Consider the following 121896-nt stretch of genomic DNA (forward strand, 5'->3'; position numbering starts at 1 on the left):
CTTGATCTTAGAAAAACTGACAGACTATACGTACATGAAATTAAGTATCCTGGTTTTAGCTACTTTTTTATTTTAATCGTCATTTGATCATTAATCACTTACGATTTAACTGCCGCCACTTTGTACTTTACACAAACAAACCTACAGAACATCTTAATCATTATCCATTTTAACGGATACGGGTACGTCCTTAAACTACGTCTAAAAGAGAAGTATGGGCATTGTGAGTGTCATCTCGCTTAGTGTGGTAGGGACACAGCAGATGTCATTCCAGATCTAGAGCAGTGCCCAACTGGGGAAGTACCTCCACCTTACTCATAGTGTTGTGTTGCCAGAGCTCAACGAGGGTGCGGAGTGTTAGGGTCGGCAACGCGCACGTAACTCCTCTGGAGTTGCAGGCGTACATAGGCTATGGAAACTGCTTACCATCAGGCGGGCCATATGCTTGTTTGCCACCGACGTAGTATAAAAAAATCATCCAGTAGATTAGAAAATTTGAGGAAATAAATAATGCCAAAACCATACCTTGTCTACTTAAAAACAGCGCAGCTAGGTAAAAACTACCGAACACCCTAAAAAACAAATCTTCACAATACATCTTTCTTTCCAACGCGATTTGCCCAACCCATAATAAAGTTTCCAAGTAATCCCACAATACACCTTCATTTTGATCGAGCATATCATCGCTGCGTCGCGCGGTAACTTTTATGAGTGCGAAATTGTGTTTATGCGGGTAGATGTCGCGATTTACCGCCCGCCTACCCGCGTAATCGGAAATATTGCGCTGGAACGAGGTTGGCGCGTGGTATTGAGAGTAAGCGGCAGCGATTAAGTGCGTAAAAAAGTCGATGAGATCACAAAAAACTACTACGTATATTGTTAATGTAAATAAAATTTTTTTTTTAGAGAATTGAAATAATAAATTAAGATACATCGAGTAAAAAAAAACTCTACTTAGCTTTTAATTAATTGTTAAAAAATTTAATTTGCCGAGAAGTGTAAATCGGCTCGATTCGAACTTTAAGATATATCAAGAATTTCCTAAAGATACGATATTAAAATAAAATAAAATAAAAAACAAATCAAAATCAAACATCCACACCACAGTTAACTTGTGGAGCAACTGTGGAGCACCACTGTGAAACTTTAACTAGCGGCCCGATTCAAATTTTATATGGATGGGATATGTCAGTGTCCAAAGTAACGTTTCTTCAAACAAAAACTTGACTTTTGACACTGACATCTAATCCGTGTCAAAAGTGACGTCATGTCTTACAACTTTAGAATAGAATATAATAGAAAAACGTTTATTGCAAAACCATCTACAAACAGCACCACATTAGAAAAAAAAAAGAAGATCTAATACACTAAACAGTTATAACTAATACTTGTATACTAACATGCAATAGTTACAGTGATGATGCTGCAATAGAGGCTACAAATGGACACCACTACTCAGCATATGCTCTAACATATATATGCTACAGCGCTGGTCTTCTGTGGAGCCCAGGGCAAGAAGATAGCTCAGAACAGTAAAGACAGTGTCACACAGTGATTTAGCAAGTATTAATATACTTTTCTCAAACTTGCTAATATGAAATGATGACATGACTTACGTCAAATTAGGTCCGGAAATACTACATATCAGGTGCGATGAGTGAAGATGATATGTAAAGGAATTTCATACTGCCTTACACACCTAGGACTGTAAAGCAACCTTCTTTTGTTTTTTAACGACAAATTGTGACACAACGTCTTGGCATCCAACCATCAACTAGCTTCAGTTAGCTTGGTACGGGGATTTGTTGTGCATATTCGTTGCTAAGCAACGGCGGTGGCGCATCGCGCAGGCGCGCGGACTTACGCACGTAAGGTTGTACACCGCTGGTAGAGTGGCGAGCCGAGTAGGTCGCCAAAAAACAAATTGACTACAATTTTTTGTTTTAATTGCAAGTTTGAGAAAAGCACTATACATATCTCGGCGAGAAACGGGGTTGCCGGCCGCGTATCTCTATCCGTATATATTTCTACTTGGCCTGCAACCCTACGTTTCCCGGCCTCTATAGTAATGTACTATTACAAGGTGCCTTGCTTTCCTTTCAACGCGCACGGTCCATAACGGCACTCGCTCTTGCCTTACACCATCCCCGTGTAGTATTGTGGGTAGTCGGCGCCTCTAACAAACTAGTAATTGGTTTGATATTGCCGCCGTCCGCCGCTGATACTGTTTGCCTATCAATTTCGCATCCCGATACACTAGTTACCGATCTCGATGGGATTTGTTTCGTACGCTCGAGATATTTGGGAAAAGGAGAAATTTTGGAGGACCATATAATCTAATTATGTACCAGTGACGAACCGTTAAAATATCCGCAAGGCAAGACCCAGCTCATTTGGCTGATCTACTTCTTTTTCAAGACCTGGAGGCGTATTCTGAGAGTAATAAGTGTCAAAGTATAAGTATCAAAAGTGATGTTTCTGACTGAAAAATGTCACTTTTGACAGGTCCTAACAGGACATAACAAATCTGGATCAAATTGGTAATCTGTTATTACCTGGAGCGTTATTAATATGTTACTTATTACTCGCAGCGCATCTCACGCACTCCAATATTTGCCTCCAAGTATGAGAGAGATGCACGATTGAGTTTCAAAATGAGATGAGATTGTTGCTTCTTACTGGAAGGTAGTAATTGAATCATATTTAAACCTTGACCTTAGTCTAGGCTCCAAAATGGGTCCATTAATTTCACTGTATTATCAGTGTTTCACATATATGACATATTTCTCTCAGATATTATTAGTTGATTTACCAATCCTTTATATCTTAGGTGGGTTCATTCACCTTAACACCATTAAGTACATTCATATTTCGTTAACATTATCTTTTCAAATTAGTTTAACTATTTACTTTATTCTGATGCAGTCAGCAAGGTTATTGCTCCGAACATTTCAACATTTATATCATAACGCGGTAACGAAATAAATTCCCGTCTTTCTCGCTGAATTCTCACCTGGCGCTCCTAGCTACGAAGCTGCGAGGCTCGCTACGGCACGTAGCACTGCATTGCGTAGACACATGTCTACGAGAAATGAGATTCCACTGCATTCGATTTAAGAATATTGTTATAAAGTATTCTAACGGCCCAATTCGATTCGAACTTTAAAAGGGCCCATTGATTCCTTTCTCTTTCCGCGCAGACTACCTATATCATTCAATAATTTTAAATTATAATCGCACCTACCCTTATAAAACTGACACCAATAGTTTTTTGCCAAACATTTAATATTCAAATTTATTTTGTAATTATTCAAATGGCATAAGAGACAGCAGTTTTACCTACAAAGAAAAATGTTTATTAACCATACCTTAGGCATATAAAGAACCACAGAACCTCAAGCACGCCAGCACGCAGCGCCCGCGGCGTCTGCGTCTACAATTAGTGAAGCCGTCACGCCGATGTCGTTACTCGCGATGTCATTAGTGTCACGTCGTTAGAGTCAAGTTGTTAGCGGCCGCGATTAGTGTCGCGGCGAGTGGTGCTTGGCTGTGAGGTGTGTTGGGAGTTGTTTAGGGTTTTCTTTACCTTTAGCCATAGACTGCTACCCACAGACATCATAAAAAAGGTTTTACGAAGTCCGTGATGTCTTACGCGCTCTTTTAAGTAGTCCAAACACAATTGTCGTAGAAAAAACTTGTTCTTTTGTAGCAATAAAAAAATATATTATATCGTGTTCTGGCATAGACATTTTTAGTCCATTCACATCAACCATCATATTTAGGTTCATCATAAATGTTAATTAAATCATTGTGATATTTCTTGCAGGTACACAAGGATTTCTTCGGGCGCATAGTTCCACTGTCACAGGTGCAAAGATCCGGTAAATCTCTTTATATGTCTCCAATGGATATCCAAATAAATGTTAATAAATGTAATGGTCCGGATCGTACCTGGTCCAATAGATCTCATTGGCCATACAGCGTGGTAACGCTGCATTGTGATGGGGACATTTGAGCCAAGTACGATTCATGATGGTTATTTTATTTAGCTTAAATCGAGCTCGTAAGATTGTCTCTGTTCATTAGTGAACAAAACGCACTTAAAATTGACTTTCAAAAAGTTTTCATTCCTCTAACATTTCATATACCAATATTGTCGTAAAGTTGTAATCCACATAGCAGTCGGTCCCCGCAGCCGTCTTTATCACATAACGTTAATCTCCGTCGCACGTCCGCCTATTATTCTCAATTACGGCAGCGAAAGGGTTGTTAATATTCATTGGCGCGCCGACGCCGACTCGCGCACCTGAGCCCGCCGATTCGCCGATCGGAGCTTTAATAGATTGGGAATTGTTTCTAAGGTATAACGCGGTTACCACACTGTGTGAGGTAGATAGCTAGCTATGCAGGTATATGGGCGAACCAACTTTGACACTTTTCACGTCTCTGGTGTTAACAAAAATGTCTCTGGAGTTATGAAGAAATCACGTTTCCAATTTAATGTTTCTCTAAATTGTACGTCTGTGAGAGAGCAACTCCCTTGTTTTAACGTATAACATAAAATGATATAAAAGTAATATATTATTTATAAGCAAAATTTCCGAAAAAGTGTTGCTTTAAAAATTGATTCGTCCATATAGCGATGTTCCGCGTCGGAGCGGTATGCGCCAACTAAGACCCATTATTGATACGATACAATCAAATTATTTACATCAATACTTTTATTTACTTAATCGTATTGCTTCAAATTGGTCGCTTATATAATATTGGTGAAAGTATAATAATTAATTAATTGCTTATTGAGTAGGTATTATAATTTAAGATCTAGTTTCTTCTCCCATCGGAGTGCGTTCACATCGTGGCACAGCAGGTCCAGGGAAACTCCGGTATATTTTCGCTTGGGGCAGTCATAGATATCAATATTTTTAAGATTATATATTTGGCTAATTAACCAGTTGCTAGATTTATAAACTCAATTTATTTTCAAATTATATTGCTGAGCCTGGCACTTGAAAATAGGCATCCAATGAGTAGTGGGGCTGAGCCACTAGTTCATTTTTAAACGAGCAGTAACTAGTCGCATTTTTTATTTCGTGTGGCAATGCAATGTAATATCCTATGTAGGTCCCACCGTGTGTAGACATTTTCTCGATGTAGCAAGGTGTGTTCGAGGAGGTCACATTATTGCCGTCGGTAATTCTTTTTCAAAAAATATTCTATTTGGAAAGTTTCATAGTTAATAATAAGATAATAGCTATATAAATTTATTCAAGTGCGAAATAAGATGCAGGTTTTATTATAAATAATTTAGATATTCAGTGGTACCCTAAGGGCAAACTACGAAATAGGTGCCCCGCGCAGAGTGGCTCCGTCGGCATTTTTATCTGTTCTGATTATGTAACTTATTTTATGTACAGGGAACAATAACGATTATTCACCATCGTCAAGTCGCCGCTCCAACCACGCCTTTACAATCTACAAACTCCTAGAAGTACATAATCGTATCTACGCCAAGCCTTATTTCCTAACCTTCCCCATTTAAAAACGTCACAAAACCCCCCCAAATTCTCACGAATATAGTCCTATTTAAATTAGCAGGAATACCCCCACCACCCCCCATCGTTAAGGTGACTGGTTAATAATCTCAACGCGATTCGTAATGGGATTGAATGTAAATTCACTCGGCGTCTACATTTATATTGTTTCTGGCGCGTACAGTCGGAATTGATATTTAATATTTAAATCCGATTCGGGAGCTCATTATACTTGGCGGGGAAGCCTAGGAATTGGTGTGTGGTGTAAAATGAAACCTTAATACAATGTCTACATTAACCCCGTTAATAATACTTTACGTTTTTATACTTTCTAACAAAGTCGAAGTGGAAAGAAACATAACGGCTTTTGTTTTAACAGTTTTAAATAACTTTTAGTAATTCGGGACGCAGACTTTTTTAAATATGCAATCCATTGTCCTATAAAAAAGTACCTGAACTGTGCTCATTATCGCACTAGTGCGGTAAAATAGCATTATATGTACTGTAAAATCTATTAGCACATTTAGTGCCAGCGCGAGCTACGTGCTACGAACGAAGCTGATGACATGGAAAACCCGTATGCAGCAAAAAGTGGTAAAAATGATACTGAATGTGTAATTGTGTATATCATACCACCGATTCCTAACAATCGCTTCACGAAGAGAGAGGCTAAAATTTATATTCAGTTACTTCCGTAAATACCTGAATGTTTCCTATGTAAGTAGCCATAAATCGTTGGCAAATCAGCATTTTAAAATCGTATTCATTCTGTTACACAATTGTTTTGTTTATATATCTGTTTTCTTTTGTTTTGGCACAGTACTTTTGTTTTATGACAGTAGACACTTTGAACTCTTATTGATCAGAAAAAACCTTTACGTCGATTTCCAAATAATCATTTGGATTGGATTCCCAGATTTTAATAACTCTAAATTACAATCACTTGTTAACTCTCAAATTATTCTACAATAAAAACAATTGAAGCCCGCTCAACACATTTCAAATTCGGAAATCTCATCGGGCTCCCAGTTGATTAAAAAGTCCCAAATCAAATAGTCTCACTGTACAATGAGACGAAGTTATAACGAGCCGGCGTATAAATTAATTGTTCCGAGCTACGCTCCCCCGCCGCGGGCGGCCGGGAAATCGACTTTGCTGTTTGATTCCACTGTTTATTGTAATGGATGTGTGATGATTAGCGTAGTTTCGTAGATTTAACCGAGTGTTATACTACATTATTATAGAGACAGAGAAATTACGGATTGCCGGCCATGTTTGTAGATATATAATACCTACCGGATACGGGGCTTTTAATCACTTTTCTCGCAAAGGTATGTAAAATGCGTAAAATGTGCAGAAATACCAACAATAGGTCCATGCGGTAGGTGGTGGGCACTCAGGCTTGGCTCGTGCTCATTTTGCCGGCCTAGGCCGCCAATGTACTGTTGCCGGAGCGCCTCAATTAATTTGTCAAAAAATAAATTATTTTAATCTTTTTAAGGGAAATCGGGCGAACGCATTTCAAAAAAGGTATTTTCTGTTGACGATACCATAAAAGTTAACGGCCTGGGTTATAGGTACCTGCATATATCACGGTTTTCATATTTGAGTTTCAAGTCCTGAAAAAGTATCCCACCTGTAAGCTTTCAACTCTCGTAACTTTGCGATGTCTACAGGAAAGACGCGAACGATTTAAGCTTAGAATAAAATGTGTATAACCCAAATAACTCTTTTAATTATTTGTTTACATGCCAAGTAGAGTGAAAAACTCAGTATCTCAAACATTAATAACGGTTTTATCCGATCCTACTACAAATTCGTATTCGTGTCATTTACCTATTTAAACAAAAACTAAGTTAAAATTAACCTATTCTCTATCACCGGGAAGCACTTAAAGCTAACACAGGGAATAATGAAGCGTATGTTAATAAAGAATATGCATTATGTAACGACATCTAGTGCACAATGGAGTAATTAACTAGCGCAAACACTCCGAATGGCGTTTTATATGACTTTATACATAACCATCCATACTGAAAGTGTAATGGGAAATTCAGGCGAATTTGGACTTTATTGTTATTGGTTTTAGTTGAAATTAATTTGCTGTATGAGTCTGCCTTATGTTTTCTGTTTCTGCAGTTTTCTGAGAGGATACCTATGTAGATGATTCATGTTGTTCGTGAGAGGGATAGTTTTCTTATGAACTCTATGTTAAACATTATTAGTCTCACGACCGGATTCGAACTTTCAGATTCGTCATTAATTTCCTAAAGATACGATATGGATATCAATATGACACTGACATACCTAATCCATGTCGTATCCTATTAAGCAAATGTTTGACATATTTTAAAGCTCGAATCGGACCGTATGTTAGACATACAGCTAATATTTTATGTTTTGTAATTAGCTACCTGATTTTTTGCTCTTGTTTCGTAACCATACCTATTACGCGAATTTTTCATTTATGTTACCTCTGTAACTCGAAACCTCTTTAAGATGAACAAAAACCTATTGGGACCTCTCTAACAGACCAATCCAACGTACACTGACATCACAATGATATTTGAATCATATTACTGAGGTATAGCGCATTTCGCTCGTACTAGTCCGTACATGTATTGGCGCGAGTGAGATGCACGATAAGTAAAAAAACATGATTCAAATATCATTCTGATGTCAGTGTTCGTTCGAATTAGCATTAGAATTTTGCTAATAACTGTCAGGCCGATATCTTCCGGCGAACTGGTAATCAGTGGGCCCCTTCAGTCGATAAAACTAAACCTCGATAACACGAACTTTTTGGCGTTTCAAGGTTCCGATGTATATTAATTACAATACATTGTACCGGAATGTTTCCACGCTCATAAAAGCATAAACACCGCACACAGCATTAGTCTCGATTAGCCTGAATTATCACTCACCGTTATTGCAACATTAGTGCAGCTTAGAACCCCGGATAATTGATATAAACGCAGCCGCCCCATCTGCTACACGCTTTACATATGCGTTACACATTACGGGATGGGAAACGTACAATAAATAAAGGTCATTTGAATATTTGATTGGCGATTTAGTAATTAGTGAATATCATTACAATTAGGGAATGCAAACCGGATATAACGGTAACCGAAATAATCGATTATTTTGACAAAATTTCATAATCGATGATTGGAAATTCGAATAACCAGTTACGGTAATTTTTTTATGACTTAAATTTTATGAATTGATCAACCGAAATAATAACAATCTATTATTTTGACAAAATTTCATACCGATTATTGGAAAGTTGAATAACCGGTTACGGTTATTTTCGGTTATTTTTCATGACTTAAATTCTATGAATTGATCTACCGAAATAATTAAAAACCAAATTTTTTACAAAATTTCATAACCGATTATTGGATACTAGAATAAACGGTTACCTTTGTATCCTTTGTTGTTGGTGTTTTGTTTGTTGTAACGGTTATCTTTGGTTATTTATTTATGACTTAAATTCTATGAATTGATCTTCTAATGACTACAAAATCGTGCCCTTTTTGGCTGTGACGCCTGTGACGATTTTTTTTATTTCGTGTACTTTAATAACAAATATATACCAAATTTACTTCCCTTATTTATGAAATATTTTGATAGAATATTGTATCACGTCCAAGGTCATATTTCCACTTTTACTGTATTTTGTTTTATTAAAAAACGAAGACTTATACTCACATTCCCTAAAGTACCTTTATTTTCGTATTTTTTACTTGATTATAAATTTATCATTTACTGTCGAAAATAACCGTAACCGATTATAACCGATTATCCGTTATTTTTCGGGAATAACCGTAACCGAAACCGGTTATGAAATTTGGCCGGTTATTGCATTACCTAATAACAATCGATATTGTTTGAATTTGAAAATTTAGATCATGTTTACCGGCTACAAGAGTTATAATAAGATGCGCACAAATACGTTTACTAAAATCAAAACCGAGCACAACAATCGGGTGTCATGTGAAATGAAAACTTACTTGGAAAGTACAAGTAAAACGCCCTAAGGCCGAAACGTATAGGTATCTTTCATTTCAGACGACCGGTTTGGCCTAGTGGGTAGTGACCCTGCCTACGAAGCTGATGGTCCCGGGTTCAAATCCTGGTAAGGGCATGTATTTGTGTGATGAGCATGGATATTTGTTCCTGAGTCATGGGTGTTTTCTATGTATTTAAGTATTTATAAATATTTATATATTATATATATCGTTGTCTAAGTACCCTCAACACAAGCCTTATTGAGCTTACTGTGGGACTTAGTCAATTTATTATTTATTTTTCAACCCGTTGTATAAACTGATTTATTGATGATTTCAAAAACCTAGATTTCCCTGATTTCTCCATGATTTAAATGTAGTCAAATCGACGTTAGACAATTTTAAATTAAGTGCTTAAGTAAATAAATAACTCGGTACCAAGACTTTTTTTTCATGACGCAGATGCTGTTCCCGACGTGATATCGTCCAGCAGCGTGTTCTACCAGTACCGGGAGGGCTTCAACAACGCCGTGCGACGGAACGTGCGCACCAAGGACTTGTTATAGCGAATGTAGTTTTAAATCAAAATCTATGCACATCGCTTTTCTCAACGCGCCGTCGACGCGTGTTTGTATCGATACACACACGATAGGCAAACTAAATTTCTAAACTGCGCGTCGACGACGCGTTAAACGTAACATTTAACTAAAATCATGTACTTTCGTGTTTTGATATAAATACGCCATATGATGAAAATGCGCGACTTGTCATAAAAAATCTAGCGTAGCGTAGCGTCAGGATAACTAGTTTGGATTTAGTTATCATTTTTTAAATTATGAAACGGCAGTCTTTACATTTTAGTGGTTGTTTTGTAGTCATAATTATTTAACAATACCTACATAAACTATCTACGTTTGAACAAACAATTACTTTTTAATCGTAAGAGTAGTAATTATTTGTACCTATTGTTTTAAGGCAAGGTTTTTGAAGTAAAACATTAAGTTACGCCTGCTTCTTTAATTTGTTAGATAAGTATCAGAGAGTGGCAGGTCCGCTTTGAAAGTATTTATACATTTTTGATAAAAAATATTGTTTACATTAGCCACAATAATGTGCTACCACTGTAAACCTGTATATATCTACAACTCAATGTTCACAACATCATTTTTAAAAGTAAAATAAAACCAATACACAAGATTACGTTGTTTCACGTTACACCCAGCACCCCCGCACACATAAAGTGCAAACTTGCATTGTTATCAATGTTTATTCGGTAGTAAATAGCGAACTTAGCTCGCCACCTGCGCCGCAACTTGGCGCATAAATCTTGGCTAGTTCTGCGGTTTACTGCGATCACCATCTGATACACTCACTCATATGTAATCTTTAAAAACTTTGCTTATATCTGAGAGTCAGGGTTCAAATCGAGTTCCAATTTGAGTTTTTTAAGATTGACAATTAACATTATTACCAATTATGTTTCAATTGTGGTTCCAATTTACTAAATAGTGCTTTGCGAGAAGAAATGCGCGAATTACTAGTAAAATACTTGGAGCACAGGTACTTTTAATTTCAAGATGAAAAAACTTGCACACTGCCATTGCAGTGTAACATTTTACAGGTTAGGTCTATCGAGCAATATTGTTATTAAATCTCAGGTTGAAATGAACTTACTTGTAGCTTCTCGCTTCACGTCTGTTTACACTTAAGGAACTTCTGACAGGAAAAAGATAGGGGACTAGAACCTATAAGATTAAATCGAGTAAGGTCGTCCGCTAGCCGACGCGGGAGCACGAAGCGGGCGCACGCACGCGGGTGCCACTGAAGGTAAGATCCGTCGCACGCGTCTACACCAGTTAGCGGTGCTTATGCTTATTATTTTTCGTTAATCCACTCTGTTACCGCGCCAGCTAGCGGGCGCATAAAGTATGAACTAAGTGAAACAGGCGCCATCTAACTGTCCCACCCTGTGTGACCTAAACTGGATACTTCAGTGTTTTTGCATAATTCTAGCCGTCTTTGAAAAATGGAGGAACTGTTTCTACTTTTTGCATTCGGACAAAATCTTTAGAATATACCCTTCTATTGTTTATAACTTTCCCATCCACAGCATCCACTCTTTCTTTTAATTGACACCTGCTCAAAAAACTCCCGCAAACTAATCAGCACAATTGAGAAAGCATAACCCAAGTTTGCAAGAAACAAACCCTTTATTGCCAAACTTGGTTCATAAATACATCCCATAAAATCTAAGCGTTTTCATTAGTTAATGAAAAATGGCTAAACTCCGAGATATACTGTTGTTCTTGCTGGAACTGCTGCAAAAATGCTGTAAATCATTAGAAATAATGGGTTTTACGAAATGGACGACAGACGCGTAGGTAGTAATGTGCTGTTATAAATTACAAGATGTCTACGTAAAGGCCAGAAGCAATTATATGATAAGTGTTTTTAAACGAGTATTTCTAATTTACCCAATTGTTTTCTTTACTCTGCTATGCTAGACTAAGGGCCTGTTTCACAATGTCCAAGTAAACTATTGTATAGCTAATTAACAAATATATTGACTGCCAGATAAACTTCCTACAAAACTTAGAACTTTTAAGTTCTGTCGTTTGGTAAAACTAAAGACAACATAAGTGTGATATGGTATTTATTGTTTCTCAAAGTAATAACCGTGATACGTAATACACTTTTTCATTCGATCGAACCAGTTTTCGAAACACTTATTAAAGTCCGAAGTCGGGGTTTCCAAAATGGCCGTTTTGTATGCCTCAACCGCTTCTTCCGGCGTTCGGTACCGTTGACCACGAAGGCGTTGCTTGATTTTTGGAAAAGTCAAGAAGTCATTGGGGCTTAAGTCTGGACTGTACGGCGGGTGTTCGAGATTTTCAACGTTTTGCTCTTTTGAAAAACTCAATTGTCTGCCTAGCGGTGTGCGAGCTCGCATTATCGTGGTGCAATACTATACGATGTCTGGGGTTGTTTTTTCGGAACTCGCTGATAACTTCTGGTTCTGGTAAACAAACATTGGTATACCAGTCAGCATTGACCGTTTTACGATCCTCTAGCACGGTGGTGGCAACGTGGCCACGTTTCGCTACAAACGTGGCGACCATTTTTTTCGAAGTGCTCCGTGAGCGTATTACTTTGGTCGGTTTTGACTCATCTTGGAACACCCAAACAGTCGACTGCTGTTTAGAATCCGGATCGTAGGCATATATCCAAGACTCGTCACCACTGATAATGTCGTAAACGTGTTTAGAGTTTCCTCGGCGGAATTTTCGTAGAGTTTTGCGACATCATCTAACGCGAGCCGTTTTTTGGTCTTCACTGAGTAAATGTGGTATCCAGCGTGAGATCAATTTTTTACGCCTAAGTGGTCATGCAAAATATTTTGAACACTGGTCCCTGAAATGCATGCGATCTTGTACGATCAGTTGCCGTACAGCATCAATGTTCTCCTGAGTCATGGTTGTTTTTGGTCGACCTTCAAGATGCCTATCACTAAAACTAGAGCAACCGCGTTGAAATTCTAAATACCAACGTTCCACAGTGCGGAGGCATGGTGGTTCATTATTAAAAACAGTAGTCAACCCTTCAAAGCACTGAAGACGCGGTAAACCTCTTTTGAAGTTGTAAAAAATTATCGCACGTAAATTTTCCTTCGAAATTTCCATTTTCAGAACAGACTTGTCAACTTTGAACTTTGAACCGACGCTGTACTGAAACGAATCGGCCGATCTTAAGTCATTCTTTTGAGTTAAAGTTGTAAATTCAAATATTTTATGATGATATATTTTTTTTTTAAATCGCAGGAGGTTTGCAAACAACACAACTTAAAAGGCAGCCCTCGTATCTACCAGTTAAGCTTATTTGAAGATTCTGCAACGCAACGATGATTTTATTCGTCAGATAAGTGGCAAGTAGTTTATGCAGGACTTTACTTGGACATTGTGAAACCGGCCCTTAATATCACGCTACGACGTAGGCGTTAACATTATTGTCCCAGTATGTCGCGCAAACGGTTTATAGAGGGGTAACGACAAGGTGTCGTGTTAAAAAAAAAAATGGTGTGAACTACCAGAAATTGCGCGTTCATTAGAAAATTTAATTTTTAGGTTAAATTGTGGTAATTTTTGGTAGTAGCGTATTAACGCTACGCTAAAAAAAAATTACGACATATGTTCACATAATAACTGGAGACTTGTTTTTATTGTCTAAGTCCAGTTTTTATACTCGGTGATTAATTAGTTTATTTAAATTACTAATTTTAATATCAAATATTAAAGACTTGTATTGTTCAGCCATTCACCAGAATCCTTTTTCTTTGTTTCTGTCAGAGACATGTCAAACGCTTATGGTTTCTGTACACACCTTTATATCACCAAATCGTGATCGGACGTCATAACTCGCTTCCATCCTATCTCTATCTCTTTTGTAGACAGTTCTACTTCTACCACATTATTAAACCCGAGCAAACCCAAGCCTTGCTGTTGGCCTTACTTCTTCCTCTTTGGCCTTAGACATGTTATGTAATCCATTTATTTTAATTTATTATTATTTTCTCCTTTCTAGTTTTATTTACACGTTTCAGTTCGTTAGTTACTTTAAAATTAAGTTAGATCATTATTCTAAAGGATTAAATAAGTTATAATCTATACGTTTTGTAGTCCACTATACACGGTGCTCACGAGGAAATGAAAATATTTTAACAGTATATTCCGGATCGTATTTAGAGGCAAAAATGTCATATGAACTTTTTATTTTATTTCGCCTAGTTTCAGAGTTAATACAAATTAAAAAAAAAAACTTTTAGATTGTGTTTCAGTGCATAACGCCTTTTTGATGGTGATGTCGCCAATATGGGACCTAGTCTAGACGTGCTTATTGACAGCAGTTATGTTGAAGCAAAACTTAGGAGAAAAAGTTTCCCACTTTAAATACTTTATATACATTTCTTTTGATTTTTTGCAAGGAATTATTATTTTTTTAAATGCATTGCTTGTTTACTGACACTTAACAGGCCTTATACGTCATGTCCGAAAATATCACTCGTCATTGGTGAGCGTTTTCACATTGCCCGATCCGATATCGGATGTCGGATGGAAGTAAAATGTAATGCATATTTGTTTTTCTGTATTTATTTATTCATTTAATAAATAATTATTACTAAAAAACGCAAAAAAGACTTGTTGCCATATGGCACTTTCCTGCAGCTGTTTTCCTCATAAGCGCCTTCCGACATCCGATATCGGAAAGGTGCTTCCGATAATTACAGCCACGTGGGAGCCACCCGTCAGCTGTTGGACCCATAATATTTGTTTGTGTGTGAAAGCATAATGTTTGCTGTAGTGTGCGTGACTGCTTTAGACGGCACCCCGGCGGCCTGACTACGCGGATGTTGGATCATACATCTGATATCAGATCGGACAATACGAAAACGCTCTAAGCTAACAAATATCAATATATATATATAGCAAGAAGGTTACTTTGACAGTGTGTGCTGTAGGTACCTAACACTCGGTGACGGGACAAGACCAAAACTTTATGTGGGCAAGGTACATTTAGCGAGGTCCTCTGGTAGTGCAAGAAATAACGAACATTTTTACGTTGTATCCGAGTTATACTTATTTGAGGCGCGAGGCAGTAGGCAGTGGCCCACGTCGCCCACGCCTAACGCCGCCTCTGCTAACACTGCTAGGGTTAGAGCCGGTGTAGCTTTTTTTGATGTTCATAAGCGCATTGTAATATGCCTACTTGAATAATAAACTATCTTTAACACTTATAAGCATAATGGTCTTTAAGGGTTCTTGGAATTCAAAGGGTTAGATCTGTTGATAATAGAAAACAAACAAAATCTCATGTACATATTAGTTTATTTTGCAATAATTAAAACAACTAGGTATTTAAATGTGCCTAAGGTACGTATATATTAAGTATAATATTTATATTATCATACAAGTACAGTCGTCCCAACAATTCCACGGTTCGTGCATAGTGCAGTGGTCGTCTCTCGGCTCTCTATATACAATATGGGGCGGACTGTACGTCTACTTACAATACTATGTTATATGTATATCGTAACTGTATTAACATTTGTTCCGAGTGGTAAGTATTATTGCAATAAGGACATACGACTATAAGAAAGGTAAAGGAATTTAAACTGACGTGAGTCATACTAACAGTACTATATTTTACGGTTTAACCTTTTCGACACCGTGTCAAACACAAAAGCTGTCATTCGGACGCCACGTCACCGAAGTGACAAAACTGAAATTGAACTTTATGCATATGCACGTAAGTCTATGTTGTTCTGTGGTCTGTGACGGATTAATCCGTCTTTGGCGTTGGACCTACGGTACTGGGTACTGTTATATCAGTCAATGGCGTCCAAAAGGTTTACTCACGTATTTTTAGTCACTCGTGCGACATGTTTCGGAGAGACTGTCTCCATTATCAAGCACTAATAGTGTATGAGTAGAGGGCTGCGCGCGGCTATAGTGACCACAAATCGTGATCGTCGTCACAAATGAAACTAGACTAAAAATATGTGAGTTAAACAGTAAAACGTCCTTAAACTACGTCCAAAAGAGAGGTATGGGCATTGTGAATGTCTTCTCGCTTTGTGTGGTAGGGCACAGCCAGTGGATGTCATTCCAGATCTAGAGCAGAGCCCAACTGGGGAAGTACCTCCACCTTACAGAACAGCAGCCAAATAACACTAGACCCTACTACTCATAGTGTTGTGTTCCTGCCGGTGAGTAAGGTTGCCAGAGCTCAACGAGGGGGAGGTTTAGGGTCGGCAACGCGCAGGCGTACATAGGCTACGGAGACTGCTTACTATCAGGCGGGCCGTATGCTTGTTTGCCGCCGACGTAGTATAAAAAAAAATAGATTAAGAAGATAGACCACGGCTGCCCCGAAACCGCCTTTTCATACAAACATAGTGCTCATTTTCCTTTCTGGGTATTAGGGAGTTTTCAAGAAAATATTAATGTATCCAATTAGCGTGAGTAGTTAAGAAAAGTTAATCGCTGTCAGTTTTGTGACGACGATTAAGCAAAATCTTATAGAAATTAACTTTTTGTATTGTAATATCGCTCATAGTTTAGAAATGAACACCAAAACCAAGTTTTTTTTGAAATTTAATGCTTAAATCGTCACAAAACTGACAGTGATTATCTTTTCTTAACAACTCACGCTAATTGGATACACTATTTTGTGAAAATTCCCGTTAACATTATTAAATATATTTTGACACAGTTACAACAAATATTTGATATTCATATCAACCACAGCTATAAAAATGAAATGAAATGAAAATATTTATTTCAGACACCATATGTATCCATATTTTTGTCTGCAAGACTATATTCGTATTAGGTAACTATAATAAAACTATAAAAATAAACTACCGATGTTATGCTATGCCCCTATGTTAGATATTTTCGAATCTTTAATTAGTATAAAAGTTCCGCGCTCCTAATTTTTACACAAATAAATAAATCGAAAAAAGTCAGACAAAGGGGCATAGATATGGTTAATATACATCAAAATATGTAAAACATTTTCCATTACGTTAATATCCAGAGAGGAAAATGGGGACTACGTTTTTATAGAAAAGCGGCCGAGGCCTATACTCTTAATAAAGAATGACAGTTGCCATCAGGGTGGTCAGGGCGGTCTAAGTTTGTTAAAATATCTGAACATACACTCTAACTCTTTGACAATATTAGGGCCTTGATTACTCGTAATCTGATGGCGATTGAATGTCGATAATTTTTCGTAACATACAAAATAATATATCTCTTTACGAAATTAGCCATCAATAGTACATTGTGTGACGAGGGGGGTACCTAAGTGAAACATTTTACGAGAGTTTATGTATTCACGACAGCCGCAGGCTGGAGTATTATTCTTACCCCCGGAGTTACACACAATGTTTTTCATCATAATCGATGAAAAAAGATGTTCATGTTTGAAAGCGCCAGATACAGCCAAGTAAGTAGTAAGTTATAAACCAAGAAAATGGGATTTTAATGATATTCATTTAAATTAATTAATATTATATGTATATGCAATGCACTTTGTAAGATCGAAGTTTATTCGACAATTTTGAAAACTATCCGTTCGACTTGATCGTCGCGTTCTTGTACCTACATGAGATTGGCAGAAGACCGATTTATCAATGGATAGAACTGTTCTTTTTAGAGAAGTATTAAGTATAATATCAAATATATAATACAATAATTATTATGTTATTTTATTTACAAAACGACTTAACTACAGACACCGTACAAACATCGAATCACTGAACAATAATAATCACTGTTTTCATCAAATAAATATCTTGTCAGGTGAAAATCAAACTAATTACTACATCAAGTTAAAAAAATTTTTTTTGCAATTAATGAGTTTTGTGATCAGGTGACAGTCGGAACGGGACATAGGGCTTATTTCTAGTTATAATTTTTTATCAGAATGTCTTTTTATAATATAATATAATAATATAATTATATCAGAAATAAATGTTTTGATTGTTATCTGACGATCTGTTAGATAATTATATACTTATATACTCAAAGTTTTGTATACGATGAAAACAATGACTAGATACTTAACATTTTTTCCTATATACGTATTTGACATTGAAAAGAAATATGCACAATAGCTTTTGGTCGAATACTGCAATGGTATAAAAATATTTACAATAACTAAATAATAATTCCAAATATGGGTAAGTTTATATTTTGAAAGTTCAATTTTTGTAATAACTATATTTATGGTTAGTTATATATTTATCTTTAGCAGATGCTTGAATAAACATTTTAAAACCTCGTTATTATTGCAATTTGGCACTTACACTTTCAAATCATGGACATAGTTTCATTAAACACAATTACAGTATAAACTTATAAAGGAATGAGCAAGAAATATCCTAAGCTAAGGGTTATGGCACATAGTTTGGCACGACTAATGTATATGGCACAAGAATCCACAGTTTCATCGATTAATAAATGTATACTTAACATAAATCTGAACATAATATTTGTTTTAAATTACTTTCGTGTTGTATCGCAGTTGATATTACGAAATTATTTACAGTCTGTTTAGCTCTAGCGGCCCACAATACAAGAAAAATTGGCAGTCAAATTTGAATCAATGGTTTTAGAAAATAGAATTGAATTTGTTTTGTTTTAAAATCAAACGAAACAAAATCAAAATCAACTGTTTTCAATTTAACAATGAATTCAATTTGTACTATTATTAGGACGGTGGGATGTTAGAGACTATAACATTTATTGAAATCCACACGACAGGTAAAATACAGGTTGTTGATGTGTATTTATGAAAGGAGTAGGTAGGAACCTGCATTAGCTAGGAGATACTCGATAGCCAATGTCTAGGCCTACAACAAGATTGATTACGATTAATCATTTAAGAATCTTCATATGTGACATTGCGGTTTTAAGAAGCCCAAGCGGTATACATCAATCTCTGTATTTTATATAGATATTCGACAATCCATTTTGCGTGCTTTTTTTCAACACTATAAATTAGTTAATATCTTCATACGCTCCCTCAAAATGCGTCTGACCCACTGTTACTACTTTAGTCTATATTTTTCTGTGTCTCTGGCTGGTTCGGCGGCGGCTCGTGCGGGAGCAGCGACATAGGCAGCGGCGGCAGGTGCAGCGGCAGCGGCAGCAGCGCTCGCGACTGGAAGCTGGCCAGGGAGTGCAGTAATGCTGCCGAGTGTTCGTGGGCTTTACGCCTGAGCTCGGCCACGCTGGTTGAACGGGCTTCCTCCTTGGGACAGCAGGGGCAGGGGGCGCCCCAACCTAGGGAAAATAAGAGAGTTTAGAGACAAAACGTCCAGCTTAGACTACCGAGAAAGAGAATCAATACGTATGGTTAAGCCTATATATGTATATACCTATACCTACAGCCAGTGTTGGCCGAACGTTAATTAGAATTGACCATATTGAAAATTAACCATTACAAATTGAACCGTAAACTGTAACCGTCCGTTGCAATGGTTAATTTTCAATATGGTCAATTCTAATTAGGTAACGTTCGGTCAACACTGCCTACAGCCAATACAAAAATATTAAATTTTATGCGATTTTCATGCTATTAAAGAATACTAGTATTAAAGATGATAGCTTTGGAGAAAAAGTATATTCAGCGTAGGTGGAAAGACCGTTGTAATTTTAAAGGTCTCTTTTTGGACACGCCCATGCCGGAGCAACTCCAGCGGAAAGTATCAGGGGTAGGTAGACAAACATTTTCTACTCGACTGCTTTCACAGCTTGATCATTTTCCTCATTCTCGCTAGATGTTCGAGGCTGCAGGTTCGTATTTTATTGATATCGCCGATTATATTCTACTAATATGCATCCAGCTCTGCAAGTTGCCTACTTTGCCTTACGTTAGGAGTACCCAACTGGCGTGAAGTGGCATATCAGGAAAAAAATGTTGTATTAGGTATGTTGGAGACGAAGAATATTTTGAAATAGTGTGTAGCTCTTACCTTTCAAGCTGGGGAAGAATGGTTGCGACAGATGGTTGAGGTGCTGCGAAAGGTGGCTGAGGTGCGGGGGGAGGAACAGCGGCGGCGCGGGGGGCGCGTCTCCCGCCGCCGCAGGCGATGCTCGGTAGGCGCTTGAACTGTAACAATAAAGAAAAACTCAATACAATATGCAAAACAGGATTTAACCATACGTCATGAAATTATACATAATTTGTTTTATTAATTACGGTTTTTGATAGGTTACGGTGTACCCGCTTGTCGAAGACATTGGTACCTACAACGCGAATCCATAGCAAGCAATCTTTGTCTCAATACCCAATCAAAAAGTCTAAGGAACTAAATATATGATCATGTATCCATATCTAATAACCATATAAGTACAGGATCCATACCTTCTAACGGTTTATTTCACAGGTAAACTTTGGCTGAAACCAAGTATACGAGCATGCATGCGTAGTACCTAACCTACCCTTAAGATTGGTTTATTTCAAACTTTGGATGCCTTACTATAATATGTAGCAATTCATGAATAAGGGATTAATAATTATAATGTTGTGAGCTGTATGTCAATTGTTTTTAAATTACCAGAGTAAAAGAGGTGTAAGAGTGTCCGCTTATAGGTAAATTTAAACTGTCCTTAATAGGAACGACAACATTTTAATATTTTCTAAAAGTTTTGTGTAAAGGTATTTAATTTTATTTTAATTTTTCGTTCACGATGTGATCAAGACCGTTGGCCTATGCGTCACAGTCATACTTTCTGCCAATTAAAGTCCAGGTTGTAATAATTGATAAAGTTGGTCCTGAATGAGTTTTTTCATGTTTTCATGGTTTCGTTGTGATATCTTCTAAAGTTTTTACCTGCTTCATAAAGTTAACCAAATCTCTTAATATATGCACCTAGCAACGTCCTCATAGAATATGCAGGCTTCTTTAAATCTGGCCCAATCTGCAGCGATCGATGCAAGGGCTGTTTTCTCGAATCGCGAGGGCGCGACACCCCGTGGGCAGCCAAGCGGGCCGGCCCCGCCTCGTCACGGCAAGGAAAATGCTTCAACTGACAACGTATGTGTCCTTATGGGATTGATATAGGATCTAATTTGGATTGGCCAGGATTACAAAAGGATTTTTAAACAAATCAAAGCTTCTTAAAGTGGTACGATTTTTAGGATTTTGTAATTTGTTTGCTAGATCCCAATGGTGGAAACCAAATCCAAAAATATGTAGTAGTAGGTAACTTGACTGCTTATCACAGTATAAAAAAAAACTTGCTGAATATTTCATTTCAATTTTTTGAATAGGTTTGAAAGCATTTTTTTCCTAAACCGCTGAACAGAATAACCACAAATGTATCCTAATCTAAAATATATTTTTCAATTGTTATTAAACATAGTTTTGTTGAAAAATTATGTGAATGAAGATCTCGGCAAAATTTACATCGAAAAAATAAAATCTGTACTACTTTATTACGTAAGAAACTACGGATATTGTTATATGACGATCTAAGGTTAAAACGTAAAATGTAGATACAGCGTCATGATTCTCAAAAATAATGCCCATATACATAAACAAATTTCATCTACGTAGGTATCCTAATTAACTAATTACGATTAACCAATTACACGAGCTCGCATGCAACTCATTAGCGCGGTGACGCAATTATCGCGCACTAATTGCAAATACCTACCGCGGCATGTAATTACGTCAATATGGGTTTTAACTTTAAACCGATCAACTAATACGGTTTCGGTTAGCTATTCAGTATTCGTACAGTCGATAGGCAGGATATTTACAGCTGTACTACAAATTATATTAGTGATTATCAAATGCCCCAATTTCCGTATAATCTGACCAGTCTTCATTTCTTCACTACTGCACGACCAGCAAAGGTGATGTTTTCTCCATTTCTCCAAATCATAAAGGGGGCTATTACAAAGCGAATAAACACGTGCTACCCAAACTGGGCAAAGGCCAGAGCCATGGTGAAATAATTGGCAAGCAAGCAAGTGATCCGGTTAGCTCGCTGACGCTGCAGACAATGAAATAACGACGAGGTGTCGCGCCGCTCGCCCATTCCCTTAGTGCATACTTGATGAGAGGATAGAGGGTATAAACGAGAGCGGGAGCGTGTGCGTGAGAGTGAGCGGGTTATATAGTTAGTTATATAAAGTGAGAAAAGTCGGATATATTTACATTTGTAGGCCGATAAGAAGATTTAAGTTAGGGTAGTTACATTTTTTGTAGGTATTATTAAAGTAATAAGCACATCAAGTTTACCCGGTTGAGCCGTTGAATTAAAAATCTCATTTTTGAAGTCAGTTCAAAAGTAATGTCAGTAAAAAAGGTAAAAGATCAATACTTTTTTGCTATAGGACAACGTCTAGCTTTCAATCGCCGCTCTTAATTTCAACTTGTATCGTTTAACGGTCTTAAATGGAATCGATGGATTTGAGTTCATTACCCGGGGTAATAATGCATAACCCCGCCAGCCGCTCCTACTATGTAGGCTAAGGGATTGTTCACTTTGATTTTATCGTGCATAGATTTTAAAATAGGTTATACTTTCACATAAACCGTATTTACCTAACCTAGTTGTTAAATCTACGAGAATTAATGATTTAAAATGAATAAACTCGATGAACTACGAGTTTTCTGAGCGAAAGTAAAGTGTATAAATCGTCGTCATCTTAAAAGTATTGTAACAAAAACAAGATCGAAGTCTGGTACATGTATATCTCTACATTTGCGTATAACTAATAAATTCATTAATCGCTCCCACCTCGTAGCTTGGCCACACCGGGCCACGAGCCAAATTAAATGTGTCGCCTTTAAAGCACTTTGATTTTATCTTTCATGCCGGCTTCGATGTTGTTCCATTTATTGCATTTGCTTTTGAGGTAAAGAGCTTGTTAAATGTATCACGTGAAGTGCGAGGGCTTTCATGTCGGAATTTTAAAAGTTGATGTAATTTGGGATTTGTATATTAAGGCTGTTTTTTGTGTATCGTGGCGTGAGTTAAATATAAAATATGGGAATCAAGGAAAATGTAGGTAGGTATAATGTTGGCCTGTTGACTTTTGTTTTGTGTCCAATGATGTTATACTAGCTTCTGCTCGTGACTTCGTCTGATTGGTAAAAACTATCCTATGTTTTTTCTCGAGCCCGAAACTATCTTCATGCTAAAATTCCATCTAAATCGGTTCAGCAGTTTATGCGTAAAGAGGACAAAAGTTACTTTCGCACTTATACTTATGTATACGTTTTAAACTAGTAGGGATAAAGGCTCTAACATACTTTTCTAAGCATGTTTATATGGGTAGTTTATATGTATGCTTTATTTAATACGTCATATATATATATTCTAGTCGAGATAATTGAAAGTTTTAGAAGACATCAGACATGCGTAGCTTGATTAATGAATTATATAATTAAACTACATGTGAAAGATTATATCGATAACTGTCGAAACTATTAGCATCTGTACAATTAAAATAATTTTTGAGCTGTATATAGACGAAAACCAGATTAAGAACAGAACAGCTCCAAGCTACCTGAGTAATTGTAATACCACATTATCAAATCTATTATCTCAAAATTCGCTCTCACAAAACGTCAAAATGCAAATCTCCTGCGTTCATTTATTAATCAAAACTACTAAAGGACATTAAGGACCAAATTGATTCCCTTTGTGAGGCACAATTCAATTCGCTTGAATATTCATATTAGCTCCTCAAGGCGGTAGATGTCGCTGAAACCAATTAGTGCGGACGCTTCGTTACGTTCGCGGCTGGACCTAAGTACCCAGCTGGAATTGCTGTGGATCAATTTACTAACTGTATTTCTTGTAACTTATAGTGCAAATAGATGCAAATAAGCTGCATGGCCAGTAATGCCAAGTCAATATACGTCAACGCCGCCAGTGTCATGGGGTCCATGCCGCAGGTTGATTTATCGGACGGGGTGTTCTCTTTGTGATTGTTTTTTTTTTTGTAGGTAACTATATTTTTATTTTTCCTTTGTTATTTTCTATATTTAGTTTTATGTTTAGTATTATTTATTCTTAGATTCAGGTTTTAAGTTTCTATGGATTACATACCTAAATACTTTCAATTCAGACAACCAGTGGATGTCATTCCAGATCTAGAGCAGAGCCCAACTGGGGAAGTACCTCCATCTTACAGAAAACAGCAGCCAAATAACACTTGACCCTACTCATAGTGTTGTGTTCCTGCCGGTGAGTAAGGTTGCCAGAGCTCAACGGGGGGGGCTTAGGGTCGGCAACGCGCATGTAACTCTGGAGTTGCAGGCGTACATAGGCTACGGAGACTGCTTACCATCAGGCGGGCCGTATGCTTGTTTGCCACCGACGTAGTATAAAAAAAAATTATAGTCAATATCAAATTACGTTTTTTATTGATCTGTTATATATGGATATATGGAGTTATACAGACTGCTTTTGCTATCACTGACCAAACTATGAGGGGTGAATATGTGGGTCACACTGAACAACTTTTACAATGGGGCCAACACCGAAATCGCGAAAAATAATTCTGCCGTCTCATACATTTCGGTGAATCACAGTCAATGTTTTCTATAGAACAGCTGATTAATTTTCGCGATTTCGGGGTTAGCCCCACAGTAAAAGTTGCTCAGTATGACCCACATATTCACTCTCAGAGTTTGGTCAGGATAACAAAAGCATCCTGTATAGTAATAACTCGTAGCGCATTCCGTTATCACCAATCTTATGACGATAGTGGAGGACACGCGCGAAATCATCTTTTCATAGAAACGTAGTCCTCATTTTCCTCAATGGATATTAACATTATTGAAAATATGTTTACAGTATTTGTTGTATACACCGTGTTTTTATTGAATTGGGTTAACTTCGGGGTATCGCTAAGTACGTTTGAGGAAACTAAATGGCATAGTAAGTTTTTTTTTTACTATTTTTATTTTTATAAAAAGTAACTAAATGTTGCATATAGCGTTGTTGTAACACGGGCATTACATTTAACTCAACCAAACAATTGAAAACTGTGACATATCAATGTCATTTCGAACATCGATCGTCCGAGATAGTACTTACGTTTAGTAGCAAATGTATGAACTCGCACTAAACACTAATCGATAAGTAAACAGGCCCTAAGGCAAGTGTACACGCTCGTAAGGGCCTTATAAGATAAAAATTAATGATTGATTATCTCCGAAATGGAGTTAATTAGAATATCAGTGTCTTTGAGAAAGTAACTTAATTTAAGCTCAGGAATGCACCCTCGAAATTAACGCAATTCAAAAAAAACACGGTGTATAAACCATAGCTATAACCCTACGTTTGATTTTTTCGAAATTTTTAATTTTTGTAATATAAATGTTAGGAGTATTTAAAAATTTGTAATAAATCTGTTATTCGCTCCTAATTTTTACAAAAATAATAAAACGAAAATAGTCAAACGTAGGGGCATAGCTATGGTTGATATACAACAAATACTGTAAAAATATTTTCCATAATTTCAATATCCAGAGAGGAAAATGGGGACTACGCTTGTATGGAGAAACGGCCGTCCCCTTCCTCTTAAGTACGAACGAGTTGCTTGCGGACTCTCGCCATCAACAACCTTCGAGCCTACCACACATAATGTCTACGAGCGATTATCGCTACCAAGCGATATGTTGCTACGGCGTAGCACGCGCAGCCACGAATCAACAAGCAGCCGTATTCAGAATCGGCGATTCATTATTGAGAAAAATGATAATTCAATGTTAGTGCGTCTCACTTGCAAACGCATTCATGTAGACTAGAGCGTACGAGAACAAGTTTTTGTTATAAATTAAAACAGTTATTCTGCAAGTGAGGCTCAAGGGCTTGATGACCTGAAATTAAACACGTCAATAGCGCACATTCGAGTGACAGGCCAATTCGAACATAGAATAATATTTACACAGAACACACCAGAATGATATTTGAATCATGTTATTTAGTTATCGTGCGTATCGCTTGCGCTATTACATGTATAGTAGGTTCCAAAAGTGCATGAACAAGTATGAATGAGATCATTCATAAATTACTCATGCAAGTTTGAACCTGATGGTACCTAAATGATGGTACCTGATGGTAGCGGAATGCACGATAACTAAATAATATCATTCAAATATCGTACGTTTGAATTGGCCTGTGTGTTCAGCTCTTCACGGGTACTTTCCATTCAAGTGCTTCAATCTGATCGATTCTAAAAGTTCTCAGCTAGTTGATTGTCGACGATGCTTACTTAATAGCATAGTTTACTTCACACACTATCCCAATCTAATTGGCTGCCTTTGAAGCCCCGTGAATAAATGATCAAATATAGCGTAACGGAATACACACTTGCTACAAATGAAAATTAATTATGTATGGTGATAAATTGACAGTAATTACATGCAGGGGCGCTGCTCTGTCGCTTAATTTGAAAAGGGTGTATGTCATGTCAAGTTTGATCGGTTTATACGTCATGTGGTTAAGGGGATGGAAGATTATGTCGTGACGGCGTCGGTAAAGGGTTTAGGCATGTTTCCTTGGAAGATTATGATTATCTTATTAATATGGAGGCATATTTGACGACGCTTGGTAATTCGGTGAGATAACTACAATCTTATGCAAAATAAAATTACAGCTATAAAGTTAGTCCTAAGTCATGTCATTCAGAAATAGTTGCTCAGTAAGAGAGTAAGTTTAAGTGTAATTTTTATCACACTTGCCCATTGCGTAGTATTTCACGCATGTTTAGCGGTAGGTGAGAATTCAAGGTATAAATGACGACCGGTCTGGTCTAGTGGGTAGTGACCCTGCCTATAAAACCGATGGTCCTGGGTTCGAATCGCAGTAAGGGCATCTATTTGTGTGATGAGCACAGGTATTTTTTCCTGAGTCATGGATGTTTTCCATGTATTTAAGTATTTGTATATAATATATGTATATCGTTAGCTGAGTACCCACACCTCAAGCCTTCTTGAGCTTACCGTAGGACTTAGTCAATTTGTGTAAGAATGTCCCTACAATATTTATTTATTATTCATTTAAATGAGGTTGGCTTTTAAAATCTTATCTTGAATCTCGCTAACAATGTTGCCCCAATGCCCATACCTCCATTATTGCACAATGTAAAAGGTATTATTTTGTTACTTACAGCAATTTATTATGTAACGTCCGTGCCGTTAACGTTCACTTACTCGTATTTAATAAGCTCTAAAACAACATTGTTTCAACTTACGCGGTTACCTAGCAAGGTAACCTTACCCTGCTACACAGTAGTTGTAGTTAGGGGCGGTGTCGCCGGATGTCGCTATAATCAGTTAATTGCATGAATAATTGAGCGAGGCTGCGCTAACACAGCGAATACGTACAGAGCAGGGTGCCGTGCCTATTAGGTGGCTGGTTATAGTTGCGAAACTGTAAAAGCGTATACCTTTGCCACTGTAAAGTTTGTACGCCTTTTAGGTAAAGCGCGGTATACAACATCTGTGCTAGTTTAAAATGGCGTAAAGACCAAAATTGTACTTTACTAACAATAAAGCATCGTTGTTTAATGTTTATTTTTTTTAATATTTTCTATAAAAAAACGCAAACATTTGATAAAATTATCAACAAGATAGCGCAGTAAAAATATCAACGTCTTTTTAGGCCATGTGCTGTATATACCTATTCATGGTCTAAGTGTATTTAAAACACATAACAAAACAGCAAAACAAATAAAAAATTAGAAAAAAGCGTCTAATATATTTTATCCGCTAGAAAACATAATCCATGCCGAATTGAAATACCAAGTAGGTAAATAATTTATTTTCAGTTGCCATCAGGGCAATTATTTAACATCTCGAATATTAAAGAACCATAAAACATTCAGACGTTAAAATCATATCATTCGTTTGCTAAACATCCTAACACTCAGTTTCTACATTCCTTGAGGAGCAAATTCAATTTTAAGCGAAGGTAGGAGGCGGGGAGATCCTAATTGGCAATTTTCTTTTTACGCCATTTTTTCAGCTTTTAAAAAGAAAAATTCGTTAATGAATATTTAATCGTTATAATCGCCTCGCCCAGGCGAATTACGTCGTCTACACTTTAAGAATAGATTCTTTAATATTTATAATGGTTTTAAAAATAACAGCTTTTTATATTTCAAATCTTGCGGCCAGATGGTTGGGGTGTTTTCAGAGTATTTAGTGTGGACTAAATTAAACACTAACTATTCTATCTTACAGCGTTTCTGTTTGTGTACCTATTTTTTTTTTAATGTTACCTGCGGCGGTATCATGGTCGCATTTTTATCACTTGTCATATTATTCGTCACTCTCGCACTTGCATACTTGTTAGAACGTGACAGGCATGATGACATGAGTTATAATTATACTATAACTGTTCTGTGACTAAAGGTAAGGTAGGAAGGCCTGTTAAACGGACGGAGCGAAGGCGGCTAGAAGTGGAATCTAGGCCTATGCCCACTTATAAAAAAAAACTCCAAACTAAGCGCAGAGTGGTGACACCTATCGGCGTAACTTCATGTATATTTCCTTCAGTTATAAATCTCGAGGACGAGGCGCGAAGTATAAATGCAATTTTAGAGCGCTATTTATTCCTTTTGAACGAAAAAGTTCACCTCTATAAAGTAATTATCTTTAGTGATGACCATGAGGATAGCTAAGGTTTTCTAAGAGTGTATATATCAATATTTTAAATTATTCATAATATTTTTAAACCTAGTTCACCAAGCACTACGAATCAGCTCAATGTTATGTACCTAATGATAAACTTCCCTTCCGTCAGTGATGTCTCAAGACAGATCCCCCGCTAGCTGTAATCCCTCATGTATTATGCGCGCATATAAATTTCAATTTTAAACCGGCCCGGCTCGAGTTTCAGCCATTTGGAGAATTACCGCGGGCGCTGGGGGCTGTGGTCGCAGGGCTTAGAAAAGTGATGTAAGTAACGAGAACGACTTGAAAGGTAGTTTGTGTGGCGTAAATTCAATTGCGTTGTCTTTGACAATAACTCTAGATTCAAGATTCAAAATATGCTTCATTAAAATAGGCCTAGCAACGATATCTTTCTAATGTTTAAGAAAATATATGTAGCTTAATTAAATCACCTAGTTCACTCTATTTCAATTTATTATTTCGGGTAAAGGTTATCTGGAAGAGATCGCTTTTTAGCGATAAGACCCCTTATTGTTTACCTCTACTTGTGTTGTATTTCTGTATTATTTCCCTCTATTGAGGTATGCCATGAAGAGTATTTATATTGTGTTTTATTGTAAATGATAAAATGTTAGGTAGGTACTTCTTGTGTTGGTAAAAACTCGAGTCTTTTGAGTCTGAATTTGAAGAACTCGACTCGTTTTTACGAGACTTGCCGCTTAAAAACTTCTGAGTCTTTTAAGTCCCGTGGCGAGTCAAAAGACTGTTTTAAGAGCAACTCAAACGTACTCAAGCCTACTGTACCTAATGGTTTAGATACAGTAGTAGAACCTGATCACTAATTGTGGTGATATTGTAAGTATAAGGTTATCCAACTTAGCGAAACCTGCATAAATAAGAAGGGTTTGTGTCTTTTGGGTTAGATAACGGAATTTTTGCTGACTTGTTGTTTTTTTGCAGTTCCGACAACAGTAACAAGATAAAGGTAACTCACAATACGCAGTCGCCAAACTTATTTCAATATTTTCATAAATCATTGATTAGATGGATTAGATCGATTAATTTCATATGACTTCGCAAAGACTAGGTCTGTAGGGTCAGCTATCCAAATGTAAGCGTTACTTGAAGACATTGTAAGGGACAATTCTACAATTAATTTATAATTTCCTGAATACGTGACAAAGACTGGTACTTTCCGGAGCTAACAATTGGGTAGTTTACCCAACCTCATTTTCCTCACTATGTCGACACCATCGATATGTCCCCAACCCTACGGCGGGTGCCGTACGTAATCAGGTAATGCGTCCGCGCCGGGCGGGAATAAATAAACTAGTCCTTTACGTGAATAGTGTACAACTGTACAGTACACATAGGCATGGGATATATTACGTTACGTACGGGTTATGGGATACAGGAAAGGGTTCGCGGGCAGGGAATTCTAATCAGTTACGGACTTGAGAATTTCTTAAGGGATACAGACGGACTTAAGGAATACAGACGTACAGATGAATGTGGAGAAAAATATCTAAATACGAGATACGGATTCATCAAAGCGTTTAGTGGTACTCAAATGATTTTAGCATTCTCACCCGTTTTGATGCTCTAATTGGGATTTCAAGACCTGCGATAGCATTAACATAATGGGTAAATTATTGACGTAGTTTGCTATGTTTGACGACCGGTCTGGCTTAGTGAGTAGTGACCCTGCCTATGAAGCCGAATGTCAAGGGTTCAAATCCTGGTAAGGGCATTTATTTGTGTGATGAGCACGGATAGTTCCTGAGTCATGGTATGGAGTAGCCACAACACAAGCCTTATTGAGCTTACTGTGGGATTTTTAAGTTTTTGTTTATTTACCTCCAATCCTGTTCGGTTTCGATCAAGAAATGAAATCTAAATCACTTTTAGGGTATATGTGTTTCAGCTTTTGCTTTCTTTTGGTTTAGCTTCTGATTTTCTTGTCTGTACAAACGACTGCACATACATATAAGAGGATATACCATATAATTTAAAAAATTGCCGTGTCTTTATGATGATGATGATGGTCGTTCTTGTCTACGTGACAGCGTGATAAAACGCTACCCGTCACTTTCAATCCCGCGGTGTTAAAAAGTGACAGTTATTTTATCACGTGGATAAAACCATCCATAATACGCCTACTGGTCTCAAACAGAAAATTTAATATAATACAAGTCACATGACAAGAGCGTTAGCCAGCTGTACAAACGTTTTCTCAAATTAACTGTGATTTATAACCAGCCCTTTTAATGATACGAAATTATCTAAAACAACATGTGTCCGACCGCAAGTCAAACAAATCTTAACCAAAATTGCAACAAACCCTCCTCGCGGCACATTAAATATAATAACATAATCCGGACTGACAACGCAAACAGGGCTCATCAACCCCATGCCCGAGGTCGTGACACTCGATGCAGAGGGTTAAGAAAAAATATTTTGGGCGATTTTGTAATTTACGTAGGTACTCGAAAAGTGAGTACTTCATTTATGCATAGTGATGAAGTACATTTATTTATTTTGCATAACATGCAACAATAAGTCCACTGACTTACTGCCCAATGGCATTCTTTATCAGTCAAACACCGAGCTAAACAGAAACATGTAAAAATGATGATGATGACATGGAATAATGAGGTAATAAGTAAGAAGTATATTTTTTAACGATACATGTCAATATGTAAGCGACAATACCCATAGCATCTCAATGCAGCACTGCCTATTAATTACAACGAATGAAAAGATAATAAAATAATGTGCGTCCAGACCACCATCAAAAGCAACCCAACTGGGTAATTTTGCCCATCATATTGTTTTGTGTTAAATTATTGAATTGGCCGTCTAAGTGAGTCATGTGATTTTGTTTGCTCACGTCATTTTTAAAGTAATAAACTAATTATTAATCGCTTGTGGTCACTTACCTCAATCTGAATTATCGACATGAGGTAAGTTCCTACTATCGATTTTACTAGTTTTTTTCTATATTAAAGATAAAGATAGTTTATTATTCAAGTAGGCATATTACAATGCGCTTATGAACGTCAAATAAAGCTACACCGCAAAACTCTTAGCTCCAGATTTTCTTAACAAGCTTTAGTACATATTTTTATTTTTAAGAATTGTAATATATATATGGATTTGAAGTAGGTAAGCAGGTACGGTCACAGACTTTAATTGTTAATCCATTTAGGGTTCAAGCTAATTTGGTTATCTATACTAACGTTATGAAATGTCCAATGTAAAGTAAACCTTAACTTGCTCAACAATTCCGTGACTGTACTCAGCATCAAAAGTAGCGGATCAAATAACGCTTCATAAGTATCTACCAGTCTGTAGCAGCTTAACAAAAAGTGATGTCTTTAATATAAATAGAACAACTACTTAAGACTGTAAAAGATATACTTTTGAATGCGAATTTTAGAAATTTATCTATATTTGAAAAAGTTATCTGAAATATTTTGGCGCGTTGTTTCATCCGCTACTTTTGATGCTGACTGTATTAATGCTGATGACTAAAAATATTATAAACGACCGCCGCAAAATCACTGCCTAGTGACTTTTTTGTTCAAGACGAGTTTTAACCAACAGCGAACCCCAAAAGTCAGTAGATCCGGTAATCCGCTAGAAATAATAACATTTGCGCAAATCCGCGGCCGCTAATGTACCCGGCCCCGCGGGCTTTAAACTGCTTACAGGTTTAAAAACTGCCTGCCGTAAGCCAACGACATTATTTGTACTGCCAGTACTTATATTAGTGCGCACTAAGGAGCTTTTTCTTAAGCTGCTGGAAAGAAACAGTCAAAGAAAAGTATAGCAGCTAGGTAATAATAATAGTAAGCATTAGATAAATTATAATTCATATATTAATTAGAATTAGATATATTCTATTTTTTGGAGAAATCGCGAAACGTCGGGTTGACGTAACTGGCGACCGAAGAGCTGGCGGCTTCCTCGCACAACGTATCAGTATTGCGATACAACGAGGAAATGCCGCCAGTATCCTTGGTACAATGCCACAAGGGCCTATTTTAGACATAAGCTAGTTATAGTAATCATCTGTATATATCCATTCTGTATATTGTTATTGTAAATAAAGAACATATAAATTTATATTAAATTATGAAGTAATATTGAGTATTATTGAATCATTGTTGCAAAGGACCCCCGACTGACACATGTGTTTTAATTGACTTAATACGTCAGAAGAAATGTCACTGTTAACAGCTGACGGGTCATATCGATAACCGTTTAATACCCGGCTACGAACTTTACAAATTTTATCAAAGACTACCGTAACACACAGTACAGTAATACCGTAACGATAATTAAATTTAATGAAAATCATTCATTCTCAACATTCTCCTGAATACCTTAAGTCTTTTTTTCAATACTACGGCGTTACCCGCGACCGTCAACTTCGCTCTTCCGGCAATATGTCTCTATCTATCCCTCTTCAGCGCACAGGCCGAATTATGTTAATGTTATTATGTTAAACAGTCATTTATGTACTTGTACTTATATATCCCTAATGTACGTTTCCCACCGACCGGCAGGAATCGGGCCGCGCCGGAACGCATTTTCAATATACCTAAATATTAAGTAAGACAGAAGTGATGGAGTCCGACCGGAGCCGTCCGCGTCCGCCAGGAGCCGACCGGCTTGCGGCACTACTAATTTGAATTGTTTCATGAATTTTGCAAAAAAAGTACAAGTTAACCACCCGCGAGAGCAAGTCGCGTTCTTAATGTCGCGTAGACTTCGACTCGCGGTTTGACGTAAATACGAGAGAATATTTTGTCTCGAAAATGGCAGTTGTGCTACGGATTTTAGTTCAAAGTCGCGATATTCTGTCATTTCGTGACAGTGACATTCGATCACGAGTTTGTCGCTTCTCTCGCGCGTGAGTTGTGCTGCCACCGCGCGACAAGCCCTCAAGTCGCGCCGATCTGTCTCTTGTCGAGCCTGTCGCGGTAAGTCATGCTAGCAGTGCTGGGTTCATGTCGAACTCGTTTTCCGTGCAGGCCCGTCTTTGGAACGGACTTCCCTATGGCATCAAAAATGCTCAAAATAAATTGTCATTTAAAAAATCTTTACGTGCTTTCTTTGCTAGCAGAATGAAAAAATCATAATATATGTGTAAGCTCTATATGTTTTGTCGTTATTTATGTAGTAGTAGTAGTAAACACTTTCGGCCCGATTCGAAGAATGATTAAGACACGTTTAAGATCTTGGAAAGATCTTTAAAAGATCGGTAACTAAACGACATGTCAAAATTGACGTTTATTTCGATTCCGCTGCGATCCCAATAAGATCTATCTACGATATTTCTAACGTCAAAGTGACATTGGTTGCCCGAATCGAGCTGCTTCTGTCAATTATAAGACATACAAACGATATCAAAATGAGAACTTATCATTATCGTATTTCATTCTTCGAATCGGCCCGTTTATTGCACCAAACAAGTACATACATAGAAAAAGAATACAGTAGATGTGTACAAAGGCGAACTTATCCCCTTAGGGATCTCTTCCAGCTAACCTTATGTATATATATATTATAACCTTATGTAATATAGGTATGTATATTTATATTTATTATCTATGTATCGTATGTTATTGTATTATATTTGATTGTTGTTGTTAAAGTAGCACCGCCCACAATCTCTCTGCTTTGCCTTAAGGTTTACTGGTAGAGAATGCCTCATGGCATTAAGTCCGCCTTTTGTACTAGAAGGTTTTCTTTTGTGCAATAAAGATTAAATTAATAAATTAATAAAATCCTAATTTCAGACAACTAGTAGTAGTATGTATGTATGTATATACTTTATTGTACATAGAAATAAAAACACGAAAAACACAGTTACAGAGTAAATTAAATACAACAAAGGCGAACTTATCCCTGTATGGGATCTCTTCCAGTTAACCTTTGAGGAAATGAGTAAAACAGAAGTAACGGTGAATGAATGACAAACACAAACAGTACCCCTAGTGTAAATAAATTCGATTTCCAAACGTGACGTACGCGTTTGCGTTTAATCTCATTTTGTATTGGATTTCGAAAGAGCGCGCCAAGCGGGACGTTTTGGAACCTCAAAATCCTATACAAAATGAGACTTAACGCAAACGCGTTCGTCACGTTATGATGTCGATCAAAGTTACACTAGGGGTACAGAAGTAGTGGTGGCATTAATTAATAAATGCAGCTCCATTTGCCATGCAAATATCACCTGCTGCAAGTACAATAATTAGAAAGAGAATGATAGAGTCTCTCATGTGTCGCGTCTCGATATGCGTTGTCACTCCACTTTTACTAGCTCCCCTTGACTACCCGAAAGCCCGTGTTATGTTTGTGACTTTGTGTTTTGATCTTTGTGTCAACGGTTCAATGATTTCCTATTTGTACCTTCGTGCGAGTGTAGATAAATAGCCTGGAACTTTCTTTTATTTGTATGTATAAGAATTCAAAGCTCGAATTGAATTTGTATTTGTACAAGTACGCTGTGACTTACGACACGACCATAAAAATATTATGATTGCGGGATCATTTTGAATTTAGTATCATCGTACCATCTGAAGTTATAGACTCTGAAATAGAAGTTTAAAAACGGACAAATCAGTAACATTATTTCACGCACTTCATAATGCGATTCGTTGATCGAGTCAGCGGGTAAATCAAACCTATCACCGATGAGAGACGCCGCCGCGCTCGATTTAAACAAATAAAGATCGTTCTCATAACAACAATTGAAACGCATTTGTTCAAATTATACATTTAAATTGATATTGAGATCTTCCCCCGGACACGTCATAAATTCCAATGAAAACACCACGAGAGTTATCAAATTAGAAAAATTAAAGTGATAAATAAAGTCCAATTAAGCGTTATTGCGTAAAAAAGGCATAAATTAATGCGGATGAAAAAACGGGCAGACAAGCCATTTGAGACGAGACAACTGGACGAGGGAGGGGCGACGCCGATGTCGACAGTTTGTTCGCGGTGCGGATGTCGATATTGAAAGCAATGTACATATGGCAAAAAGTAAGACAAACGCAAAAAAATTGGCTAGGCAGCAGCCGGTAAATTTCATATAACGTGTGTTTTAATCGTTGTTTTGCATGTTTATCGATATATATTCTTTGGGGTTACTTAATTGAATTTAAGAGATAGATAATTGTTTAGTTACAGAAGTATACCTAATACTTATTGGCTGTATAAAATTTCTAAATACTTATATGTTTTCCTTGAGAAACATATTGAATTTCTCATTTAACCAAAGATACAATAGCATAACCCTTAAATGAATCAGCTATCCATATTAATATGATGATTGTGACCAAATTCATTTAACCTCATGCATGAACCCTACGTTACAAACAAAATTAGTCACACAATTTAGGCGAATTACTTACTATAGGTACCTACATGATTCTTTAAACAAAGTCGCGTCCGGGAAGAATCAACAATAGACTATTGCCCATAGAATCGTAAAAAAAAGAGCTACAAAACAGTGTTAATTAAAGATCCCCATAAAATAAAGTAACGAGTGGCTCGTTGTAACTATGAATTCGAAGAAACAGATAAACTAAAAACGTAATTAACAAGAAGGCACATAATACTGGCCACAAGAGACGACTATTTTATTCGACGAATAAATTGCGATTTCAGTCCATTGAGATTGAGTAATTACTTAGAAACAATGACGGCGCTAAAATCTGCCTCTCAGTAATAATCATCAATCAAGACAATAAAGAGCGAATTGGTCACAGCTTCAAGGTTCTCAATAAATTATAAATTTAAAGGTGCTTAGGTATGGGAAAAATATGGTAATTTATTAATATTGATGCCAGTTAAATAAATAAGGTGTGTTTTTGTTTACAAATAAGCATACGCATTACACAGCCTCAATACCTTTATTGGTATTTTTGTTGACTTTAGACCGTAAAAATAGTTGAGATTAATAATATAAATACCAAGATATTATCTAAACAGACTAAACAGTTTTCAATGTCAGTTGGTAGAAAAAAACTGGATCATTTAGCTAAGTAAAACTAACGGCCCGATTCGAACTTTAAGATACGTCAAAAATTTCCTAAAGATACGATATGGATTGGATATGTTAGTCTCAAAAGTGACGTTTTTGTTTGAAGAAACTTCACTTTTGACACTGACACATCTAATATATTATTAGCAAATATTTGACGTATCTCGTTGGAATCGGTTCGTAAGTAATAAGTATAAAGTAGCTTTTAGAGAGTAGAGTTTTACCTGTTAAGCTCTATTATAAATCCTCTGGGCTATCTTCATAAACAATCGATATCGACATATTGTCGCAATGTGCCATCACTAGTCGCATTTCACGTGTGCCCTCTAATTACGCGTTTAAATTGTATTAATTAAGCCGCTGTGGAAGGGTTCCAATTAACTGATCCTGACGAAACACAATCCCACCACGAGCGCGATATGGGGGTCATTTACATAAATTCAACGTACTATTAATTGTAATCATCTGTTATTGTTTAATTACGTTTAATGATCACTGTTTACTTGTAATAGATATGAGTATTGTGTCTGTTAATTATTATAGCGATAGGAAAGATTGTACTTGCTTTATGAGAAAGTTACATAATGAAATTCAGTTGCAAATGTTGCAATATTGCATTTCATTCTTTAGAGACAATTTCAACTCACCAGGGTGAATAAAAGCATGTTTATTTGCTAATTCTAGGAAAAATTGTAACAACATTATATGTCTGTATATATATACTCAAATGTATTGCGAAAACCATTTTAGCGAATATTCCTCAAATCAATTTCATCAATGATAATAAACGATATCTACTGTTCAGCGTCATAACATGAACAAAACAGTCTAATATCCATAAACCGTAAAAGGAATATAAAACTAAATTGCAAAGATACACCAATAGAGGGCGCGTGATAGCAACATCAAAAAGAAGGCATTATGAAAAATCGTAACACATTTAGGAGGCGGACTTTCATACATTATTCAGGAATGAAATTGCTCCCTACCTGAGCAGGAACCTATTATTTATACCCGTTTGTGTAATAACAGTTATCGGGGGTGTGGACTCCGCCCGGGGGCGGAAAGTTAGAGCGTGGCATGATTTATAGTAGGCTGTAGTAAGTTGCCCGTGTAAATGCCTATTTTGATAATAAATTGTGTTTATGTTAGTTTTTATCATGTACGGTTTTGTTTTGTATGATATTTAAATAGCGTACCTAGACGCGCTATGTTCCGCAAACTTGTGACTCTTCTAATTTAATTGTACATTACGATACATGTGTGAAAAGTGGGAAATTCGATCGAAGGGAGTGTTTAAAATTGACTCGAGTTGCGAATTACCGATTCGTACGTGTATCGTACAACGTTTAAAATATTCGACATAGGCATGTATAGTGCTAATTATCGCACTAGGGCGGTAAAGTAGTACCATATGTAAGTACCTACTGTTAATAAATAAATTATTGCATTGGAATAAGCGGTAACTCGTTTATTTCTAGTTGCAGTTTATAGGTTTTTTTTTTTATATAGATACATATTTGGAGACAGTCATTTGTTCATATTAAATTTTCTTCAAAAAAGCGAGCACTGTATGCGATCAAATTTTTTAACGTTTTGTACAAATCTTATACTAGTGCTTATGAACCTATCTTTAAATGGATAAGATTTTTTAACCACCAACGGTCCGATTGCGATTGACATCATAGCGATTGACAGGTATCAAATTCAATTTTCAATTTGCTCCCCAGTTGCAAATTGTATATATTTAAAATGTATTCTAAAAATGTATCTTTATATCTCTTTTTCTTCTATGGTCACATATATTTTCATATTACTTAGATAAATCCATTCACTGAATTATCTCGTTCTCACAACTGCGCATATAACGCCGTGTGCCTGCTACACTGCCACATCTCAAAAAACCGTTTTTTCGAGAAATCGCGTCTCAAAGTTGTGAGAGTATAGTTCAGGGTGTTTAATAGGATCTTACTCCTTTAGTTTAAGGTCTATGAATTTAAAATATAGCTTTTTTTACTCGGGATGATATAACCCTCCTTATGACCACGCCACTTTTTAAAAGAAAATGTATATTTTTAAGATACAAGGCCCGAAAGACAGGTATTTTGAATTGTGGCCGTATAGCAGGCACACGGCGATAACTTTAAATAAACCATCCCTATTCACAATCAGATTCGCAAAAGCTGTCGCATTGCGTCCGCATAAGCAGGCGAGTCACGACTCAGTCGCGACTAACGACTTTACGACAAACGCGTGATTGCGACCGGCCCCAGGCCACGGAAATCGGATTGCGATTTTTCTATTCTGACGATACATTCGATCTTTGATGTCGTAAGTGATGGGGCGGTATGACACTTGCCAATTGATTTTGTTTGTTGTTTGAGTGTTTGATTGAGGTTTAGTTTAGGGAAAATCGATAATGATGTAAGAGATATTGTAAGAATAGGATCTTTCTCTGTTTATAAATTAAGAAAAATCTAATACCGAGGCAAAAGCGATTTATTGTTTGAAGTAGTAATAGTATTTGTGACATTGGGAGATCTAATTACATAAGTGCCTAATTTAGAAGGCAAAGACTTGAATGTTATTCATTTAAAATAATGTACCTAGGAGTACCTAGGTTCATAACTATGGCTCTTATCTAATGCAGTGACTGTGTTGTTAACAAATTTAAAGCTAAATAAAATCCCAACTCAATATATCTAATGAAAATTCACAAATTCTACTACATAGTAATAAGCATGAAAACATCTGAAACAGCATAACCAAACAAGACCGTCTCATTCATTTATGCATTCAGCTCGTCTCGCCCACCGTAGGCAAAAACTCAATTATCATATTTTATACCTCATAATACTTACGAAAGAGATATTCAATTATATAATTTTTCCTCGGAAAAGGGATTCCCTTTTCATTTCTCATTTGGATTTTTCTCTTAAGCAATTACGAGCGCGCCTGAGGGAGCGAGAGATTGGCTCCGCGAATATATTTCCACGTTGGACGCGAATTTTCTAATTTATCTTTTAACAAGGATCTGCGCGACGCTGTTTTTCGTTTAAACAGCTCCAAGTCGCGCATGTTCGCGTTACCGAGTTACTGATTTGTTTGAATAGAAATGAGCTCATTAGTCGTCAGTGTGTTCGAGTAATTACTTTTTTAAATAAACATTATGGAACAATCTTACACAAATTGATCTAGTTTCAAAGTAAGCGCAATTATGGCTTGTGTTGCGTGTACTAAGTAGAGGTGGATAACACATAGAAAATATCCATAACTAAGGAATCTGTGCTTATCACACAAATAAACGCCTATACCGGGACTTGATCCCGGAATTTGATAAGGTTGGTAGAAAGAAGAACCACCCATTGTTGAAAGTTTCTATTGACTTCTACGCGAACGAACTCGCAGATGGAGCCTAGTTAGGCCCTCAGTAGACGGCGCGTAAGCGTAGGAGACGCGTTAGCGTATCGTCAAAACGTTACGAGTACGAGACGCGTAGAGTTCTCGGCACCAAGCGTCGCGTAGGCATCGCGTAAGCGTAATCGCTTTATAAGTGAAACTTAATTAGTTAAAATCATGTAGTCGCTGGACTCACTGGCGTCAGATATCATCGGCGGATGTATCTACGATCTTACTTTCACGTCAGATGAAGATTTTCTTTATTGTTTGATATATATGTCAGAAGTTTTGTTTTTTACGCATGTCGTAATAACGACAAAAATCTCATACGCTACGCTACGACGACGCTTCGTGTGTGGACTTGTTTGAAGTTGTACGTGCTCGTAGTGCTCTCGTTCTACGCGCGTATTACGATACGCTTACGCGCCGTGTGCTGAGGGCCTTAAATATAAATCAGCTCGAATTAGCATCATCAAACTTGGCCGAGTTATCCGGCGATCGCCGCTTGATATTATAATTCGCAAACCAAGTTCGCCAGCGTCGCTGGAGCGGTTGCTCATTCGATTCCTACCATCGGATTCCAGCAACTCGTAATCGCATTGAAGTCGGGAACACAAATTATTCGTGCGCCGAAACTCTCTAACTTCGTCAACCCTATAAAGGAGAACAAAGCTACCACAATTGGCCGAGAATCGATGTACCTGAGTCGATGGAAGTTTTAAAAATGGCGGCTCTTTGAGAGCAAACTCGATAAGGGCGCGCGGGCGCCCGTGGGATGCGAAACGCAATTTGCGAAGAATTGCTTGCCTTTGACTGCTGTGGGACGAGTACACTTGCCTGTTTGCCTTATTCACTACCTACTTGTATTGAGTTTGTTGTATTTTAACTTTACGAATTAGGAAGCATGTGAGCATAGATACCTTGAGATGTTAGCTTGAATTTGCTCGCACTTGTCCGTTTTTTTATTTTTATTTAACAAACTAAACGTAAAACGTAAACGCGCCTACTTTTCAACTTGGAAGGCATTCACATTCGATTCGTAAAATAATATTCCAATTTGGTTTCACTTTGTTTCTGGATGCGCTTCCATAACTTTTCTTCATTACTAAAAACTTAATAAATTAAAACGTCTCACCACATTAAAACAAGTTGTCACGATTACTATTCATTCATATAATAAGTATAATAACCGCCCTCGCTTCGCTCGCGATGCAAATTAAAGGGAGCGATCATCCCCCACAAACTTGGCTAATTTTAATTTGTTATTTGTTCGCAATTTGTCCATAAGTTGGAACGTAATAAACATATTTTTAACAGTATTTTAACTTCGATTATGATTTTTATATCACAGACTATGCAAATGTTATTTTAAACGTCAAACTTCTATGAAATAATGACACTTGGACAGACAGATATCTTGGTCTAACTTTGCATATTTAATAAGAAAGACTTATGTTTGATTAATACGGTAAAATTTAATAAACACAATAGTATGACGAGAGATAAATAGGTAGCAATAGCAAATATTAACATACTTGATTTTATATAAGGCACCAGTAGTAGGTACGGAATGTAAACCGGTTTTTATATGTATGAAATTTCGGTTAATAGTGAATCAGCCCGAACAGTGGCTCAGTTACCCAAATATTGCCTCTGTCGTGTTGAAATTATGTTGAGTGATCCACTGTACCCGGCTTTTTTCTACCGAGCCACTGTTCCCTCCTTGACCACACTTAACTTCAAACTAAAAGGACTGGATATTGCAATACACGGTAGGTATACGTAAATTGATTGGCAACCAAATCACACAGTTATTAGCATCTATTTCACAGCCAGGATTATCCTCACCACAAACGTTATGCCGACGGTCTAGCCAAGATGACAATCTTTTGCGCTACGACAACGAAACGCTTTCGTTTTCTCTATTTCTCTTCCATATTAGTGCGATAGATAGACAGATAGCTTTTCGTTGTCGTAGCGCAAATGTCACCTTGGCTAGGCCCTCTAAACAAAGTCCCGAATACAAGATCCATGTACATCTTGATCACACTTATACATTGGTGCAAGTTAGAATGCTGCTACAAACTTATTAAAATACTGAAGAGAGAACAGTTAAAATACTGTTTTGCAGAGTTTACTGTGATCACCAGCCGTGACTAGTAGTCAAGTTATTGCGGCTTATTGCTTTAGTCATCGTGACAATTTGTTCTCAACTCCTATTGTATTAGCTAAGTTTTTTTTGAAACTGAATTAATTCGTTTTTAAGAAATACGGTTATGATTAAATAAGAAGAAGAAGATTATTCTAAGTAGGTAGTTATGAGATAATAAGCGTTTACTTTAATTATTAGTTTAAGTTTATTTAATAATGATAGTTTCACTTATTATCTGGCCAGAACAACCCATCATCGTGTTACTGAAAAATATGAAAAAAAAAAAACAGTTTTAAATTTTCCTCTTCTTTCTAAGCCACACAATGACTATAGTAAAAAGAATTGTAACAGACAGTAATAAAATACAGAATCAGAATATATTATACAGGGTGATAGTTCGAAAGGGTTATTCCTAAAGTCGCCCGTAACCATGGCAACCGTAACGCAATTCCGACCGCGTCCGGCCCTAACGAAGTCTACGCCCGCCGCGCCAAATCGAATCCTAATCCAACATCTATACGTCTCAAATTGAATTGGCAGCGAACAAAAAGAGTAGGAACACCAACGTCAAACGAAGTGCTCTATTCAACAACAGTCAAATAACAATCATATAGAAAGTTGCAAAACTATACTGAATGAAAAAGGCTATTTTTCTACTTCAGCACTATTATTAGTTAATTAAAGGACTGCTAAGTGAGATTAAAATCAATTTCCGACCCAATTCGAAGAATGAGATACGATAACGGTAAGTTCTGGTTTAGATAAGTTCTCATTTGAAAAGTAGGTATCGGCTATAAACAATATTTTTTGCACCGCTGTACCATTTTAAGCTAAGTTCATAATCATAATCATTTCATAATAATTTACTTTTATATTTGACACTTACCGCCAAACGGGGTGAATAGGGGCATGTTTTAACCTTGAGTAAGATTTTAAAGTAATATATCCAGGAGAGTCATAAGTGTTAAGGTTTAAAAACTTGTTTCTTATGTTTGAGAATCGATACGTGACAAAATATTTCCTATTCTCCCCACCGTCCCTATTCACCCCGTTTGAAGGTACTGTCCGAATTTAGATTAAGCTACTAGCTAGCAGGAGTTTATGCCTTACTTTAAAGCGATATGTCTAAGCGCATAATCGTATGTCAAATCTGTATATAAAAAGCTGAAAACTTACGAATGAAAAATTTAAGTATGCGTGTTAGATTTAATTTATTTTTATTTATTTTATTTTTATTATTCATGCAGATTACACAGTATTACAGTGAGACACTAAGGCACTGTGGAATGTATACAATATTATTACTATCCAAAAACGTGATCATAAAGTTGTGTTATACAATAACAAATAAACTTAAATACTAACCAAAGACGCGTGATCATCCATCGCCTCACATAACCTCTTACATTCGTCACATAGTATCTTCCAACTACTGGCAAAAACATCACAATCAGGTGCTGATTTGAGAAGTGCGTTTAGGTATTGTAAGGCGCGAACTAATGGTGAGTTCCTGTACGCCACAGTGCGCGCTTTAGGAACTGCCAGTAAGTCACGCTTACGTGGCCTAAAATTCGTCTTTGATTGAAACAGAGGGGGCACTAGAAGGCGTAAAAGTTGCGAGACCAGCTTTTCCTTCATTCCTGCATTGATTCCATCTAAAACGCGTAAACAAATGTATTCAGGCACAAAATACCATTAGTAACAATGAAATTAAAGAGGTACTTTATGTATATTATTCAATTAAAAAGCATAATGCAGTGCCAACGCGCAAATTGAACGCTCACACTTTTCTACACTTTCCATGCCCTATGATTTGAGCGCTTGTTGAACAGAGGCCCGTAATGACGTTACCGTTACACTCGTTTCGTTCCCGTTACGTTAGTTTCGTTACGCTAACGAGTTCGGAGTTTATCGGATAAGGCGTAATTATGAGCTCTGGGGATAGTTTGGGGCCGACTGGAGTTTGATTGTAAAGGAAACTTTTAAACTTCGTTCCAATTTACGCAGATGGTAGCTAATGTTTTGGAGGGCTACAGTAGCTAATGCTTGTTTATATCTTGTCATGTTTTCTACTTCTAGTAATCTGCTATTTTACAACCTACCTGTTACATAATTAGAAAATTTGGAAATCATAGTAATTACCACGAGACGACACGCACGCACGACACACGCACGAGAGGAGGCCTGTGCCCAGCAGTGGGACGAATATAGGCTGAATTATTATATTATTATTATTTTAGTAATTCATAGATAAAAATAAACACTTGCACGACAAAGCCATAACGGCGTATGTGTATCGTGTTTTAGGGCTCCTTGGGTGTTTCGTTTCAAAACAGATTGACAGACCTAGTTGCAAATTTCTATAAAGGATTTCTGGTTGAGCAGCGATGGTTGTTAATAGATACGAGATATAACACTACTCACAAGACTGAGCTACTACAATTTAAAGTTGAAAAAAAAAGACAATGGTTCTTTAATGGTATAAAAAAGATTCTAATCACTTTGTAACATTACGCCTAACCCAAGATTACCCATAATTAACCCGTACAAAGTGCACCCGCATGGCCGACGGCCAAAGGGTTACGTAAAAAGACCACTCAATCTTTCCGCGCGGGCGGCCACAGTGTTCGTTTGATTTATTTTTTATCGGTTAAACACCCGATTGTATGCAGGCGTTTCGAATCTGTGGATGGGTGCGGGAAAAGTTACAATATCGTCTATAGCTGAATATTTAAAAAAAAGAGTTAGTAAATTAACAAAACAATTTACGCCCAAAAAAGACATAAACCTCGATTATATTTTTAATGTTACAAGCAAACATAGAGTACGAGTAGGTACTATAAAAAGTTAAAAAGCAATGGAGCATTTACACGAATACCTATGTCGTAAATAGAATGATTCACCCTTTACCATTTCCCCACAACATTTAACACATTAAATATCATTTTTAACCACAAAACGTATGAAAACGATACTCTTTGTGCGCGTCAGTAGCCGTAATGCCGGGTCCACACGCGCGGCACGCGCGCAATTGTTGACGCCCGCGGCGCGCAGCGGGAAGCCCACGGCTTGGCTGAACACATATGGGCCTGAGTCAAGTGACCGGTGGCGTGAAAGTAATAACCATCATTATAGTCAATATTTAGACACCTTTTTAAGTGAAGTAACATCGGGGAATGGAAATAATAAACTGAAAGAAACTGAAATGGAATCAGATTGTCTTTTAAGTATATTTAGTAGTCGGGTAGTTTTTCGTTTGTAAATGCATTCAGCAACACAGCGAACGCGCAAATTTCTGTAAAATAGTATACCGAAAATAAAAACATCTACTTAGTTTATCAAGAAAAGCCTTCAGAAACGAGTCCAGGAAGAAAAGTCCCTCGGCTTGTGTTGCGGGTACTTAGACAACGATATATATAATATACAAATACTTAAATACATAGAAAACATCCTTGACTCAGTAACGAATATCTGTGCTCATCGCACAAATAAATGCCCTTACCGGGATTCGAACCCAGAACCATCGGCTTCATAGGCAGGGTCACTACCTCACTACCCACTAGGCCGAACATTACAACGACAAACGATATATAACACTACCAAAGAAATATAATAAACATCATCTTGATATCACATATAGGTAATTTGGGAGTAATATAGATACTTCAGTAATAAATAGAAAACATTTCGAGACGATCACTGCATCCGGGCTTTAGTTTCGACAATCTTCACTCTCCTGACATATTATACGACAAACGGAAATCAAGATCCAATTACGGTACATTTAGCATCAATGGCGACACTCGAACACGCTTCGCCTAGCACGTGCCATTCGTTTGTTTTGTACCAGATTTGAGTCAATTTAGCGTTAACAATCGCCATGCCCTTTAGCTACGGGGGCGGCACCCCTCGGAGAATTTCGGTGGCGCTCGGAATGACTCGGCTTTTCAACGCAGTGGGAGGTTATACTACCACAAAGTTTTGTATGCTGGTTGGTAAATGTGGAACTGACATACTCTAGTAGAATACATCGATTAATGACTGCATGAATAAGTTTGTGCGTGAGTGTGGACGCAGCCTATTGTCCGTTTTCGTTGATTGAAATCTGTTTCGCTATTAAGATAGTGCTTTTTTATGGTGTTTGGATTTGGGCGTCGATTTATTGACGGCTTGATTTATAAAGTGGTGTGAATTAAGTAATGGCTACTTGAGGGCGGTTTAATGGACGTATGAATAGCATTTAAAGCGCTTTCTTTATTAAATAGCTCTTGTTGCAGTTCTGCTTTTAGCCACTGACAATTGACCATGGAAAATCTATTAAATGATTTGGTTTACAATATATGACGGTAACAGCAGTCGTAGAAAAACTGTGCTGTCAAAAGAAAATTTACTTGTAGCTAAAGTGCAACATAGGTAACTGATTGGCTATATTTCCTTTGAATAAACATATTATTATAATATAGTATAGTACTAGATATAAGATTGTAATTTAAGTATGATCCCTAAAACAAATATTCCATCCATATTCCATCGTACACATTTGATTAAGGAAGAATGTTGAGTGCTACCGTTCGCCGACAAACTGTCATGCAGTTTGGCGAAAAAATATGTATAATGAATATGTGCTGTGTACTTTTTATCGAGTACAAAAAAAAAGTACAAAGTAACGCACCTAAATTCACATATTTTGAGTGTAGATCAAAATAGTTATTTACGATACAAGTGGAGAAAATAGGGAATTCGCAACTCGTGATAAATTAAAACATAACCGAAGGGAGTGTTTTAAATCGACACGAGTTGCGAATTACCTATTTTCTGCACTTATATCGTGCAGAAAATAGGTAAAGGTCTCTTGAAAGTTTCGACATATACACGGAAAGTGCTCATTCCCGCAGGCATGCGGGAAAGTAGCACCATATGCACTGTAAAATTATAAACTTAATAGTCATTCCTGATTACTTATAACGTCTTCCTACCACTTATAATGTCACGATAAAAATAATACAATAAGAACATTCGTCTCTTACATCACTAATAAAAATACATGTACAATGTACAAAGCTTGTTACTTACTTTAAAACTGGTAGTACCACTTTACACGGTACTCAGAAAAAGCGTATCATTATATAAAACAATCATTAGTTCTGTCCTTTTACAAACAAACTTCATAGCTTTCAGAAGCAAAAGGTTATATATCTATACAGAACCCTAGTTGTTCTGGCCTTTTAGGTAGAAAGCAATCATACCATCGAGCGGCTCGGTGTTCATTAGCGGCACTAATTAATGTTTAATTGAGCCAAATAGAGTATCAATTTAGCGGACAATTGGATCATGCATCCGCGCAGTTGGAATATACAGTCGGTGCGGCGAGTGCTGGCTTGCTGGGGTCAGACTATACAGTCTGTTTGACTAAAGTTGGTATTAGTCAGTCAAAGGTATAATCTGCCCAAAACCATTAAAAACAATCTATTTTATTTTATTTTATTTATTAGGAGAACAAACAGAGTAAAATGTACATAAGGTTCTCTTAAAACTAACTTACACATAAAACGTGCATTTTCCTCCACGACAGTCCTCACCGAGACACATAGTCCAATTCAATCTAAATCATATTTATATTTTTCATATTCAAATTATAGTTGCAAAGGCAAGACCGATTTTTTTTTAATTAATATCTAATGGGTTACCTGCACTACTTGCGCTTCAAATTAAGCAAAATTGGTAATGACATAGGGTAAAGGCACCAGTAGTCAGCCTTATAACGCATTTTTAAAGTTTGTACTCTCGACGTTTCTACAGGATTAGTCGGATAAATAAACGCATAACATGGTTAGATCAATTGTTTATTATAGTTTTAAAACAAAGTATGTCAAAAAATAACAATCCTCTTTATAATATCTATAATTAAGATTAAACAAAAAATGGCACTTTTCTCCAGTAGTCAGCCTCTAAAATCCAGTAAGCAGCCTTTGTGTACCCAGTACTCAGCCTTTATAAACTATTAATAACAATGAAATAAAAAACACTATTATTTGTATTAAAGTTAACGATATTATAATATTTATCATTCCTAGGTAGGAAGCTAGAGTATAGGTAGTACCTATACTCTTATAAGTACAATTCTCATGCGAAATTTGTAGGCCATAGGTGCTTAAAATTATTCTTGCAAACTAATTTTTTTTTTTTTTTTTTTTAATAGCCTATTTGTGTGTCCCACTGCTGGGCAAAGGCCTCCCCTCTAGCTTTCCAATCCTCCCTGTGCTGAGCAAGGTCCCGCCAGTCCCGCTGAAACGCATCCAAGTCGTCCCGCCATCTCTTTCTCGGTCTGCCTCTGCCACGACTACACCGGGGATGCCAGCTAGTGGCAATTTTAGCCCATCTGTCATCATTCATCCGGCAGACATGTCCAGCCCAGTCCCACTTAAGCCTGGCGGTCTTCATCCCAACATCGACGACACGGGTTTTGGAGCGAAGCTCTGTGTTCCTCACCCTGTCTGATCTTCGGATACCCAGGATACTCCGCTCCATTGCTCTTTGACAAACCTTGAGCCGTGATTTTTGCGCCTCAGTTAATGACCAGGTTTGGGCACCATAGGTGAGGATGGGTAAGATGCACATGTCGACGAGCTTGCGCTTTAGTGCAATTGGGAGTTTACCTTTCATGAGTTCCTTCATAGACCAAAAGCTCCGCCAGGCGTTTTCGATCCTTCTATCAATCTCCTTGTCCTGGCGATCTGTGAAGGAGACTATCTGGCCTAGATAAGTATACTCGTCGACATATTGCAAAATGTTCCCATCCACCGTCACCCCGTGCTTCTTGCTGTTGGTCATTAACTGGGTTTTAGATTGGTTCATCGTCAGACCAACCTCAAGGCTTGCGTCGCTAAGTTCTTGTAGCATACTCTGCAGTTCAATTGCCGATGTTGAGAAGAGTACGATGTCGTCCGCGAATCGAAGGTTTGTCAACCTCCTATCACCGACCTCGATACCCTTTGTCTCCCAAGAGGCCGCCAGTTTTTTGAAAACTTCCTCCAAGCAGCTGGTGAACAATTTAGGAGAGAGCGGGTCACCCTGCTTTACTCCCTTAAGGATTTTAAATTTAGGACCTGGTGCGTGCAGCTTGATGCTGGCCGTACTATTCTTGTATATCCGTCCAACGAGTTCAACATACGTTTGGTTTATTTGTTGACTACTCAGTGCCGATAAGATGGCTCCATGTGTGACACTATCGAAGGCTTTATTATAGTCAACAAACGCCAAATACAACGGTTGTTTGAACTCGTTGGATTTCTCTACAATTTGATTTAGGGAGTGAAGGTGGTCGATTGTAGAAAAGGAGGGACGGAAACCGGCTTGCTCAGGTGGTTGTTTTTGGTCTAGTAGCGGAGCGATTCTGTTCTGAATGACCTTTATGAATAACTTGTAGATGTGGGATACTAGACTTATTGGTCTATAATTATTTATGTCTGCTTTGTCACCTTTTTTATGTAACAGAATGATATTGGAATGGCAAAAATTATTGGGTATTATTCCTGTGAAAAGTATACTATTGAAAAAATTTGTGATATGCGGCAGAAGAACATGTCGTCCCAGTCTCAATGCTTCCGTCGTAACGCCATCTTCACCGGGGCTTCTTGCAAACTAATAAACACTGTATTTATCTTCATATTTTTTATTAATGAATCTGTTTATTTAATAGAATTCATTATTTTTAAAATCGGTTTAAATGCTGGTGAAACCCGTGCAGGGGCCCGTTAGATATTGGAATATTTCTCAACAAAAGTATGTATACACTTTTGAACCTTATTTAAATGAGTTAAAGTTCATAATATTTGGCAGCGACGTACCAAGGAAGATAATAGCTGAGTACTGGATCCGCGAAACCCAGTGGTCAGCCGCATTAAAACGTTATTTCAAATGCGGCTGACTACTGGGTTTTACTTTAAATTGACTGAGACATGCCTAACTAAATTTGAAAATGTAAATGTAACGGTCCTAACGGTCGTATTGGATCGAAAATAAAAAAAATAACTAATAACCCAAAGGTCAGCCGCGGGAGGCTGGGCACTGGATTTTTTGTAAAAAAGTGGTATCCAGTGGTCAACCTCCTCAATTTATAAGTTAAATATTGATAAATTTCTATTTAAATATAACGCAATTTAATAGATAAACTAACCAATAAACCCATCATTAACAAAAAACAGTAACTTTTTATATTAAAACATATTTTTTCTCACGTGTTAAAAGAACACCACGTGCAGTAAAAAATATGGCGGACATGACATTCTAGCTCTCGTCAACAAACATCACCTTTATGAACGAGTATATTTCTTCTCCCCGATACCTCACCGCACCTGCCGCGTTACGTATTAACGGATAAGGAATCAGAGCTCCTATTTGACTACTCGCGATTTGTTTAATCGAATATACCAGATATTTATGACCAATAAACGACTTAAAAGGCTGACTACTGGTCCCTGGCTGGCCACTGGTGCTGTTACCCTATCTTAGCAATGTGAGTCTTAAAAAGTGTCCACTAAGTTGTAGTAAAATAATTAAAGATTCGTTTTAGCAGATACAGATGGAAATATTTTGACATGCTAGTGAAGACATACACAAAGAAAAAGAAACTGCACGAGTACGTATTATATACTATTAATTTAACCAGTCGCCTGTACGCCGCGTAGCGTAGTAATAATACCTCTAAAATTTAAGTTCCCTGCGACTGTACCATAGACACAATAACCGCAGCAGAGACAATATAAACGCGACTCAGGAAGGCCGGAGTCTCAACGGTGTCATTAAAGCTCTCTACGACTGCACCATAGACATAATAACCGCAGCAGATACAATATGAACGCGACACAGGAAGGCTGGAGTCTCAGCGGTTTCATTAAAGCTCTCTACGACTGCACCATAGACATAATAACCGCAGCAGATACAATATGAACGCGACACAGGAAGGCTGGAGTCTCAGCGGTTTCATTAAAGCTCTCTACGACTGCACCATAGACACAATAACCGCAGCAAATACAATATGAACGCGACACAGGAAGGCTGGAGTCTCAGCGGTGTCATTAAAGCTCTCTACGACTGCACCATAGACATAATAACCGCAGCAGAGACAATATAAACGCGACTCAGGAAGGCCGGAGTCTCAACGGTGTCATTAAAGCTCTCTACGACTGCACCATAGACATAATAACCGTAGCAGATACAATATGAACGCGACACAGGAAGGCTGGAGTCTCAACGGTGTCATTAAAGCTCTACGACTGCACCATAGACATAATAACCGCAGCAGATACAATATGAACGCGACACAGGAAGGCTGGAGTCTCAGCGGTTTCATTAAAGCTCTCTACGACTGCACCATAGACACAATAACCGCAGCAAATACAATATGAACGCGACACAGGAAGGCTGGAGTCTCAGCGGTTTCATTAAAGCTCTCTACGACTGCACCATAGACACAATAACCGCAGCAAATACAATATGAACGCGACACAGGAAGGCTGGAGTCTCAGCGGTTTCATTAAAGCTCTCTACGACTGTACCATAGACACAATAACCGCAGCAGAGACAATATAAACGCGACTCAGGAAGGCCGGAGTCTCAACGGTGTCATTAAAGCTCTCTACGACTGCACCATAGACATAATAACCGCAGCAGATACAATATGAACGCGACACAGGAAGGCTGGAGTCTCAACGGTGTCATTAAAGCTCTCTACGACTGCACCATAGACATAATAACCGCAGCAGATACAATATGAACGCGACACAGGAAGGCTGGAGTCTCAGCGGTTTCATTAAAGCTCTCTACGACTGTACCATAGACACAATAACCGCAGCAGAGACAATATAAACGCGACTCAGGAAGGCCGGAGTCTCAACGGTGTCATTAAAGCTCTCTACGACTGCACCATAGACATAATAACCGCAGCAGATACAATATGAACGCGACACAGGAAGGCTGGAGTCTCAACGGTGTCATTAAAGCTCTCTACGACTGCACCATAGACATAATAACCGCAGCAGATACAATATGAACGCGACACAGGAAGGCTGGAGTCTCAGCGGTTTCATTAAAGCTCTCTACGACTGTACCATAGACACAATAACCGCAGCAGAGACAATATAAACGCGACTCAGGAAGGCCGGAGTCTCAACGGTGTCATTAAAGCTCTCTACGACTGCACCATAGACATAATAACCGCAGCAGATACAATATGAACGCGACACAGGAAGGCTGGAGTCTCAACGGTGTCATTAAACCTCTCTACGACTGCACCATAGACATAAAAACCGCAGCAGATACAATATGAACGCGACACAGGAAGGCTGGAGTCTCAACGGTGTCATTAAAGCTCTCTACGACTGCACCATAGACATAATAACCGCAGCAGATACAATATGAACGCGACACAGGAAGGCTGGAGTCTCAGCGGTGTCATTAAACCTCTCTACGACTGCACCATAGACATAAAAACCGCAGCAGATACAATATGAACGCGACACAGGAAGGCTGGAGTCTCAGCGGTGTCATTAAACCTCTCTACGACTGCACCATAGACATAATAACCGCAGCAGATACAATATGAACGCGACACAGGAAGGCTGGAGTCTCAGCGGTTTCATTAATGCTCCTACGACTGTACCATAGACACAACAACCGTAATAGAAACAATATAAACGCGACACAGGAAAGCCAGTCTCAACGGTTTCATTAAAGCTCTCTACGACTGTACCATAGACGCAATAACCGCAGCAGAGACAATATAAACGCGACACAGGAAGGCCGGAGTCTCAACCGTTTCATTAACTCATTAACTAGCGCTAATTGACTTGAATGGGCTGCCTTGTTTATGCGATGACAACAAACGCAAACGCGTCATCTCCGCGTATCTACTTACGAGTCCGTAAATATATTAGAAAATGCCATACAGAGTTATCTTGGCCCGACTGTAATCGCGTTACTGTGAAATAGCGCATGTGCACTCGTTAACGCACTTAAGTTGGACGCTAAACGCTGTTAGACAGCTAATTGAATGATTTTGTCCGCTTAATGCCACTTTGGAGCACTTTCAACACGAGTGGTACTATAGGCTAGTGATCTGACGAGTCAAACCACGGCTTTTTTTAACGTTTTTAACTTTATACGGCCTCGTAGTCGTAGTGACCCTGCCTACCAAGCGGGGCCAATCCTGGTAAGGGTATTTATTTGTGTGTTCATCACAAATGTTTGTTCCTGAGTTATGGATGTATTCTATGTATTTAAGTATTTATATATACCATCTATAGTTCGTGTCATCCGCGATGACGCGCAGGTTTGTCAAGTCTAACCTTTACTAACATAACATTACGCGCGTAGGCACGCGTCTTTGTCTACATATATTTATTAAGTATATATATCGTCGTCTATACCCACAACATAAGCCTTATTGAGCTTACTGTGGGTATTTATTTAAACCAGCTCTTTATGATAAAAAGCAAGTTATCTATAATGTTACGACCACGTGAGAATAAGACCCAGTCGCCTTTCTATATAGAGCTTGTTACACCTTCCTTTAGTAACTGGCCGCTACGATACGCTACGGAGCGTAGCCTGGCAACGTATCGTAGCTATCTCTCTCTATCACTCTTCCATTAGTGCGACTGTGACAGTTGCGTTTCGTTCGCCACGGAGCGTGAACATGAACTAACGAATATCTATCTATACCAAAAAAAATTACAAAAAGTGGTTTGGGGTGGCTAGCGTGAAGACAGCCACCCCACAAAAAAAATGAAAAAAAAATTAAGGAATCGGGTCCTTACGATTTTAATGCCTGAATAATCATGAACTAACGAAAATCTTGCTATTTAGACAAAAAAAATTACAAAAAGTGGTTTGGGGTGGCTAGCGTGAAGACAGCCACCCCATTTTGTTTTAAAAAAAAATGCATGTTAAAATCGGGTCCTTACGATTTTACCTACTGAACAAACATGAACTAACGATGAACAAACGATATAGATATGCCATTTGCGGGCAAACGATTTGGGGTGGTCAACTTCACGGGCATGAAATAGGTACAATATAATTTTTATATCCATATTGTAAAGCAAATTCAAATGAAACCGTTTTTAGTTTTTCATAATTTACCTATCATAACTTTTATTAATGATTACAAATCATTATGTAACCTTACCTATTGCCACAATTCTATCAATTTTAAAATAAAAGGTACATGATAAAAAAAACGAAACCTCACACGTTTCATACAACAAAAGCACAAAGGTCAAATCAATGGTAGCCCTACAGCGTGCCATCGGCACGGGCCGAATAAACCTATTAGTCATATTAATGTGGGCAATTACAGCATGCGGGCGAAGGGGTTGAACAGTATCCTCACCATGAGTTTTACGCGAACTTGTAGGCTAGCGACTGCGCCCACTCAAACGCAGTGCATCACGCTTGCACCAATGTCAGTACAAGGGAGATGTATTGTGAGTTAATTTACGCAGTTGCCGTCAAACTCATGGTAAGGATACAGAACAGTGGTCGCGAAACGCACGCGCATGTTAAATGCTGCTTTTAATTTAAGGGACTAATGCGATGACCGTATGGGAAATGTTTGTTTCTTTTTATGAAAAACAACTTCTGTGTACGAGTAACAATTGGCCAATACTAATTTTAAGCATAGATAATTATGACGTTTTGATGCAAAGAGTACGACCACGGACTTTAATTGTTGACCCGTCTTCGGTTCAAGCTAATTTGGTTGTTAATACTAACGCACATCTCTAATGTAAGGACCCGGGTATAAATAAGAATAAATAAATATTATAGGACATTATTACACAAATTGACTAAGTCCCACAGTAAGCTCAATAAGGCTTGTGTTGACGGTACTTAGACAACGATATATATAATATATAAATATTTATAAATACTTAAATACGTAGAAAGCACCCATGACTCAGGAACAAATATCCATGTTCATCACACGCAGGGCCGGATTTAGGGGAGGGCAACCGGGGCTACTGCCCCGGGCCTCCATAAAAAAGGGGCCCCCCACAATAGAGAATTCGGTAAATTTACCATTTTATTTGGATAAAATTTGGGGCCAGGGGGCCTCCACTCCTTTATTGCCCGATGCCTCCAGACCTCTAAATCCGGCACTGATCACACGAATAAATGCCCTTACCAGGATGTGAACCCGGGACCATCAGCTTCGTAGGCAGGGTCACTACCCACTAGGCCAACCGGTCACGCGGGTATGTCCGGGTTGTCTTATGTACAATAAAGTGTAAACGTGCATTTCATTCATTTCAGTGATTTTTATTGCAGGCATAGTGAACTATTTTTTTTAGTTCGAGAGTTTATGTTTTAGTTCGATAAAATAAAAAAGTCAAAAAAAAAAGGGTCTAGCAGGCCGAGGGATTTGTTTGAAAAAATGAAGCGAAAGAATTTTTTTTTCCATCTAAGTTTAAGGACATGAAGGTCTGTACATTATTAAAGAAATATACATTATTAATCCCATTCTATCCTCCTCAATTCTGAATTTATTTGGTTTCACTCGCATGCTTGGTTTAGCTAAAAAAAAAGTTCAGCTCTTAAGAATTACTTAAAAAAGTCATTGATATAGAAGGCTTATTACCAGTGATCGGTTATTTGGATTCTCCCTCACGGGATATCAAGTAGAAAAGTTAATATAGATACGACAGTTTCCCGTGATACCGTACAAAAATAAAACGATTTAAATTATCTCTAAGGAATTTTTTGCTCTTACATGGCAACCAGTTGAGACAAAAACTTCTATTTTTTTCCTAATCTCAACATTTTATTTAAAGCAAAATATATTAAAACCTCCACAAAGTATTCGCTTATATATCTGTCATGATGGAAAGAAGACTTCAAAATCTTGACATTGACATTTCATTATTTTCTCTGGATTTCAGTTCTAATTATTTTTGGTGAGCAATAAAACCATTTGACATTGTGGACATTGTTTTTCTCAAACTACCTCTCAATTGAAAGAAGTGTAATTCACTTTTTGATAACGAATTCATTTATTCAAACAATTAACCCGTAGTAACCATATATTAGCTGATAGATACGCGTACTTACTCGCCGAACTTTTATCCAAACGGTACAAAATGTGCCGCTTTGGAGGCAGCAAATGAGCTGTCAGTGTAAACACTTGTTCGATTTATACAAAAGAACGGTGAGTAAGTACTCGTCTATCAGCTACTTAGATGTTTTAAAGTGTAATAAAATAAACACATTGTATTTTTTTGCCTTTTCTAACAACATAAAGCCCGGATTCCCGGGGCATATCCATACTAACATAATGATTGAGGTCGTTCACCCCATGTCGAATCCAAAAAAGCGATCACTGCTTATTACAGAGTCGAGGACTACTTGACAGATAAATATGCATGGTCCAAACCAGAAACTGTAAAAACAAGAAGCAATTAAAATCATTGTATTATGTGTATATGTAAAATCATTGTATAGGTGACACAGCTCAGGTAAGAAAGCACATCAAATATTTTTGTAGGTATAGCAATCTGTCAGATTTATATAATGTATATTCTCATTTCTTTATTAATTCTATTTTTCTTTTCCTTTTGCAAGAATTCGATGTTTTCTGAAAGAGCTACGTATTTGTATGGTTTGATATGACATACATATATTTTTTTAAATCAAATTTTTATAAAGAAAAGTAGGTACTGTATGTAATTGCATGATTTGTATAGTAATCTAAATTGTTATTTTTTTCTTATTTAATGCATGTTAATTATAAGATGTAATGTTTTGAAAAGATGTGTCCCGCCGAGTTTCTTGCCGGTCTTTATTGGGATACCCTCCTCCAATTGAGGGGGGATTTAAATCTTCTCGGGTCAGAGGTGTAGGGTTAGAGCCGGTGTAGGTTTATTTGACGTTCATAAGCGCATTGTAATATGCCTACTTGAGTAATAAACTATCTTTATCTTTATCTCTTTATCTTTTGTTTAAAAATTACCTTGATTTTTAACATTATTGTGAATAAATCTGAAACAAAAGAAGATCGAAGGCTGATATTAAGCATACAGTGTTCTTAGGTCCAGCCACTACTCCATTTAAAAGTATAACCAAATCCCTCTTATTAGCTTAGCTTGCGAGACCCTTCAGAGCTCGTTTTTTAATCCAGACGACCACTCTGGCCTAGTGGGTAGTGACCCTGCCTATGAAGCCGATGGTCGTGGATTCTAGTCCCGGTAAGGGCATTTATTTGTTTGATGAACACAGAGAGTCATTGTTGTTTTCTATGTATTTAAGTATTTATATATTGTTGTCTGGGTACACACAATACAAGCTTTCTTGAGCTCACCGTGCCGTGGGGCTTAGTCAATTTGTGTAAAAATATCCTATAATATTTATTTTATTTCTTTATTGGGAATCAAAATATTAGAGGCGTATTCCGATTGTAACAACAGGTGAATTTTATTTCTTTTTTTTTGGATATGTTCTGTCAGTGTCAAGTTCATAACATGTTATTACAATCTGAATAATGCCTCTTGGTCTACCACTGCTCCATGTGGTCAATAGTATTAGTAGAGACGTAATTGGCCAGGCATGCGCGCGCGTCGCTTTTTGTTCCAAATTCCCGGCAGAATGTATTGTTATTAGGGTTACAGCCCAAAGGGCGGCGACCCCGTTGCCGCAATTACTTTGTTATGCGCGTTATTGATCAGCGAGAGCGAGATGAATCAATTTAACATTAATATGTTTTTAATAAGCTGTATGTCAAGGATGTAAATTTTTATTTGCTTTCTATCACTTTTATCAGCAATGTTACTTGGAGGCCAATTCTGAATTTAAAATTCAGATTGCTAAATTTCTTAAACGTGTCAATAAATAATTCATATATAGTATTTTATACAATCGTGATGTAATAGAGAGCTTTTCAGTCGATTAGGGAACGAAGCTTGCTGAGTTGCCTAAGTGAGGTACGAGATTGAAAAGCTTGATTATATCACTATTGTATACAATACTTTTCCTACGAATCATCAAAAATATAAATATATTTTTTTACAATAAAACCTAAATAAGTAATGAAAATTGGCAAGTAGACAAAAAGACATAAACGCGCGATATCGAAAGAAATTTTATAGTTGAGATGGGAGCCCATACATGAAAAGTACGCAATTATAGTTTGGTATACGAAATCTTACTCGTAATTCAACCATTACAGTGGACGAGTAGAAAAATACTTTTTTACATTTCGAATAAGATTCGGCCACTATCCAACCAAATGTGACACGAGAAAAAGACACGATGTTAAATAAAGTGGTGGTCAACTTTATGTTCCGCCAACCGGGGTGAATTGGGATGGCGGGGGTGAATAAGGATAATCACCCCCACCATCCCTATTCACCCCGGTTGCCATGGCCTATATTTTATGATTTGCCATCTTTCCACTGCCACTGCCTCTGTAATCTAGGAAGTTTAAAATGGTTATTTTCTTATGGGTAAATGGGTTATGAATCTTCTGATCTTATGTCTATTTACTTGACAACAACCTATAGACATAAGAGTATAACTAGTCTGAAACAAAACATGTATTTTATTTCCTATCGTTCAAATGTACCGTAAACTGGAGTTACTTTGCCTCGCGGGGAAACATTGGTCATAGATATTTGAGAAATAGGGGACTGATTTTCGAACGCGAGCTTAAGAATTTCATGATGTGGTGTGGGTGGCAATTTTGGCAGACATACAGAAATAGGTGTATTGCTATTGCGTATTTATAAGTAATAACCGAAAATATGAGAGTGACGATGTTACTGAAATATTAAGGCACTGCCAGACTATCCCACGCGAGGCGATAAGTCGGTGCCGTAAGTCGGGACACATCCGGACCGGGGAGCGCCTCTATTTATTCAATTATTCATCTATATCATGCGTTTGGGCCGAAATGTCTCGATGTCCTATGTATACATAATGTCTGACATCTGCAGTTACCAACGAAGAAATTAATGCGTAACCTAACTAGATTACGCATTAATTTCTGCAATGCAATAAAAATAAGCACAAATGGCGGACTTAATGCTTTAAGGTATTCTCTACCAGACAACTATAGGGCAAAACAGAAATTCTCGAATTCGAATTCGATTCTGTTAGTATGTATGTTATTTTGTTAAAGTGGGTCAAATCTTGGTAGCTAAATTTGACCCACTTCCCGATTTCCGATTGAGTCGAAAAATACAGTCAGCAATAAATAAAAACCTAAAATGCCATAAATGCGAGTTCTTCAAAGCAAAACTAGATAATTTACTATGCTGTGATTGCCTATATCGTTGTACCAGAGAAGCAACAGTGTATTCGTAATTTTAAAAAAAATGTTTTATAGGCCTCGGCTTATTTTAAAGTTTAAAGTGAGCGAACTAAAACAAAAAAATATCTTGTTTTTCAGGTTCTTACTATCTAGGAAGTGTACACTATAGAAGTAAATATTATTGTGTAAAGAAATTAAAAAATTAAGTCAGCGCTAAAAGCTTGGACCAAAAATGATTTATTTGCCAAAAACTTACTTCCAATTCAATTCATCCGAAATAAGGCAGGCCTGGGTTAAATTGGACGACTGTAACCTTAATCATTTTAGTTAATCACTTAGGTCACGTTTGAACAAAGCAGAAATCAATCTCCTTTGATTAAGTAATGATGTCGGAAATAATTAAAGCGAGCACAAAGTTAATTTCTCAATTGGAGCCGAGTTAGCCCCGGATCATTATTATCGACAATTAACTGTTAATTCGATTAGGGGAATCTTCCAAGTTACTTGTACAACGAAGATGAATTTGAGGCGTGTGCGGCGAGCGAAAGCGAAATTGCATAAGCGACTAAATTCAAAAAGTAATATATACGAAATGATCTTAATTTAAGGTTTTAGTAAATATTATAAGTAAGTAGTCGAAAATAAAGCTTTATTACCTAACAACATATTTTTTACAAGTAACTACAAAAAATTGGTGGAAATATACTGAGAATGGGATTAGCATTTTGTTTCCTTTACTAATTGCATTTTAACAGCTATATGCCCATCTGCGTTTTCCTATTAAGGTAGGTTAAAATATCATTATACACCGTGTTTTTATTGAATTCCGTTAACTTCGGGGTATCGATAAGTACGTTTAAGGAAACTGTATGGTATAGTAAATTATAAAAAAAAAAAACTTTTTTTTAATTTTTTTAACTTTTTTTATTTTTATAAAAAATACACGGTGTATATATGGCAGTCGCTATCGCACACACTAGTGTACATCTTATAGGTACTATTGCAATATCAATGCTTAACCTGATAAAGTTGAATGGGTCGGTTAATTTTCTTTTACATTACTATTTTTGTACTTAATTAAATGATCTTGACCACCATCATTTTGTTAAGGAAAGAAGGCCATAACAAACGCCTAAATAGAGTCTAGAGTATACATTATTAAATTGATCATACTTCAATAAAAATAAATTTAAACGCAGTCTGAATAATCCCGCCCCGCCGATTTCTCCTCACTTAGACCAACAGGCAATATAATTCTGTTTTCAGTTATCTGTCACTCGGCTGGATTAGTTACACTAATACTCAATCAAACCCAATTATGCGAGTAATGTGTTTCGATTACATGTTTAGCGAATTCTGATGGGTTAATCATTTAACGTAACATGGCATTAACATCTACATGTAAGCGTCGTGTATATTCGAATAGGTTTAATCTAACATGTGATGAGAAAGTGAATTTCATTCCATCGTATCGCTATGAGGATGATAGATTCGGTTCGCTCCGCACAAAACTGTTTGCGCCCGTCTTATGAGATCACTTTGTTCTTGCAAATCGGATATTTCTAGCTAATATCAATGCACAACTCTTCAGTCATAAAACATCATGAGGAAACCAGGACATTACTCAAAAAACCTTATTTCTCTTTTGGGCTGGAAGGTCAGATAGCAGAACCGACGTACTTTACTTTAGTTTTCATTCGGTTGCCAAGCAAACCTGTCCTGTCCTAGGCGTGGCAAAAGCCGAATGCATAGGTACTATTTTTTCTGAAATAGCGTATTCAATTATTGTGATTTATTAACGAATATGTACTTCAATATTCATTTGTTTATTGAATGTGCCGGAATCAAATAAATTACAAAAACAAAAAAAAAACACATCGGCACTTGGTTAAACAATTTGACGGTCAGCAGCCCAAATAGCTTCATTGGTCGGTTGTTATCACTTCAATTGGTATTAAATCACTGTCAATCAATGTAGCGGCTGATATCTGTTACAATATGTTTAACGTACATTTGATCAATCGTGATTCCGAATGGATACGAGTATAATGAACAAGCACCCTACATTTGAAGCAAGGACAATTAAAGATTGAATAAGTAATATGTCTACATTTATCCTACCGCCTCTTAAGTACCTACTTATTATTTTTTTAAATTATATCTAGAAGTCTTAGGAACTAGTATATTGTAATATGATTTTTTTATTGGGAACATCCTTGTAAGATCCTTACTTAGCTTGTAATACCTTAACTGATCTAAAATGTTCACCCCTCACCACTGAATATTTATAATTGTGAAATATGCCAACTTTTAAATGCGTAGGTTAGTAAGTAACTACCTAGTCAGGAACAATGGAGTATTTTATTAACTTTTTCGACGCCATATCAAACATAAAAGCTGTCACGCAAAAAGTAAAGTAAGTATACCTACGCCACGTCAAGAGTTAAAACTGAAACTGAACACTAAAACGTACAGCCATCACAGATATCTTTATTTCACCAAGGACCTCTACTCATGCTTATAATGAACACTAATTCTCCTAAACTCCATCAAGACGCGTGAGTCAAGCGAACATCGCGCGCAATACGATTATCTTTCATTAAACCTCACATGTAGCCTTAATTGCTAATTGCTCATACTGTCAGGCCAATTCGAACGTATACTGACATCAAAATGTTATCATTCTGATGTCAGTTAGTTACTGTGCGTCTCACTCGCACCAATACATGAACCTTCGGACAAGTAGGTACCTATAAGTGAAATGCACGATAATTAAATGAAGTCATTTAGATATAATTGTGATATCAGTGTACGTTCCACTCTGCCTGTAAGGGTATCCTGTCCTTCTGACCACCAACTGACTAATGGCTCGTTTCGGACCGTTAAAAGTCATACAAATCTTAACATCTATTTTTAGGTGAATAATCATAACTTTTAATATTTATTGGTTGGTAGCATTTTTTTTTTTTATTTTTTTTGCAGATTTATCAGTTGTCAACGCAATATAAGAACAAGTTTTGATTACACTTGAAAATTGAGGAATACGTACATAGTGTAAAAAATAAACAGCTTTATTTAATATCACCTAAGTAAACGCTGCGCTATAAAATTGCCGCCAGTCAATTTGATTTCTGAAACGTAGTGGTGTAACTATTGCGATCAGTGATTGAGATACATATTTTCTTATATCATCGATTGCCATGCAATCGATATTGACAGCAGAAATTGATAGAGACGTAAATTTTGTCACCAAGAACGAACGTCACACGAATATGAACAGAATTAATTTTCTAGTTATATCAAATTATGAGAGTAGGTAGCTAATGTTCGTTAAAAATGTGGTTAAATAACGTAAGTAAATGTTTCTTCTTTTCCTGGAAAGCACACACGTAGCGATTTTTGCTCAAAAATAGGTAAAGACTAATGTCACAATATGTGTATACCCATATATCTAACCAGTGACATATTAGGTACGCAAAATTCGAAGGCCACAAAACGCGCTGGGTTCTTTGTGGGCTTCTAGTTACCTTCGGCCTAACATATCAGATATTTACGAGTAGGTAACTAGGACTAGGGCTATACTGATTCGTTTAACCGAACGGCTTGCGGGCCAAGATAACCATGGAGTGGGTGCCCCGTGAGTCTAACCGGGGATCCGGCAGACCTCGACGGCAATGGCAGGATAACTCGGACTCCTTTTTGAGAGACTGGACAGTTGTAGCTGAAAACCGGGACGAGTGGAAGAAAAGAGGGAAGTCTTTGCCCCGTAGTGGGAAACAATAAACACTCAATAAAAATAATAACTAAGTTTAAGGTACTTACTGGTCGAAAGGCGAGAAGATGTGGTGCTGCGGCCGAGGTTCCGGCGCCGCGTCCCTGGAGCCTGCACTGCCTACGGAGGGCGCAGGCGAGGGGCAGCTGGTCTCCGACCTGATAACACCAGTAAGTTAGTGATCGAGTCTCTGACGTGGTACTGCTAACAGAAATATCATCGACAAGGCTAGAATAGTAGCCAGTCGAGGACACAAGAATATGATCTAGATTCTAGAATATATAATCACGACCATTATTTTAGTCCCAAATTTTCTGATGATATTTATTTTCTGGTTCACCTTGATTTACAAAGCGCGATAATTGCATAAATGTAATGATTCTGTGTGTGGCTACAAAATCATTGACAACTGTATATCGATTTCTAGAACAAATAAGTATTATTCCGGTCACTGATTCTAAGTACATAACTATATATTTGGGAGCAAGCAATAGTCAGTTGAGTCAGTATTATTGCTAAAGAGATTGTAATATTGCACGGAGCGTTAACGATTGGCACGTTGGCTACACGGCCTGAGCAGCGTGGCGAGCCCGGCGTCACGGACGGTAAGGCGCGGGGCAATACCATGTGTACGAGAGAGGTCTAGGTGGGTTCAATATATAAATAAATTAATAAAAGGACCTGTCGGGTCTCGGTGACCTGTTGGGCGAGCGGTGCGGCGAGCGGTGCGGTGAACGACGCGGCGAGCCCGGCGTCACCGGCGGTGAGGCACGGGGAGACGCCACGCCCGACACGGGGGAGGCTTCAGCGGAGCCGCGGGACATGCATTCGGATGAACCCTGGAACATACCGGAATATAAGATTCGAATCCAAGCAGTGATAACAGGTGTTGTTTGCGAAAAGGGTACTATATCTATAAGTAGAGACACGTATTACCATAATACTTAATCTAATTTCACTGTTCTCCTGCTGGTAAAAGGTTATTCTTACTGACCCCTTGAGTTTAATAAATAAAATACCTAAAAGGTATTTTGATCGAGTTAAACTTCACAAATACGCCAATATTATTATTTCTATAGTGACTTAAGGATGACCTACTTTAAAACGGCCCGGGTCCAGGTCGAGCTGCCTGACACCCCTTTTTCTATAAAAGTTCCTATCACGTGATCACCGAGGCTGGGAAGTGGCTTTCCATAGAAAACGAAGTGTCGGACACCTCGGCCCAGATCCGTATTGTTCTAGCGTGAGTCATCCTTTACTCCAGGGTCTCTGATATGTTACCTTATCATCCGCAGGGTCCCTCTTCGGAAGCACTTCAACACCTTCCCGCTTCCGCTGCTCTTCCTTCAACCGCTCCGCTTTCCGCCATTTCGCCCGCCGGTTTTGGAACCACACCTGATACAAATTATACATAAACTTTATTATACAAAGTATTACTTTGTCGCGGTACATACTCTTCCAGAAGCAGTGGCTTGGAAGAGTATGGAACTGATCAGGGTTTATTTAGATAAACTGGAAGGAGGATGGGTTCAGGGGTAGGTTGCTTTATTTTCAGAGGTGATATGGGAGGAGACAAGTTGGCACATTTACAGGCATTCAGGGTTAGAATAATATAAAACACTAATATAGTCTGGCAAGCCAACTTTCAGTAGAAAAAGGCACGGAATTCGAACCCACGGAGCGAGGGCGCGTGCAGGTAGAGCGGGCGGTACGCCGGGGGCGCAGGTGCGTGTTGATAAGGACAGGTTCGAGTCACCGAGGGCGGGCACAGGTCATGCGGTGCCAGCCGAAGGCACGTGCAGTAATTGCATGCTCGTCGCTGGCGATTCGTGTCACAGGGGAACGAGCCGAGGGCACGCTCAAGTATGTGCATAGTGCATAGTCGTTTAGAGGAGTCAGAGGATGCCCACGGATTATATCGATATAATTTTAAGCTAATGCTTTGTTAGGGTTGGTGAATAAAGCTCCAGGCAGGAGGAATAGGGACTTCTTCACGATGTGGGGCCGGCCCTGGCCTCACACGGATCCTTAATCTAGAAGTAGTGCTCCATTGCAGCCAGGGGAGCTGGCACAAGTCTAGCGGAAATGGCTTATACATAATAGACCCGCTTGAGAATTAGGTGTTCAGTATTTTAACATTTAAATAAGTCTTATACCAGTTACATTTATAGATATAAAATTATAAACGACCTTTTCCGAAAGTTACCAATCCAAGACTATGATATGGGTTGCAATGTCGAAGAAAAATAATAAAGAAATAAGCGATAAATAATACTTAAGAAATAATGAGGTACGAGTAAAAGGCCACTTACTTAGAATCTCGATTTGGTTAACGATGTTACAAGCTTCTACTACAAAAACTAGTTAGAAGCGGAGAAATTTATGTAAAGAAAGAAAATCAAACGTAATTAAAACAACACGTATTTTTTTATCTATAGAAAACGTTCTAGTGTGTCATCCTTAAGAGATACAGGGAACATTCCGCGGAACAGAGAGGCCCGTGTGAAGCTGGGGCGGGTCGTTAGTTTTATTCAAATAGTTACAACACGATTATTTGTCTCTTTATCTCCTTAAACTTGTGTTTCGCCAACTTAGGTAGATGTACCTACAAAAAAAAGAACCTACAATGCAGTATTCACCTATATGTAATACACACTTTTTGGTAGTCTGTCTAAGCTTACTTTACGCCGATTTGAACAGAACGAGGTGAGAGTGTCAATTTCTATGAAAATATGACGTTTATTCATATTTTCAAACAAATTTAATATTAATAATGATATTATACCTCACTTTGTCATTGCAAATACCATACAAAGCTAACTTGGTCCGACTATATCTACTTGTATTACGGCAAAACTAATTCCTAAACTTCGATTTCGATGAACAAATGTGTAAGTAACCTAATGAATCACGCAACAAATAATGATAAATCATCCTCCCAAACACATTACCAGCCAAATCCAAGGATTATCCTCATCTTGACCCATAAATATCAAAAATAACACCACTCCACAACCAGTATTACCACCCCTACGCTGCCTTGTTATAACTCAAAGATTAAATATCATTTTGATATACCCCTAAAGTACAGGGGTGCGAAAGTTAAGGACCAATATGAATGAGCTACCACTCCATACAAAATATACAGAGTAACAGGTCACGCATTGGTCATTCGGAATTTATCACCAATTAGAGTTGAACTATAATTAGAAGTAACGGCCAAGGTACGATAGATCAAGTTAGGTTGGCCGCGGTAAGCTGGTTAGCCGAACACAGCGCCGGGCCACATTTGCACTGCAATTTTCGCAATTTACTTTTAATAAGCCCTCTAGTGGGTGAGTGCTATGAAATCTCACAGCGATGAGCGACGCAGACGTGCCAGGGTATAAATTATATAAAATCTAAGGGAGTTAGCAGAAATTACCCATGTTCTGATGTGATTACTACAGCATGTGTAGCTGTGCGATGACAGAATTAATATTAAATCCAGATTCGTCTAGCGGCCGATTCTTTCCAAATTGTTATATTTTTGACATCATTCGCCTGTGCATCTTGCTCGTATTTATATTACCAGGGTGCGACGTGTTTGTACGATCAAATGTAAAAAGCTCTAAGAAGAATATATCGCTACTTAAACAGGAAGTTATTTTTTATTTACTAATTTACCATAAATTCTCTATACAATACGTTTTATCATGGTAATTGAAGTGATTAAAATTTAAAGAAATATTAAGGAGTACATACTTGTTTAATATTTACTAATAAAGATATCATGGCAAAACATCAACTCGCCAGTGAATTGTCAGTTCTGTCATAGTACTCATAGTCTATGCATATCCCAAGTCCCTCGGCTATCGTAAGCTAATTTCGTTAAAATAATAATCCACCCATAATCCTCTCCCTCCTAATAGTTTTTATCGTTACGGGTAGAATTAATATTTCAGCGGCAACCCTAACTCCCCTACAGCGTGTGAGGACTTTTTTGTCCGATGTTAGCCAGGGTTGGCGATAATGTTCTTTGATTATGTTAGTGATAATAGAGGTGTTATTATGTTAGGATTAGTAGACGGTTATTTTCGTGTCAGGCTTTCAATTTATTATAAAATTGAATTTACGTGAAAACTAGTGTGTTAGTTAGTTTATTTATAGAAATGTATAATTATGTTTAGGTGAAAATAGAAAATTCTGGAGTATATAAATATTAGATACGTATACGATGAAATAGAAAACTGATGGCACCTAAGTCTCTCATTGATCGATCGAGGTAATTAAGAATAAGAATTGTTTTATTGCCACGTATTAAACATATGTACATAAGAAAATAAAATAAAATAATACATAAAAAATAAAACAAATACATAATAAAAAAGAGATGCCCGGCGCTGGTTTTCAGATCGGGCCCAGACTAGGACGGTTGGAGGAGAGCATAATTATATCAATTATAAGATACATCCGTGCTCGTAATTAGGTACACTTGATGCTTTGATCATTGAAATAATAACAATTAAAAAACATAATTCTAACAAATTAAATTATTCAGCAAGCCTCCGAATAAAAGATGTTATATTGAAATAAGTACCGAATTTCTAAGGTAAACAAATATCAACGTACTTAATGCTATACATTCAAAACTATTTTATTTTTACCAGGATAAAATAATATGATAGGCACTTGCAGAACTGCTCTTCCAATAATTGTACTTTCTTTTAATCTTAATTCCAAGCAATGAACATTTACCAGAACCTCTATTGGCATTTGTCATATTTTATAAGAAAATTACCCAAACTATAAAGTGCACACATATGTATATTGTAATACAATATCATAGATACATTGATTGAGTAATATGCGTAAAATCTAAGACAATCTCGTGTCAAAACTTGACGTTTGACAATTCAGTGACCGAAAAACATATGACGCAGTACAGCGCCATCTGTTTTGAATGTCAAACTAAGGGGCATGTTTTTTTCTTAGACTACCTCTCTATTACAATCAATCTCTTTAATAATATGCATGAGCAGTTAAAAAATTACGCATAACAATGTGTATGAACATTATTATACAATCTACATTACAAGCGACGCGTTCTGATAACTTTTGAGTATTGTTTCATAAATTTAGTGCCATGAAAAAGTAACTGCGAAGCCAATAATCATGCAGCTTAAATATTACTTCACTTCACCCATAAGTTTCAAGCTCGAGTAGCAACAATTAAGCGAACAATTTACAAACAAATTAGCTCTCGCCCATTTAATCTTACAACAATCACTTAATGAAAACCAACGCTTACTAAACGACGAAATCGCCCCAAAATTCACAAGGTTGTAATCTATCAAAAATACATGTCAACTTGCAACCTTGTCATTCTTAACTTAAAGCAACCATTTAACATTGATCCCCCTCACCCTTCGCAAGTAGACGGCTATAGAAAGAATGAGGGGCAGTTTTAAGACCCATAGGTATCTTTTTAGACTGGTATGGTCCGCCGCTTGAGTAAGGGGTGTTTCTCACTGTAGGGGGCTCATAATTACCTACAGTTTGGCTCGTTTGTTTGCGTTTCGCTACTCCGGGTTAAATAATAACAAATGTATTGTTTAGTGCAGTGTGAAGTGTGTAATGGCTCTTTAGCGGGTGGTCTGCAATTGGTTCCTTTGTCTGGCTCTATAAAGGGAATGGAAGCTTTTATTCAGCTGTTTTAAGGGCGCTCGGAACAATGTTGCAACAATGAACTGTCACCTCTTTTATTTTTCAGTGGATTGGTTTGTGGTATATGTGGTTTTTGCATTTTTAAACATTATTATCCTACTAATGATCTACAAGGACAATAAGTTAAAGACCCCATTTATCAAAAATTAATGGCTGAATCATAGTGATCATAACGAAAATATATTTGTTGTCAAGTATGAAGTAGAAATTATTGATATACATAATATCTTTAGACATAATAACTAGAAAGTGCTACCCTGTAAGTATATCACTACACCTTATAAAACCGCGCCACCGCGTCTTGCTGAGCGGATTTTCATGCGGTTTTTACCTATCAATAGAGTGATTCTTGAGGAAGGTTTAAGTATATAATTTCTTAACCCATCTGAAGCCGAGCGAGTCGCTAGTTTATACATATTTTAAAGTCATATATCTATTACATACGATTCCTAAGATATCCAGCAACAGTAACAAAAAATATACTGACATGTAAATAACCACGTTGTCTGAAACAATTTTCTCCTATCTTTAACTCCTATTAGCGAAAAGACGAAACGCAAAAACACCCTTCATCTTAAAAGCGTCTGCTTCACATGATTAACCATACAAAATGAATTCCAAACAACTTTTAAACACACATTAGAACCGTAAGTCTCTGCACTCACCTACTTAAAAGTTTCTACCTGCCTAATTATGTCAGCGCAGCTTATGTTTTAAAACACTTCATACGGGAAAGTTAAAGCTTAATGACTACTGAAAATATGCTGACAAAATGGAACTCTGTGATATGATGTTCCTTTAGAACGGAGGGCTCCGATGTGGGTCTGTGTAGAAATATAATTTCACACCCTTGGCATTCGACAGAGAATTGAAACACGTGGAATGTTCCTATGGAAATTACATGTGTCAGCTTTGCTTATACATTGATGAAAACGGTTAGAATCGACGTGACGAGGCGTGGTTTAGAAGAATTAAGTATATTACTTATCCTAAATTTTAAAGGGAAACCTATTAATAACTTTTTAATTCAATCTAATTACATACTAAATAAATTTGTTATTTAAGTAACTATTTATCTACAATTCAGACAATATACTTAGCTATAATTTTGTATGCAAGTTCGAGAAGCGACACAATTGTTAATTTCAAATTTCAAGCAAGATCTAGCTGAAATAGAATGACAGCCAATTTCACGCTCTCTTGAGAAATTTTGTAGGGTTCAACTGATTTAGATCCAATTTATTTAGTAGGTAGTAAGCCTAATATTGAATGTCTAGTTTAATTGGCTTTGTATTAGTTTTTAGTGTTCCGTACCAAAAAGGTACAAAAGGAACCCTTATGGTGCGACTCTGTCCGTCCGTCCGTCCGTCCGTCTGTCACATTGCTAAATATCTCGAGAAGTCCTTAAACTATCGATTTGAAATTTGGAATAGTAATAAATAACGCAAACCCAAACATATTGGAAGTGTAATTTTTTTTTATTTGCATTAATTATGGAAAATTCCCAATATAAAGAGGGGGCAAAATTTCAAAGTCTAGTTACTAGGTCAAATCAGACCTCTATCTTGATAACTTTTTTTTTTTAATAAAAAAAACATTTTGTAATTTGCAATTTAATCCCGTTTGCGGGTGTTTATTATAGTTGAAATTCCTATGATATTACACTAAAGGCACCATCTTTCAAATAAAATAAAAATTATTGAAATCGGTTCAAATGATAAAGAATTATCCCTGAAAAACCAACATACACACAGATCGCACAAATTAGCCAATTCACCCATAGATGTCGCTGTACACAATTATACTAATAGTAGGTATACTTTTGGTCAAAAGTCTTTCATGAGAAAATCGAAAGTTTGTACGGAACCCTCGGTGCGCAAGGTAAACGAACTCGCACTTGATCGGTTTTTTATTTTAAATTATGTGTGTACAAAAGACACGACCGTAATTCCGATCAGAAAATTGCTTTTTCTTTTACATTTACGCTACTTATCGAAATCATTGTCTTACGTGTATATTTAGCATTAAGCAAGCACTTAAAGTTATCAAAGTATTTAAAGGATTTAAAGCTTCTAAACGCAACAAGATCAAAGCGCGTTTTTAAAACGCGGTCGGGCTGAAGCCAAGTCCCGCGAGACGGTGAATAATCCACGAGATAATTTGCCAAAACAGGTTAGATGCGATACATCTTCCATTTTGTGAGAATTACACCACTCCGCGTGGAATCTAATTACTTGGCGAGGATGTGGGAATCAGTGAGAGAAGATAATGAGTGATATTTTCTATTGACAGTGTGAAAACAAAAAGACAAAAAATATGCAATTTTAACTGCGAAATATGGCAGTTAAACAGATCTTGGCCAGCAAATCGTGTCACAAGTTTTTTTCATCCTTTTTATGCTACCTATTCTTTAATTTTCATAAGATGCAATTAATTTCACAGAATTTTTTTGACCAGTTTTTTTACATGTTCATCTGGCCAGAGCCTGGCTTAAAACGAGACGGTTCTTAATCCACCATTCTTCACGAGACATTTGATCTAAAAATTTCATCCATTTGAAGTCAAAGTCTAGCAAAACATGAACGGACACACAGACAGTTAAGCATATTTTTCTGCACGTATACGGTCGTTTCGGCGTTACGAGCTTACATGCGCGTCACATTTCCATACATTTGATTTTTACGAACTTACGCGCGCGTTACTTTTTCCCTACTTTGGTATATACGAGCTCACACGCTCGTACGCGTAAACACGTATAAAACGCTAGTCTGAAACCCATAGTCCATTATTTAAGTATGATAGTTTTCATATTTTCTTCTAATCAGTAAATCAATTTGAAATGAAAAATCGATTAGATTTAGGATATAAGTATCATGTCAATTATTAGACCGTTGTAACTAAAATGTGTATATGCCATATCCAAACCCCATATTTGATTTCTTAGTCTCTAAGAAAGCTCTCCGGGTCTTAGCGAGGATAACCGAGGATTTGCCGGATCCCAAGAACGGAGGGTGGAGGGGGCAAAGGGGAGAGGGGGGCAATTTGCCCTTAATCATGTGATGAAAAACTTAACACCAACTTGCGCATTAATATTGTAAGGAATTGAGTATGTTCTCGATATTTGTTACTTTCCATGATCATTTGGTTCCTAATGTTGGCAGAAGAACCTTGCGGTGAATGATTATACCTACAGACGGGTACACAGAATACTAATTGAAAAAAAGTAGTGAATGAATACACGTTATAATATATCACCACTTTAAGCTGAATACGTAGGTATTTAGCTAGATGCTTCATCTAAATATCTTGCCTGTTTGGTCAATCTTACAGTGGGTTGTTGAACCTGCTATCGGAACGAAAAAAATACTCGCACTAATTGAAATATCCCTTTGTTATTCCGTGACATGTTGTTCATCGTATATGTGACCTGGGGGGCTAGCCAAAATGGCAATCGTACATCGACAACGCAAGTCGAAAAGTATCGATACCTATAAGACTCGATAAGTTTCAGCAACTTTAAAATAATAAGATACGATGGATGTTACACACGAATACCCAGAGATGTGAAAAATATTTAATAAAAAGTATTTAAATACAAAATACTTTCTTGATACACTATTTCAAATGCAAAATACAAAATAGTTTTTAAATTTGTATTTAAAACACTAAATAAAAATAGGTATTTTCAAAATACTTTTTTAAAATTCAAATAATTGCGATAAAAAGTACTCTTGAATAGTGAATACCTGAATAGTCTGAATTAGAAAGTATAACTAGGGATTTCCAAGTTGGAAAGGCTTTCTTTATTCTTTAAAAATAGTGTGTCAATCAATCATCTACAGTGCAAATTTCGTGTTGCTTCCTCATTTTCACCGGTTGAATGGACGCTTGTGATCATGTGCGGCGTTAGTAAACAGATTCACCAGTTCCATTTTAAAAGAATGACAGAGTTTCAAGGATTGTAACATTAAAAGATATTGTAACTCCTACCTACTTAACAGTATTTTGTATTTTGAAAAAATAAAATAGGTCCCAAAATAAAATACAAAATAGTTTTCTTCAAAAGGTTTTTTCTGTATCTTTTACTGAGGTGTGCCGATAAAGAGTATTCTATCTATCAATTTAAATACAAAATAGGTATTTTGCATTTTGTATTTTCATTTTAAATACAAGTGTTTCGAATTAGTCACATCTCTGTGAATGCCGGGCAAAAAGGGTGTTAGTTTTCCCTTGAGATAATTGATTATTTCAATTTTCCCTTAACCTTTTAACCGCTTAGAATTTTTCATCGAGCGTGCTCGTGTCGCCGCCGGTACGAAGTTAAAATAAAATAAATAAAAATAAATATAATAGGACATTATTACACAAATTGATTAAGTCCCACAGTAAGCTCAATAAGGCTTGGGTTGAGGGTACTTAGACAACGATATATATAATATATAAATATTTATAAATACTTAAATACATAGAAAACACCCATGACTCAGGAACAAACATCGCTGCTCATCGCACGAATACATGCCCTTACCAGGATTTGAACCCGAGACCATCAGCTTTGTAGGCAGGGTCACTACCCACTAGGCCAAACTGGTCGTCAAAAGTTATACGACGTTTTGTCTTATTTATCAAACTGTGGCGAAATGAGCTGGATATTGTATGTTTTATATATCAGACTACGGCGGTTAAAAGGTTAATAGGTTATATTCGATGGTTATCATTACAAATCTCTTCAATTTCTATACAGGCTAAAACTACATCGGCAGGCGGTAGGTAGTTAATACATGTATGAATTTCAGGGTTAAAATTATACACCGTCATCCCTTAGAATCTTTATACGTACATAAATCCGTCTATAAATATATGATTCAAAAAGATATCACAAAAACTATATTTGTGTGCGTTACAAGCAATTAAACACGTCACAATAAAGTGGCGTCTTCCACTGGGTGTGATTCCAACGCGGACTGATTGACGTAGTGAAGTGACAACCCCCATTTGGAGGGCGCGGTGCTTGTTTTTGTTTTATTTTCTTCACAAGCTTTTGTTAAATTTCTTTATTAGATTTTTTTGCAAAGGACCAATTGCTCTCATTTTCCTGTTTGTAGGTAGTTAGTCCTTCATTAAACGTTAGCGAATATGTCAGTGTCAGATCAGTGACAAGCTCGTGGTAGTCGTACAGATATGCAGCAGTCGGTGTCGCATCGTTAGCCAGTGTCACACGGCGCTAGGGTTACCACGGCCGCGGGGGGCGAATTAGCCAGGCAAATTGAAATGTGACACCACACCGGGTGATTTAATGGTGATTCGTTTTTTTTTAATCGTGAGTAAGACGATGTTGGATATAAGTGATTCTGGTTTTTGAATATAGGTTAATACGAATTAAACGTGTATCTAGAAAAGTCCTAGTAGTGTTTCTAATTTTGAGTGCTCCGTACAAAACTTTGTTCACGGATCACTTCGGTCTTGAAAATCGGTTAAATACGTTTTTCTCAAAGACCGTTTGACGTAGATAACTAAAATTTGAAGCAACTACACCATTAATATATTGTAAATAAGTCAACGCCACTTACCTAATTTATTATTTTAGGGGTAAATGTAGGGGGTCGAAAAGGGTAAGCTGAATTTATATATTTCTTATCCACAGATGAAAAAGATCTTAGACCGACATATGTAACCATTAAATTTAAGTCTACAATTTCAGGTTTTACAACAAATAACTAATATTTCTTAATTTATTTATTTATTAGGAATTTTTTAAATCACGGTCACTAAATAAATTATACAATCTACATAATGCCTAAATGTTCTTGAACCAATATAATTACTAAAACAATGTTTAAAAGCTCTTCAAAAATCACAATACACTTCAACAGCGCAAACACTCCAAACTAACATTTTAACAAGCAATTATTTCAAAAGCGTCGCAAATTCTACAATGCATTACGCTGTACAACCATTTCAATTGAAAATGACGTATGTGCTTTAATTTAAAGCTACTTTTAAGTTCTTTCAAAGTAAGTGATATTACAACACTTCTGCCGAATTCGTGAGGGCTCTCTATTTGAAAGTACGACAGACGGAGCCGCTAGCAAAAACCCTATATCTACACCTACCTCTAAAAAACGAAAAAGTCTTGTATCATCTCTTTCACACTTCAGTTTTGAACGTAATGTGCAATAGAAACAGCGAATGTTGGTAAAGAACAGACGTTATGGATGTTGCAATCACTTTGGCCTCTGCCGTGAAATATGTGCATTTAATTTTGAACTTTGTCATGATTAGGATTAGGTGGTTTTTCCCGTGTATTTTAAAAGAAGTTAACCTCACGCAAGCCTCACGGTCGGTAGGGATGACACAAGCACCATTGTCCTCGTAATTCCTTGTTTGCCGTGATCATTGTTTTAAAGACTCGAGGACTCTATATCAAAGTCGTATTGAATAAGTTCCTTTGTTTTAAATAATTACGAGTGACGGCTGAAGTGTGATTTTTCAAAGAAATTTAATGGTAAGAAATCTTTTACGCCACTTTTGGAGTGATTGAGTTCAATGAAACACATTTTGATAGGTGTGTTTTACATAGGTTTATCTCTGTCTGTCTATTAATAGATACACTGTAAAAAATATGATCTATCGAGCACACATTAAAGTGATTTTCATTAAGATTCACTTCTTTATACAATATCAACAAATGTTTGAAAAACAATTAACTACAATACAGTAACGTTACCTGCTTGAAAATTTCTAAGTATTGAAAAAAATATCATTAACGTAATACTCCAAACAGTAAAATTCACTGTAATGCTTCAACTGTTTTTCGAACAGTAAAATTTACTGCTTTGTTCGATAGGCTCATATGGAAATGTTTAAAGCATTAACCCTTAATGCAATTTTAATTGTTTGTAAAAAAAAAAAAAAACATTGTCTAATTTTGGATGATAATAACATTCAAAACATTTACTAACTTGGTACAGTAGTGTAACGGTAAAAAGTATTTTATTCAGTATTAAGGTACATAAAATTTGTGTTTGTACGGCGGTGTCACGACCTGAACTTAAACTGTGAGTAAAGTTACACCAAGACACGCCTGCAACGATTTTCATAGCACGCGCAGTGCAAGTGTTATTTATACGTTATAAGTGCATAGAATTTTGACGTTTAAAATAACACTTGTTGCCGGATTGTCTTGGTCGAACTCTATCGAGCTTATATGCATAATGCCTACATATAAGGAGACGAAAACGAGAAAGATACCTATATACTCGTAAATATATTTTTTGTAATTATATACAGATTGATTCAGGAGAAGTGAGCAGTAGGGCTAAGATGGTCGGCTCTTTATCATTTGTCACCATGCCTGTCATGTTCTAACAAGTATGTAAGTGCGAAAGCGACGGTCATAGTGACAAGTGATAAAAATGGAACCATGCTGCCAGCGCAGGATCACGCCTGCGCATTCAGTAGATAAGTTAAAAGCAACTGTATCTTACCAGTAAATATTAACTGTTGTAGTGTGTCCATGATTGTAGATAACATTTGACATTCCCAAAAAGTAAAAAAAAATGGAAAAAATGTGATTGTTTTACTTAAATATGATGGTGAATGATTGTGTAGGCTTAGTCCTGCTCACACCAATCAATAAGCTTGTAGTGGCTTCCCGGTTTTAAAATCTGATTCCCAGTTTAGTCAATGGTTTCCTATTTTTAAGCCCGTCTGAATGTAGTTTACCTATAGGTATGTTATGGGACAGTTCCCATCCAATCTGTCGCAGTGAAAATTCAATACGGTCAAAACCCACTAAAAAGGTATGTTCCACACACCACCGCAGCCTCGCGGTAATCCAATATCTCTGACAGCTGCTCCCAAAGCTTCCTTTTTATATTTTTCGGGCGAATTATCACCGACACTCCCGCCGGACGAGGATGCGAATCAAATTGAAAGCCGACTCAATTATATTACCAGCTCTTAGGGTTACCAGCATTATCGGCCTTTGTTTTTGGCATTATCGTTGGAGCAGGGTTGGTGTAGGGGAGCATACTTACTAAACTCACTCTCGCAGTTTTAGTGCGTGTTTTAAATCACTTATTAATTACTACTAATCAGCAGGGCCCGTAGGTACTTTTCATGCCGTTGACGCAAAAATGACGTAATTTAACATACCTACAGGGAGTTGTTTTACAATACTACAAATTTAGATAACTTACTTATTGACGGGTATCAAAATAAATACTTGTTAAGAGAATAAAAGCTTGTTACGCTGTTAAAAATCAAAAATATGTATTATTTAATAAATTAATAATCTATTATTTATTTGAGTGACAAAAGTTGAATATCAGTTAGACGTTTCTGTTCTGATTGTCAAGTATATGTATAACTTACCTAAAGAGGTTGATAAATGATTAATTATTACGAAAATAATTGGAATCATACTCTATGTAGCGTGACGTCATTTTTCTGTCAACGGCATGAAAGGTACGGGCCCTGCTAATCAGATAATGTACTGATAATAAGTTAGAAATAGTAAAAATCATTATTATCGTTGGTCTTTAACATCAATAACATATTAAAAGCTAAGGTAAAGGTTAAAGCAGCGTCTTTTCGGCACTTTCGAAAATGACTCGTAAATAAGTCCAATATTTACCAGAGCGATAGCCGCGACCGCATATATTGGGGCGCGTAGCCAAGGTGACAATCATACATTGACAAATGTAAAAGAAAAATCGGCCAGAAGCATATCGGGCCATGCTCAGTGTAGAGTTCCCTAGTTACCTTTCTGTCAGAATAGGCTAATTAGTAAGTATCATGTACCTTGCAAGTACTTAAATACGTCTTTTTACTAGGAAGAGAAGACTTTTTGCAATAACTCAAAATCTTCCGGACCAATCACGTTCGCTATAGTTTTCATTGAAAGTGTTTATCAAGCTTTTGTTTTACGATTTTTACATATTATTTTGACCCTTGGTCGACCCAAATTAGAGTTTTTTTCCGGAGCGATTATTTCCGAAAATATTTACATTATCAAAAAACGGTTCTTCGAGACCCTTATACGTTTTGAAAGACATATCAAACGATACCCAGCAACATTGGGTTAAAACGAAAAACAATAATTATTTTGTATGGGAGATACTCCAATAAAAAAAAGTTGTAGTTTTTATTTTACCGTTCTGTCGCCATGCTTAATTTATGTATCCATGCCAAACTGCCACTTTCTAGCACTTTCACGGAGCAAAGCCGCGGACGGACAGACAGACGTGTATGGCGAGACTATAAGGGTTCCTAGTTAACTACGGAACCCTAAAAATGTATAAGGATGACAGATACTATGAAAAGTCACGTGACTATGTCCATATATTACTAAAGTTTCGATTAGCGTTTTCTATCAACGTTTGTCATCTTGGCTAGGCACCCTGGCAGGAAAATGTTATGCCCGGTGACAAAGGTGGGAGGACCGCAAGCAGGTGCATTGTCGCCTGAAGTGAATAAGTTGAACACTAAACATAAGACGTAAACAAAAACTCATTGTATAGGTAGTTTCATCGTATATATGAAACGGCTTCACTATAATAAAGTTTGTCGTGCTTGCTAGGATAAACCAAAAATTATACTTATTATTGGCTATACAATACCTAACTAAAGAATATATTCTCTGGTGCAAAACTTAATCACTTTTTTTACTTAGTTTGGGGCTAGGTCGATCTGTATGAGATTGTTCCCGAAATATGTATTTATTTAAGAGGCCGTTATCGATTTTAGTAGCAAAAATGTCAAATTGATAGATTTAGTGGATGAAATTGTACACCTTTTGTTAACTATTAGAAATAACAAGTACTGGTTTCTATTAGCACATCTTATTATCTTTCATTTTAATCGATTTTTTTTTAAACAGACTCACTTAATTAGTAATGATTTTTTTTCTGATGGACGTTTAGGTAAACGCGCGTAAAGTACTGATTTTGTCGATCTTATTCGTAAATTTCGTAAAGTTTGGACTGCTAAAAATGTATACACATATCCTGTACTTCAACTTTAATAGACTACATTTTTGTTATTATAAATTTGGAATAGTGTAAGTAAATGAAACCTAGGCGAAATCAATTTTCTCCAGAAATAACTTCAAAACAAGTGACAGTTTCTCTGAAAATCGACTTAATTTCAACGTAATTTTGATACTTGCACAATCTACATTTGCTGAAACTATTTTATTGACCATACTTTTTTGATGAATTTTTAAAAACTGCCCCTTCTCGTCACATATTACCGGGGACGCACCCTTGCGCCCTCATTATTAAAAGGCATGATGAGAAGACTTGCTAATAGAAACGAATACTTGTTATTTAGATATTACATAACAAAAGGTGTACAATTTCAACGACTAAATCTATCAATTTTACATTTTTGCTCTAAAATCGTTAACCGGGCTTCTTAAACGTGCAATATCTGCAGACCTAGCGAAACCCAGATAATTTGAACTGTAAAGAAGTACATCCAACTACATAAAATAATCGTACGTAGGTAGTCGAATTGCCAAGTTTCCGTCAATATTTCCGCGGCCATAAATATCCTAAGTCCGCTAAGCCACAAATCATTCGGCGACACCCCTAATCCCGGTAACACGTTCCGAAAGGTGCGAAAGGGACGAAGGGACCCATGCCGTAATACCATTCCGAGATGAACGACTTAAACGCGTTACAGACCACCAGACCAACCAGACCCCTTAAAACTACCCTATCCGCAACAATACCGGTGACCAGCCAAAGACCTAATGAAATTGGTCATGTACAGCGTTCAATTCTCAACTGTTTTGGTGGTTTTGCCAACAGAGTGGCTTTTGACAATGCTAGTTAACTAATGGAAGTGGATCTGCGAGATCGACGTGTCCAAATTGGTCTTACGTGCCCGTCAGTTGTGTCAATTGTGGATGGACTAGTTTAGTTTGAGAGTGAATTACGGATCGTTTTTGATCGATGGGAGAAAACTTTAATAAGTGTATTGGGTTGGGTCGGATAAGTAAATTGGTCGTGGATGAGGGAAGGCAACATCACCGATAAAGTAGATATACGGTAAACAAGGTTACAGTAAGCAAAATTATTAGCTTCTTTAACGTATTTGTCAAGGTTTGTTTTTCTATTTTAGGTACTTATATGTTCTCATTATGTGCGCTTAATTGTTCAATATAAAATACAAATTTGAATAGCCATGGCTTACGCATCTATAAACGCGTGAACATCACATTACCCTCAACATAAAACGCCACAAAAAATAACAACCGCGAAAATTACTTTCCGAACCCCTCCGCCCATTAAGGGTTAACCAAACACTTTGCCCCGATTTCCGAACTCCCGTTTAGGCCATAAAAACCATTCGCGTAGGCCTCGAAGCGACAGCGAACCACTAAATTCCAACAGTTTCGTGCTCAGCCGACGGAATTGGGCAATTTTTATTTGGGCATAAATAAAACACGCCCGGTTGCTCCCAGCAATTTGCCTAAAACCGAGTCGCAGCGCGTGCCCAAATATTGCATGCAAATGACGTAATTTACCTAGATGTTTTTCGAGCGACATGCGGGGCCGATTCGGTGCTGTGCGGAATATATTTGTTTCCGTGTTGTGTCTTCGCGATATAAGTATCTACTTGTGTTGTTTATTAGGAATTTATTGTTGAATCAGCCTGATTGAGTGTATCTAACGTGGTACAACAAGATGGGAGAAATCGAGTAGAAATCTTTGGAGTGAGGGGTCGATTCTGTGTAGGTAATCTGTAAATAGTAAAAAAGAGATAAAGAGTACCTAAGACCAAGATAACTCTGTATGGCATTTGCAATGACAAACTGTAATAGTGTTATCATGAATGTCAAATTTCTATAAAAATTTTCGTTTGCTACGGATCGTTAATAAGCTTAGACGTACTCTAACGAATCTAGGCGGTATAAGTACTAAATACACGCATATAACAATAGGTACCTGGATACTGCACAGAAGCGTAAAACTTAAAAAAAAAACATAATTTCATGTATTTTTTCTATGTCGTTAGCATATAAATCGTGACAATCACGTTTGAATCGATCTAATAGGTACTCAATAGTATGCATAATGGCTCTTCTAGATGGCCATGCGATGATTATAGCTCCTCTACACGATGGTCCTACGCTGGACCAACGAGATGCCCATGCGATACATACGTGTAGATACATACGCACCATCGCTGGCCCACTACCTTTGATGTGCGGACGGAAAACTGACACCGTAGCCATCCCATCGCCATCTCACCGCGCCATAAGCCATCCGACACCTTCTCTATACGCTGGCCCGTCTTAGTGGGCCAGTATAATGGCCCTTTGTGTAGAGGAGCTATAAAAATATTATGTATTTGCGACTTTGAGTAATATATATCCTAATCTGGCTAATCTTGTTGGGTCAAAATACATTCAGATAAAACCATTCCGACTTCAAGAAAATATCTAATAGCCTAACTGGTACCCACTGTACATATGTATGTATACCTACATCTGAACGCCACTATTTCCTAAATGGAATGTTGGGTAGTTTCACGTCAATTCCATTACGCAAATACCTATCACAGGCGAACGTACGCTAACCAACCAATATCTTCCGAATGCAACGGAAATAAAATCTAAAATGAATTCCACTAGGAAGTTTGTGTATCGGTAATAAAAGCTATTGCTGTTAGGGCTATTGGTAACATATGTTTGTTTAATTAAAATGTTAGTTTTTAAGGTGAATTCGATATAGGCTGTAAACTTGTTTTATTATTTACTCTAGAACCGTCCGGGTCCAGGCCGTGACATCCGACACTTCAGTTTCTATGAGGGGTGATCGGTGATAACGTGATGCTTTCTATAGAAAAAGCAGTGTCAGACGCCTCGGCCCGGGCCCGGATCGTTCTCGCGTGAGTCATCCTTATATGTATTTGGTTCAAAAGCCAAAAGTCTTAGAAAAATATATCCAACATACTTTTATAATGTTCACAGAAAAAACGCCGGTTTTCCCGAACGTTTTTGACCCATTTAATATTAAATTATTCATACCAATTCGACCGTGCACTGACATCAAAATGATATCTGAATGATATTAGTTTATTACCGTGCAGTTCAGTCGTACTTGTCCGTACATATATTGGCACCAGCAAGACGTACAATAACTAAATGATATCATTCAGATATCATCCTGAAGTCCATGTACGTCCGAATCGGCCTGATTGATTCTAATCAGACCGCGTAGCCAACGTACACATCGCTTACGTTCTGTAGTGATCGAAACGCAACTGTCACTGTCGCACTAATATGGTAGAGTGATAGAGAGACACAAAGCGTTTCGTTGTCGAAGCGATAGCGAATGTCACCTTTGCTACGCCGGCAGAGCCGTAACTGAAATTAGCTACGCTGCGCTCATAGTGCTACGCCGTAGCATAACAAAGTTCGCGTGTAGCGAGGTCGATAAGTGCGAGCGAGATGCCTAATGACACGGCTCCCATCGTACCAATCAGCATAAGAGTGAAATGTATTTTTTTTAACGTAAGTAAACGTAGTTAAGAAGCTGTGATTAGTCTTAAGTTAATTGATTCATTTGTGCTACGAAAATTAACAAAGTAAATTGTATTTTATATTTTTTGTTGTACTTGATTCATACACATATATAAGTCATACGCATAAAGTAATTAGTGTATCGCAAACATTTTCATGCTCATAAATAGAAATGGCTTAATTGTCGTAATACAATAGAATCAATTAACTTTAGACTAATTAAAAATCATTTTTTAACAAGCAGAAACGTCTGCGATCGATATTATTAAGCTTCGCATAAATTTAAAAGTGTAAAAATTACTGCGTTGGGTGAGACCATCATGGGTCCCCTAGACCCATATGGTGGGAAGATTTGCTGACTATGGATAAGGTCTTGAAGGTGGCTCAGATGACATAGAGCAGAGCGCTGGAGTATCGATCCAGAGGCCGTGAGTTCAAGTCTCGCCCAAGGCAGTATTTTTCCACTTTTAAATTTATTTTAAGCTTAATGACAAATGTTTATGTAATTTTTTTTACAATTCACTCGTAAGCAATAGTTAAGTTTAATTGTTAATAATAATCATAATCATAATTATAAGTAAAACCTTCAAGAATCGGCCTCAAGAAATAGTGCATAAATACGTACAAAATAGCACAGATTACTATAGAAAGTTAAACATCCTATCTGTGGCTCTAAAAGCGCGTATACATTAAATTTATACAATCATCCCCACTTGCAATAAACTCCTCAAGCTACACGTTCGCGTGTAACGCTCGTATTTCACCGGTTTATGGCCAGTGTGCACCTTACTTAAACTTGCATGAGCCTCCATTTTGTATACAATAAGTAATCACATTACATTTATGATGTTTTGGTTAACTAATTTTGGTATAAGAATATTTTATATTATATTATATATTTATATAAGAGTTACAGTAGAGTGTAAGGACTATTACAAAATAGGTATGTCCATGCCTATACTATTAGAAGTATTAAAACAAATTATTTTTTTTTTTCAGAAAATATTTTAGATTGATTTTATATCAAGTAGAAACACTACTATATAAATTATAAACTAAAATAAATGTCATATACTAAGAAAAAAAACTTCTTTATTAGTATATGTCATTCATTTCAGTTTATATCCATGCCTATTTAAACAGGTAAGCGGAGACTGGCATGGTGATATTCATAAACGCACTACAAGCATCAGTGAGCTATGAATTGTTTGTCTTAATTTGTCATTTTAACTCCTAACTGACTAATATAAAATTATATATTTGCAATAAAAGCACCGTCGAATAAACCGACGGTCCCAAGTAAATAAGTAGGTATGGAAATAAGGATTCCATTAAAGGCTATATTCAAATAATTATTATTAAAACAAAAAACTCGACAGCTTAAAAAGAATAACTGAAAAGGGAAAAGTAGTATCACAATACCTATGTATATAGGTACAATTTGACTGCATATTCAAATAAGTTAAGCTAAATGCGTTGACAAACGTAGTGTTGGTATATCTTTCTGTGCCAGTCTGCCAGTAGTAGAGCAAGAACATGAGCTCCCTGTTTGTTGGCGCAAAATACCGGGAGTTACTAACAGACCAATTCGAACGTACACTGATGAGATCGGAAATCTAATTGATGTCATTCAGTTATCGTGCATTTCACTAGTACCTGTCCGTGCATGTATTGGTGCGGGCGAGACGCACGATAACTAAATATCATGATGTCAGTGTACGATCGAATTAGCCTGACAATTTTGTCTTAGTGACGTTAATATTTATTTAATCTTTATTGCACAATACAATACATCATATTACAAATTGCGGACTTAATGCTTTAAGGCATTCTCTCTGGTCAACCAATGGACTTACACTAAAAAGATTAGGTAGGTGCAGGGTCTTTTAAAGTCAATGAAATTGTAACTAGACATTAGAGTTGGACCAATATAAGTTGGCAGCTATTTTGATTGCTCAGACAGTGAAAGTGTTATCTTGTTATTTTAAACGTCAAACGTCGATGAAATGTGACATTATCTATGAAAAGGTACCTTACACCGTTATCAACGATGATCCCATATTATAAACAACGCCGCGCTACGCAGTGCGGCGTAAGCGCCATCGACAATAAGGTCCCTTTTCATAGATAATGTCACAAATTATGATGTTTACTTAACATTTGCATAGACTGGGCTATGAAAATCGCTGCCAACTTATCTTGGTAATATATGGATAAACTACAAATATACACAATACATTAAAATGATGTACCAAGTGTGGATTATAAGGAGGACGATGGGGAAAAATTAACAAGGGAATGCCTGCACAACAAATGCTTGAAAGTGTTTTTTTGGTCTCGGTTCTTGGTTGTTTAGGTCCATTTTTGAAAGTGGTGAATTATGAAATGACGAACGACAGAGAGGTATGAAGGAAAGAGACATGCTGCGCCGACCCCACAAGTGATGGGAAAAGGGCAAACGAACGGTTTTATTTGAAGCTGACTGACCTGAACTCGGGCTTCCGTAAGGTTGATCTTAAGCGCGAGGTCTTCCCTCGTGAACACGTCAGGGTAGTGCGTCTGCGCAAACGCCGTCTCCAGCTCCTCCAACTGTATCAAACACAAATAACTTACACATAAGAAAAAAATAAACTAGATAAAGATTTTTAATGGTAATAGTAGATTCGGATTATTTTGAGGATGTTAGATATCTATTGGGACCCATTGCATTAAAGCAAGTACAAAATTCAAAAACAATCAGTCAGTCTAAGAATCGTAGGTATACAATACACCAACAGCTAGGAAATGTCGATGTCAACTTTAGCCAGTCTTTCTCGGTGACCACAAGGGCAATCCCGTCTTCTAAACTTCGGAGGTCATTTTAAAACTTATACGCGATTGATTCCTGATTCAAAAGTTAAAATTAGTGTTTTATCTTATTAGGCGTGTGTTACCTGCTGAAGCGTAAAGGTGGTCCTGTTCCGCCGTTGTTTCCGGCGCACGAACGTGTCATCGTGTATCGCCGGGTGGTACGAGTAACTCGTGTCTGAAACAACAGCGTTCGTCAGTAACACAATCACTGTCTGATGATACCTACAAATGATGGGCAGAGTACTTCGTCTAACCTTAGGCCTCGGACTGGACGCACGCAGCGCGCGGCGAGCGTAATACGAAGTTATATATCGTCCGGTGACAAGCAAAACTCACTAATCACCACCACAAGTCCATAGCCATAATGAACCATATTACTACTGCAATAAGGTTGATTTTTGTTTAATTATTTTTTTAGCAATTAGTAAGTTTCACTTGTCACCTGACGATATATATCTTTGGTAATATATGAATGGTCGTGATTTGCCACTCATCGCTTATATCCAGCTAGTCCGCGGCCTAAAACAGGTTTATTGAAATCTATACATTTGGATCGTGCCGAATGTATAGACTTCAAGCGGTCTCCGCCCGCCGCCCCGCTTGTCGCGCCATGCGTCACGTGCGTCCAGTTCGCGGCCTCACTAACTCTAAATCGATTTTGAAGTGACACAATCTGCCACTAGGCTCTGACTCCGTAGTCAGTTTGTGCAAAGTTACCGTTAACTTTGCACAAACTTAGCAATAAGAACATGCATATCCCTATAAACTCCATACTTGACGTATTGACGTGAAAACTTAAGACCGACTCTATAAGCATCATATTTTCATAGGAGTCGTATCTTACTCGTAACACAACTAACTGTAGATTGCAAGTGAAACCAATTTGTATAAGTAAGCACATAACGAGCAGCCACACACACAAAAACGTTGAGATTATTCTATCACCATACTACTTTTACCCGTGTTAGTGAATTCATTCATTCCATTCGCCGCATACCACATGAGACCTGAAAAGCTCATCAAAAAGTCACAATATCTTAAAAATCTAAATTTGTTTTCATCCCTATCACCCTACTCATAGTGTCATGTTACTGCCGGTGAGTAACGTTGCCAGAGCTCAACGAGGGTGTGGAGTGTTAGAGTCGGCGGTGTTTACACCTCTGGAGTTGCAGGAATCCGTTAGCTGCGGTGACTGCTTACCAACAGGCTGGTCGTATGCTTGCTTGCCACCGACAATTGCAATTTTGCGGTCTTTTCTTTTCTGTCTTTATACAGACCAATAATGTAGAAAATCTATACCATCACAAACCGAAATTACCATAAATGCAATAAAACCTAGAGTCACCCCACGTCGTGAAAAGACCGGACGCGCGCGCCATTACCTCGGCAGTCTATCCGGGCTTGCAGTGGGGACACCCGGGAATATGAACTTTTGCTTAATTCATCCTTAATTGACTTTGGAACTCTACTGGCGTGATGAAACTGAAATACAATCACTTTTTTACACATTTTTTATTTAATATAAGTGTTCGTGTTCATGTCTCACACTCACTAAAAGTAACCGTCACCAAGATGGAAGTGCGTGCCCTATCATGTTTTTTATTCTAAATTTTTTGAACGATTTGATTTTCATTTAATAATAAAAAAAAAATTAGAAGCCATTTTCTTATTTTTTAGCTTTTTTGCGTAACGTCCTGTATTTGATTTTTTTGTCAACATATTATATTATACAGTGTGTATTTTTGATATAACCTGAAACTTAAACTAGACGTAGGCTTTAGTTCCATAAAAAATTCTGAAAGTTTTTTTTAGTTTATATAGTCTTCACTACTAGAGCATAATTATTTTTTGCATTTTTTTGAGAGGTATAATGTATTTAGTACATCATGATCCCTTGTGACAGTTGTGACGTCGCGTCATTAATGAGACGTTTTGAGTTAAAAAAAGTAGTGATACATTGCTTGCTGAATTATTTTGGATGAAAAAATAAAAGTCGTCCATTTTTTTATAAAACCTATCAAAGTGTGTTAATTACAGCCTAAACTAACTGCCCTTTGCCCTTTGATTAAGTTATCGTATCAAAAATACGCGCTGTATTAGTCGGACCTCCAAGTAGAGTCATGACAATCTCTCAACCTATAATTCTTTACCTAATCAATAACATCTTTTTTTTTAAATTAGTTTTAAAGTCTCGTTCGGTCATTCGTCTTGGAGGCTGGCTCAGATTTAAATAAAAAACCGGTCAAGTGCGAGTTCGTTTTACTCGCGCACCGAGGGTTCCGTACAAACTTTGAATTATCTCGTGTAACTATAAAGGCGAAAACTTTTGAACAGAGTACTTACTCGAACTAAGTATATTTGAGTACAGCGCCATCTAGCGGAAAATTGTCTAACTAATTTGCGCGATGTAATTCTCTAACTCTATCATGTGAACAGATTTCAAAAATTGATATTTTATTTGAAACATTTAATGTAATCTGATAGAAATTTCAGGTGTAATAAACACACATCAAGTTGGTCAAATTGCATAGAGATATCAGAAAGGTTGCTTGTTAATAAAAAAAAAAGTTACCAAGACAGAGGTCTGATTATATATTTCCTGTAAAATTTAAAAATAAATAAAAATATTGATTTCAGATTCCTCAGATCCATAGATTGTTAGTTACAAGACACTTATAAAACTACATTAGTAAACCATCTTATATTACAGGTTTCATAAAAATACCTATTTCTTAGGTCGTATGATATGAAGGTCGGTATATCGGCGGAGAATATCCGAATCCCACCTCTCTGCTATCATTCTCCGGATGCTGTTTGCATTTACAGTATTTTAATATTATGTAAATATTTCATAATATTTCGTCGGTAAATTTCGGAGATAAGGGGGGTATTTTTTTCACATTTTCCTTCATAAATCAATTCTTTTTCTTTAAGAAAAAAAAATGTTTTGGAATGTACAATTTTCAAATGATACCCCACTTGACCCAGTCACTTGACTTTAAAATTTTGCCCCCTCTTCATATTAGGCATTTTCCATAGTTAATAAAAAAAGAAATACTTTCAATGTGTCTGGATTAGCGGTGTTCATAACTATTCCAAATTTCAAATCGATAGCTTAACGATAGGTTCTCGAGATATTTAGCGATGTGACAGACAGACAGACAGACGGACGGAGGGGCAGACAGAGTCGCACCATAAGGGTTCCTTTTGTACCTTTTTGGTACGGAATCCTAAAATTAGTTACGCGTAGAAAGTTGTGCGTGAGATGCAATCGTCAAGGTCGTATCACAACCTTAACCAATTGTCAAATTACAAGCCATTTCTTACAATATAATGTGATACTGATCTAATAAGAATCTGACATCATTCTAATATGAGATGGTTTCAATCTCTTTTAGAACCTCCTGCTGAATTGCGCATTATGCCAACCTTCAACCAAAAACGTCACTTTTGATACTGACAGATCAGTATCATATTGGAATGAGATTATGTCATAGAAAAAGAAGTGTCTAGCTCCCCAGCCCGGGCCCGGACCCTTCTAGCACGCGTCGTCCTTGAAGCTCGCTCATGTCATTCCATTCATAAAGTGGGTATGCACTTTTCAGATGCGTGTACTTACATTTATTGGCGTGAGGGAGACGCAAGAGCGAATGACATAAAAATGTGAGTTCTTGGCCTCTGGCCCTTAACATCGAAGTTTTTTTTTTAATTTTTATCCATTTCCCGAGAACACTCGCGTGTGTTCATAACTGACGCGTTTGAGCGTTTTAAAATGCTAATTGGATATGGCGTTAAATTTTAACATTCGTTAAATCGCACGATATTAATATCGCATCAATTACGTGCGGTCAACGCGAATAAAAGCGTATACGGTGGCACTGTATAAAGTAATACGGTGGTTACACAGACTACCACCGGCAGACTCCTCTTTATGGAGCATTTGTTAGGACATAGGCAAATTATACTTGTAAAATACATATCTATAGGTACAATTACTGATGTTCTGATGAAAATTTGCCAAAACTGTTAAATCGCCTACATGAAAAATAAGTTTGATACATTTTTGTATGGAAAACGAATTATCCATTACCAAAATGGAAACTTCCTTTATTTCTTGTGAATATTGCCAGCTATATCCGAGACATCTTCCTACAAATTGAACGCTTCGGCAACTTGCACATCTGCAACAATGGTAATTGGGGTCGGCAAACATTTGTACCTGCAATTCGGCTGTTCAAACTTTTGTGATTATTTGGCAGTCCTAAAACTGATGATATTTGGGTGGATCAACTATTTCTTGTAGTTATTCTGTCCCGTCAGTCAGGGGACAAAAATACCACAGTTGGTTACATAACGAACAACTGACATGCTTAATAGATTTCTAATTGTGGAAAGACCTTATAAGTAACTATCACAAAAATTCATATTTGGTGTATTTAAATACCATAAAACCGGGGTTTTATGAGTGACCCAGGAGATCGTACAATCGGCAACGAGTGACAATAAAAAAATTATTCACCTATCTACACTGTAACTGGTTGGGTCTTCTCTTCGAAATTTCTGATTTACGCAAGTACAAACTGACAGAATCAACATGGACGTAACCTAAAACTTCAGGCTCTCATAAGCCAAAGTGTGGTGATACTGGTGACTTTGACTTGTCTTATATGCTCCGTCTAGTAGGAAGTGACCTGTGGGTATAATTATGACGATATATTTTTATTCAGAAGTTTATTCATTTCAATTTGCAGCGCACTCGGGCCGTAATTTAGTTTGTTGATTTATTGAGTACGTAAATATACCTACAATACGAGTACTATTATAACTATGTTTGTGGTAGGTATAAAGCGTTTATTTTGATACGACCACATACTGAAAGGCTAGTTAGTTTAGCATGTAATGAACACACTTACATAGTTTTTTATAAAAAATTGACGACTTTTATTTTTTAATGTATCACCACTTTGTTTAACTTAAAACATTTAATAATGCGACGTCACAACGATCACAAATGATCATGATGTACGAAATACATTGCCGCTCGTAATATTTTATGTATTATGTATTAATATCTGGTAGTTAAGACTAAAAAAACAGAATTGTTGTATTGTATAGCACTCAAACCTACGTCTTGTTTAATTTGCGGTTATATGCGGTTATAAAAATACACACTGCATAGTTATTTAAAAATCCGGAGGAATAGTTAGTAAATATAGTTACTTCTTTATTCTCTGTCCAATATTTATGTTCACGTACTGGCTTCGAGAACAATTTACATGTTTGGCTCATGTAAACAGAAAAATTTACTGTTCTAGAGGCTATGGAGCCTAGTTTTTGGTTGTGAATTATATCGGCATAGCTTTTGGTAATAAGGTTTTTGTACTAACAGTAAGTAAGTAAGTAAGTAAGTGTAGTACAAAGGCGAAATTATCTCTAAGAAAGATCTCTTCCAGTTAACCTATACCTAAAAAATTGCGGGCAATTGTTTTATCAATGCGTTATTGACTATTGATGAAATTAAACTAAAGTCCGTTTTTATTTATTCTGAACCTTCAATCATATAAAATTAAGACTTAATTAGATATAATTAAAAAAACAACATGAATTCGAATTAGAGAAAGTGCAAGAATAAAAAAATTAAAAAAACTCCTTTATGGACGACGACGAGGCGGTATTTTTTTTTATAGGGATTGTATCCGTTTGACATCTAGTATGTGTAGAGTAGTGAGTATCCTTTGTAGTAAACTGGATAACGCACACATTTGTCACACAAACACTTATTAACAAACACAAGCACAGGTGCCGCGACTAATTGGCGACTCAACTGCGTAACGACTCACTCTACCGCGTCTGCTCCCACTGCATTCCAAAATCAACTTAATGCTATGCATATACAACGCAATTTTAGTTGTACAGTCTTGTCATTTTACGGCGACTGTTTTGCTACATTGGAAAATGGACTTTTTGTTTTATAAGTAACGTGCATTTTGGATTGCGCAGCGCTTTGTTATAGGTGCTGGCGTGTTATAAATTGAGAAGACAACTTTCAAGTGGGTAAGGGAAAGTAGGATTTAGATTGTTTCCAGCACCTACATGGAACATCTTATTAATTAGACATATTATACTATTTGTATATACAAATAATAGTCATATGACTATACTGTCCAGTCTCTGTCTTTCCTTGATAAACCCATATTTTATGTAAATAAGTAATCTACCTAGACGTAGATGAAGTATGCGTAGTTTGATTGTACGATTTTTCCATTTCGGTCTGTACAGTTTCAAAAATATGTACACACTACCTTAATATATAGGCAATAAAGTCGTGTATACTTATTTTTGGCACTTTGTCCGTATCGATATTTTCAGACGTGACTGTAAAATAAAAGCTCTTCACAAAATATCAAAAACACAAATTCTAAAACCGCAAAGATTAATAAAGGCCGAATTAAATTCTGTCGGAAAAGAAATTTTAAATAACAAAAGCGAGGATTACACCGGATTATAAATATTTTCATTAATTGAGTGTTAATAATTGAGTCCTCATCACGTAGAAAAATCCCTCCGAGCGGAAATTGAAAAGTTGGCAGCGTCCGGCCGGCGGGAACTATCCTTGGCTGTGATGAGTTTTATTCCTTTTAAGGATTTGGGATTAAATAAAACTAAAGTATGGACGTCAGAACAGTTGGAGGCGTTTTTAGTGGGTTGGAATTGGTTACGCTGATCTTGGAATGGTCAGAAACGTATTTTAAGATTAATTATGTAACAATATAATTGATATTTGGTATTTTTCTGATTCACACGGTACATTCTAAAATGCATTTTTTTATATTAATCAAGATACCTATATTTTATTCTCGTATTCAAAGTTTGGTTTATTAGATAATTTATGTATTATAGTGGTGGAACTAGTGAGTGTTCTGTGTTCTACATTCAATTAAGGCTCAAGAATTTAACAACCCTGAAACTTGAAGTTCTTAGGTCACATTGATCATGTGACTGAGGCTTTAACAGGCTTAGGTGACCCGGACCAAGTTAAAATGAAAGCCGTTAAGCTCTGTTATCGCTTGCATATAAATGGGTTAATCCATCAAAATTTTTAAAACTACTTGAAGCAACTTTAGTCGGTACTTACATAACATATTTTAGAAGGGTAATTGTACAGATATGATGGCAGTATTGTCTATGTGTCAGCGTTATAATGACAGTGTCAGTCTCTTTCAATCGCGTGGTGTTAATAAGTGCTGACACTTTATCACGTGGATAAATCGAGGCGGCTAGGGTATTCACAAATACCTGAATAAAGTCCCTATTATTAATAGACCGCGAGCCAGGAACAGAATTCCATGACCAATCGCCTCCCGGGCGAAAACTCGTATAATGGTTAACGGCTAGGTATGATGAACCCTCGTGGACGTTAGCTGCCGCTCCGTTGGTGGGTTGAGGAATGGCAGCCACCGAAATACGTAAAACAAAAAAAAATTGTCATCGCCTCCCGTTTGATACTTCGTCGGATAATAGTTCAGATGCTATTGCTACTTTAAGAAATAGTCAGCCGGTTATATCGCGGTGGTAAGAACGTTAGCTGTTCGCATGAAAATGTAAAAAATAAGCGCTATAAATAAATAAATAAATATTATGTGACATTATTACACAAATTGACTAAGTTCCACATTAAGCTCAATAAGGCTTGTGTTGAGGGTACTTAGACAACGATATATATAATATATAAATATTTATAAATACTTAAATACATAGAAAACACCCACGACTCAGGAACAAATATCCATGCTCATCACACAAATACGTTTACCTTTACTTTAGCAATAACAAATCATGACACTTTGCATATAGTATTTCATCAGGCGTAACGCCTGAAACGCCATCAACGGATTACGCAATTTACACATTACGCATACTTTGCCGCACATAAAGTGGTGGTGGCGCATATTTTTTACATGTTCATTTTACAGCTGACGGTCTTTCCACTGCGATAACTGGGAAGCGATGACTGACGAAGTATGCTCCTGACCCGCGGTCTATAAGGTTCAAGGGTCTATAGGGTTAAGGTAGGATAAAGTTTTCTGTATAATTTTAAACTTTAAACTTGGTGCACAATAAAGAATATTATTATTATAAGATATTAAAGTGCATATTCATCATCTTTGAACACCTTGTCCGCTCCGATACGTCCGATGGCGTCTGTGTCTCTGGGCTCCGGTAGGTATATCTCTCTACATCGACCTCGGTATACACACCAATGAAAGAGTTAAGTAAACGTTTCGCAGCTCATCGCGCGTTGTGATTGCTAACCGCCCGACTCCGAGCCAAATTGCTTTATGCATTTTTAAACGATCCGCTTAGCCGCGTTTTTACCTACGCTTTTAAAAACCTCCCATCTAGCAATTCGTTAATAGATTTTAAAAATTAACAATATCCAAATTAGCTACGCTGGCTGTCATTTTCGACGGCCGTAATTAAATAAGGCCGTCGAGTAACGCAGTTATGTTCTCTTTGATCGCAAAAAAGCTGCTGGGACTAATCAAAAGTGACATGATCCTTATTGAGTTAGAGGACGTAACTCGTTTAAAGCGACATTGGCGCGACTCAAAAACTATTTTATGAATAATAGATGACGCCAGCGGCGACCAATCCCAAGGGAGCCCCGCCCATCCCCCGCCACCCCGCGCCACCCCGTCTCGTCTGCCTTCTATTCATTAGCACATTACCACCCCTCACGCGAGGGGTTACCGTAAGAAACAGATTTTTTTGAATTTGGAACTTTTGGGGCGTTTTTAGCGGTTTGCGCTAAACACTGTTAATGGTCTGTTAGTTATTTTAAGATGAAAAATGGACAAATATTTAAAAAGGAAAAATGTAAGAGCGTTCTAGTGTGAATATGGAGCAGGAATACTTTGGTAAAAGTCAAAGGATGTGGATTTGACTGAAAAGAAACGCTGCACTCAAATTATATACAGCCTAGAAGCATATTTTGTGTATATTGTTCGTTTCTTTTTGTTAATAAATTATGTATTACCAAAAAGGCTAAGAAAATCTTTACTTTACCAGACATTATATGTAATTCTAAATTATTTTTTTCCCAATTTATTTGTTTTGATTTAGTATTTGGGTTTAAATATACCAAATACGAAAGAATTTGAACTTACAACCTTATTAACTTGAACCCTGAGATACTTTAATTGTATCTACATATTATAATGATCAAAGTGGTGTTAGCACTTATCTTTTCATTTCCCTATTTATAATTTATGAAATTTAAAAAACCGCAAATGAATAAAGTGCAGCATACATAAAATATTCATTAATTCATCGCAGTATCAACGACAATAACTGCAAATCCGATTAACCACTTTAAAATTTCGAATCAATTAAAACCGTAACCGAATTCCAAATTCAATAATACAGATTCATTAGCCGTCCATCGATACTAGTATCGAGTTAGCGATGAAAATCGAGTTGTAAAATCGGTACAAGACAAGAGGTTAGAGTAATGGAGTTAGTGGGGACTGGAGGAGGAACTTAGTTAGGAGTTTGCCGACCGATAAGTGAACTAATCGGACCTGACCTACGAGTATGTTGGTGTGGTGGCGTGTGGCGCTAATAAAATGGGGAATTTATGGGGTGAGTTGGGGTTCAATAACTGCATGAGGAGAGATCTTGAATGTTTAAGAGACTTGCAGGGCATCCTGTACCCTGTAGTGTTTAAATTTTTTGACATTTATTCGTCGGGAAATCGTGGCATTAGATCAAGTGTTGGTTACAGGGAGCACTGTGTTGTAAAGACCGGGTCAGTAGGGGTACCGTGTCGTGTACTTACAAGGGTTTGATGCTGGTGCTGCGGCAGAGTGGTAGCAGAAGAGACGGGGCCAGTAGTGGTACCGTGTCCTTACAAGGTTGCGAAGCAGTGAAGGGGTACTCCAGGGCGGGCAGTATATGTTGATGCGGCGGTAGGCTTGGCGGGCAGAGGCAGCAGAGACCGGGTCAACAGGGGTACTGTGTACTTACAAGGGTGCGAGGCGGTGAAGGGGTACTCCAGGGCGGGCAGTCTGTGTTGATGCGGCGGCAGGCTCGGCGGGCAGTGGTAGCAGAAGAGACCTCGGCCGCCGCCACCGCCGCTCGCCAGCTGGAACGAAATCAGCCATATTAATATAGAGGTAAACAAAAACGTAAACGTAAAAAAAAACCTTAACACTACATTTTTGAACAATCTCATTATTTTAGTCCCTCGATAAAACAATTGAAATCATATATTAAGTTTTCCAGTAGTATTTACTTGTTAATTGAAATGTTTATAAAATCAATATTTCATATCTAAAAAAATTCATGATTTGTTAAATGTTGTTTGATCATTCGACACTTTTAAAAAGTGGCTTCCTTTTACGTATTCATTTTGCAAAAAAATTTGCTCAAAACGTATTGAATTGAATAAATTCTGTCCATAATATTGATCAATACACAATCTTAACATAGTATTAATCGTACCATAAATTGTCTTAAATTAATTACATAATCATAAATGTCACAAATGTATTGACGACCAGTTTGGCCTAGTGGGTAGTGACCCTGCCTACGAAGCCGATGGTCCCGGGTTCAAATCCTGGTAAGGGCATTTATTCGTGTGATGAGCATGGATATTTGTTCCTGAGTCATGGGTGTTTTCTATGTATTTAAGTATTTATAAATATTTATATATTATATATATCGTTGTCTAAGTACCCTCAACACAAGCCTTATTGAGCTTACTGTGGGACTTAGTCAATTTGTGTACTAATGTCCTATAATATTTATATTTATATTATATTTATATATATTTATGTATAAATTACATCACCAAATACGATCATTAAAATTGCATAGAGACAGAGACTTGCGAGCCCAGCATTTACTATCATTGTTCTTTTTACAATTACCACCATTAAAATCGCAATTAAATCTATCATAACACACCACACCACTAAACACACCGTTTAAAACCGCATACCTATTTCCCCACAACATAACACCAGATTAATATTCAATCAAAGCGCTCGCTTAATCTATGATTATGACGCCGAACACAATTACAGTGCGCGCGCACAAGAATAAAGATCTATAGATCTTTAAGCCGTGATCCACATCGCGCCCTGTAATCGGCGGCTCGTTTCTATGGTAATCGGGATAGCGTTAGATTCGTGATCGTGGTCTAGATGGCTTCATTTTTAGCTTTGTCGCTTTCCAATCGTTAGTGTAAACACGGATATGGTGTCATTATCAGGCAAATGGTACCACTTTCTTCATTGCCATTATATGCTACTGGGATTAAATATACGATTAATAAATAACGATATGTCCTTACAAGACACCAACAACAACCCAAGACATAAGTCAAGACAGTTGTACAAGAGCCCAAAAAAAAGGTTTAATAAATGTCTGAAAAAGTATCTTTTGGATACTCTATAGGGAATGTATTCCCCTATTAGGTATTCAACTACGAGTATACATACCTACTTACTAGAACTTTCAATTTAGGCTTATTAAAACATTAATTTAATTATGTATAAAATAGTGAGACTGATACCTGACTTCACACGTTTTGTGGAGCTTTGTCTACATATAAATTTTTTTTTACTTCTTGTTATAATAAATAAAATAAAAAAATTAAAAGTATTTATTTTATTGACAACTGATTACCTACTGATAATGAACTAAAACATCAAATACGATCACCAATGGTATCTGAAAAAATAATGATTTATTAAGTGCGCCTTTCCCCGGTATAGACCGACGTAATACGGTATATAATACAAAAAAAAAAAAGCGTTAATATTAATTACATTACTAAACTATGCTAGTAAATAAATAACGGGTGAGCACTAATTGATTAACACGTTTTTATTTCGCGGTTAGCAAACAACCTAATATTTTTGTTTTAATCAATAAAAGCCGTTGCAAATATATAAATTTACATAATAAACAAAACACACAATCAATAGGGTTGTTTCCAATTTTTTGAAACGCTTGTATTACATTCTATATTAACTAAAAGTTGCCCTAAAATTCAACTTTTATACTAAAAACGGCTTTATATATGTTAAATTAACAAAATATATTTTGACAGATGCTTTCGCGCCCAAAACGCTCTTTGAAAATTGTATGACGTCACAGTTTACGGTTTGACAGATAACTACATACACACGTAGAAGATACGAGCTGTCAACGGACATTTGTCATTTGTTGTTTATCGCCTAACTGTAAACACTGTCAATCCGAGAGTTGTGACGTCATCAGAATCTTCAAAGGCGTTTCGAGTTTGGTCACGTGACGTGTGCCAAAAGATATTTTAAATTCAATATTTACAAAAATATGGTCATTACAGGTCCCCTAAAAGTAGTTTAACATGTTCTTATAATCCAAAAGAATTTATTGGGATACAATTCTGCCCTAAGATTTGTAAATGGAAACAACCCTATTGTCATAGATTTTCGTATAGTCGATAGTTTTGTTTTTTAATATTTTCCTTAAATACATTTAGGTGTAAACAAATAAAAAAATACACTTTGATAAATGATAACGTGTACACTGTACTCGTAATTTCCAAATTTTCCATTCTCATCAAGTGACATTAAAATTCATACTTTTGTACACCAAAACTGCACCTTCTAGCGCATGCAACACCTACGACTTGCATACTCATAAGTGCGCATACGTTGCAACGGATTCAGTCGGTGCAGCAGCAATTTACTCATCGAAATTAATTGATTTATGCGCGCCGTGTCCTTTGCCCGTCGGGGGGAGTTTATGTAACCGGTCGTCATATCGCTATCGTTATATTAGATCAGTCTATTCAAGTCCTCCTCGTCATTTTATCTGATTTTATTTACGACGAATGGAGAAAAACTGACTAGATAGAGAATCTTTACTCTCTCAGGAAAAGATATAACGTAAGGAAAAACAATTGACTAAAGATAGAGGCAGACACAGTCGATATCGCTAAAGAATCTCTTCGACAACCCTTGGTGTAGTTAGTAGAAACAAAAGATTTAATCAAAAAAGTAGGTATTCAAAAATACGTCATGAAGCCCACTTTCAAGCTGCAATTACACTTTTTTGTTCGCCGCATGCTGCATGCGGTGACCACAAAAGTGTAAAGAACACGTTAGTCGGCCGCATTTGGCGATCGACAGCTGCTGTCGCTTATTAATAAATGAATAAATAAATAAAAAGTCATTTATTTTCATTTCATTTTCATATTAATTTCATTTATTTATTAGGTGACCGAAGCAGTGTAAATACGACATCTGTCCGCCTTATTAGGTCACCTACAGCGGCGACAGCAGATCATTTGATAAAGTAAAACCTCTATGCAAATCTGCTCATTATATCGTAGGCATTGGCCACTTATATTTTTTCTTATTGATTTTAATAATATTTCCTGTATTATTAAGCAAACTAATAAACTAGCTTTCCTAAGCACAAGCTTTGATATCGCGACAGCTCTCAGAGATCTGATGGATGACTATGTAGTTCCACCACCGCATTAGGCGGACAGACTATTGTAAAGACGGCGTTCGTTGACCAAATCCATTCAAGAGTCATGCGATCGCCGTATTGAAAATGAAAATGATTTATTTCATAGGCCGACAGACTAATGTGAAGACGACGTTTGTTGGCCTAAGTAGTTTAAAATGAATTCGGCGACCGCATTAGGTGAACAACAAAGTGTAATTGCAGCTTCATACACGCGATTAAAATAAACGTAACAAACACATATAATAAAATACAAATAGACATACAACTAACTAATAGGTAGTGAGATATTGGCTAAGTTCCTTAGTTTTCAATAATCTCTTATAAAATAAAATTGGTAATGGTCTTGCAGTTGCGTTGTCTGTGCGTAGAAGTTTCCTCGATCAGCAGAGGCGTGTGTTAAGTTCCCAATCCACATTGGGCTACTTGGCGTGAAGACTTTAGACCAAATCAAACCCTCTTCTTGTCCAAAGATGAATGAATGCCTGTACTTATATTTCGGATGCATTGATCACCATTCTTATCATTCGGTGATATACGTACACTAAGCACAATAGATATAGGCAAACTATTGACACAATGATAATCACAAACTATTGACACAATGATAATGACCGGTCTGGCCTAGTGGGTAGTGACCCTGCCTACGAAGCCGAAGGCCCCGGTTTCAAATCCTGGTAAGAGCATTTATTCGTGTGAAGAGTATGGATATTTGTTCCTGAGTCATGGTATTTTATATGTATTTAAGTACATATATTATATATATCGTTGTCTAAGTACCCTCAACACAAGCCTTATTGAGCTTACTGTGGGACTTAATCAATTTGTGTAATAATGTCCTAAAATATTAAACAAAAAAAAACTAAAGAAATCTGTTCAATAGTTTCATTCGAATTCCTCTGTAGTTGTAGCCTGGAATAGTTCAACACTCACGTCATACCCAAACAGTAAAATCAAGTCAGCAATCTCAGACAATTTGGTTAACATTCTTTCAGTGACATAACTTTGTTTGTGAGAGGAAAATGGCAATGAAATTCAATTGCAATGGCCCACGTGTTGGCGAGCATAAATGACATTAATGGAGCAATAGAGCTAAGCGATGCGCGGGCGACGCTCTGACGTCAGCGCGCAGGGCTGGCACGGACAGAAACAAAATACTTAGTATGTATAAGGATTAAACAAAATAGAACACTTATAATGGATGCGAAAAATCTTTCGCACATGCTATAGTTACAGTACCATCCGAAAGAACTTCATATTGTTTTTTTGACATTGTAATATATCTATGTATATACATATGGAAAAAAACATTATAGTAAACATTTGCTGGGGCCTCTCTTTGAGCGTATATATATATTAATAATGAACAATACTATGATATATTATGAACTAGTGACTGTAAGCTATGGACCTCCAGATAAGCTTAAAGAACGTAAAAAAATACTTCGTCGAGTCATTATCACAGTGAACTCACAATGTTCTTAATGCCAATTTTCGCCAATTTAAACTATTAACGAAACGAAACTTTTTCCAAAAAACGAAACGACAGAAAAATTATATCTAACTAACAAACCTGCCCACACCATTTTACGAGAATCGGTTGAGAAATTCGACTTGCAGAGGAGAACAGAACGAAAGATATTTTGCCCAAGCTGAAACAGAGAATTTCGCTAACGCTTGGAAAACAATTTGCGAACACTCATTGACATCATATCCTATATACAACACACAACATCTCTGCGGCTGTACATAGTCGCATTTTTATCACTTGTCACTATGCCTGTCACTTTCGCACTTACGTACTTGTTAGAACGTGACAGGCATAGTGACGAGTGACGAAAATTCGACCGTGCTAATGCCGCAGCTCTGCCAATAGTGTTTGTATTTGGAATGACGTTTAGTTAGAACTTTTAACCCTGTCTTCATCAGGCTAAGGGCCACTTGCTCCATCCCACTAACCCGGGGTTATCCGGTTAAACCATTAACCCAGAATCAAATTGTACGAGGAACCATGGTAACTCCAGATTTAACCGATTAACTTCGGGTTCTCTATGAAAACCACGGCCTCAATACGATTATATTTCAGGCAAATGGACTACTTAAATAGTGGATTGATAATGATATAATGCTATCTGTGTTTTGAATGCAAAGTTCAGCGAAAACTTTTCCCATTCATAATTGGTAATTTGCAATGGCGATTTAATTTTGCCTATGCTTGTTATATGCGCCGAGTGTAACCATCAAGTTGTATTGGCTCGTCCTGTCGGCGCGTGGGGTCGACATAATCCCATTTATTATATTATCGCGTTACCGCCTTGCTGTCTGTTATCACCGGCATTATTTCTTGTTACGTGTTCAATGTCAATACAAAAGTAGGTTTGTTTGATAGTTTCCAAATTGATGTAGTTGCGTTCATTTGTAGGGTTCCTATAGCTCCGATAGTGTCCAAACATGCAGCGTCAGTTCCTCGAGTATGACAGCCAAAACAGAGAAATTTCTTAACCGCCTCGCCGCTCTAATCAGTGGGTGCAAAATAGACAACGAAATTTCGATTTTAGTTTTTTGCGGTAGGCCTGGTACGTTAATTGCCGAACATCACATTTGTTTAATGAACTAGAGCTACCGCAAAATATTTGGGGCCGTACAGCGACATCTACTACAGCTGTCGTTAAAATATATACTAGGTAGTAACAATTATCAGAACCAAATAGGATAAGAAGTTAAAGAAAGTCAATTTGTGGCAAAACTAAAAGAAATGCTTCTGAATAAAAGTTTTTATTCCCTAAATGAACATTTAGATTGTAAGTTTTAAGGTAAACACACTTTAATTTTTATTAGGTATCTATAAGTTAGATAAAACCAATATTTTGTTTGCCATGTATGCCCTTGTAGGGCGCATGTTTGATCCACTATAACTTGTTATTTAACACCTGTTATAATACAGGTAACATGTTATAATGGACCTTTTAAAGCCCCTCTTATTTTTTAAATAATCTGTAGTATCTAGTTCCGTATTACAACGTCCTGCCACTGAGTAACTATTATTTAATCCGTAGCGTGGGGCTCATAATCTCATTTATTTATCATTACTCGCCGCATCCTCGTGCGCCAACCTTGACACGCTTGTCTTGACAGGTATTGACAGTGATTGCTAATCGATTACCGATTCAGTTTGGCTGTCGGGAACAGGGCTGCTTAAGACTGGCGGTATTCTCTTGTGTCAGCCGGCCCGATTCGAAGAATGATTAAGACACGTTTAAGATCTTGGAAAGATCTTTAAAAGATCGATAACTAAACGACGTGTCAAAATTGACGTTTATTTCGATTCCGCTGAAGATCTATCTACGATATTTCTAACGTCAAAGTGACATTGGTTGCCCGAATCGAGCTGCGTCTGTCAATCATACGACATACACGCGATATCTAAATGAGAACTTATCTAAACCACAACTTATCGTTATCGTATTTCATTATTCGAATAGGGCCGGCTCTTAAAGCTACGGTTATATGTAATTTCCCACTTTATATCAAAGATGCATTTCTGCGGTACAGTCGCACACAGACATAACGGTTAGTTAAAAAAAAACTGAACACGCACTCTAAAGCCTTGACAACAGAGACGTGTTCAGATATTTGTGAGCACCTTGGCCGCTCCGATATATTTGATGGCAGTGATGGCACCCGCGCCTGCGCACCGTCCCCCGCGCGTCTCGCGCGGCTACTTTAATTCACTCTTTCTTGTAAATATGTCTCTTTCTTTTATGTCTCAATTTCTGTATAAATAATGTGCATTTTGTAAATAAAATTCATTCAATCATGTACATTGCTGCAATCGACTTTCACTTCTAAACCAACCTTCTGATACCTACTTACATTGGCCACCTACCTCGCCATAAGTTTACTTATAAAGCCTCCCTCTACTGAAGAAGATGGTTGTAGAACATTCCTTCTAATAAACTGTGTTACTGTGGTCGCCTAGCTGATATATCATTTTAATTTACTATAACAATTTGAAAAAAAAATAACAGAACACACAAAAGAGTGCTGTTTTAACTAGGTATGAATTATAAAAAAATATGATTTTACCCTCCAGATACAAGTGAGATTACAACTATTACAAGCAAAGCGACCTTCTTTTAAATTAATCTACGCATTGACGACGAACCCAAAAAACTGATTATGTCCCATAAATACTCCTCTTAAATAGGGCCTTTGTTTATAAAGTACTTACCTCAATGTGCGAAACAAAACACCTGCAATGTACCTGAATAGCCGAGAACAGGACATTTTTGTTAAGCGAGTGGTTAAATCACACACATCCAGCCACTTACCTCATTAAAAGACCTGTAGGTCTTTTACACCATAAACAACGTAATCCAATTGAAGAATAAACAAAAGCCGCATTTTTTGACACCACGTGAATTGTCGGTGACGCTGCAAAGGATCTTTTATCGGGCTGGGGAATCGTGAGAGAAATGATTTTATCTGTTCTTTAAATTATTTAAAAGAGTTAGAAATAGAATTTATTAAAAACAATGAGTAAGTAACTAGATACTCAATCAAGAGGAAAGTAGGTTATATTATATTGATAAAGGACAATGACTTTGATAGTCAAATTATATCTATACTTACTTCTCGTACGTATATATATGATAATTGATATGGGTCATTTCAAGTAACAACTTAATTTTATTTTATTAAAATATATAAGTAATGCAATTAACTAAACTAATAGTACTATAAAACTAAAAATTTATTTACTTGAGCTGTAATTAATTTAAATTCGTTATACCAAAGACAAATAAGGTAATTATAATTACAATCAATGTAAGGCAATAACACACTATTATGCATTTATTCATTATATACTTATTAAATTTAACGCAAAATGATATCTAAAAATCTAGCTTACTGGTAATGTCTTTTATGTACCTAATCAACGATTATAAATTTGGATTTCTGCTCACAAGAATGACGAAACATGTTTCTTTTTTCAAACTCTACAGATTTTTTCAATTTCCAGTAGAGTCACACCGAAACCGGGTTTGTGCTGAAACTGAATATTTGGTTTTGACTTAGTTTCAGCCTGAACCGAAACTCTTAAAGGCGTTTTAATCGTTACAAAACTTTCATCGACCTTTCCTGACTGATTTGACGATTTAAAAGTGCTTGTTGCTAGGCCTATTTGAATAAAGAATATATTGACTTGACTTGACCTTTCCGACATATGCACAACGAGTTTTTCGGAATGAAACATCGAAATATCATTTGATATTTACTAGTTGTTTCTCGGTGAAGGAAAACATGATTTTTATAACGATTAAAACTCGTTAAAAACATCTCATTGACCTTTTTCCTTTGCAACATATGTACAATAAAACACATATTTTATATAGGTAGTAGTGGTGTAACTACTTGAAAAACACAAATCAAAATATTTGATAAAAATAATTAGATTTGTTCCTAAAAACTTGTCCAATGAAACACAATCGTGCAAGTGGTATAAAAAACCGGCCAAGCGCATGTCGGTCACGCCTGAACTAATTCTATTCTGTAAAGACTGATTAACTATCTTTACAGAAAACTAGCCGAACGCGATCCGTAACTGCAATATTGTGTCCGCGCGGCCGATAAGTTCGGCAGTTTTTAGTCGGTTTCGGCCAAAAATTATTAGCTCGAAACATGATATTTATGCCGAAACAGAAACCGACATCACTTCAGTCGGACACTAACTTCAGTAGCTACCTAAATCAAACGATAAAAGCAACATCAACTTATAAATTAAACCGATGAAAATAATTAACGAAATTTAAACATTACGCGTAATGAGCGCAGGCACAACATTAATTAGACATTTTAACTGAAATTAATCCAATTCATTAATGAGAGTCGTCGAATTAAGCGATACAAACGCGATTGCGCGCCAAATTGTGTTTGCTCCCGTTTTTGAACGAAAACTGTTTGCCTGTCTATTCGCCAAGCATTATTAATCGACTGTGAGTTGATGTCTAGTTTAACTTATACCTAGGATTCGTAGGAACTGAACGTATTCGGAGGTTGAGGTTATACTGGTTGGTTTGTGCCGAAGTGTGTATAAGATATGATTAACAACAACTGAGCTAACACGGGAATATTGGCGGATAGGTACAAATACCTGTAAATACTCGTATAGCTAATATACAAATTTTATAGATCGACATCAATTCAAATTTTTCAATATTCATTTCAACTAATTTTGGATTAAGTGGATTAGATTTCTTCTGTTAATATCTACTAACGCGCAGATAAAGAGCCCTATAAACTCTTGCCACTACTAGACAAAGGTGTCCTCCGAAGGTAAATAACTAAAAAATCCACATTGGGTAGACCGGGGCCAATCAGATCATAGGATAAATCAGATCTGACAAAAAAATCGGCTGATATTTCAAATATAAATATTTTGATTGGGATTGCAGGCTAAGGATAAAATACGGTGCAAAATATCAACGGATATTACATCTTGATCTGATTCGCCTCGCGAGGAAGATGATGATTTAAAAATATGTACATAAAGGAGTATGTAAGTAAGACGGCATCGTTTCGAGCGAAGGCGCCATAACCTTTGGCCTATGCTCTATTAGATGGCGCCACTTTCTGATGTTTAACAAATTTAACTTATATCAGTGAAAGAATAAGGATTGAAGTCAAATGGCGTTCTAAAAGTTTTAATCAGGAGTCGAAAGATGGCAGTAAATTTACTGTAGCTACAAAGTTTTCTTTGACAATACACCTCTATTTCAAATTCTATTTGATATTAAGGCAGGTACTAATATAAAGTGATATCCAACTATTTCGTTTTGTCACCAGACAAATTCTCGTCTCGTACCACAATGACGCATGCCCGGCCAGATCAATTTGGACGTGAAACATAATTAATTTATCTGGCAAGCGACTTAATGACTTCAATTATCCTCCGCTGTATCGAATTTCGACACGTTACTGTCTTAACCTCGTATCTTTCGTTGATTTTATATACTAAAATCAACTTTGTGACTTACGAATTACGGCTGATTTTGCAGTTATCGATGGAACTAAATAGGATGTTAAGAAAGTTTTTAAACGATTTGCTTTGCCATAGCAGTGACCGGCGAGTTTGGCTATTTCATTATGGAGGTTGAATTAGTTCGTGCAAGTTATTAATCAAAATATAGGAATAATGAAATTGTGAATTATGTAATAATGAACGGAATATCATTTCATTTTCAGGTAAAGAAAACATTGTGACAACATTAGAACGAGATTTAACGTATTTTAATTTGAATTTTAAACGCTAGTGGCCTAGCGGTAAAACGTGCGACTTGCATTCCGGAGGTCGCGGGTTCAAAGTGTTCAAACTCCGGTTCGTACCAATGAGTTTATCGGAAGTATCATATCATTTTATATTAAATATATGGCTTGGCCGTTACTTCACTACAGAAACTATTGTATAATAAAGAATAATGAATAGTAAATAAATTGACATGTGACCGTAGCGAAACGGCCAAGCCACATATTTTGCATTTTTGACTAAGGCGTAGAGTTTGTGAAGTTAGGGCTAGTAGAGTTAGATGCTTGGCTCTACGAGAGATCTGATTGACAATGCGAGCCTTATGGTTTCGTCTTGACAACATTTTACATGAAAATGTTTTTGGTGGGATTTGTATTTTCTATAAGAATTTATATTTATGATTTCTAGGCTACGTGTACCAGTAACTTATCATAAGTTTAAACTTATGCGAAAGGTCATAACGTCACTACATCACAGTGTACATTGCACCGGATAATATGTAAATTCATTGTTATCAATTGAAACAAATTATTTTACGATTCAACAATACGATTCAGCCCGCTTGTTTCTAAACAATCAATAATATTTAATCACAGCGGTATCGGAGTTTTATAAATGGTAATGGAGATCAATTGAACGTTTAAATTAACTGTTAATAACGGGTTACTTGGGGCAGTGCGATGGAAAAAAACGTATTGAATTACAAAACAGTAATGTGCGCCACAGAGGAATTATATCATCGAATGGGTTATATCACGGATCACTCGCACTAGACCGGTCAGGGTCTGGGCCGAGGTGTCCGAGGCTTCGATTTATCTATAAGGAGCATCACGTGATCACCTATCATAGAAATAGGTTTGTACTGACTAGAGTTTAAACATCTTTTTAAAATACCATGGTTGCATTGAATAAATGATTATAAATTACGAATTATGTCCGCTTTAAAGGTGATTCTGGAGTATAAATTATGTGGTGTAGTAATAAGTATATTATTTAAAAATCAATGAAAATTGACCTGATTTCTTTATATATTTATCTTAATAACATATATAGGTAACAACTAACACATTTACGGTCATTTTCAAACCAAGTCATCGTACAATATGTACAGTGAGCTACGAAATTGCATGTAGAAATTATGAACGAATTCATTGATAAAGTCACCATGCGCTATTGCGGCTGATGGTACTTACTTACCTATTTTCCACAATGAAGACAATTTTAAGCTTTTGTTTATTATCACACCATCAGATTTTATATTCTTTGATTTTCAGTCAATTCTATAAACTTAATCATTTCGTTGAGTTTCAGTCAAAGTATAAAGTAAGTTTCAGTTAACTTTTTGTTATTACTTCACAGGTAAAAAAGTGTCATGTATGTCAATACAACATAGTTTATACTCGATTCTGCAACTGCAAGGCGTAACCAAAATACAAATGTAATTGAACTACGCATACCTTCGCCGCATACCTTACCGTCCTCTAGCCATCAATCTAAACGACGTAAGCGACCATCTTTGCCATACCATAAACGTCCTTTTAGACAAGCCTTGCAGCTTAGTCACGTGCTGTACAAGGTTCACCGAGCCCAGAAGATTCGACTCATCGTACAACCAGTTTAAAGCAACAATACTTTGGAAAAGTGTTGAGCCTTTAGAAAGATAGAATAGACACACTTATAGATAGATAGAATACTCTTTATTGGCACACCTCAGTAAAAATATACCAGAAAATAAACAATTTACTAAATGAAGATTTATAGTAGTTAGCCCGAGGCGAATGCTTGGTGAAGGATTGAAACAGCACTGCGAACCGTCGAGATCAATTACTAACAATTACTACGACGCGGCGCAATTGAGCGTTATTTCTATTGAATAAACTTTGCATGCTGACCCTATTAGTGCTCAATATTATATTGTTGCGTTCAGTTTCGTCGTACGAGGAATTGAGTCTTGACAAGCATCCAAACGTAGTCATGAAGTCTAATTATGAATGTGTTTTTAATTGTTTGGGGCACCGTGTTATAAAGTCTAATATTTTTTTCCATTCAAGACTCACGCTAGAACGGTCTGGGTCCGGGCCGAGCCGTCCGTCGCTTCATTTTCTATGACGAGTGATCATGTAATCACACACATCATCATGATCATCATCATGTGATCATGAGTGATCATGTGATGGTATGCTTTCTATAGATAACGAAGTGTCAGACGCACGGCCTGGACTCCCAATGTTGCCTAGTTCTAGCTAAGTACATTCAAATTGATCATTCACCATTAATTCCTCACCATCAGGACAGGAAGATGTCGGATTATACCAAGAAAGTGTTTAATGTCGACAAATAAAATACAGGTAAAATAAATAGGATACACGTGTCGACAAGTAAAATACAGGTATAATAAATAGGATACACATGTCGACAAGTAAAATACAGGTAAAATAAATAGGATACACATGTCGACAAGTAAAATACAGGTAAAATAAATAACATTATTTAAGTGTAGGGTGTAGGCGATTAACTCGCGTTAAATTAAAAAAATTACGTCCAATTGCAAAGATTCAGAATGTATTTATGCCAAAACATTGAATACATAATTATGTAAATATCTCTCCATTACTTACCTACATGATGTACAATTTTCACACTACACCTAAGCCCTATTCTGCACATGCATATTAACGGCACGCAAACAACTCAATTTGGTGCTGCTATAGTATTCACAAAAGGCTATAGCGCCCCTAGTTTCGAAGCTTGCATATAATTGGTATGCGATAAGGCTATTCCTGAAGCGTGCGATACAGATTAATTTAGGTACGGCAACTTAGAATGATTACAAACCGACCTGTAACGATGTTATCAATAAATATCTTCTTTTCTTTTTGTTAGGTTTAAGATATCAGGTAAATGATTTTCACGTCAGGCAGTCGGAATATAGCTATACGATAAACGGCCGTGTCTCATTTCTCGGCACCCTTTTCCCTCCTAAATAACACTTTTCTTTTCTTAGTAAGGGCAGGTGGAATGTTGTGCCGTTCTCGAGAATGTTCTCCGTTTTGTATGGCGAATGTTCTCGTGCGAGAAGAACGGCATAACTATTGGTGGAATACACGGTTATACAGGCTAATTCAAACAAACACTGACAACAGAATAATGTCATTTAGTTATCGTCGTAATGTACGTACAAGTACAGTTATTATTTTCGTAGTCGACATCTAGCATCGAGTAGCGGAACTCTCAGTACTGCTACTCGATAATAGACATAGCGCCAAACAAAAAGTCTAATGCTCAATGATTTACCGCTAATATTATAACCAGATTAACCGGAACTCTATTTTCAACTCCTACGCTTACTCTGGTTATAATATTAGCTGAAAATCGTTGAGCATTGGTTGCCGCGATATCTATTGTCGAGTAGTAGTACTGAGAGTTCCGATACTTGACGCTAGATGTAGACTACGAAAATAATAGTATTTTTGGTAACAAAACCGTTGTATGGAATGAGCACTCTTGGTCTTTTTAATTCTCTTTACTTAGACTAGATGAGTAAGAGCTAAGAAGTAAGATGTAAGTATACTACCCTGATTTTACTATAAGAATCCTTGTCTAATATCTAATATTCACTGCGGGTAACAACTCTACAGGGTTGGTGATCATAATGGGTCAGTAACTGATATCAGAAACTATGACACATGCGGAAACACGACTTTAAAAGAAGAAAGAAGAAAATAGAAAAGAAAGAAAGAAAAAAAGAAACGTGAAACCTTTAAATAATCAGTTTGTTTATTTAAAAATATATTTATTAATTATTTATGTATTACTTTCGTTATTATATTGTTTATTTTGGTATTAAGAGCACAAGAGTGCTCTTACCAATAATACTATTATTTTCGTAGTCTACATCTAGCGTCAAGTATCGGAACTCTCAGTACTACTACTCGATAATAGACATAGCGCCAAACAAAAAGTCTAATGCTCAACGATTTACCGCTAATATTATAACCAGATTAACCGGAACTCTATTTTCAACTCCTACGCTTACTCTGGTTGTAATATTAGCTGAAAATCGTTGAGCATTGGTTGCCGTATTTATGTCTTTAGTTTATATACCTATTATGTATATCTTCGTCTAGTATCCTTAACACAAGCCTTATTTAGCTTATTTGTGACAGACTGACAGTTGATTCTTTGTGTAATATTGTCACATACCTAATATTTATATAATTATGAACTTTTAACCAATCATTGATATTACTTTTTATCATCAGCAGACGTATCGCCTAATGGTAAGCAATTACCGGCACTCATGGACGTTCGCAGCACCAGAGGGGTTGCAAGTGCGAGGCAGAGCCCCTTTAAAGATGACTCACGCTAGACCGGGGCGAGGCGTCCGACACGTCATTTTCTATGACGGCTGATCAGTGATCATGTGAGCTTTCTACAATAGAAAACGAAGCGCTGGAAGCTTCGGCCCGGCCCCGGCTCAGGCTTCCGACGCTTCGTTTTTTATGACAAGTGATCGGTGATCACGTGATGCTTCTGTAGAAAAAGTGTCGGACGCTACAGCCCTTTCTAGCGTGAGTCATCTTTTAAAGTGGTGTGGCTGGCCTTTAAGGTCTTTTGAAGGAATACGTTCTTTTCTTGGAAGTTTGAATGAAGTATCGGTCAGTAAATACCGCGGGCGACAGTTCATCATCATGATCATATGTGAATTTATATGTTATATTAATTTAATGAAATGTGCAAGATAATTGTAACCTAATCACCCACTTGTAGCACACTTATATTGCTGTGCCCTTACAGGGTGGCACATGTATACCTACATGTTCCATTCCATCCATGCTTGTATAATGCAAATGTAGATGTATAAATTCTATTTCTATTCTATTAATTTCACAGTTAGTTGTGCGAGGCATGAAGTTTCACATAATTCACATATCCAGAATAGCCCCTTTAGACGGATCGAGTTAGTGAACGCGGAGGCTTTTAATATCAACTTTAAACTAGCTTTACATAATAAGTGTACGGAGTTATGTTACTTGCGGTAATTAGATTGGTCGTACTTACAGTGTTAGTTTGGCGATTCCAACTACAACTCTGTATCTTTAGGCATTTAAATAAAAGTAAATAAAATCTACTCTGAAATGGCTCCTTAATTCAGTTGAGGGTAAATGAAAACATTACATGATCAAATAATGTAGGTTAAACTCAGGTCGTTCAGTCACAGATACAGGTGGTTTTGTATTTGGTTGGTTAGCCAATAAATGTTATAATTACCCGAAAACGTACAAATTATTGGTTTACTTTTATTTAAATACCTAAAGATACAGATGGTTATTTTCTGTCTGGAATGTCTGTAATTTACATTTAATTCGTTTGATCGATGAGTTTTTAGGAATATCGACCAGTTAGGATTGTATTGTTCTCTTGTTTCAAAATATCCTTTCGTGATTTTAAATTATAATGTTATTTATTACAGACAAGACTAATGCTCCAATCCGAGAAAATTATTTAGTAATCAGTAGCATTAGTTATTAATATTTTTTACAAGATCTTAAACAAAATAAAATAAAATAATTTAGTTTGTACATAAGAAATCCGCAACACAAGCTTCGTCATTTTTTTTAAGACAATAGAATGTAGCGGATATAAAATAATTATAAGAATTAATAATAAAACCAATAAGTAAACTAAAACTAAAATCTGACTAAATTAAATTTAAAATAAAACTAAAATAAATCTGAAAAGGGCCTCTGCGGCATAGTACCGAAAACGACGGCAGCATTTTTATTTTACAGTTAGATATATATTAATTTGGTTGAGTGTCATTGGTTTGAAAATTTTGTAACACACATGGTATGCTACTTTGTTGGTTTTTATACAAGTTTAAATTGAAACAGAGTGTACCTACATCCTAATGTACATTGGGCGGCACATTTACACAACTTATTATTATTAACGGCCCGATTCGAAGAATGAGATACGATAACGATAAGTTCTGGTTTAGATAAGTTCTCACTTAGATATCGTTTATATGTCGTATAATTGACAGAATCAGCTCGATTCGGGCAACCAATGTCACTTTGACGTTAGAAATATCGTAGATAGATCTTACTGGGATCATAGCGGAATCGAAATAAACGTCAATTTTGACATGTCGTTTAGTTATCGATCTTTTAAAGTTTTTTCGAAGATCCTAAACGTGTCTTAATCATTCTTCGAATCGGGCCGTAAGTAAGGATAGCCATGTCTGCAGTCGCACTCTAAGCTAACTTATTACGCTTAGTTAAGAATAAGGCCATAAACATTGATTGTTGGCGCCTGATCAGTTTTCAATGTGCGCATACGCAACAATAATTGATCTCTCTTGCGTTGACTCAGAGATTGAGATGCGTCCTGACGTGCGAGTCGAGGTATACGAATGCTACATATGTATATTATTTCACGTTATGTTTAACTAAGGAGTAACTATTTCAACTACCTTTTTTTGTTTTTACTAAGCATGTACATAACCACCGCAACCCTTATTCCTTTTTTTAATTAATAAATTGTAACGCATACCTAATACATATAAAACACATTTTTTTTTAAGTAAGGACGCTAACACGAAGAATTTCGTACATTGACCCGTCATTTTGTAACTGTATCGCACGCACTTAATTACATGCTGTTCCACCGCACACTGTCATTGACCGCCGGCATTATCGGCGGGACAGCAATATAATTATGCGCGTGTAGCAGAGATAGCAACAGGCGGGCCAATGTATAAAATTCTTCGTGCTTAGCGTCCGTAGCGAAATAAAACTATATAATGCAAATAAATACGTGTACGTATGATAGTGGCGCCTTCATGATCACATTTCAATGCAGCAAATGGAGCAGTAATTGAAGTTTATTACGTTACTTTACTGCCGATTGAGACTGTGACGTTCAAATTAATTGTCTGGTATTTAATATGCGACGTATGAAGCATACAATATACTCACATATCCGACTGAGACTCAGTTAGAAAACCTGAATCTGAATCAGGGTTACAACCGCGAAAATCGAAGTCCGCCGCAAATTGCGGGCATCTTTCTCTGGCTCTCTAATTACTCCTTCATTGGAGTAAAAGAGAAAGATCCCCGCAATTTGACGATTTCGGTTGTCGCGGGAGGCCTTTTGGTGTCGGCATAAAAATCATGTTTCAGTCGAAGTTTCGGTTTCGGGCAAAGGACTGCGTCCTTTTTCGGTCACGCCGATACATACAACATTATACTTTCGGATCGCGTTCGGCTAGTTTTCTAATATAATGATAAGTGAATTCTAATTTATTTTTCTTAACTAGGCGTGGTTCGACACGCAGTCGGCCGGTTTTTTATACCACTTGCACGAATTAGGTATTTCATTATTCCTGTCTAAAAAGAAAGACCATCAACATTTCTTTCAACGATTTTCACACTATAAAAGTTTTCGGCCGATACTGAGACAAAACCAAACCTTCGGTTTGAGCAAAAAATCCGGATTCGGTTAGATATTATTTAAAAAAGCATTATACACGATTATCATTATAGTGCTTACTAAATTTCAAGCTATCTACCTGAACCAGGTACCTGTATCATTGTAATATGGCAATTTATTTATTTAAGCTTTGTTCTCACACATCTGTTATAAAATTGACTTTTCTTTTATTATATTCTATGATGTGTGATCCCTTGAGGGTAAAAGCCTCCTCCATCTTCTTCCATTTTTCTCTATCTTCAGCAGTATTATCCCAATTTTTTCCTGCTATTGCTATTATGTCATCAACCCATCTCTTTCTTTGTCTTCCTGAGTTCCGTTTGCCCAGTGGACCTTTCCATTTCTTCTTCTTCCTCGCGTTGTCCCGGCATTTGCCACGGCTCATGGGAGCCTGGGGTCCGCTTGACAACTAATCCCAAGATTTGGCGTAGGCACTAGTTTTTACGAAAGCGACTGCCATCAGACCTTCCAACCCAGAGGATAAACTAGGCCTTGTTGGGATTAGTCCGGTTTCCTCACGATGTTTTCCTTCACCGAAAAACGACTGGTAAATATCAAATGATATTTCGTACATAAGTTCCGAAAAACTCATTGGTACGAGCCGGGGTTTGGACCTTTCCATTTGGTTGTTTGAATAGTCCACCTCTTGTCTTTGTATCTAGCCAAATATCCAGCCCATCTCCACTTTAGTCTTAAACTAAACTATAGTGCGTCTGTCAGTTTTGTTTTCTTTCGGTGTTTCGTACTTAATTTATTCTTCTTAATTTCAAAAGGCTTCTTTCCATTGCATGTTGGCAAGATGATTTTTTTTCTTTAACTTTCTCAGTGAAGACCTGTGGCGAACTTCTTTGGTTGTCTTATGTCCGCCTGTGAACGCAGGCCGCTAAGTCAATGATATGTTTTTAGAAAATTAAAGGAAATGTAGTTTTATTGACAATTAAAAGTTATTATCAATATTATCATACATATGACATCTCATACCAAAAACATATCATTGACTTAGCGGCCTGCGTTCGCAGGCGGACGTAAGACAACCAAAGAGGTTCGCCACAGACCCATGTCTGGCATCCGTAGGTTAAACATGGCAATTAGCCACTTTCAATGTTTAGCAGCGACGCTTTGGTTTACTGCTACATAAACGCATATTACTTGTGTCAGCGACAACCTACGTATGTCAGCGGTTAGGCAATTCCGAATAAAGACACATTTGGCTCATATATACACTAACATATTGGTTTCTACCCTTACTTATTGGAAGAGCGGGGTCTCCAAGCATATTTGATGCTTAAAAGAAGATCCCAATCGGAATTAACCGCTAACCCAGGGTTAAATTGTAATGGTAACTCCGGGCTTAAGGGGTTAACCCCGAGTATGGCTAACCCTGGATGGCGCAAATGACCCTAATTAATCTACGATCCGGTAGGGAGCACCAGTCTTTCTGATTGTCAAATATACTAAAAATGTCAAAAGATATCACAGCATTTACCATGAATTTAATTAAATTTTGTTGTAAAAAAGAAAAACTTTATAAACATAAATCGCTCTTAATACCATATGTGGCATCATGCGATATTGTTACTGCGATATCGCGGCTAATCCGTGATGAACATTGCATCCGTCTAGGAATAATATGAGTGCGCGCGAAATGTACATATCGAGATCGCTTAAATCTGAATACGCCCCCATGTCGGTCAAAACTAAACAATATTTCATTATTCAAAGTAAATATTATTATATTATAGGGATATTCTTACACAAATTGTCTAAGCCCCACGGTAAGCCAAGAAGGCTTGTCGTCGGGGATAGTGCAATACCGCGCAACTAACAAAGTCGTAAGAGTTCGAAATTCAAACAATGTACAAGGTAATTGGACCTTACTGCATTTGTTAGTGACGCGGTATTGCACTATCCCCGACGTTGTGTTGGTTTAAATGAAACAGACAGAAGAAAAAATATATATTAAATAATTCATTTAAGAAATTGTCACATTTATAAGTCGTCGCTTTTATAAGGTTTATCGCTTAGTAAATGATGTGTACTTTACAAAAACTTTTACTTACGCGTTTACAATCCAAGATATTAAGATTTTCCTTCACTTACTTCAGTCGCGCTACGAAACACACGTGCGCGCGTAGCAGGTGCTACGCCGCCGTAGGCGCGTAGCGCATATTCTCTATTAAATTATTATGGTTGCGCTTTTTTTTTGGGTTAAAATTTAGCTTTTGTCAAATATTTCATAAGTTATTTTAATAATCAATTACCCCCTTATTCATAAACGTGTACTAAAGTTACGATGCCGCTGATCATCGTTTGTCCCTTTCCGACGTATTGGTATGATGGAAAGGGACAAACGATAATCAGCGGCACCGTAACTTTAGTACACGTTTATGAATAAGGGGGTAAATATATATCTTTCGTCAATACTTGAATAACCTATTATGACCAAATAAGATCATTAAAATTAACCTTTAAACCGCCGTAGTCTGATATGTAAGATATACAATATCCAGCTCATTTCGCCGCAGTCTGATAAATAAGACAAAACTTCGTACCGGCGGCGACACGATCGCGCTCGTTGAAAAAAGCTGTTAAAAAGGTTGCCGGCATATGTTAGTCAAGTATTTCTGATTGTTAATATGAAATTAAAATACTGCTGCCTCATATGGCCATTACCTAAAAAAAGTTTTAAAAACTTTCAGCGAAAATTAAAACTTCGAACCAAACCTTATACAACCACTCAGCAAACCTTGAAAACACCACAAACACATTACCTTATTAGCGTCTGAAAATATTTTGTCGTTTTGTGGGCGGGAATGTTCCCGCCAACTCCGTACACACGCGGTCACCGCGCGCACATCCACACCGCGCGAGCGCTCGCGCCAGACTGAAACCGCCCTCGGCCTCGCAAACAAACCCCACCCGCCGACTCCCCCTCCCCACCTCTCGCCCTGATTTAATAGCGAGCGCGGGCACTGATTCACTTAGTAGAACGCAACTACCGACTGCCTCCCTCTCTCTCTTGCATCCGCGGTCTCTCGTCTCGTGCACACGCGTTAAACAAATATAGGTTAGAGCGAGACGTAGCGCTTGACTCGATTTGCATGTGAGGCGGTCGCAAACTTTACGTCCTCGTTCGTTAAATTATTTATACGTTTGGAAATACTTTTAGCGGCCGAAAAGATTGCTTTAAAAGAGAATTAAGTGACCGTTGGGCGGATTAGGGAGGAGGACTAATCAAGTTGCTGCTCTGATCACTCTCTAATTCGTCTAAGCAGCATTTTGTCGTGTTTTTTAATCCCCTTTGTATTAAAGGTAAACTTCATTAGTCTTGGCTTGAGGAAAATGATGAACTTAGTCCGATTTTTTTTTGAGAAACTTAGTAACATTATATAAAGTACGTTACTATTGTTATTGTATCAGTTTTAGGTAAATACACTAAATTTTAAATAAAGAAAAACTTTTCCTAATTTATTTTTAATTTTAACAAATAAATACTTCAAATGAAATTACTTTTATGAAAATATTTTAATTTGTGCTACTTTAATTAGACACCCTACTATTTAATCTATAGACGCAAATCAGTCCATTTCGGTTTAAATACGCATTAAAAACAGTTAATTTGCTTATTATTGAATAAAACTATCTAAACACAAGCCGTACTTAGTTAAACTTTAATATGGTTCACTCTAACCAGGGTTCAGGGCAGAATGTATTTGACAATGTAGAGACATAATTATTTATAAATCAAGTAATTTAATTTGTTCAATGGGACAGTAACCTCTTCTATTTTTTCATTTTGCATTATATAACAAATTTTTACAATTAACACATTAAAAAACACCGGCACCGCAACGAAAAAAAAAAAATTTATTAAATTTAACAGTTTTGAATGATACACGCTTAGGTGGTTCAATGGAACAGTAACCTCTTCTATTTTTTTTCATTTTACATTATATAATTAATTTTTACAATTAACATATTAAAAAACACCGCAATATATATTTAAAAAAAAAAACATTTATTAAATTTAACAGTTTTGAATGATTCACAGTTAATTTCACTAGACTTAAATCGACCGGGATATAAACCGAGATTGCCTTTTATATCGTTTTTGAGCTCCCGATATTTCTACCAGGTTACATGCATCTTGTTCACTAACTGAATTGTGTTCCTCTTTGGATATTAACATTATTAATAATATTTTGACACAATATGTTGTATATCAACTACAGCTATACCCCCTACATTTGATTTTTTGCGAATTTCTAAACATTATAAGAGTATCTAAAAATTTGTTTAAAATCTGTTTTACTCGCCTAAATTTTACAGTAGTCAAAAAATCGAAAAAAGTTAAACGTACGGGCACAGCTATGGTTAATATACATCAAATTATTTAAAAATATTTACCATAATGTCAATTTCCAGAAAGGAAAATGGGGACTACGCTTGTATGGAAAAGCGGCTGTCCCCGTTCGACTAAAAGAGTTTTAAAGTTCAAATGAATAAAGTGAGAACGGAACGCTAAACACGAAGAATTTCGTACATTTACCCGCCTGTCTGCATGTCTATCGCACGCGCGTAATAATATTGCATTGTCACCCGACTTCAGCTTCATCGGAAACCGAGAAGTGAGTCAAATTTATCATGCAAGATTTGACTCGTACAAACATTTAAACATACTCGTACATAGGTAAGTACATTGCAACTTAAATAAAAGCTTGTAAAATGTAAAAAATTTCCAGTTATTTTAAGGTTTAAAGATCTTTATATCTCATAAGAATATAAAACATATTCACTTACATGAGATTTTTTTTTTTTCATGCAAAATACATTTTTGCAGAGCTTTTTACTTAACCTTATTAACTCTGAATACTTACTATATAGTTGATTCGAGAATATTTTGAATTAATATGTTTCTTTTTTCATTTTTGTGACTAGGTACTTATTTATCAAATATAAATCGTTAAATAGAATATTTAAATCATCATACACGATGTAAAACTTGACCGACTAATTTTGCGACAAAGTCATCATTGGCCACAGCATCTTGACAGATGATTGTTGCAGCGACAGGTTATTAAGAAGAAGAAGAGGTCCGTGCGCCGTCGGAGATCGGAGGTGCGGCACATCTTTTTTTTAAGTGTTCAGCCCAAAATATTACGTACTCGTATTTTACACATTTTGGTTTTTGGTACTTACATTACGAACGTTGGCAAATCATAGCCATTATATATATATATATGTAAGTAATGTGAGCTGGAAAGAGCTGGGAGTAACCGCTCAAGATCCCGACAAATGGAAAATAAAATTTCTTCTGACATAGGACATAGGGCGGTCCCTTATGAAGAATAACAGGAATGCATCGTATACGTTAGCTAGTAAGCTATACAATATCCTAATATAGTTTATTCTTTTTTTATACCTATATAGGTAATAGAGCTAGATAGAGCTGAGAGTAGGTCAAGATCCCAACAAATGGAAAAAAAAATCTTCTGCGAGCCCAATGTCCCTGATGAGGAATAACAGGAATGCATTGTATATGTTAGCTAATAATCTATAAAATATCTTAATGCAGTTTGCATCCTAATGCATAATTATATTCGAGAAAAGGTAGGCAGCGCCCTTGCGCTTCGCTTTGCTCGTCTTGGTGGAGTCACTACCGTGCCCCATACAACGACTCGACTGATTGCCTAATAGGCTATTAATCTATTAGTAAATAAATATCTTCTGCAGTTTTAGATTTGTATAAATGAAAAAAATGAAAATAGTTTATTCACAATCTTATTAAATATAGACTTAAATTAAATCGAATACAACAAAGAATCGTAAATTAAAATATTAAAATACCTACCTATGGAAAATCACCCTGGGGCCGATCTCTGAATCCCGAGCGCTCGATTTCGTCAGTCGAAAATCTGTGGAAAACGGCGAAATGCTATTTATGAAATACGAGCGATAGAAATTGGGAATCTAATAGAACTGACCACTCGCTTTCAATTCTATTACTAGCATTTAAATTAGTGGAGATAGATTTAAAGGCAGAACACGAAATCGAGCGATCGAAGGGTGCCCATGAGGCAGGCAATGTTCCCTCACTGGATGGCGTTGGCAATACCTATTCTTAAAATTATCAGATGTTAAACATGTGACATAGATATTTGTTGTCCCAAAGAGTATACCACTCAGCATGTATCAGGGCTTGAGCACAAATCATGCGAGGTTTTTCGACTACTTTTTAACCCCATCCTCCCCCTTGGTGATATTTGGTGAGGATCTTGGATATCCCTCGTCCCCCATATAACTTCACGTGTATTTTTCTGATTTTTTGTCATTCAATTTTTTTATATTACTATATAAAAATAAATAAGAAAAAAAAAAAAACAAAATTTACTAATGTTGTTTATTTTTCTATTTTGGTTATGAATGTGATGTGTATTTATAATACGCGCTCCAATAGAAATTTCATAAAATAGACTGGCTATTTTAAAGTGCGACGTGAAGATTTATGTTTAACAAAACTGAGAAAAAGTATACTCATATAGTAGGTACATACTTTTTCTTAGTTTCGTTCACTGTAGAAAAATACACGTGAGGTCTCTTTACCTCAACCCCAACGTGATCTGTCGTGATTTTTTCGTGACCGGTATCGAACCTCGCGTGATTTGAGCACAGGCCCTCAGAGCACGTAGTGCAACGACGTTAAGTTTTCAGCGAAATCTTAAGCTTATAAAATAACAAAAAAACAATGCGAAACAGGTAGTCTTAAAAATAATAGCCAGCAAAAACATAGGTAATTAGAATTATTTGACTGCCCTACATAAAAAAAGAATAACCTATATACATTTTGTACATTCCTTGGGAATATATTACAAACCTTTGATGTGAACCATACATATAAAGTTACATTTCTCAAGGAACCATTTATAAGCCTTCCCTTATTGCAATAAGGTATAGATTGGTCACTCCATGTGCGAGGTACATTAGTACAAGAGTCACGCACCTGTGCCCAAAGTATAATAGAATGCCAGATAATTCAGGCGCGGATACAAGGGGGGGGGGGCATAGGGGCAATGCCCCCCCCTAAAACCCTGGCTCTCACATTACTAAATTGAGTAAATTTTTTTTTACCTTATTTTCTGTGCAAAAATATATGATTTTCTCAAAATGGCCCCCCCCTAAGCCAAATCTTGTATCCGCGCCTGAGATAATTGCCACATTCGATAATACGACAGTAATGAGAGATAATTTAGTTGGCGGGTCCATTGGTCGGGCTGTGCTGTTTCATACGATAAAAAATTGTAGGACACTATTTTTAGCTGTCTGGAAGAGATCTCTCTTTAGCGACATAGTTTTAGTTATAAGCTTAATACGTATGTTGCATTTTGACATGTAAACTGTATTGTATGTTTATAAATAAAAATCTGAAATCTGAAATCTTTCAATTGTTATTGGTGAGCAATAAAAAATATTTGTATTGAATAATTGTATTATAGGTTGGTTTAGTTATATGCATTACCTCAACGATATATCAATTTTAAACCTTGAATAATGGGGACCTTTGAGCCGGGTACGATTCAGGGTGGATTATTTTAGATTTATTTTTTAATCTGTATCTTTTTGTTTTTATTATTATTTTAACGAATGTATCGTGTTGTATTTTAAGTTACTTGTGTTTTTAAGAATTGCATAAATGATAAATATAATAAAAAAAAAGATTACGAAAAAAATTAAATATGTCTAGATTTTAAACTGAAATTGATATCAAATACGATAAGAAACTACGAATCAATAAAATCGCCAAGAGCATGTCGGGCCATGCTCAATGTTGGGTTCCGTAGTTACCATTCTGTCTAAATAAGCCAAACGGGGGCTATTAGTAAGTATCATGTACTCCTATAGCATAAGGAAGTAAGTAGAATCTTTTTACTAAGAAAAGAAGACTTTTTGCAATAACTCAATAACGAACCGGGCTGTATCGATCATGTTCGCTATAGTTCTAATTGAAAGTATTTATAAAGTTTTTGTTTCACGTTTT

General features: G+C 36.8%; 1 protein-coding gene and 1 long non-coding RNA gene across 2 annotated transcripts; both read right to left on the reverse strand.

Annotated features, from left to right (window-relative positions):
* Window positions 1-18352: 18352 nt before the first annotated feature.
* On the reverse strand, window positions 18353-118050 carry LOC133526637 (dorsal root ganglia homeobox protein). The gene is made up of 10 exons (XM_061863329.1): window positions 118002-118050; window positions 116633-116841; window positions 95561-95678; window positions 85618-85709; window positions 85172-85273; window positions 64723-64836; window positions 64141-64280; window positions 63492-63599; window positions 20085-20221; window positions 18353-19392 (listed from the first exon to the last, which is right to left on the reverse strand). Exons 1-10 carry the CDS (start codon window positions 118048-118050, stop codon window positions 19163-19165), a joined length of 1299 nt encoding a protein of 432 aa, XP_061719313.1. The 3' UTR covers window positions 18353-19162.
* On the reverse strand, window positions 113808-115097 carry LOC133526257 (uncharacterized). Its single transcript, XR_009800711.1, has 3 exons — window positions 114917-115097; window positions 114476-114694; window positions 113808-114194 (listed from the first exon to the last, which is right to left on the reverse strand). It is a non-coding gene; the product is annotated as an uncharacterized LOC133526257 (long non-coding RNA).
* Window positions 118051-121896: the final 3846 nt, after the last annotated feature.

Source organism: Cydia pomonella, chromosome 16 (assembly GCF_033807575.1).
Source record: "Cydia pomonella isolate Wapato2018A chromosome 16, ilCydPomo1, whole genome shotgun sequence".
In the NCBI taxonomy this organism is placed as follows: domain Eukaryota; kingdom Metazoa; phylum Arthropoda; class Insecta; order Lepidoptera; family Tortricidae; genus Cydia; species Cydia pomonella.

Coding starts and splice junctions, on each gene's coding strand:
- LOC133526637 (XM_061863329.1), bottom strand. CDS start 118,050: ATGTTAATATCCAAAGAGGAACACAATTCAGTTAGTGAACAAGATGCA. Junction 85,274..85,617: donor CCACCTTTACGCTTCAGCAG/GTAACACACGCC, acceptor TGTTTGATACAG/TTGGAGGAGCTGGAGACGGC. Junction 63,600..64,140: donor CCGCACCGCTCGCCCAACAG/GTCACCGAGACC, acceptor TGGTGTTATCAG/GTCGGAGACCAGCTGCCCCT.